The sequence below is a fragment of the Lytechinus variegatus genome, chromosome 5 (genome assembly GCF_018143015.1).
Source record: "Lytechinus variegatus isolate NC3 chromosome 5, Lvar_3.0, whole genome shotgun sequence".
Lineage (NCBI taxonomy): Eukaryota > Metazoa > Echinodermata > Echinoidea > Temnopleuroida > Toxopneustidae > Lytechinus > Lytechinus variegatus.
The window spans coordinates 7676559-7784997 of NC_054744.1; the positions used below are offsets into that span (position 1 = coordinate 7676559).

A 108439-nucleotide genomic window follows, 5' to 3' on the forward strand; every position below is an offset into this window, starting at 1 on the left:
GCCTAAGATAGTAGATTGTAGTGTAAGTAGTGCTGTTCATGTTGTTGTTGTTGTTGTTGTTATGGTGGTAGTGGTATGTGTTGATGGTGGTGTGTGGTGTACACTGTGTTTGAGGATGCAACGTGATGTACTACATGTAGTAGATTGCGATGGTTGCTTTGGTGGTGTTGGTGAGGGAGGCGATGATCATGGCGGCCTCATGAAGACTGTGGTATAGCGTTTGTCAGTGGTGGTTGTGACGGTTGTGGTGGGGTAATTGGTCTTTGTCAAATTAGACATAGAAAAAGGAAGTGAGATAGCAGGAGTAGGCATAGAACTATAATAAAATTAGACTTCAATCCTCTTCTCATCAGGTTTTTTGTTAATTCACGTCTGACAACATTTTTCCAATAATAATGTTTGACAATATGACTGTTTACCCTGACTTTAGCGGAGCTACCTTGATCGGGCGCTCGAGCATTGAGGAATTTCTTCCTGTAGGCTCTTCCCATTTACGACACCTGGATTGAGAGTGGCAAATGTAGATAAACGCCTTACCAAGCTAAGGACGTGTAAATGCCATTACAAATGTTATGATGGCTTACATAATTACAGCTTCCTGAGAACTATGTCGGTTCAAAGAGATTTATTGAAAATGTGATCATTTGTGTTTGTCATCAAAAGAATTTAAATCGATGAGAAACGAGTCATTAAGGAATACTAAACAAATGCAAATTGGTGTGTGAGTATAGGTATTATTTTAAGGGCAAAAATTATATCGACCTCTTTTTCATAACGCACTCGTCAATGACGTCAGCAAAGTGAGGGGACGGATATTGTTTTATAGATTCCTACTGGCATGTTAATATGAGACGGGGGTACATTAATGGAATGATCGATGGGACATGTTTTGAAGAAGAATTAAGGCGGTTTGGGCCCCACTTATTAGCGTTAAAGAGACGTAGGAAAATTTTGTATAATCATTATTGATGCAGTGGTATATGATATACTATCAAAACAAAATGAACGAAGGGAGACGAAATACACACTCTAATTAATACATGTCTATCTCCATGTACATAATCATCTTTTTATCAACGTATTTCTACTACATATACATTTATTTATCTATCTATCTACCAACCTAATATCTATCAATCTATCCCTCCTTCCCTCCATCTATCTATCTATCTATCTATCTACATGTCTATCTATCTATCTTTCTATTTATCTATCTGTCTGTCTATCTGTCATTCCTTTCTTCTACTTCTATAAGAAATTTCCTAAGACTACAGAGCTGTGCCCATCTTTCAGAAAATCCTGTATCCACCCCCCCCCCCATTTCTTCTACCTCTCTGCTTCATTCCCTTTTATGCCATACCTATATCATTCCCCTTTATATATAGATAATCTTTGTCTAATTTAAGGAACCCAAAGATCACTGCAACTGGATGGAATCGACAAAATGCCCTTTATAAGGATATTGAAAAACATTGATTTAGTTTTATGACTGAAAATCATCTTTATGATTTGCTTTGGAGATGATCATTGCGTTATTACCTTGTCTGGTCCTTTATTGACAAGGAGATGGTGTTTGATTGACGGTTTCATTATAAAGTGTTATCTTTCTGTTTGAAAACAGATTTATCATAATCACTGAGGCTTCTTTTATGGTGTCTCATTGCTCTATATCAACTGATATTAGCAAGGTTTTAGGTTCATGAATCGTGATTTAACAATGATCTCAAGTTCAACAAACAACGTTTAGACATCAATATCAAAGGCTGTTACGATCTTAACATTGCAATCCATAACTGACGTCACCATTTTTCTATGATATTTGTGAAATTTATTATCTGATCTAGATTACAGTGCAAACAAACTGTCTCGTTCTTTCCGTTTCCAATTCAATTCAATTTTATTTATTTCATTTTCAACAGAAGAACAAAGTAATGAGGTCAAAATAGTTACATACAGACAAAATAAATTCAGGCATGTACAGTATATGATATTTATCTATAAGTAGAAGTAAAACAAAACATAGTAATATATATAAGCAAAATATCATAACCATTATAAAATAAAATTCTGAGAAAATGGAGGGATCCACTAAAAAGCAGTGCTTGTATTGTGTGGACCCCTCTAAATAATTATTTTAGAATTGCCTACGAAGACAGACACGAAGGTGACAAAACAGCAGAACAAACAAAACAAAGAACAAGAATCAAAAGTGAAAAAATGGAAACACACATAAGGGATACGAAAATAAAAAGGGAAAAGAGATATAGAAAGATAATAGAGCAGGACTTCAACACGCGGATAATAAAAAAGAAAGAAAATAAGTTAAGGAGGCATGAAATGGTGAATCTGATGATAAGATTATTTAGAATTCAGTAAATGATGACCTGTATGATTTCAGAAAATTATTTTCAAGTTTCATTTTAAAAGAACAGAGGGATGGGCTTTTAATGATATCTTCACTAAGGGAGTTCCAGAATCTCGGGCCATCGTATATAAATGTTTTTTTTAGCTAATATTATTCTTAAAAGAGGTAAATGGAACTCATTAGACTGTCTCGTAGGGTAATGATGAAATGAACGATTTTGAGGGAACATTGAATCAAATACGTGAGGAAGTGAATTGTTATTATATTTATACATAAATTGGCCTAAGTGAAACAGATATAGATCATTTATTTTCAGCAGTTTGTTTTTAGCAAACAATGGGTCTGTGTGTGAAAGAAATGAAAAATGATTAATTATACGGAGAGACTTCTTTTGTAATAAGAGAAGTCTGTTTAATAAAACTTGGTGGGTATTGCCCCAAACGAGAATGCCGTAGTTCAAATATGGTAAGATTAAAGAAGAATAAAGCATTAATAGGGTTTGTGGAGGAAAATGAAATTTCAGTTTATTTATTATGCCGATGTTGCATGAAATCGCTTTACAAATATTTTCAATGTGATATTTCCACGAAAGTTTGTTATCGACAGTTATGCCTAGGAACTTTATAAACGAAACAACTTCTAAAGAGGTATCATCAAACACAATGTTTGCGGGCAGTGTGTCTATGGAGTTACTAAATAACATGTATTTTTTTTTTTAGATTAAGGGATAGTTTGTTATCTCTTATCCACTGAGTTACCTTTTCTAGCTCAGAATTTACTATATTTAGTAGTGTGTTTGGATTTTTATGAGAATAAAAAAGATTAGAATCGTCGGCAAAAAATATGAACGAAAGAATATCGGATGATTTACAAAAATCATTAATGTAAAGTATAAATAATAAAGGACCTAACAGACTACCCTGTGGGACTCCGCAATTTATATTTCGCATATTGGATGTATAGTCGTTTAATGTTACGTACTGACGTCTATTGGATAAGTAGCTCCTGAACCACTCCAAGGCCTTCCCACGCACCCCATAGTGAGCGAGTTTATGTAATAATATATTGTGATTGATTGTGTCGAAGGCCTTGGAGAAGTCCAGGAAGATACCAACCATGTGTGAAGAGTTGTCGAGAGCATGTGCCACTTTGTCAATGAAATTTAATAAGGCATGTTCAGTATTATGTTTTTTTCTAAAGCCAAACTGGTAATCGGAGAAAATATTGTGTGCTTTCAAAAAGTTAATAGTTCTACTGTAAACAACCTTTTCTAAAATTTTTGATATGGAGGACAACAAGGAAATAGGTCTGTAATTATTGAGATTAAGCTTATCACCTTTTTTGAAAAGAGGTATTACTTTACCAATTTTCATGTTGTCGGGGACTTGACCATTTTGTAATGAAAGGTTTAAAATATACACCAAAGGATTTACAATAGAGGAAATTACACCCTTCAAAATAGAATTGTTGATATCATCATAGCCAGGGCTTTTTTTGTTGTTCAAACTAGACACAATGTTGATAATTTCTTGTTCAACAACAGGGGTAAAGAATATAGAATTTGTATTAGGTATGCCCAGATAATCAGAAAAATGCTTGCTCGAAGGAGGGACTTCATGAGCTAAGTTTACCCCTATAGAGGAAAAATAGTTGTTAAAAATATTGGCAATAATTTCTGAGTCTTCAACAATTTGATCATTATCCCTTATTTTATTTATGCTTGTTTTGTTATTTGATATATTCATGGCTCTGTAGTTCGTCTCTCTCTCTCTCTCTCTCATATATATATATTTATATACATATATATATACATATATCTTAAAGTTTTACGTATTGGCTTCTGTAATGGTAACAAAATATGCTGAAGATAATGCTTTTATTGCCAATATAGTTTTTATTAAACTATATTGGCAATGAAAGCATTATCTTCAGCATATTCTGTTATATACATATATAAATATATATATATATATATATATATATATATATATATATATATATATATATATATATATATATATATATATGAGAGAGAGAGAGACGGATTACAGACTGGAGAGGGAAAGAACGAGACAATTTGTTTGCACTGTAATCTAGATCAGATAATATATTTCACAAATTTATCATAGAAAAAATATATATATATATTCCATCGTTTCATATCAATTGTTGGTGTGCACGTTATTTTAAAGAAAATGAAATAAGTGCATGGTTCACGAGAGGGTGTAGGGTTAGCGATAGTATATACACAAAAGATATACATGTCCATATATACATACATTTCTTAAAAGTTTGATATTTTAGTAAAAATTGCTTGCAAAGTATTGAGATGACCACAAGTAAGAAAAATGAATGTCGCGAGATTGAACTGGACAAATAAAGATGGAAAACAATGACACCCAACCTCTAAATAAGAACGGCGTTTCCTTTAAAGTTGATATAAGCACACTTTCCCATTGGCGGCATCAAGCATTTTTTAAAGGAATGACTTTTACATACCCTGTTTAAAACGAAATAGCCATTTCAAAGGGTCAGCTTATTAGGTTACGAGAGTAACATACACCGCACAAAGTTGGTGTTAATTTAACACCAGCCTGGTACATGTATCTAATTGGGAAAACACTAGAGAGGTGTTGAGACAACACCGGTACGGCGTTAGGCTAACACCAGATAGGTATTAAAACAACACCAATTCGTGTTGAAACAATATCGGTTTGATTCTAAACGGGTGTTGTTTCAACACTTCTCTGGTGTTTTCCGATATATATAGATACCGGGCTGGTGTAAGATTAACACCGGCGATTTTTGCAGTTTAGGTACTAAGCATTTAAAAAAAATTATCAGGGCGGTACCGGGATATTTTGATATAAGAGGGAGGGGTGCAGGAGAACCTAATTTTGACGCCATTTTTTTTCTCAATTCAGTTGCAGGGGTATATAATCCTGACCTCCCTTTTTGACACTCATCATTCTTTTTTGTTTCTCCTCCACTGCAAAAACTCCGGTGTTGATTTAACACCAGCCTGGAATCTATATATGTCCACACCAGAAAAGTGTGAAACAACACCAGTTTGGTGTTGGTCTAAATACCAGATGGGTGTTTACACAACACCAATTAGTATTAAAACAGCATCGGTTTGATTCCAAACTGGTGTTGTTTCAATACTTCTCTGGTGTGGACATATATAGATTCCGGGCTGGTGTTAAATCAACACCGGAGTTTTTGCAGTGTTCTTTTCTCCCATCACTAATTGAGAAACCACCTGACCACCGGCCCCCCTCCCGTTGACAGAACACCTGACTATAGCTTGTATAGTATAAAGGCGCTGTCACACCTTGGCGTTTTAGACAGCGTATGCCCGACGTATGAGGAATTTGGCGAATACGCTGGCGTACGTCGAATACGTTACGGGTAAGTTTTGCATACGTTAAGAGTACGCTAAAACACGCTGGTATACGTCGTCATACGGCGAGGTCGTCGAAAAATTTTGTGCTAGCACAAAATTTTTCGACGTATGCCAGCGTATGGCTCATACGCGGGCCATAAGTTGTAGGCAAGTTACGCGATCGTTGATACACGTTGACACACGCTACTCGTAAGTTACTCATAAGTCGATGTACGTCGAGATAATGTCCAGCGTACCCTAAAACTTACTTCTAACCTATGAGTAACGTGCTTTGAACGTATGCGTAACTTAACTCCAACGTATATTGACGTATGAAGACGTGCTCCGTACGACCACAAAACTTACTGAACATGTTTATAACTCACAGCTACCGTTAATGGCGTATTGACAACGTTTATAGGAATTGGTATACAAAGGTGGGGTTCACAGGAGTTTTCTTCGGCATGGCGGTGGTATTGATACGGTGATGTGTCGTGCGGTTATGATTTGAATAGTCGAGGGCAGCCTTTTTATAGGCTACGACACGTGTTCGTCAGCGATACGCTGCCGCGCGCTATGCGTAAGTTAGGCTATCGTAGGGCATAAGTTGTGTACGCCAGCAATACGCTAAGCATTCGTTGGAATACGTTACTTATAAGTTAACGAAGCGTTCGATATAAGTTACTAATACGTTATGTATACGTCCAACTCGTTATGAATACGCTAAGTATACGCCCAGATTTGAAAAAAAATCAAAGTTCAGCGTATGCCGACGTTTTAGAGAAATTTTGATACGTCGGGCATACGCTGTCTAAAACGCCAAGGTGTGACACCACCTTAAGATAATTATCTTGTGTATTACTTGCTACAGTGTCAATTCATTCAAGGTAATTCGTCATTATTTTTTATCAGTGTTAATTCTTCAAATTGGCACCGATTGTATCTTTTTTGTTTTCATTGCTACATATTTTGATTCTTTTTAGTTTTTAAATACAGTTTACAGATCAACATAGGAAATGTACATGTATACTGTTTTCAAGTTAATGGTGTGTTAAAATGGTGATTTTGAGGTTATTTGGAAAATCCATAAAATGGGGTCTGTTTATGACAAATACTAAATATGTTTTTTTTAATGTGTTTTTTTTTAGAGTGAACTACATTTATCGAATATCCCTTCTATGTTTGACCCACTGATCATAGAATTAAACCGAGTGAAAGCTGTAAAGATGTCATCCTTGCGAGAGCGCGAGAGAACAATTTCGATTTTGATCGCAATCCTGAAAATAATTTAGTCATCCATTAGTGTGGTGGTGGTAGTGGGTGATCGGAGTTAATTGCTTGCTTTCAGACTCTCGCCACGTCAGCCATATGACTGCATCCTGGCGGTTGCTAGGCAACCGATACACAATGATGCGATCCACCCTGTACTTTGTAGGGATGATGCTGGTGTTGGTTGCTATACAAAGATGTGGGGAGAAGGGTGAAGGAGAGGTTGGTGGTAAGGGGTAGTTTGATAGCAGATTAGCCCGTATTGTGACGTACAGTTTGATCGTGTCTATGAATAGAACAAAAACCACGACTTTGAACTCTCTACCAGATTGAAATAGAAATGCAAAATACGAATAAAACGAAGAACAACGTCGCTTGGCATTCGTCACTCGACTCTCTCATAACGTTGATGAAATCAATTAAAACTCATTGTACCTAATATACAGCACTATATACAATTTTTTATCATTCATTCAAAAATTTTCTTCTTTTTTGTTTAATTGATGTATAATGAGATATGGCCAGCCCCCCCCCCCCCACCCCCGAAAATAATAAGTGGGTGGTATATACACTCTCAATTTCAAGGATATAACATGAATCAAGTGGGCTGCAATCGAATTCTGGAATTAGTTTGAATCCTAAAGATTCATTTTTAAATCTAAAAGATTTATCAAGTCAATTTTTCCGAGGTTTTAGGATTTTTTTAGGATTCAAGCTAAATCTCGAATTCGGTTGGTCCCCAATTATAGGTTGCGCTGCATTTTTCCATCTTGCTAATATTGATGGACGTATTAGGTTTATATATCCTAGGGCCGACATCTTAATCTTTATTTCAATATTTTCCCTCCTGTTTGAACGCACTCCTCTCCTCTGTTTACTGATCTCGACTGAATACGTCTTAACCAAGGCCCTAACACGAAGGCTAATCGCTAATTTGAAAGAACAATTCTGATTGGTTCCCAGTCAGCCTACCAAGCAAAATGCGCATGCAACGATGATCGTGATAGGTCATTTCATTTAACGATTGATCTTTGCGTTACGGGGCCCTACATGGTTGAATAATCCATGATGAAACTTCAATTCAATTCATTTGTTTTCTCTTTCAATCTTTATACATTTACAATGATAGTTCTAAATACATATTTACAAAATACAACATTTAAATCTTTTCTATAAAATAATAATACTATGAAATCAAAAGAGAAGGAGACCAATTAAAAAGCAGAGCTTGTAGGGTGAAGGCCCTTTTTCATAAGTAGATTTTATGAATAAAAATAAGATAAAATAAAGAAATGAAAAAAAAAAATATATATATAACGAATAGAAAATAACAAAATAAAATAATAATAAATGATTCAGTATATACTGTATACAGAAATCATAAAACTATTAAACACATATACAAAGGGAAATTAATAAATACATTTACATATTAAGTTCTGAATTACATTACTTTGTGAAAAACAATAATCTAGTATGAATTCAGAAGATATTTTTTAAGTTTTCCTTTGAAATTTTGTATTGAATTGCATTGTTTAATATCCTTTGAAAAAGAATTCCATAATTTTGGACCACTATTAAGACTTAAAAAATGCAACACCTCAACACACATTTTCTTGCCCCTTAAAAATAATGATATTTAGGCGTCATGGACCCCAACAACCATATGTAGGTGATCCCTATGACAACCGTTGCCAAGGAACCAGCAGAAATTTAATACTTCGAGTAGAACCTGGAACTGTAGACCAACATTTGCCTCTCCTCCATCTTTCTTTTCTTTTCTGATTTTCGATCGATGTAAAATTGCATTGTTTAGGTGTCAGTCCATCACACTTTTCATTTCAGTCGACAACTTTGTTTTTAACGGAAGGGGGAAGCCGTATTGACGCAATCCTGAAAGGTAAAAGGTGAAGTCATTGTTTTGGTTAACAAGAACGCCAAATGAATGTGATGTCAAGTCGATCCTGGACTTTTTGTTATCGCCATAAAGAAGCAGATTTTGAGGGACATGGAAAGGAGGGGGTGATTCTTAATATATTATATTCATTAACCTCCTGTTTTGTAAGAAGATGTAAGAAATACAGTTTACTGACGATGCAGTAGTTTTTTTTTAATCTAAACTCCGAAACACGCTTAAAATCATTGCCACAAGAGAGGAATTGAATTTTTCAAAGACACTTGTACAAAATCAATTAAAATTCCACAAATTTCACTACATCATAATTATTTCTTAAAGTAGTTTTTTGTAAGCGCAAATGGGCATATCAAATTGGTGTGTTATGGCATAAAATATTTATCCAGGAATAAGACTTATAAAAACTTTAATTGTTATCACTTTTACGTAAATTGCTCTTTACACTTTGAAAACACTGAGTAAAATTTTACCCAATATTTGGTAGAAAGGGAACATGCATGTTTGCTGGGTATTTTTTTTACCCCATATTGAGCTATTTCAACGCAATATTGCGTAAAATTTACAAAATATTGGGCAAACCTTTTTTTTAATAAAAAAAGACACGTCCATGTAGACAGGATTTGAGTAGCCCATTTTCAACTCTGTAAAGGGCCATGATAAAGGCCAATATACACACACATGTTGTTGTCATGTGCATAGGCGGCGGAAGCGGGGGGGACAGGGGGACGTGTCCCCCCCCTAAATTTTAGGTGGTGGCCGTTCTCCCCTAATTTTTTTTTGGATAGCCTTTTTTTTTTTTTTTTTTTGCTTGTCAATTTTTTTTCCAGCGTCCCCCCCTGAATTAACGTGGACCGCCCCTGAAACGTGTGTTGTCCCCCCTAAATTTAGGTTGATGATTTTTTTTCATTTTTTTTTTGCTTGTCAAAAAATTTTGGTGGCGCTTTTCCAATTTTTTACTCGTGTCCATCCCAAAATTTCAGGTGGACACCCCCTAAATTTTTTGGCTTCCGCCGCCAATGGTCATGTGAACACTTGTTACATCGACACTGTATTAAAAGTGACACATTCACAATCACCAAACAAAACGGGGGGGGGGGTATATAGGCCCGTGTCAAAGTGCGTTTATGCAAGTAAGGATTTTTTTTTTTTTTTAAGAGAAGAGACATCAAACTCAGGCGGGGTGAAAGCAAGGTATCAAGCTATGCAGTGGCGTACCTAGGATTTTCCAAAGGGGGGCAGATTCGTCCGCCAAAAAAATTGATAAGCAAAAAAAAGGGTCTTCAACCGCAAGTAAAGGACACTTCGCACCAGAAAAAAAATTGACAAGCCCCCCCCCCCAAAAAAAAGGGTCTTCAAGTTCGAATCGAAGGAGGGGGCCACTTTTGGTTCGTCAGGGATCAGTTGTGACTGGTCAGGGGGGGGCAGTCTGCCCCCCCCCTCCTTAGGTACGCTAGTGAAGCTATGCGATTGGAGACTTACCTAACTAAAAATGACAAAGGTTTACAAAAGCTTAAATGTAGCATGATTTTTGCTTACATTTTTTCACCCCCAAAATTGTGCATCATTCTTGTTAAATGAACACTGCGGTGTAAGAAAATGAATTGCCTTATTGTGTTCTCAAGAGGATTGTTTCATTTTTTTTCCTTTTAATTTCGTTCCGTTCCGTTCCGTTTCATTCCGTTTCGTTTTATTTCATTTCAGTCTAATTTCAACCAAGATTCGACTGCCTGTAACTGTAGGTATAAATCGTATCTGTGTAACGTTATCAGGGGAGCGTTTCATGAAAGGACTTGTCGGACGTTTTATCCGACAAGTCCCATTTTATCCGACAGTTACCATAGTAACAGTACCTCTCAGCCAATCAACATCAGAGAAAGTTGTCAGATCTGACAACCTGTCGGATGAAAATGTTGATGAAACACTCCCGCGGTCTTGATCTCGGTTAAATTCGAATATTATAAGCAAATCCAAACAGATTTGTTGATTTCTAAAATGCATAATAATAATAATGTTACACAAAATGATAGAAAGGCCTATACTTTTTTTTAAGAAACACTGTGAAGTCGCTAACCATTGTGGTCATGAATGGGACAGAAATAGTTTGACATTATAAATTCAATCTTTAATCCTTTAAAACACCATATGAAATTTACTTACGCCACAGAACACTTAAAACGTTAGTAAATAAAACACAATAGTGCAAATCATTTTTTCCCCCGTTGATGAATTTTGCACCAATGTTATTAATATGAGTGGCGCCGTTAAGTCACGACTAATCAATCATCGTGACATTATTATCAGGCATCCACAAAAACAAAACAATTGACAAGTTTTAAATGAAATTTCTCATACTGTCGTCACAGTCACAACCCATTATCAATATGAGAAAGCCCCGGATGAAATAATACACCTTTCGTTCATGGTTGCAGAGAGAGAAAATGCCACTTGGCAATTATCAATTCGTCAATATGTCTTTTCCCCCCAATCAAAATGTCATTTTGGAGAAAGGTAGCACTTTCCATGCGATGTTGCACGGTATGTTTATCATGTTGCCTTGGTGATAAATCAGGGCAGAAAGATGCTGACATGATAAATGGATCAAATATTGAGTTAGAGAAAATGATGGGGGATGGCGAACATAACATGATAAAGAATCACGGGTCAGTCTCTCTTTTTTTCCCCTGCATGCACGTCGGGCGACATATTTCTCTTAATAATTCACGAAAAACTCTTCAATTTGGTGCTGGTTGCCAGGGCAGCCTCCGGGCAGCCTATATTGGTATCGGATGCATGGCTGGATACTGGTGGCTCATCAGAAAAGAGCAAGGATGTGATGTCGCGATGGCGATGACGTATTTTTTCATAAAAAAACCCTCGTAGTTTACCGAAAATGATGTTGGGTTATGCACCACCTGCTGAAGGCTCAAGATTAGAGAAAGAGGGAGGGGAAAAGGAGAGAGGGAGGAAGTAAGAGAGAGGGAGAGACAGAGAGAGAGGGGGGGGGGGGGGGGTGGAGGAGATATAGGAAAATAGAGAGGGTGGGCGTGCAATATACAATTTAATAACATGCGTTATAAACTTGAAATTTAATGCATGAGTGACTATGAAATGCAATTTTTAGTGCAGGCATTTTGACTTTATCATGTGGATCTCAGCAGTACTAGGGGTAAGATAGGACTTAAGTAGGTGAAGTTTACGTTGATGAGATAAAGGTCAACGGAACATTTAGCAACCCCTTCCTCCATCTCTACCCCCCCCCCCCATTTCTCCCCTCTTGAGAGACTAAGCTTGGCTAGGCCTTACAGTTTTTTTGATTGGTTAGTTCTTTGGAACTTGGAAAGCCAAGGGTGTTATGCTAAATTATTGAGTAAGATCAGTTTATAGGCAAATTTCATGAGTTACTTAATTGAAATTTAATGCATGAGTGAACAGGAATTGTAATTTTAAGTGTAGCATTTTAACTTAACGTGGACCTCAGGAATGTGTTCGTGAGAGTAAGAGTAATGTGATGGTACGTGTTGTAACAAGCAAGAGGGCAATATATGGTAAGACTTGGTTAAAAGGGCATTCCTCTTCTTTTTGTCCTTTTACAAATATTTATGTACCCCCCCCCCACCTCCAGGGTCCCCCTGTCTCACTTCCTGGATTGTAGCCTACATTCGAAACTTAATCGCCAAGTGACCGGTGGCTGATGGTGGGAATGGATAACGCAAGAGGGGGAGATGGAGAGAAGCGGGGGGGGGGGGGGTAGAAAGGGAGACAGATACGGGGGTTTTGATAGATTGTGGACAGTTAAAGACAAGGAAAAAAATGATAAGGATTAAGAAATATGCTAACATTATAATCAATATCTTTGTTTGACATTTTGTATCAAATCTGAAGTAGCGCATAGGCCTATTGTTTTATCCTGATATAGGCCTAAATATATTTAGCAGAATCACAAACGAAACAAAACATGGACATATTATTTGACAAGACGCGCGATTGCAATTTAACACGAGACAACAACAGCCCTGCACGACTAGTAATTTTAGTAATTATAATGATTAGTTTTGAATGAAGGCCGGGAAAATTCATCACCGTTCGATCAACATTTTAATCTACCTCGGCGAATCATGTGAATATTTTAATTAGTAAGAGAGCTATAGGAAGTAATGGAAAATAATGGGAATCTATCATCTATACCCAAAATTTTGACAAACTGAAAAACAGGGTTTAGGGTAGGGCCTCTGCAGAAAATGAATATTTCGAAAATTTGAATTGTTATAATATGAGTGCATGTGTTATGAATAATCTGTATACTTTTGCAAGATGAAAGCGAAAATAAGATAGTTTCGAAAGTTTCTTTCTATCATGTATGAAAAGTTAGATTTGTCAAGAAAATGTAATAACACAATCTTACACTGTTAAACTTAATTTTAAATCAAATTAAATTTTTAAAATGAAGAAAAAAAAAACCCGTCTGAATTAGAACCATAATTTCTGAAATGGGATCATCATCACTGTCAGCCGTATCATTCATCCGTCTCCCGCTCGATCAACAAATAAAAAAAATTGCATATCAATACTTGACGATTGTTTCTAGTTCTCCATCACACCTTCTGGCTGCAAGTGCTCTGTAAAGGAACGTGCATGCAGGTGAAATTGCCTGGTAAAACTCAGACGTCAGATGGCAGCATTTCAAATATGCACAACTCTCCAAAGGAATATGTTTGAGAACGGGGAAATTAAATAGGAGGGATGTTTTATAATTGAATAGCGACGCGGAAGGGAGCGGGCAGGGTGCTACATAAGCACTGGCCCGGGGCAAGTAAAAGTTAGAGGCGGGGAAGTGTTTTGAAGTAAAGATCAAAACTACTTGCCCGAATTGGGCAAGCAAAATTCATACAGTAGAAAGCAAAGTTCTCAAAGTAGAATGACCAAAATGAAGGTCAATGTGATATAATATTGACCCTAATTTTGGTAATGGCAGGCAAGTTAAAATCACTTTGGAAAAAGAAATACAATAACCAGGTAGATCAGTGAATGTCAAAAGAGAGAAAAAGGTCAATGGTTTATAAATCTGCAAAACTTTCTTTTGGAGAAGTAAACCTTTTTGTTTCAAGGATTTTTTTCGGGCAAGTCAAATAGATTTTTGGGCAAGTATATTCCAACTATTCAAAAATTTACTCGCCCCACCGGACAAGCACTTCTAAAAAGTTTTGTAGCACCCTGGGTGGGTGTCATGAAAAAGAACCGAATGTAATTTATGGCTAGTTGTTTGTGCTTTTTTTTCCAGTGGCATATCTAGTCCCTGGGGTAGGGGGTTGGTGGAAAGTGAAGCATGGGGGGGGGCATGGGGTGGGAAGCTCCTCTGTCAAGATCTGACAACTTCCCTTCATTTTGATCGGTTGAGAAGCAAGGTTAAGATATAATTGTCGGATAAACCGTCCAACAAATTCTTTCATAACACAAATGTTTCTGTCGGACAAACGGTCGGATCTACCTTGTCACACAACGAATGTTGATGAAACGCTCCCCTGGGAAGCGGACCCATGAAAGGACTTGGTTTTATCTGACAAGTCCCATTTTATCCGATGGTTACCATAGTAACAGTGCTTCTCAGCCAATCAAACTCAAGGAAAGTTGTCAAATCTGACAACTTGTCAGACAAAAATGTTGATGAAACATTCCCCTGGTGTCGGCAAAAAAAATACCAAACATATTGTTGCGGTAACAGACATGATCATAGTTTGTTCCTGGAAGGGCGTTTCATCAAATTTTTCTCCTCCAAGTTGTCAGATCCGACAACTTTCCTTGATTTGGAATGGCTGAGAAGTACCTTTACCGTACTGTTGGATGAAGCAGACTTTGAAAAATAAAATATCTGACAAGTTCTTTCTGGCCACACCCCATGATAGGATATTGCATGAAGGTGTGATCCCCTCACCTCCAAAGTTTTGTCTCATCCCATCTGGTCTTCTTGTCTCAGCTCGACAGACATAAGTCCATAAACCACTCCCCTTGGCATTGTTAAGTTACAAAAGGAATGACAAAGATGGATAACATTTAAATGATTTAAAAATGAAGCAGACTTGTTAATTGTAATACACATAATACAAATCAAGATTGCGACTCTTTAATCATTTATTTTGAACAATCAACAATCAGGAGACATATTTATATATGTCATATAATAATATTGTTGAACAATATATAACAATTCACATAAACTTTGACTAAAGAATAAAAAGCAAATAAAAAAATGAAAGACAATTTTCCAAACTTTCACATTATGTCCCCATTTCTCACCTTGGAAACTCAAAGTATTGAGTGCATATTTGTTTGAATAAAACTTGTAAAAATTCAAATAGCTGTAAAAACAAACATTTTCACAAGTACAAATACAGCTATTTGGGATGACTTTGAATTTAAGACATTTAGGTATTCAAATAACGTGTAAAAAGAAAAGATACCATTCCAATATCAATAAATGTTGCTTGATATTACAAAATGTCATTGTATTTCGACACACCCCAATTGTGAATTTTGTTTTAAAAAGAAAAAGGTCAAAAGGAAATGAATTGAAAAATTATTAATGTTTTCTCTAAATAGATTCACACAATATAAATCTTTCACCACACTTCGTGGCAAAAAAAGATCTTCTCTGGTTGAATGAAATCAAACCCTACAAAACAGCCTTTTTCTTTGGAAATTTAGACAAGCTGAAGAAGCGTCCCAGAATGAACTTGAAACTGTTCCCCATTTAAATAATATCAAGTCAAGATGAACAGATTTATTTTCTCTTCAGTAATTTGACTTTCTTCCTGAATGAAAACATACATCAGTTTATTCTTTCTCATTGGATATTTCTTCATAAGTAAGCATGTCTTACAAATCTCTCAGAATTTCAGAATACAAATTTGAAGAGATTTGAAGATTCTCAAAATACTAAAATTTAAGGGTATTTTATCTCACTGACTTTAACGGCGATGAAACATTCTTATTTCATCTGAGATAAAGTGGATCTCAGAATACCATCCTATATTACTAAGCACATGCCATTCAGTTGTTCCAGTACTCTTGAAGTAGTAGTTCTAGTACTTTTGAAAATTGAATTATCACAACTTAAACAAATAGGTGCATAATCAAGTTGCACGAGCTAATCTTCTCTCTTTAAAGGAAACCAAAACCCAAGAAGAGAAGCAATCTTATTGGAAAGAGTAAAATGAGAGGAACAATTTAAAAAAGTTTCATCAAAATCGGTTATGAAATAAGCAAGTTATGGACGATTAAAAAGTCTTGTTGTACTTACTATGTAGATCCTCAAATTGGCAAACGTGCTTCAAAATGGCTGATTTTGTGGACAACTCTCCATTTGTTTTGTACACATATTTTCAGATTTTCCCCTTTATTTTACATATTTCACATTATCTCCTCCTGACCTTGACATATATGGTGTGGATTATATTTTCCCATGACATATGTTGTGCTCAGGAGGCAAGATGCAATTTGAAAGATAATGAGGAAAATCTGAAAATTTGTGTACAAAACAAATGGAGAGTTGTCCACAAAATCAGCCATTTTGAAGCACGAATGCCAATATGAGGATGCCCATAGAAAGTAAAACAAGAGTTTTCAAACTCCCATAACTTGCTTATTTCATAACCGATTTTGAGGAAACTTTTTTTTAAATTGTTCCTCTCATTTTACTCTTTCCAATAAGATTACTTCTCTTCTTGGATTTTGGTTTCCTTTAATACCACATTCTCATTTTCTCACATTTCCTTTTCCATCACCTGGAAAACAAGGAAACAGGGAAGAGTATTTTCAATCTTATGTCTTCTTTCTCGCATTTCCATCATATGAAAAACAGGATGGGGATGTGTGGCATCAGGGGATATTGAGCGTTGCTCCGTCTTCTTCTAATACCACGATCCCGAGAGCTTGACAATGGCAAGATTTAGATTTAACGAGGATAATCATCACTTGATGATCTAAACCTTGCCTCAAGTCAATCCGTCATAATTAAACTTGCTTGACGATCTTATTATACAGCACTTTTAATCAACAAATTTTCAACCCTGCTCACTAATGTCTGAATACAATGTATGAAAAGAAGAGGTAATTCAAACCCCCTTTCATTTTTTTTCATAGCAATCGGTCAATACTCAACTTTTGACATTTTCCTGTCATGAAGAAAAATAGACACAGGTAAATAGTTTAGGAATGAACGCACAAGGTACATATTTCAGAGCAAAAACCCCAACACTCAACTATTTGGTCAATACATGCCATCAAAGGAATGGCAGGGGCCAACAGGGCACCCTTATGTTATGAAACAACACAAGCAACTCCGGGGCTGCTCCAATGATCACAGCTGCTTTAACGTTCCTTTAAAAATGGTTTGAAATGCCCATTAAAAATGTCAACAGATCAGGGACGCTCCAGCCATGCCCACTCTCACTGACCTCAAACTATCTGGGAATGTGTGTCCCTTGCCTTGGACTGGTAGAAGTAGGCACCCATAGAAGCTGAGAACATCCAGCATCTGGTTCCAACCACTGTGAACACCATCAAGAAACATAACAATATATTTCACAACGACTGCTCAGAAAGCAAATTTCTTCCTTGAGATCGAGCATTTCTCCTTTGACGATGAGACGGTAAACTAATCCAATGTGACGCAAGTCATATTACCTGTTTACGCGTAAATCATCATCCCCGATCCACCAATGTATCCGCTACCTCCTCCAACTCACCATTTCAACAGTATCGTTAAGAGATGCTAATCAGACAAGTCTGGGATATAAAAGGCTCTTGTTATGGGTGTATCCATCTCCAAGCTTTGATACCAGATGAAGGCACTCATCAAGCTCCAGGCATAACCTACTCATACATCGCAGTCCTCATCACCATCCTCCTCTTCTTCTTCCTCCTCATCTTCCTCCTCTTCATCAGTTTCATCTCCTTCCTGGTCCTGTGGTTCGTCCAAACCATTCTCTTCTGGACCATCTCCGCGTGGAGTGACTGATGAACCAAGCAAGATGAAATCAAGACCCTGGAAAGAACAAGAAGGAACACAGGAATGGTCAGAGTTAAGACAATGAAAACTTTCCCTCAAGTAGGGGCTGAATAATGTCAACATTTTTTCTGAGGGAATCTGACAAGTCAGAAATAGGTATTCCGATAGATGTCTTAACTTACATGTACACAATGAAAATAACTGGAGCGCCTCTGGCCGATTCAATATAGCAGCAGTGCTAACTTTGAGAACTACTATAAAAAAAAATTATTAACAAAAACACCATTCATATAATGATACAATACTACATTCATTGACATTAAATAACATTTGACCTTGATCATACCACCCAAGACTTGTTAGTGATACTTGATTACCCCTATATCCACATTTTATAAATGATATCAACAAACTTTGAAAAGTTATGACAGCAATCTAGTAATTACCACCAAATGGCCAAGATCGGCGAGTGCGAATTTAAAAACATGCGAATTTATGAGCATCTAATTTAATACAAGTTTTGAACTGCAGTTCAATTGCGTGTATCGTTTTGGCAAAGAGATTGCATTATTTGCAATTACGCAAGCAAACTTGAGCTCCTAATTCACGTGCATTGCGAGATTTTGTTCCAAAGCAATGCGATAATTTTTTTAACAGTCACAGATCTGTATTTAAATAATGATTTTGGTTTAATATAAATTGCTTTTGCTGTTTGATTGGTGAGTGTTTAGATCTGTTTAGTTTTTGAGAAGACAATGGGTCGCGATCGCCCATGTTTGTTGATTGATCCCAAGCACTTTGAATGGCCGTAATCCCCCGGTCCTTACCCGGTGCTCGGCCGTCCAGACCAGGCCAACAGCTAGCAGCGCCTCTGTTTTGCCTTCCCCGATGTCCGCCCCGCAAAGAAAAGTTGCGCTAAATGTCACAAAAGCTCATGATTAGATCAAAACAATGCTGAATTATGCTGCCCTAGAGCTAGAATTATGATCAGAAAATACAATTTCGTTGCTGAAATTTTAATTAAAACCATTCACAAATGGGCAAGAAGGAAGTGACTTTGTGATTATTGAGTGTGCAGCGCGAATTTAAGAACCCGCGAATATGTTATTAAGCCGTCAAGCGCGAAAAATTGATCCCGCGAAAATAACAGCGTTTACAGTATTTGATGGATATATTACTTAGTCATTACCTTCCAATGGTCTGGCCTATCAATAAAAGGATTATCTCTCAGGTCTAACTTTGTGAGTTGTGTGAGGCCAATCAGCCTATCATCTGGAAGAGCACAGATCTGGTTCTTGGCCATGGCTAAAGATACCAACTTGGGCACCTCTGTCAGTCCCTCAGGTACCTCACTGAAATTATTTTCACTCAAGTCTATGTACATCAGCTCTGCAAGTCGTCCAAAGCGATCTGGTAACTGACTGAGGAGGTTGTTAGCAAGGTTCAGCCACTGCAAACTGCAGAGTCTTGTGGTTTCGGTGGGCAGCTCCGAAATCATATTGTCTCTGGCGCCAAGTTTCACCAAGGCCTGCAGGAGGCCAATTTCCACCGGGAGGGACACCAGTTGAGTGTTCACAACCCACAGTTGCTTCAAGTTCCTGAGATCACCTATGTCCTTTGGCAAGGAACACAAGGGGTTGTGACTGAGACTTAGGTAGGTAAGGTTCTTGAGACGGCCAAAGCCTGTGGGAAGGAGTGTCAGCTGGTTGTGATCCAAGGTCAGTTCCTGCAGGCCCTCGAGGGAGACCAGTTCTGAAGGTGGCATGATAATCTTATTGTTGTTCAGCAGCAATCGCTTCACCTGGTGGAGCTTCTGCAAGGTGTCGGGAAGGATCGCCAAATCACGGTTGCTGAGGTTAAGGACAGGCTGGCCATTCTTCACAGCCAGTGAGATGGCCTTATTCAAGTCCTCCAAACTGGTTTCCATGGTGGCATTGCTACTTGTTTTCCTGTCTGAAAAAAAAGATTACGAAAGGTCTCAGATTATATAATTCCATTCAGTCAATTCATTGTAACTGCTTTTTGCGTAATGGGAAAAATACAGTAGGCAAGGTTTATTCATATCAACATTTCACATTTTCAACAAAATCAACAACTCAGTAAAAACAATAACATTATACAATACAAACAATTCAATTCATTTATTTCCATATTCAAATTCAAATAGTACAATATAAAAAACATGATAAAAATTCAAACAAGAATTAGTTAAGAATGACAAAATACAACAAAATATAAAAAATACAAAAAAACAACCAAAGAAACAGAACATAATGTAATCTAAATACGGAAGAATTGCCATAAAGCCAAAGACGCTTATCGAGGGCAATCCCTCAATAATATTATACAATACAAATTATCATAGATAAGCATAAATAAATATCGTTAAATATGAAATGTATACCTAATATAACAATAGAAAAAAAGTACTATAATGTATTCTTGTAATTGGTTGTAATATAATGACAAGGAAAGAAAGAAAATGAGAGATGTGGATATGATGAGCCAAAAGTAAAAGCAGAGCTTGTTGGTTAAAGGCTCCAAAGAATATGCAGTGAGAGTCCCATAAAAACACCAATTCGACAAGAAAAATAGAGGAATAAATAAAAGAGCAAACGAAAAGTAAAACAAAAACGGAGGATACACACACAAATAAATGATGAGTAAAAAAAATAAGTGTAAAAAGCAACGAATTTAATTAGAGCCTTTAGGAGCATGGAAATAATTATTGCTAAGAGTGGCAAAAAAAATTACTAATCTTCTTCTTCTTCCAGGTGTAGTACAGACCTCTGGGTAGAGTATTTTCGTACTTTGTGCAGTGCTGAAAAACTAGTGCGCCATGCTGCATTGCCAAACCTCAGTAATATGCTTATGAGGTTAAAGGTGTATGTACATTAAAAGTGCTCCTTGTGCAAGTAAAAACTAACTCCTTTTCCATCTAAGCCTGGCGCAGCGTTATCCCGTCCAGCTGCCTCTTAAACTGTTAAACCAGAGAAGAAGCAGATGTTACACTGGCAGGGAGCTGGTTCCAATGGCGTACAACACTAGGAAAGGAGTTCTGAAACCCAGAGGTCCTACACAATTGTTGTCAATATTGAGTGTCGTCCAGATGATCGTAGTGCTGGGTAGAAGTAAGGTGGTTCAGGTGGGATGGCAATCAGTCCATGAAGAATACGGTAGAGCATGATCACTCTCAGATGAGCTCTCCTTTCAGCGAGAGACTGCCATTTCAATGAGTGAAGCATTTCAGTCACACTGTGTCTGGGATGGTAGTCTCCAAGTGTAAACCGAGCAGCACGCCTCTGAACCATTTCAAGTTTCCAGATGTAGTCTTGGTAGTGAGGATCCCAGGCTGTTGCTGCATACTCAAGGATAGATCGTACATATGTCCTGTATGCCTGGTCCTTGATTTTCTTGGGGCAGCCATACCGGTTTCTCTGGAGGAATCCTCGTGTACTATTTGCTTTTTTACATGTACTGTCAATATGCGTCTTCCAGCTGAGCTTGAAGTTGATGTGTACTCCGAGGTACTTGGCATTGTCAACAGCTGGAAGTTCAACTCCATGAAGAGAATAAGGTGATTTGATGACATTTTTCACCTTCTTGGTCACTCTCAGAACTTTACATTTCGATGGATTGAAAGACATCTGCCACTTGGCTTCCCAATCTTGCAGGTTAGTGAGATCTTCTTGGAGTGCGTCTGCATCAGATTGCAAGCTGATGTGTCGGTAAAGAAGACAATCGTCGGCAAACATCAGCACTTCTGACTGGACAGTTAGGCAGATCGTTGATGTAGGCCAAAAAGAGAAGTGGGCCAAGTACAGTCCCTTGAGGTATGCCCGAGTTGACATCAGCTGGGAGAGAGGTAGTTCCTTCAAGCACCACCTGTTGGACACGATCTTTAAGGAAGGCTCTGATCCAACAAAGATTTCCTTGGATGCCATAGAAGGCTAGTTTTCTCAAGTCTTTCATGTGGTACTTTATCAAATGCCTTTGAAAAGTCCAACAGTACTGCATCTATCTGCTGTTTGTTGTCAATCCCTTTGGCAAGGTCGTGTATGGTCAGTAGCAGTTGATTGACAGTTATTTTGAATTTAGAGAAGAGGACAGTACTCTTTTAATGAAGGAAGTGAATGAAAGTCAAGACTTTATCAATAAACATTTTGCTTTATACTATATACAATAAAATATACAATATGACAAGGAAAATCACACTGAATGCTTACATGTATTATCATTCTGTAGACGTTCAAAGATAACAAATTTGTGCTGCATTTCCAATAAATAAGAGAGAATCAGAAACCCAAAAATATCAAGCATAAGAAAAAAATACTTCCTCCAGAGTACTGGTATTACAATGTCAAGCACGAATGCCATTTATCAGACATCATTCTCATGATCCCAGACGGCCTATTTTCATTGTAATCTAAATCCAGGCAAATCTCATTCTCTTAACATTGATAGGTTATTTATCCGAACAAAAATTACCATCCATAAAAGAAATCATTGTTTAATTTGTTGATTAATTTAAATGTCTTTGGATTAATTTGCACAATGGTTCATAAAAGTCTGACTACTGTCACAGCTTTTTCAATTTTATTGAGGTTCTAAAGCCTCCTAGAGTGCGTAACTAACAATAAGAGACTGAAGCTTTCAGTCTAAAAAAAAAGCTTTAGGGTCACACGGACATAATTTGGCTAGTGCATTCATATACTCAAGCTGCAATAGAAACAAGATGATGATGACACCGGGTCTTTGGAATAAAAATTTTGGATTTTACATCACACACTTCGAGAAACTGGTACGCCCTAAGCTAAGCTGATTGTTTTCTTAAAATGTTAATTTTTATTCACATGCTTTGTTTTCTCCTTCAAAAGGGGGAATGATGGAGTAGATCTAATCGTAACGAGCCAGGGTGCAGCAGCTCACCCTTTTTTCCTAAGATGCTATATTCAAGCATCGTGCGAAGCACCAGCACAGTATAAGGCCTATGGGAGACTTCCGTTCATGTAGCACTAGGCTAGCACTTAGCAGGACTACAAAAAATCAGGTGACAAAATTAAAATAACTACAACTTTACGGTCGTTAGACTTAGACCCCTCTCTAAAAACTCCAGCGAATCGTCTATCTTTTTTTATCAATCTTTCATTCATTCATTGATTCCTACCTTCATTCCCCTAAACCAGCATTCAGACCTCTAAACAAAGTTATTGTTGTATTTTTCTTTCCATTCACGAACACGGTCACGAAGTGACGAAGGCAAAAAAAGCGTAGAAACCTAGATCTAATTTATAAAACACAAAAATAAGCGTATGGGACTACAATGTAAAACATTGAGAGGATTTTTTTTTTATTAATTTTTTAACTAGGCCTACCTAAACAAACATAAAAAGCAAAACCGTAAATACTGATTCATTAGCATGGAGACATGATGCTTTTCTTTATTTCATAAACATATGCTCTTACCGTTCATACACAATTTAAAACAGCTTTGCACAAGAAGTTACTTTAAGTTTAGGCCGGTTGACAGCGTCTCTAACAACGATCCCACAGATCAGTAGCGTACTATACGTGTACGTACGTACGTACCAGCGCGCGGGCAAAAGACCGGGCCAGAGATCTGCGTATGGAAATCCGGTAGAAATCACAGTGCACTGTAAAATCTGTGGTGTTAAAACTGACGCCAATTGGTGTTAATAGAGGACCACACCCTGAGGTGTTAAAATAACACCCTAGAGATAGAACATAACACCAAAGAGTGTAAATGTAACAACTATAGGTGTTGTAATAACACCTATAGGTGTAAAACTAACACCACCAATTTAACACCGGTGTAAAATAACTGGTGTGGTCCTCTATGTACACCGGTTAACACCACAGTTTTTGCTGTGTGGTATCTTGTAACTTCATTATAATGATGGAGATATTGTTCTCTTTCTAGATTAATACACCTTTATAGGCTTAATTAACTCCTTCTTCATAACTGTAAAAGGTTTATTTCCAAAGTTCGAATACTAAGCGAGCGAGCGAGCACCGGCGAGCTGATATGTTTTGATAATTAATCAGACCTGAAAATTGATATTTTGAGGACTTTTTTTGCATGAATAGGATTTGTATCAATCACAAAACCAAAAGCGAAAAAAAATTAGATCAGAAAACGAACAGAAAATTTTGAACACCCCTTTTCAGTCATGAACAAGACCTCAATAATAAAAAAAGCGCGAGCCAGTGAAGTATCATAATTTTTATTCAGACCTACGGCATAAAACAGGCAAGACATTTTATTATTGCACTTTGAAGGATGTGTAAATCAAACAAAATAATAGAAGCTTGATGTTCGAGCAGAAAGAATTTGTGTATATTAACTTCATAACTTAACATATCATAAGTGCTATAAAAAGACATAAAGATCTCATAAAACAGGCAATTGTAGGCCTTGATCTCCCGGAGTGACCTGGAATATTGTCCATTTTCTAATTCTACCCCTCACTTTATCTCATTATTCACTTCTTTTGCTTTCTTCTCTCATTCCCTGTACCGTATTTAGAGGGGATGATCGCGTCCCCAAATAAACCCAGTTTCCCCCAATAATTTTGAAAACTTGAAAAATTATGTTATGCGATTCAATGTAAAAAAAACAAGCATTGAATAGTATATAAGACCATTAAACTGGTCATTTTGATAAGCGCTTTGCACTTTGCGCGCCATTTCTTTTTTACATTTTGTCAACATAATATGCCTCCACCCCCTCCCCATGAATCGACGCCCCTGGATGCATATGTATGGAAATAACTAAACAATCAATTAAAGTGAAGGGCGAGCCAATAGTTTGGTATTAGCCATATTGATATTGTAAGGAGACTGTAAGAAATCAGAAAAAAAGTGCAAACCTAGTTGAAATGAGACAGAGCGCTGGTTGATAAGTTCTGACAAGCAGACCTGAAAACAAATTATTTTAAGAAGTTGATAAAGCTCGATGTGAGAGCTGGAATATTTTTGTATTGTAACCTGAAAACTGAATATTTGAAAAAGATAATGTTCTCTTTAAACACACAATACGATGACTTTAGTTATTGACGTTTTTTTTACTTCAAATGTTCTTGTATTCCTCACTTATATATTTCATTCACTTCTCTCCTTCTTTCTTCTTTTCCCATCCCCACCTTTCCTACACCTTTGCTCCCCCCTCCCCCTGTACCTTTCTCTTTTTTTCGCCGCTTATATAGGGAACTATTTGGCCTTTTCTCTACATGCAGGATTCACCAATTGGGCAAATCTTCTCTCTCTTTATAGTTTGATTTGCTCAAGCGCCATCTTTCGGCAGAATGGAGTGCAATTTTACGCATTGTTTACATTTCCCGCGACACTGCACTGCACTGCTGTCGTCAAAAATAAAATGTAATAACTGATGTTTTCCTGTTGTATACCCAATTTACTCAGAAATACATTGTGGGACAGAAGAGCAGAAAACTGGAGGTAACCCTACTTTGTTGAATGGAACACTTGTAATCCTTGATAGCTGTAGAAAATGTGAATATGCTTCTTTTTGACTGACCTGGATCAGGACCCCTGCTCGCGCTCGCCCGTATTTCTCCCTGACGAGACTTTTCATACGTACCGTACCCCAGTACGGTACAGTAAGTTTAGTGCAATAGACCTTATCGCAAATAGCGTCTGTCGCGTGAGGGCGTCTGTCATCGCAGAGGATCACGGGATGCGAAAGGGGGCAAACGCAGAATCGGCTTTTGGGAAGCCATACAACGCCATATGTTTTGTGCAGTGTCACTCAAAATCCAGGCTTTTTAAAAAGTCTGATTTCTTCGTATTTAAATTACTTTGGATACTTGAATGTGGATTTATAGAACAATCTATGTATCATGATTGCCCAGTGAAAGTATGAACTCAATACTCACCATATTTTCGAAGTTTTATGGGGCTAAACTTGGGAAGATTTTGTGGGAAAAGTGAGATGGTGATTGCGGGTCAATGCCGATCGACTTTAGAAAAGAGCAATAAGTCGGCGATCCCAATTAGATAGCAAATTTTTCCATTAAAGAATATTCATGAGAATCATAATGTAGACCATATATTCTCCATATAATTTAGCAATATAGTTTTGTTATTTTGGGGCAAATATAGTCCTCCTTTGCAACTCGGGCTCTTTAGTTTGATCATACAAGCTCTAAATAGGGGGTGAGACAAATCTAAAGTATATAAAAAATAAGCTATATATATATATATATATATATATATATGTATATATATATATATATACATATATATATATATATATATATATATATATATATATACAGTATATATATATATTTATATCATATACAAAATGAAGGACATATACAAATGACATGCAGATTAAATAAATCCCTGAATTTGAAACATCCCTCCAACTCTGTAATTTTATTTTGTCTGAAATTTAGTAGATGATGGATATATAATTCATATAAATGATATAAATTTCATTCTTTTGATAAAAAATCTTATTTCAACATTTACATCTTCAATTTATTTCATCGCATTCAGTCACTTCTCTTACAGATCACCTTCCTCATTAATTTCTTTTTGTATCTTATTTTTCTCTTAATATTATTTTCATCTATTCTCATTTTTTATTTTTTTCTCATTATTTCATTCATTATTTTGTCTAAGCATGCCAATGATTAAACTTCAGAATGTCCGACCACGATCCTGAATAATATGCAACTATTATGTAGCCTACTCTGTGGAGAGAAAAAGAAAACACAGCTTGGTTTTTAGGCCTACTGAATAAAATCATGATTGAGATAATTATTTATGAAACATGTATTCTTGACTATCGATTGATATTACAAACATACATAACTAGAATAAAGTAATCAAATGTACTGCAGAGTTTGTTTTATTGATCATCATTTTATTTTTGCTTGGAATTAGGGACCAATTTCCTCCACTGCCTCGCCGACGTACACTGTCCCCAGGGCCGAGAGTGCATGCCCACTGTCCGTGCATGCAAGCACACTGCACAGCAGCTGCGCAGCTCAAAACACGCACAGACAGTGCTCGAAAATGAAAGAAAATTATACTTTTCTTCATAAAATCTGTGGGAATTCTTGCAGCTATAGACAGCACATCTATCCCTGCCACCCATAATTAAGAAGAAAAGTGATGTTAGACTCTGGAACAAATATGACGAGGCGTTTACTGGAAGTTAGCAAAATGTTGGCTGCGGGCGTCGATCGTATTTTGATACACTATGGAAATCGTACACTTTATTGTCGGCTGCTTGCGCTCGCATGGTCGCATCTGGACAACAGCGGCGGTATTGCCCCCTTTGCGATCCCATGATCCTTTGCGTGAATCTATTTGCGATAAGGTCTATGGACATGAATTTTTCATGAGATGAAAGATGATATAATCTAAAGCATTCAACAAAGCATAGCAGAGTTGAATAGATCATTATTCAATCTTTCACCGAATGAAGTATTCTGCCCATAGGCATAGCACGAAAAAAAAATCATTAGGTTAGGGCCTATTTGGATTAGGCCTAGGGCCTATATAATAATGAATCAGGGACAACTCGGACCACGGGACATCTCGGACCGCGGGCCGAGTTGTCCCACCCAATACGAGATTTTTTTTCCACAAGTTTGCGTCTATTTTTCCGTCATTTCGAAATTTCTTGTAAAGATTTTTTAGAGATATGGTCTGATGGTAATGTTCTTCACTTTCTATTACTTTTTTTTCGCTGAAATAAAAAAAAAGTGTAATTTTAGGCGTTTTTCGACAGCTCGCGATTCCCATAGGCGCGCGTGTATTAACTGTGTCGGTGCTCGACTCGGCCCCGCTCAATAACTGACTTGATTTTGTGATCATTTCTCCTCAAAGTACCACTTTTATCGCAGAAGATGGACTTTGTTGTATTCCATTACCTCCATTTTCTCATCACAAGGATAAAATTTGGTGTATTTGCACGATTTTGATCAAGTTTTTCACCTTTTTCTCTGGTCGCAAGAAGCGAACAACCGATGAACGGTCCGCTGCTCTTCATCGTAATTCTCCGTAGCTCGGCCGCCTAAACTGGCGGGGTGGGATTCAGACCGAATCCACAATGGAAGTGGGCGTGCAGTCAAAGAGCTGAGCTTGACTGAGAGTGAACTCGAGTTTGAAGCTTGGCAGTGTCGTATATGCTCTGCCTTTTTTTGTAAATATATATTTTTCAATTTTTTCTATATTGATTTTCCCTGGTTTCGAGCTCTAAGATTGTAATGATATAATTATGCTTCAATTTCTTTGACTGAGTGTGACTGTGGTGTGGATGTTTGAGTTGCTCAAAAATAAGTTACGTGGGTGGGGGCTCGGGGCGATTTCACTCTTGCCCCCGAAATGCGAAAAAAATATATTCGGGGTGTAGCTGTGTGGGCATGCCGGGCTGAGGCTAGCCATCAATAATTTTTTTTTTTTGGAGAGGGGGGGGGGCTTAATTTTTCACTTTAAATTGATCATTTTTAGGCCTTTTTTCCATTTTATTTTTAATATTGAATTTCCGTGGTGTAGAGTTGAGTTTTAAGTTGCAATAATCAATATGCTTTAATTTCTTTGACTTTGAATGTGACTGTGGTGTGGATGTTTGAGTCGAACAAAAAATACTTTTACGTGGGTGGGGGCTCGGGGCGATTTCACTCCTGCCCCCTAAATGCGAAAAATATTCGGGATGTAGCTGTGTGGGCATGCCGGGCTGAGGGTAGCCCTCAATAAAAAAATGTGGTTTTTTTTGGGGGCTTAATTTTTCACTTTAAATTTATTATTTTTAGGCCTATTTTTTGTACATTTTATTTTTCATATTGAGTTTCCCTGGTGTAGAGAGTTGAGTTTTAAGTTGCAATAATTAATATGCTTCAGTTTCTTTGATTTTGAGTGTGACTGTGGTGTGGATGTTTGAGCCGAACAAAAAATATGTGGATGGGGGCTCCGAGCATTTTCACTCCTGCCCCCGAAATGTGAAAATGTTCTAGGTGTATCTGTGTGGGCATGCCAATTTCATTTTTAATTTTTATATTGAGTTTCCTTTGTGTAGAGCAGAGTTTTGGATATAGGGTAAAAGGGACGACGATGTGAGGGATGGCGATGATAGCATACCGGCGATAACGAGGGGTGGGCCTTGATGAGAGGGACGAGGTGAGAGATGGTGATGATAAGAGGATCTTTGATGACTCTTGGTGAGGGGGGGGGGGATGATGAGAGGGACAAAGGGAAAGAGATGGAGATGAGGATGTGAGGGATGGCGATGATAAGGGGTGGGCCTTGATGATGAGAGGGAAGAGGAGGTGCATGAGGGATATAAATAAGAGAGATGATGATGACTCTTGATAAGAGGGGTGCATGAGATGGTGAGAAGGACGAGGATGTGAGGGATGATTATGGGAGGAAATCGGGGGGGGGGGGGGGACGTGTCCCCCTACCAAAAACATGGGGACACATGCAATACCAAATGTCCACCCTACTATTTTTCTTCATGGAGAACAAAATAATGAATCATTCACAATTGAAATGATACATGTGTTTAGGACTAAATGACCTTTTATTATTGAAAACCCCCTCTTTTTTCTTGTCAATTGTTTTGGGGTTAAAAATTACCCTACATTTGGGCGATAACCTTTTTTTTAAATGTTTGTCAAATTTCGCAGCCTGTGGTCCCCTCTACCTTTGCGGACAGTTTTGCGCCCAAGGGGATGATGATAGGGACGAGGATGATGGGGAGGGATGGGGATAAGGTGAATAGCCGGCAGAGATAGATTTAAGAAGAAAAATCCGTCCCACGAATGCCGCCATGTAGAGTCCGTCCCACATAACCCAAAAATATGGCTTGATTTTTGTTCAAAATCATGTCATGTGATGAAAAATCATATTAGGCCCTACAAGTATTTTGGTTACATTGAAAGAAAATAGGGGTAATCCTTTTTTCCAATTATAAATAAATTAAATTCTTCATTCAATAAAAATGACGAATTTATGATTTTAAATTTAATTTCTTTTACATAGCATGTGGTTTTTCTTTTTGATTAAATTCATTTTATTGCTTTATTTTTCATCACTGCATGTCATGATTTTTGTCTCACCTGGATGGCAGAGTGAGACTATAGGCGCCGCTTTTCCGACGGCAGCATCAACATCAAATCTTAATGCTGTCATTTAATAACCGAAGGTTATTAAATGACAGCATAACTTATATCACTGAACATCCTGCAGCGAGTTCCAGGTCACATTATCAAGGTCAAGGGTCATGTAAGGTCAATGAACTTTGGTCACATTGGGGGTATTTGTTGAATTACCATCATATCTCTTTAAGTGTATTGGTATATTTCATAAGACATGGAAATAAGAGTAACCCAGTATCACTGAACATCTTGTGCGAGTTGTATATAGTAGTTTTCAAAGTCAGCACTACTGTTATATTGAATCACGTGATGCAGGTGAGACCGCCAGAGGCATTATACTTGTTTTATTGTATTGTAGAGACTATACTCTTTCTCGAGAAAAAGAAATAATAAATAAATCATTTAAAGGGATGCTCCGGGATGAAAATATTTATATATGAATAATGTAGACATAGCAACATTCACATATCAAAGTGCTTATTTCATAAAAATCTGATAACAAATAGCGGGGTTATTGAATTCAACTTTAAAAAATTAATCTAATTTCACATAATAAAATACAAAGAACAAGTGAGGATATGACATCATGTATGAGGTTGCTGATTAAATATCCATGAAGAAACGCCAGACCTGTTTCACCAGAAAAATACAAATCATTCTTTAAAATGCAGCGATAATATTGTTTTTCCTTATCCGATTTTGATCAAATTTTTGTTTCTTTGCTCAAATCATATCATTATCAGCCTCGGGTTCCCCATTGTCACTTATATATAGCTCATTAATCTTGCCACAATTTGGTCCAGTTGTTCAAATTATCTAGTAAATACAATATATTTTATTAATTGCAGAAGCTTGTCTTAAGAGTCATTGAGAAGGTGATCATACCTGCAACTTGCATGATTAATGTAAATATATACCAAAAGTCAACAATTTTCTAACTGGTACACCTTAAATGATTTCATCCATACATGATACAAGGAACTAGAAAATGTAGATTGGAAAACAACACTAGGGCAACTTAGTGTTAGATACAAAGTTCACTTTCTAGAATGGGTGAAACAAAAACAACATCACTCCAAAGGAACTGCAAAAATTATTTGATAAAAACCAAACCCTCTTCATAGTTGCTATTTGCAATATTGTATTGACGACTCTTCTCCTGTTTTTAAAACCCAGACAAGAATGACTTGTTGTTACCCCCCCCCCCTCCTTGTACCTGTCATTTCTTTGTATTTTCCCTCTTTTTCTTTGTTTTTTTTTTCTATTGATCGATGTTTCATTGTTGAGTATTGTCTTTTTTTATTCCAGTAATAGAATATAAATTTAATTGAAATGAGAGTGATGAACATAATGAGAAAGGGAGACAATGATAAGATAAGAATGGAGATAAAATACGATTTGAAAATATTACAATTTAAAGAATATAACATATTATTTTCTATTTATTCAAAGTTCATAATTCATTTTTATTCAGGTTTGCATTTTAAATTCAAACAAGTTAATTAGGTGATGCATTTTGGAACAATACTAAATTAAATACATTTTACTTGAATAAACAATAATTGGTAAAAATGCAAAACATAAAACTTATTTAATTTGGTATTCTTTCCTCCTGTAAAAATTAAAACTGAATAATATGGACATAAGTTCTAGTGGCGAATCGAGGGAGGGGGCACATTCGCCCCCTTAAAAAGTACTGAAAAGGCAACTTACAACATTTTTTTCTTTTTTTTTTGCTTGTCAAATTTTTCCTGAGAAAAAATTACTGTGATTTGGCAGTAAAGACCTTTTGTCAAAAATTCCTAGACAAAATGCCCCCCGGCCCTGTAGGGAAATTTTGGATCCGGCCCTGATTATATTTCAAATGGGAATAAGACTGAGTGGCCTAAAACTTGATTAAAAAATATTCTAAGCTGTAGGGCAAGGCTTCAGTCTCCAAGCTCACGACTGTACAAGTATGTCCACTTCCATTGGCAATTGTGGCTGAATTCCATCCCGGCAGCCTGACATCCACCCTTGAGACCAAGAAATGAAATTAAAGAAAGTAAATCAGTTTTATTTTAAATCCTGTAAAAAATACAAATAATTAATTTAATTAAAAATCAAGCCCCCAAATAAAACACTTTTTTTAATTGATGGCTAACCTCAGTCTGACATGCCCACACAGATACGTTTAGATCATTTTCACATTTCGGAGGCAGAGTGAAATCGCCCTGAGCCACCACCCTAGCTCGTAAAAGTATTTTGTTCGACTCAAAACATCCACACCACGGTCACTCTCAAAGTCAAAGAAATTAAAGCATATTAATTATTGCAACTTAAAACTCAACTCTCTACACCAGGGAAACTCAATATGAAAAATAGAATGTACAAAAAATAGGCCTAAAAATAATAAATTTAAAGTGAAAAATTAAGCCCCCCCCAAAAAAAACCCCCACATTTTTTTATTGAGGGCTACCCTCAGCCCGGCATGCCCACACAGCTACATCCCGAATATTTTTCGCATTTAGGGGGCAGGAGTGAAATCGCCCCGAGCCCCCACCCACGTAAAAATATTTTTGAGCAACTCAAACATCCACACCATAGTCACACTCAGTCAAAGAAATTGAAGCATAATTATATCATTACAATCTTAGAGCTCGAAACCAGGGAAAATCAATATAAAAAAATTGAAAAATATATATTTACAAAAAAAGGCAGAGCCTATACGACACTGCCAAGCTTCAAACTCTAGTTCACTCTCTCAGTCAAGCTCAGCTCTTTGCTGTGCACGCCCACTTCCATTGTGGATTCGGTCTGAATCCCACCCCGCCAGTTTAGGCGGCCGAGCTACGGAGAATTACGATGAAGAGCAGCGGACCGTTCATCGGTTGTTCGCTTCTTGCGACCAGAGAGAAAAAGGTGAAAAACTTGATCAAAATCGTGCAAATACACCAAATTTTATCCTTGTGATGAGAAAATGGAGGTAATGGAATACAACAAAGTCCATCTTCTGCGATAAAAGTGGTACTTTGAGGAGAAATGATCACAAAATCAAGTCAGTTATTGAGCGGGGCCGAGCCGAGCACCGACACAGTTAATACACGCGCGCCTATGGGAATCGCGAGCTGTCGAAAAACGCCTAAAATTACACTTTTTTTTATTTCAGCGAAAAAAAAGTAATAGAAAGTGAAGAACATTACCATCAGACCATATCTCTAGAAAATCTTTACAAGAAATTTCGAAATGACGGAAAAATAGACGCAAACTTGTGGAAAAAAAATCTCGTAATGGGTGGGACAACTCGGCCCGCGGTCCGAGATGTCCCGTGGTCCGAGTTGTCCCGTCCCCATAATAATATATGACAGATTGACACCTTTTTTTTTCTCATATGAAATTGATGAATTTCGATGTCATGCAGTGCGAGTTTGGTCTGTTGATTGTTACGTCATTACAACATGCGCACTGTTGGTGCCTGCATAAAAGCTGCAGTCTCGGTGCACGTGTGCAATGGACAAATTCGTACTATTGATCCAAAATTGCACAGTTGATGATGTCATTGCAAAATGGGCTGAATGAACGATGTCAAACAACCAATCAAATCACGAGGATCTATGTAGGTGTCATGTAATAGTTATTACGACTACTACGAGTAATATATTTCTTGACGCAGAGGCACAGGGGCACTCGACCACAAAAGTGGTAGGTATAAAATTGTGCCTCGGGTGGGACAAAAAAACGGGGGCTTTTTATTTGGAATGGGCTTAGAGTCTCGCTATTCAGAACCGCAATGCAATATGGGATAGCGAAAGGGGCCTTTTGCTAGTTCCGCGCAGGCGCACTGCGGACTGTCCGCTAGTGCGCGTATGCAACGGCCCCTTTTAATAAGAATATTTGTATGAAAAGGAGAGCCTTCACGGGGTCTTTGATTTCGCCTTAGGAACAGCAAATGTTTTATGTAAACGGGGTCCTTCATGATCATGTCTTTGGAACGATTCGCCTGTGTGTGAGTGTTATATGGAATGGGCATGATACGTGCATGCAGCTACATGCAGTCCGGCGGCACGTACGCCAGGTGCAAGCGCAGAGGCGATGGTCGGACAGCGCTCTGCGGGCCGCTTTTCATAAAAAATGCAGCTCATTGTAGTGGATCAATGTGGCCGGCAGGCCATAACGAAAAATATGCAAAGCATTGGTAATGGCCATTGGCATTGGAACAGATTTTTTCTTTTTTTCCCAATAAGAAGAAAATGCTATGCTTTGGAACGGCTTATTTTGTTCCTTCTCTCAGTAAGATAGTATGCTTTGGAACGGAAATTATTTGAGTGTAAACATTGGGGTAGACTAATCTGTAATGTCCTAACGCTATTTAAATGTTACGTCCGTAAAGCCACAATTTTTGCTCTCAAGGGTGCATACATGTACCTCATTCGTTTCTCTTAATTTAACTTTAATACTCATATTTAAATTCATGGGGAAATTTGTCTAACTGTACCTGGACGCACCTGTACTTTTCATGGGTATGCAAAAAGTATCCTTAAATGCGTAACTACAGAAATGTACCACAACATGTACTGAAATGGATGGAAACTTGCATTGTTTTGTCATTCATGGTCATAAGTTGTGATTCCATGTTGTGAGTTCCGAATAGGAACAAAATTTAGTACCGCAATCTCATTTTGAAATTCGGTAAGAATTAAAATGTAATGTCTCTAATTAATGCTGGAACTGCCCACAAGCAATTGTCACATGTTGCGGGTGTCGCATTGGGCTTGTTTTAGACCTATACCTCTGCTCTATCACTGTTTTTGTTTTTTCATCATATTGTACCTTGAGATTATATCTCATTTGAATTAACAAAGAGAAAAGAACAAAGGTCTGACGTACAGTTACTTAGATTTAGCTATGTTGTATTTTGGCCTACCTTCCGGGTGAGATCTAATCTAATTTGGGCCTCCAGATCTGACCATGGTAAGTTGCCCGAGATAAGATAACTGATAGAGCTTTGCTACCTTTTGCAGCAGAGCTTAAGATCGGAACATGGTGAAGGCTTCATTTAGGGGGGGGGGGCCTCCCTAATTTTTCACCTAAAATTTTGCAATGAAGTACAAATTTGCACTTTGATTCTCTCATCTTATTATAAATGTCCATCAGTTTGTGATTCCAAGTTAACCCAAAAAACATCAGCATGAATCATATCTAATGCAACTCACATTAGTGAGGCTAGTTTGAAAAAGAGTTCCTACTGTGCAAATTTATTTTGAGCTTTGTGTCTGGAATGCTGGTGATTTGCTTGTTTGTTTATTTTGATTTGTACCATTATTGAATGAATCTGATGATCTGATAATGCACATGATCATTTCAAGTTTATAAGTAGACTACTTTTCATTTCTACTGAACACAGATCTATTATTTAATCATCAACATTTTTATTGAAAAATAATGATGACCTTGCTGGAAGTTATGATTGTTATAATTCACTCTCTAAACCTTTCTGCTAGTACATGTAGTTGCAATAAAATCATGATAATTATAATGATGATACAAATTTGAGTATAATGATAATGAGGATAATGATGATGATGATTATGTCAAATGATAACAATTTGATTTGATTTGATCTTATTTTTCTTCTACATAACAATATAATATAACATAGATATAAGAAACATATATTGACAATAAAATCAGGTATCGATCACTTAGCATAAAATTAATAGCAGAAGATGGATTGCCATTGTAAGCAAAAGAATGCTTGAAAAATATGAAAAAACGAAACATACTGTATATTAACCTTTTATAATCATATTATGAGCAGAATGGATAGAAATAAATTATTAAAGTATCAATTATATAAAAAAGAGAAGAACAGAATCTAACAAGCCAAAACTTGCTATAATATATAATCAAAAAAAAAAAAAAGAATGATAATGATAAATGAAGATGATGATGATGATAATAATGATGATGGTGATGATGATGGTAGTGGTGATGGTGGTGACGGTGGTGGTGGTAATAGTGGTGACGGTGGTGGAAATAATGATGATGGAAAAGGAATAATAGAACATGATTATGACACAAGAAAGTTTACTTTACGTATTCCGATAGTAACATGACCTTAACTTTAGCTTTGAATGGGTGTAGGGAGCAAGAAGATTTAATGAGTCTTGGAGAGGATTCCACAGGTCAGGATCATGATGTCTTACGGATCTCTTGGCAATACGTAGTTTTGGATTGACTAAATGTAAATTAGAGGAATTACGGGTGGGGTTATCATGAATGGTTTTATTTAAAGTATAGTGAGTGATTGTATTACCGACCGGCCTTGTATTACCGAACGCGCGCATCATATGCGTCAGAAAATAATCAAATACGCTCAAACCTTTGCAACTTCCTTCCAAAGGGAACTTAAATAGAAAAATGATGAAAAATTATCAATAACACAATTTCGAAGTCTTTATATCCTCAAAACAATAAATATGGTCAAAATAGCTCATCAGTGACCTTGTTGTTTTCCCAACTTTTCCCATAGAAAACACACGTTCGGTAATACGATACCTTTTCAAGTGACCAAAATATTTCACTTGCGAAGAGGGGTCCGATTGGAAGCTGATGTCGTAAAAATGAAAAACAATTTCTGCAAAATTTCTGCATGTTTATATTTTGTAGGTATTTGTGTATTTATGGTGAAAGTTTGGTTAATTTTATTGGAATAATGTGTTTGATATGATCAAATTCATGAAAAGTGTTCGGTAATACGATCCACTACCATATAAATAATGAGGATGCTGATGGATTGTAATGAGGACAATGATGGAGAAAGCTGCTTCAATGATTATTTTAGTGGTAATCGTGATTTAAATCACTCACACTTTCACCAAAATCGAAGAAGAAATAACAAAGCTGTGACATTTTTATTAAAAGATTTTTCATTATTTTTGTGAAACATTTCAACAGTCATCATGAATATTCAATAGGTGGGCTGATGATGTCACATCCCCACTTGTTCTTTTGTATTTTATTATATGAAATTAGGTTTGTTCAAAGTTTGTCCTCCAAGAATGAAAAATATTGGATTGACAACTGATTTTTATTTTGTTCTTTTGGTATTTTGACAATACACACATGTACAGTATGAAAATATGAAGTAATTATGATGTCACGCAATAACATAAGAAAAAGGCAAGTGGGGACATTCCATCATCAGCCCACCTGATGAATATTCACGACAATATGCATGTGCATGTAGCTTAATATCATGAAATATTGCTAAACTTAAAAGTTTGATAAATTTGTTACACACTGTATTTTTTTTTCAGCATTTTGCTAAGTGGTGAATTTTACTCAAATTTTTTATATATAGATTAATTATACTCATCCCAGCCCCAGAGGATCCCTTTAAATTGATATTCTTTTTGCTTAAAGCTTGTGTATAGTTTTGGTAAATCCACCAAAATGCACCTATCACTATTCCAATTCATTGCTAGTTAATATGAATGGATATGCCCTATAACAGTTATGATGTGGAGGATATGAAATGAAAACGTGTTTTACAGGATAAATTTTGCGATTTTACATGGAAATTTAACTTGATCGGGTCACCCGATCAAATTAAAATATCTGTGTGTTTTTGTCTTTCAATTAAATCCTATTCCAAATCATGGAATGGGCTGAAACTTTCAAGATATGTTCTTTGTCTGTAACTTTTTGATATCTAATCACTAAATTTATAAGATAAGTGCTTGAATGCCCATTTTTTTAATTTAAAACAAGCATCGCCGAGAGAGGGTGCTATATATCCAAGATTTGAATATTTGAAATTTTCTCAGAGAAGTGCAGTTGGAAAAATATCTAACGGTCTCTACGCTTCAGTAAGACTGTCATATTAGATGATATTCGATTATCAATCACATTATTGACCCTTTACCAAAGCCATACACAGGCTTTAAGTGACAAGTGATAGACAGTGGTGCTCAAAAGTTAGTGAACCTCATCAGCAAAGTGTTTATTCAAGTTCTGCCAAGTTTTAGATATTCATTTTATGAAGTATTCATAAAACATATATTTCTGGGATCGCCGAACATTGTAATGTTGTTGTCTACATCCAACACTCGGCATGGAGGAATGCATTTAGTGAAGGGGTTGGATTTAGATTTATTTCCGTTCACCAAAGTAAACAAAATATAATCAAAAGTGTATGTAATAGTGTATATTCAAAACAATATAGACTTACTTTTGAGCACAACTATGTATGTGTACGCTCGTAATTCTATGTGTTTGCATGTAGGTGAGATATAACTGTATTTTCAATTGAACATATTTTGAGTTCCATGTGTATAAAACTGTACAAAGTAGAATTTTTAAGTGCATAACGTTGAACTAATTTGGTTTTACTACTTACATGTAGATATACACATTGAGTAAGTTGTATACACTATGTAAGATTTTTAAATAGATTGTGTAGTCCTTCATTTAAGTCATTATTTTTTATTGTAGCTTTCTAGTGATTTAAATGTAGGAAACAAGACATAAACATGAATGATTGAGCCTTGGGGAGAGTAGTGGGCACACGAGAGTATTTCATCTGCGCGCAAAGCATGCCGGACAGGCATTAGTAAAGATCACATGACTTTATTGATTAAAATAATTCATTAAAAATAGATCAAATGTTTGTGTATCAAAAGAAAAACAATAGACATAATGCTATGTTCATACTCTTTTATAATCAAGGCGTTTGGGGAGGCTAGACTGCTTTCTTGTATTTCATTTTAACTATTATTACCCACAATGCAGTTCTGGTTTTTCTGGCGATGAACTGTTGTTGTTGTTGTTGTTTTAGCTTACACGGCGCGTGTCATGGCCGAAATTATGGTTAGTCTTATTTCAGGCCATTTAACTTTTGATTGAGCTGGGCAAGTACCTGATTAACATATCAAGTCTTAATGTACTGTTAATTGTGACTAATGTCAGTGAATTAAAGCAAAATCTATCGAGGGATTGATTTTTAATGATTTTTTGATGAGCTATAACACGTGAGTGAATGGGGGTCTGTAATACTCATGTGTGCCCTAGTCTGTTGATCTGTTATGCCTTTTTCTGCCGATAAACTGGAATGCTGCCCTCACAAGTCCACTTCCAAGTTAGCCCGCTACATTTACCCACTCCGCCTGATAACAGTGATTGATCGCGTACAAATTGCAGACACTTTGACCTTTGACCTTGCACATAGCTTTAGCCCCGCTCATTGCCAAGCAGCAAGGCCTCCCTGGCATTGAACATTGGCTTGGAATGTAGGCTATTAGTCTTCCTCGTTAGACCTTTACAAGTTCAATCAGTTGTGAAATGGAGTATTATGTTTTTCACAGATATATAATGAACAAATTGTAATTGCCATCATGTTCAGTTTACAAAGAAAGACTGACTGTCAAGGTCGCTGATGCAGCTTTGAAAAATGCAATGTTCCATTTCAATCTGGAAGCTGTTTGTTATGGAAAATTTTGTTCTCAAAAAAGCAAAAAATATATATATTTTGAGAAAAGGTAGAGTACATGTAGGTGAAGTTACTTTGTATTCTGGGGAAATGGAACGACTAAAGAAATACATGTATATGTATTACTTGGATAAATGTAAATTGTATGATTTTAAATGTTTTGAAAGCCCTATGTGACATTGTACACAAATGGAGGTATTTACAGACAATTATTATTTGGTTTATTGATGGTAAACTCCAATAGAGTATATACACATATCATTATTATGTAATAAATAAACCAGATAAAGTAAAGGAATAGTTAGCAAGTTTTCTGTCTTAAGATGTTTTTAAATCTCTATTCAGTTATTTAATTAGCCCACATACATGTATTCAAGGTATTGGGTTTTGGGATTGGCAAGTGAAGCAAAACTGCATGATATATCCAGCAGTAGAAAGCAGTATGAGACTATGTGCATGTTGAAAATATTATTGGTACTGGTACTTATTTTGCATCAAACCTCTTCTTTTCTTAAGTTATGAATTATTTACCAATTAGTGAAATGTTCCAATGAAAAGCTGTTTGGTAAAACAGAATGCCCCCTGCCCAAAATAAAAAAAAACAAAAAAACAATTTTTTAAGACTGAAAAGTGTGCACAAAATCCTTCAATTTGACTTTGGAAATTGTAAAAGAGCCCCGAAGATATGCTCACTCGCTTTGCTCATCTCTTTTGTTTGAATCATTTCAAAATTGTTAAAAATTGTTGATTCAATCCCCCCCTCCCGGAAAAAATTCTGCGTGCGGCCATGCTCAAAATGGCACTGCATGGAAGCATGCTTATGATATTCGGTCTGCAGCAGAAGAGCAAACGCAACAATGTCAAGCAGAAAGCACTTTTTTTTTTCAGTGGTACATAATAGTGTGTCTTTATATATGGTGTAATTTTATATTGCAAATTAGAAAAAAAATGATGAGAAGTCTTCTTTGATGACAATCTCTTGTGTCAATATTATCTTCAATATTTATTTCCTGTTGTGAAGTTGGTAATTACTCCTTAAAGTCATTGAGTTTTTATTTGTTCTTAAGTTGTACTTTGTCATTTTTTAATGGAGGCCTGCACTTTGGAACTGTCTGCCTGACTCGATAACATAAACTATTCAAGATATATTTGTTATTAGCAGAAAGTGTTTCAAAATTTAGTTTGTGAATATTTTTACATGTAAATTAGACAGGAAGTTGAAATTCACAAAGTGGTATTCTTGCATCACTTTTCAATGCAAAGTTGATAATTTCACTATTAATGTTATGAAATTTTGCATTTCAGAAACATTTGGATTATACATGTATGTGCTCCTGTCTGTTGATTCCTTGTTAATGTCCATTTGGCAACAGGGAGATTATAATCATCACTGTCATCACCACCACCACCTCGTCATCATCATCTCCACTGCTGCCATTACCATCGCCACAACCACCACCACCTCCATTAACACAATCATCATCATCACTACTATCACACAACAGCACCAACAATTACATCATCATCATCATCATCATCATCATCATCATCATCATCATCATCATCATCATCATCATCATCATCATCATCATCATCACCACCACCACCACCACCACCACCACCACCACCACCACCACCATCATCATCATCTTTGTCACCAACGGAAAATCATATTGATGTGCTGTGTCAGGAAGTCTGTTTCATCATGCTGACACTGAACATCTGTAAACACTTCTTGGAATTAGTCTGTAATGTAGGATATTCTTCCTGGTTATTGACAAAATGTTGTTCTCAATTATCATGTAAGCTTATAAACACAGAGTGTACATGTGTCCACTGTACTAAACAATAAATGACAGGCATATTTTTGAACCTGACGCTGCTCTGTAATTTATAACAACGTTTGGAAACAGGTACCAGCATTATGCAACGGTTATTTGATTGATTAATTTTACATTTCCGTTGCTATGACAATAAATCGTCTGCATGGTTACATGGTATTTATGGTACCAGTTTGACGGACTGGATGAAATAGCTTTATGCGTTTCAGCTTGCCACATACACAGTACACCTTCACTGTGAGTTAGAGATTGCTGCTGGGGAAATACATCTATGTACATGAACTTCTAACTAAGGCTTGAGAAAAATATGTTAGTCTAATTGTGCAGACTTTTTGAATAATTTTTTAGTGTAATCTGCTTTTTTTCAATTTCAGGAAAGTTCTTGTTAGATATTTTTCTACTTCCTGTTCATCATGCTAATAAATTTTGATCTTTTGATTTTGGTCATTTTGCCTCCGACGAAGATTCTGCTAGGATCGAAAGCTTCGGCCCCTTTTGACTCTCAAATTTTGATTAAGTGAGACAGAGTGTGTAGTTTTAACTTTAATGGACAAAGTTTGACTTTTAATTATGAATATGTACATGTACATGCATGTATGCACATGTATGTAGTTAAAAGTCATAATGTTCTGACACATGTAATATTGTGACGAATAATTCAATCTTTTACTTGTATCAACGAATGTTGGTTTACAGCTGTAGTCCCTTTTTAAAAAATCAAATTTCATTATTTTTATCATGTCAAAGTTTTTTTTTCCTTAATGCACAGGTGAAATCATTATTATATATTTTTCATATATCAAGGTGCAAAGTGCTAGATGACACTCATCTGGCATGACTCATATTAACATGCATTCATCAAGAATTGATACACCCTTTAGAGTGAACATTCTGTATCATTATCCTAAAAGATACAATACTTATCTACCACGACAGGGGAACAGTAGCAGCGGGAACCCGTGGATTAATTTATTAGCGAAGGGGTCGTAATCATTTGAGTTGAAAGCAACTGAGCTCACAACTAGTTCATTCTTGGCATACCAGTTACCGTCACGTCACCATAGCAACCGTCTATTACCCTTTACTGGTGAGCCCCCCATCTAGTGGGTTAAATTATGCACAGGGGGACGAGTTGCTATTTTTGTTAGTTCTGTAGTGCTTGGATGGCAATGAGCGTAGTGGAAATTTACAGTCTTTTTTTTTTGCCTGTGTGCGATGTACTTCCATGGATGCGATCTTAGAAATTGTTGTTGTAAGCGTTAGTTTTCATTGATAAAATGGATACTCTATATACTGTACTTGTGAACTGGGAAGGTGCTACACTGTATGATTTCAGATGAAGTACATACATTAATGATGATGATGATGATGTTGGTGATGATGATGATGATGCTGGTGATTGGTGGTGGTGATTATGATGATATTGATGATGATGTTGGTGATGATGATGCTATTGATGATGATGATGAGAATAATAATACACCAAGGGTAACTACTTGACTTCAGTTATAAAAAAAACATTCTCGCAGTGGACCCTGCCATTATTATTATTACCCAGGCTTGAAAATGGGCTGCCTCAGATTTTTAGCATTCAAGGAATTTCTTCCTACCGGGTTCCCATTCACCTCACCTGGGTTGAGTGCAGCACAATGTGGGCAAATATCTGGCTGAAGGAAAACATGCCATGGCTTGGAATTGAACCCACGTCCTTCAGATTGAAAGACATGATTTATACCATTAGACCATGCCCACATAATGGTGATGAGTATAGTGATGATTATGGTGATACTGGGGGTAATGATTTTGATGATGGCGGTGATGGTGGTGATGATTATGATGATAGTGATGATGGTGGTGGTGATGATGGTGATGATGGTGGTGATGATGATAATGGTGATGATGATGGTGATGATGGTGGTGATGATGATGATCGTGGTGATTATGGTGATACTGGTGGTAATGATTTTGATGATGGCGATGATGGTGATGATGATGATGATGGTGGTGATGATGATGATGATGATGGTGATGATGATGATGATGGTGATGATGATGATGATGGTGATGATAATGATGGTGATGATGATGATGGTGATGATAATGATGATGGAGATGATGATGATGGTGATGATGATTATGATGGTGATGATGATGGTGATGATAATGATGATGGTGATGATGATGATAGTGATGATGGTGGTGATGATGATGATGATGATGAAAGTGATAGTGATGATGATGGTGATGATAGTGATAGTGGTGATGATAGTGATAGTGGTGATGATGATGATGATGGTGGTGATGATGATGATGGTGATGATGATGATGGTGATGATGATGATGATGATGATGGTGATGATGGTGGTGGTGATGATGATGATAGTGATAGTGATGATGGATGATATTGATGATGATTAGATTGCACTTTTCCAGAGGATACAAAGCACTGTGTGCAGCATAAATATTGAAAAGATCTATAACTGTATTACTTGTATAAATACTAATCTATTAGACAGAATTTCTAGTTGAATTCATCATTCAAATATTGATATCAAGAAAAATAATATTGCCAGCAAAGGATTTGTATACATTTGCAAATAGCACACAAATGTGCAGAATTCTACTACACAGTCGGCTTGCCTGAGTGGCTGTATATCATGTGTAATAGAAAACAAAGTTCAACAAATCAGGATACACACCTTTAATACTGGTACTTTGAACTTGAAAAAATAAGCAAATAAGCTAAAACCATGTAATATTACAGTTGTAAGTACTGTAGTTTTATTATAATTATTAATTGACCATGCAGTGTTCCAACTTACCCCGTATAGGGGTAAGTGTATAGGGGTAAGTGTAAGTTGGAACACTTGAGATGGTCTTGTTCAAGGTGGATTTTATTTCAGTATTAAACCATCATAGAGTTAAAGAATTTTATGGGGTACATTTGTAGCCATTAGATATATGCTTTAAGCTGATACATGTATATTTATTGTTTCTTGAATAAATTCTATTTGGATTTTACAGCCATTTTCGTCAAAAATGTTCCATATAACCCCAATCTCCCCTATTGTTTTCTGTCTATTGTGTCAAAATCTGTAACAAACTTAGATTTTTGTATTAAAAAGGTCCAAATTTTTTCTTGCTTATAGATTTTAAAGAAATTTTGCCCCATGTGCCATATCTGGCCCCTCAAAATTTTGGCTCCTTTATCTACCTCCTTTGAGTGGCAAATAATTGTTGAATATCAAATTGTGAGTAATTCCTATAATTGCCGATACGTATCCATGCAGCCGGGTAGTGTCAGCTCAGCCATGCTAACATATACATGAATGAAACGAAAATGATGCATATTATTATCAGTATCATGGAATGGATATATTATCCTGGGTGTAGGAATTGTTTAATGTCGCTTTTCAAAGTTAAACAGCAACATGAATCATGATCGAAAACTCAGTTCAGTTACAAAATACAGAACACAAACACGATCAGCGCTGCACTGTCCAGTGTTGAAAATATAAAGCTGATTATTTGCCGATTGTCTTCAAATTTCCCGCTCTTGTTAGCGCAGCTTTAGTGTGCAGTTTGACCCCTCACAGGAAAGGTACATGTAAATTCTGGCACCTGATTGTGTAGGCTTCTACGGCGAGAGCAAATTTAAAGACGGTTTCCATCGTGTTCAATGTCGCTTTCGCGATGCTGATAGTGGTAAAGTCTGAGCTGATCGCGTTTATAAACTTTTTTTTTCGACGTTTAAATTTTCCTCCATATCTCATGATTTGAAAGACGTTTACTTTTACGACTGGGAATGGACGACATTGAACACAGCCTTTGTTTTTTATTATATCCCTTTTTGTAATCACGTTTTCAATCATGATTCATATTGCCATTTTAATTGGAAGCCAACAGTGAACACACGCGTAGTCGTGCAGTGATGGTGAAGGGATTAATAATGACAATAATTATATAGGGTATTTATATTGCGCACATATCCACCTTGTTAGGTGAGCAAGCACTGAAGGTGCTCCTATATTACCCAGCTAAGCTAGGCATTCATAGTGCACACAGCTTTTTAAGGAATTACTTCCTACCAGTACCCATTTACCTCACCTGGGTTGAGTGCAGCACATTGTGGATTATATGGTGGATTTGAGCATTGGAAAGAGTCTTAATCACACCAGTGAATTACTTATTCAGTTGTAGAGCTCTGCGATCAGCGAACAATCCTATCCAAATGCATTGTAATTTGTTCTCGTATATATATATATATCTATGAATCCTGAGTTGCTTTCACTATTCAATTTGCTCCATAGCTTGCTCACTAAAATAAAGAAATGGTAGAACTATTCTTTGCATTATCTTAAAGACACAAAAAGCAATATGTGTATTTAGATCTTTATTGGACATTCATTAGGTAGTATAAAATGTGTCATATTTAAAATCATATTTACATGTATATATATGTATTTTTGAGACTGGTTGGATTTTGGCACAATATCTCTTTATTTACTGACATAACATTTGCAATTTAACATTGAAATTGTGTGTTTGTGTGACTCTTAAAAAATATACATGTACTGTACATGTATGTCTGTGGATGGTTTGACTATGTGTTTGACCCATTGAGTCTAGTATTAAATATGATTCATATGTACACTGTATGTTATATAGTGTATGTAGATTCTCTGAAGGGAGACATGTGGTGTATTCATTTTCATTCACTTATTGTTACCGTTAATGATGTTATGAAAGCAAGATATGTTTTAACACATTGACAGTGAGTTGAAACCTGAGATTTTAATAGCTTTTCCATGTTCTTTTTTTTGCCTGCAGACTCGAGGTACATCTCATCATCATCTATTCATACCCAATGCCATGGAAGTATCCTTTACTTTGACTGAAGTACATTGAACAGTAATTTTTCCCATACCATGGCCGGCAAGGTGCTGGCAGAAAGACTCGGGAGGATTTAATTCCTCCTCAGGAACAGCAAGAAAGAGAAGGGGTCGGCTTTGCTGAACTCTGCATTGACCTGGTGCTATTATCATAATGGAACACGGCACAAGTCAGGCTCCAACGGAGGGTCAGTTGACTGGCAAGCCGGCATCGTCGTTGTCGTTCGCGGGAGAAACTGGGACTATTATGTTAAAGGAGGTTAACACCAGGGAGAGCCTACATCTGCATGACCAGGAGGAGAGTGTCAATAAAGGTGACGGAGGAAAAAACAAAATGGCTGCCCGGGAGCCTGCCTCTGCTGGCCGTGGTGTGGAGGAGAGAGCGGCAGGCAGTGAGGAGGAACGGCGGCATCTCGTTATGGTCCATCCAGCGGGGGAGAATGGGGATGGGAGCAGAAGAAAGATGGCCGCCAAAACAAACATGGCAGCGTGCTTGGAGCCTACAGGGGCGGTGGAGGAGGCTGGGAAGAGGACCGGGGAGGAGTTCCCCAAGCAGTTTCGAGTGCAGGAGACCAACTTCAGCGAGGGGCAGCTGAAATTGACGCTGAAAACAATGAAGAAAGGCAAGGGGGCGAAGAATAAGAAATTGAAGGGGGTCGCAGCAGGAAGTAAAGCAACCTTGAAGACTAAGAAGGGGAAAGTGACTAGCAAGAAAATGGCGAAGAAGGTAAGACGTGTAGCCTGTACTTGTACATGTATGTGCGTAATTCATTCATGAAGGTGTAATTTTATGGATCATTATGATTAAGCTGTTGCCTTTGTTTTTATCTAAACACAGTCCTCGTACAAATGCATGAATATACATGTACATGGAAGCATGTAAGGATTTAAATCACTGCCTTTAAAAAAATATTTATTCATATTTTCTGTTAATATCTTTCATATTTTCTGTTAAAAACAATTAAGAATACCAATGAAATGAAAAGCTGGAGGATAACTCTACTCCTCAGCATCAAGCCTGGGTGCTGCTTGTCTACCGAGGTCTGCTTCATTCACCAAAACTCTATATCAAATTTGTAGAAAGATAAACTGTGTTGTGTCTTGTCTTTCTTTGGTCAAGTCGGCATATGTATTCTGCCAACTTTGTTGAAATGAGGTCAGCGAGCAAGCAGGTTTTAGCTGCGGGGCTTTTGGATAATTTTTGGGTTTCAAAAGAGTCCAGTGACTTTCCTAGCATTTTGTTCAACATTCGGTTCATTCCAGTCCTCGATTGCGCAAGGGAAGGAGTGTCTCCTCTGGTGAGTTGTCACTGAAGTCTTATGCTGTTCCTTCTTGTTTGTCAGCTGCGGGGAAGGGAAAAAAATTACATGGGGGCTCGGGTTGAAATCGCCCCAAGATGCTCAAAAGAGCCCTGGAAAAGCTCCGTTCACTGCAAATAAAGATTATTCATTGTTGCAGAGTTGAGTTTGTAGGTAGTAGGTTGTGAAAAGTCAAAAATTAAAAAAGTTTTTGTTGTTGTCTGGTTGGATGAATCCAGGTTTTAATAATAATAATAATAATAATCCGCTTTTTTATATAGCGCCTAATACATTGGAACGACTTGTCTAAGCGCTTTGCACATAGGGGGTATTATAACATCAGACAATGTCTAATTAGGCAATACTAAGTTTTTGTTGACCGCCTTGTACATGTAAGTTATTAATTATTTACTCGATTTTATAGAGAAATTGTATCAAATTTCTGACTGTTTTTTTGTGTTCCATCTTTATGCATCGTGGCCCAGATAAAAAGCCTCCAGACTTTGAAACAGAGTGTCATGGCTTCAGAACTCGGCCTTGGGCTCAAATCTCTCCTGGTGGCCGTTTCATAAAGCTGTTCGTAAGTTAAGAGCGATTTTAAGAACGACTGGTGATCCTTTCTTGTGGTAACTGGTACATTCATTGGAGATGGTTATACGCGCGTAAGAAAGGTTCACCAGTCGTTCTTAAAGTCGCTCTTAACTTCCGAACAGCTTTATGAAACACCCACCTGAACATGTAACATTTGATTTTTTAACCCCCCCCCATTCCGGCAATGATATGATCATGCTCAGTATAACAATAGTAAAACATCAGAAGAACTGTATGAATTACAAACCACTGCCTGTTCTCTCATGCACCACGATATTTAAGTAATTAATACCTTCTTTTTAGATGTCGTTAATACCATCTTTTGGATTATGTTTTTAGCTCAAATGAGTAGGTGCGCTTTTAATTAGCATAAATTTGTTGATAATCTGCCAGCATAAATACGTGCACAACTTAATACAAGAAAGAAATGTGAATTGTAATTTCATTTCCTTCTAGCGATTTATCATAGCCTCCAAGTGCACTTTGAATATAATTGCAAACAACTGACAGTACATGTAGGCATACATGTATTTTCATCCTCAACAAAGAAAATGAAAATTGTGACAATATGTTGGAAATGACCTTTGAATATATGTGCTTGAAATTTCCACTTTCACTTTTTTATCGCTTCTCTATAATTAATGTTTGCAAATTTTACATCAGCGTGTGATGATAATTTTTTTAAGTGTTAGAGCATTTTTTATTAAAAAAACCCAAGAGAATGTATGTACATGTACTTTACATGTTGTATCCATATATAGCAAAAGAGGGCATTTTTTGTGGTATGTATTTGTGACCAGTGTGTGTGTGGGGGGGGGGTGTTTCAACTTATGTTTTGATGATGAACAACTAGTTCAATCATTTGCATTTGATACCTGTAGCTGAACATTGATATGTTCATTTTGATGACTACATTTCAGTTCTAATCAAACATGTAATTGATTTTTTCCCTACCATGATCTGCATGCATGTACACTGTACATGTAGATTGAAAATTTATTACATCATAAGAAAGCACATACTTTTGCACTTCACATTCTAGTTGTTCAGAAAGTTGGAAAGTTGTTTATGATTTCACCAAATCAGGGGCATCAGAATAGTTTTGAAAGTGGTGGAGGGGGGATGACTACATGTATGTAGGAAATTAATGACAATCATTTTTGTACACCTTTAATGAAAAAAAAATGGGAAAGGGAACTGAAGTCCCCAGCCTCTCTCCTCTGATTCCACAGCTCTTGTAATTACCAACAGCTTGTGTCACAGTTAAATTGTTCATAATTTATGCATAACTGGTGACTGGATCATTGGGGCCAAATCTCCAGATTCTCAACCATTTTGAGTCCCATCAAAGATTTTCAATCTATTTTTCTTTTAGGGAATATCTGTCCATATAAAAGTTTACAGAGTATAAATGCTGCCCTCTATTGTTACAATTGCAAGAGGGTTAATTTTGTCCCTGCATAATTACTACTACTGCAATTAAAAATATGCTGATTATGATTCAGATTACATGAAGGTCTTCCTGATAAAATCTTTTTTAAAAGTTATGGAGCATTGCAAGAAACTAAAAATGGTTTGCAAGTCAATTTGGGTTTGAAAAATCAATCGTAAGTTTGGCATTCAATTGCAAATTTACTCTGGGTTATTGGTCTACTTCTGACATCATATACATGTACCAGTAAGTAAAAATAAATTTGTTTAAGTTACAATTGATGTACCAATTGTAAATTTGCGTAGAAAAATATTGCAAGTGATTGCAAACACCCCCATGTTTTTATGATTAAGTTTGGTGATAATTTTATGGTTAAATCTGTTGAAATTTCCAGTTTTCTCAGAATTTAGGATGAAACTTCGTTTTTAGCCTGGTATTGTTGGCTCTGTTCAGCCTACCTTGAATGATTGATAATCGTCCCTTCCCAGAGTTTCTGCCATGCTTGACGGAGAAGATGGATGTTGAATAATCCAAAGGTTTGTTTTATATGCATCATTAAGCATTTCATGATTCCTGGTCTTGAAGGAAAAGACTGAGAAATCAGTAATTGATAGAACTGGAAGGTGGTATATGATGGTGGTTCCAAAGTCTGCGCACCTAACTATGTGAGCTAAAATTTTACACTAATTTCCTTTTATTTCACAAAATTTTTCAGTAAATAATGCTTCTTATATTATTATGAGTAAGTGTACCAAATATCTCATTAAAATTTAAAAGAAATGTAGGATTTTCTTGGAAATTTCAGATTGAAAAAAAAAATGGTACCCCATGTCTGCGCACCCATTCACTTTGCACACGATTCGGGTATTTTGATGAGAAATGCTGCATTTTGAGGCCGTCACATGAAATGCCCAAAATTCATTATTTTTCCAACATTTTGAGTCAGAATTTTTATTGAAAATCTGTGTATGTGTTGCTTGTGTAATGTTTGTGTTTGTTGCATATCTTCTTGTACTAGAATCGTGCAGATACACATGTGCGCAGACTTGTGGGAACTTGCCATACTGAAAGTCATGGATGTGTAGATTCTGTAACGTACACCCAGAAAATTTAAAGGTAAAATACATGTAAGGTAGTTGCAGTAAACCATGATTTCATGAGAAAGTCTTGGAAATCAAGAGTACTTGTCACTGTATTTTCCCTTAGATCTGAGGTATCATTAACATAAACTTATCTGTGTGAAATCATGAAATCTCAGCTGAAAACTGATAATTAAATGATCAATAACACAAAAAAACATATTTGGGACAATGTATTAATGTCGCTTTGAAACATACCCAACATTTGATAGAATTCTATGTTCACTTTGCTCATTTCTCAGCAATTATACATTTTCTTCCAGAACCATTAATAGCACATATTTTTTATTACAAAATATGTACAAACACATTTTATTGGATTCCGTTTTACGAGCTCATCTCGAGTTCAAACTGGCATATTTCTTTAAAGATGTTTCTATGTACAGTCCTTTCCAATTCCTTCTTACTGTTGAAGTTGGTAATCAGGGCTCTCAGCGATGGTGCCTTTTTGATGAGGCTATTGTGTTAAAAGTGAACCTGGAAACAAATACATACACATTAATAGATGAATGGATAAATATGCATATGAATAGATAAAATAAAATTGCATATTTTATGAATTTGGGATTTTTAAACCAATGATTCTGAGGTTTATATCATCAAGGTTGATCTAAATAAAAAAATTAAGAGAGCGAACTTTGTCTAAATTGTTGGACACTGGAGATAATTTTTCCTACTGAATTTCTATTCATGTTGGGAAAGACAGATGCCTCTTTCGAGAGATAATGATGATCAGTTGTTATTGATAGCAGTGTATCTGAGTGAAGCAGTAATCCGTTGCGTCAGAGCGCCATCGTTTGGCAGCCTGTGGGTACATGTAGGAAGACGGGGTCTGACCCCATGTTCCACCTCTGGTCACATCTGCAGCTCGCCGTACTCTCGAAGCGGGAGTCGTAAAACTATGTTTTCTTCCTGAGATGAGAGGGGAAGTAGCATCTCCACAAACTGCTTACACAGGGAATTGGGTGGCAGTAGAAGAACACGGGCTCGCTTCCAGATCAACTTGAACTTGATACTTGCTGTGTCATACACGGATGCAGACGATTCACTCTTTCTACCTGTCCCGGCTAGATTTGTGGCCCGCCCTCGCGGTTTTGTCCGTCGTTTCTCCGTGAGAACGCCCCCAAGTAGCGCCGCCGTCCACCCTGTATTGTGTGGCTAATTATGAAGCATTAGGATACATGCATTATTCAAAGCGAGAAATCTGTTTGGATTGAGTTTAACATGAGTCTGCCAGGCAGGTGAGATATCATTCACCGCAGATGCACGAGTCGATGTGTTTTCGTCATCCAACATCCAACTCTTTCCTTTCTCGTTCAGTTTCTTCATTTGCATCAACGTTGCTTTTGCCTCCTGCAATTAATGAATATACATGTATCTAAGCCAGACATCTTCTAGCTCATCTTCAGTAAAACGCACGAGACTTTTTAAGTTGGCGGATGAAGCATACATGACGTTATTTTTATCGGTGTACTGGATGCGGCTTTCATGTGCATGGAGGAACTTTTCATACCATGTTAGCAGTTGTGCATGTGATTGCAGGGTAGCCTATTATTATCTCTTTGAACATCTTTGTTTCTATTAGGAAGTGGGATGAACTGACTTCTTTCTTCTGGAATATTTGCTTTTCTTGTGCTTTGGAAGTCTGATGCGCTCTCGCGACGACAACGACGACGAGGAAGGATGTTTCCCACACTGGCTAGTAGGAGTGTTCTCAGACGACCTAATGAATGCTGAAGTGTGTCGAGTCAGTAGGCTGTGACCTCCGACCTCCGTTTTCGGCTTGGGGGGAATGTGGATGTACTCGTGTAGCAGGGAGACTGGATTGGAGAAACAGAATAACATCGAAAACTCATGTTGTATGTTCAGGGGGAATGTTTAAAGCTCCTGTTTCAAGATTAAAGGATTCTACTCCGGGAAGGAAGGAGTCTGAAGCGTACATTGCGTCTTGGAAGGAGAGTGAATCGTTCATGTATGGGGAGAATTTCACACAGTGCCATTGCTGTAAACTGACTTAAATTTCTGAAAGTTATAAAATTCACGAATCTCTTCATCTCACTACTCTGATAAAGGATGAATTTTACAAAGAAAGGAAGCTTTTGATACTGAAGTTTAGAAGGATCCTCGTTGATTTTCATTGGAGATTTGTTTTGGGCCATCAAGGTCATTTTTGGATAAATGCTGAGCCTTTGGGTGGTAAGTATCAAAACAGTGCTTTAATTGGAAGGAAATAAATTACCGGGGGGGGGGGATGGGGATCGGGTGATTTTGCCCCCCCCCTGCTCAAAAGAGTCCCTGGAAAGATGAAAAAAAGCCCTGGAAAATCCTCATTTACTGCAGTTCTAACGCTTATCCAATTTTTCAGTAGTTTGAAAAGTAGCCCCAACAAATTACGTGTGTAAAAGTCTTCCAAAGATTAAAAACTTGTGATTGATGAACAATTTAATTTAAAATCATTATGATTTCAATCTTTTTATTTTTTATTTTTTTTTACTTGGGCTATGTAGAATAATTTTGAATTTTACTGTCTTCATTTTTTTTTTTTAAATTACAGATTTCAACATGCCCACCGTCAACCAATTAGAATCTTTGTTTAGATTTCGTACAATGCTTTTAATACTGTGTGTGTATCGCAGGGACCCACGCATTTTCCCAATTGAATACCTTGCCTCACACCATGGAAGTTCTCATTGGAGTCCCATATTGCATGATTGCAACTATTCATTCAACCCATCTTTTCTCCCTAAACTCACCCTAAAATCACCCTAAAAATCTATTTGAATAGCAAAATGGGTTCAATATCTTCCTACTGTATTATCCAAGATAGTAGAAATATATATTTGTAATAATAACTGTAGAATTAGAGAAAAATGATGAGCTTTTGGCTGGCTGTCAATGACCCTTTTAGAAAGAATTCATTATCATCATTTTTCTTGATGCCTGAGGCTTCTAACCAGTGGTGAAAAGAGTCTGTGGTTGACTGAGATTACAAACAATTTCCTCTTTTGAAACCTCACTGTTTTCCTAATACTTGGAGTACTACATTTGATACACTGTATTAAATATTTTACACCCTATCAGGAGGACAAATCTCTCCATAGTATGGCATTCACCTTCGTCTGGTGTCTTCAGAGTTTCTACATGTACATATTTTTTTTCCAGGAATACTTTTTCTATATATGTAGATTAAAAACAAACGAGGGCAGATTTTTGTTGGGGCATCTTTACAATTCAATTTCAAGGAAAATAAAAAAACTACTGGTGTTTTACTTTTCTTACATGTATATATTAAGTTAACTACCTATAAATCCAGATGTGTCTTTTAGATTTCCATAGATGATTTTATACATGTAGCTCTATCTTGTGTGCTGGTGCGTTAATCTTAATTCAGTGGGCATGAGTTTTATTCCTACATGTACATTAAAATGCCCAAAATAGGAATTTTGATATAACTACAGAAATTTTGAAAGAATGAAATCCTTGGTAGTCTATCAGATTATTGGACCTCCCTCGCTCTCTCTCCTCAGGTGTACTTTTGTTTATACTTTATTCACATCCTTGCTGTTATGCTTGCATAAAAGCATGGATGAAAGTGCCCCAAATAGGAAGTTAATATTGATATGTGGAGCGTCGTGGCCCAGTGGATGAGTCTCTGGACTTTGAAACAGAGGGTCGTGGGTTTAAATCCCAGCCATGGCGTAGTTTCCTTCAGCAAGGAATTCATCCACAGTGTGCTGCACTCAACCCAGGTGAGGTAAATGGGTACCGGCAGGAAGTAATTCCTCAAAAAGCTGTGTGTTATAATGATCATGATAGCAGGGCCCGTTGGGAGACCAATTTTCGAAACTGAAGTGGCCACCCTGGGTAAATATGGTGTTATTATTATTAGAAGTAGTATTATTATTATAACTGCATGAGAATTGTTGAAATGCGAATATAAAGTCTGTCTTTCAGTTTGACATGAAACTAGCCCTCTCTTATCACATGAATGTATTTTGAGCTACATGTATTTCATGCGTATGACCTTTGTTCTTGTAAAGGCCCAATTAGGAATATCTTGTTGATAATCGTATGAATATCTGGAAAGACAAAAATGGAATAAAGATTTTCTTTTAAATTTCCATAATACATAAAATGCCCTGTCTCTGGTATGCTGTCAGTACATGTACATTATGCACATGACTCCCATTTTTTTTGTCTAAAAGTCCCAAATAAGACTCTTAATGAGATTGAGACAAACGAGCCATATCTGCTGAATGCATTGACGCTGAAACGGGAACAGGAAGTGATCAAAAAGGCGCGAGGAAGAATTCAATTTTGGCACCCATGTTCGACTCTCTCAGGATTACAGGGTTGAAGGTCATGGGTATTTCCTTTTCAGGCCGGTAGTTCCAGGCCACCATCCATACCCCGGCCTGTGTCTCAAGTTCACCACCTCTGAGCAGGCTTGAATGTCCTGTTTTAAAATGCCGATTGTGCTCCAGATGGGCAAACGGATTTGTGGTACTGTTCTTGGTGAGTTGCTTGTTGTTGTTTTTGAAGCAACAGTTTGGTGCTTGCTACAGTATCTATTCATATAAATGTAAATTGTATTTTGGTAGAGCAACGTACTACTCTTGAAACTTGTAGAATTCGACAATGCCTTTTTGTGAACTTATTTTGCTAATGTACAAGCCTCTTTCACTAAAATTAAACATATATTTGCAGTGCATGGAGCAATTGGAGGAAGAGTTTGTACAAACTTTTTAGCTTCATTTTTTAAAATCATAAGTGGTCATTTTAGAAACATTTTCTCAGTTTGGGATTTGTTATAGTCAAGAAACATTCGATTATTTCAAAATCTTTATCTTTAGCTTTGTGTTTTTTTGCACAAGATTTTATGGTTTTGTTCAAGCAGCCATATTTCACCAGAGTTAATCTTCAAAGACATAGTTGAAACACAGTTGCATTCAATTTTTTTACCTGTTTATAAAAATATATTTTTAAATGCAAAAGGCAAGCATTAATCGCTGAAAAGGGTGCACTTTGTAGCAATATTTTGTGATAACATATTGGCCTGCATCACGTTTGCACATTGTGTACATTCCAAATACAAAGTGAGGGAGAATAAAGCGTCTACTCTTTGAAAAATTGCTTGATCACTTCCATCGCAGTCATCATATTTGGTTGTTCTATCATTTGGTTCATGTTAGGGATTCTGGCTTTAAAAGATAGCTTGAATACATCCATATAGATCATCCCTCCTGGGCCCTGCCTTACAAAGAGTTACGACTGATCCAATCAACCTCACCTATATGGAAATCCATTAATGTAATGATTATTTCTTCAGAAAAATTTGCACATTATACTTCGTGATCAAAGACAATTGCACTGAATTGTCAAGAAAATGATAACTGTATGAATTACCGAATTACGCCAGTACGCCATATCAGGAAAATATTTTGAATAAACATGCATTTCAGATGTTGACGTTGCTGGTGGAGCGTTGTGGCCCAGTGGATTAGTTTTCTGACTTTAAAACAGAGGGGCGTGGGTTCGTATCCCATCCATGGCGTAATTTCCTTCAGCAAGAAATTCATCCACATTGTGCTGCACTCAACCCAGGTGAGATGAATGGGTACCCAGCAGGAATTTATTCCTTGAAATGCCACCTGTGCTGTTAAAGGCTGTGGGGCTAAAGCCAGGGTAATAACATCCAAGTCCTTTGGAAGTGCATAGGGACGTTATGACATAATGTGATATCTGCGCTATACAAGAACTGCGTTGTTATTATTTCCATAATTGTGGTTGATTAGATCAATCACAATGCTTTGCAAGACGAGGCCTGATGTGTGGGTTATTCTTCTGTTTCAAGTTCATCTTATTTGATGTCATGCAGTGTCCCACCAAGGCTACATATAGGTTTTGATTGTATGGCAAGTTACCCTAAGTCTTTGCAGTCCCCATTGTCTGTGCATAAGCGTATCTGCGCGATTCTAGTAAAAGAAGATACACGACGACCACAGAATTTGCACATGCTATACACAGAAAGATATTCATTAAAAAATCCGACTCAAAATGGTGGACCATTAATGAATTTTGGGCATTTCATGTGAAGGCCTCAAAATGCAGCCTTTTTCATCAAAATCCCTGAATCGTTTGCAAAGATAATGGGTGTGCAGACATGGGGTACCATTTTTTGGTTCAATCTGAAAATGACCACCTGAGGTTTCTTTGAAGAAAATCATATATTTCTTAATTTTTTTTATGAGATATTTGGTACACTTACTCATAATGATATAAGGAACATTATCAACTGAAAATTAAATTGTTAAATCTTAAAGAGAAATTCCAGTAGTTGCAGTAAACACTGATTTCATGAGAAAGTCTGTAAAACCAGGCTTAATTGTCAGTATATCTTCGAGGATCTAGATCTGGTACAGTTACATGTACATAAACTGAACTTGGTGAAATCTTGAAATCTACGCTGAAAAATGTTCACACTGAAGATCACCAACACAGATAGACACACGTGGGACAGTGTATTATCATTGCTGGAATAAAGACCCGACGAAAGTGACCGAATCCGCGCTTATTTTGCTTATTTCCCAGCAATTACACAATTTCTTCCAGAATCCTTTGGCACATATTTTTTATTCATACAAACAGACACTTGGGTGGTCATTATATTAGATTCTGTAAAAAGTCATTTTGAGATCGTTACCAAAACTGGAATTTATCTTTTACTCAAATCGTTAGGTGCCCAGACTTGGGGACCACCATCATACTTTGATCTTTATTTCTTCCACACTTGCATCTTGTGCAAGTAACTACATGTATGTTAGAAGATTCACATTGGGATGATATGGATGAATTTGTTCAAATTGGCAATATTTTCTTTTTGTGATGTAATAATTCAAAATAACAGATATGTTCATGCATAAATGTCCTGCATGTCTCTGCACACAAAGAGAGAAAATCATAACATGATAAATTTGAAATTGCCAATTTAATTGAATATCAAGTTTTTTTAATTATTGCAACATACATGTAGGTTATATTGCAAACTTTATAATGTAAAGTATATTTCAAAAATATTAAAAGTGGGTCACAAAAAAAAACGGACTGAAATGAATTGTTAAAATAAAGTTTCCGTTGATCAATAATGATTGAAATCCAGATATTGGAGCACAAATATGTTAGTTTTTAGAGATTATTAAGTCGTCAGAAAATTGTTTAAATTTGTCTAGACAGGACTTCCTCGTTTCTTCTCGTGGAAATCTCTTTCTATTATTAGATCATACATCAATTAGCATGGTTAGTATTTTAAGATCTCCGGTACATGCTTCATGAGGAAGCTTTTTTGATCATCGGACCTCCAGGCCTTCCGAGTGCTCATTCATTGATGCCTCGCTGAATCAATTGAATCTGGAACAAGCTGTAGATTCCTCTACTGCTATGAATATTTAACTGTTTAATCTAAAATTGTGCATTTTTCAACTAACCCAGAAGATGGTCTCTTTAATTTTTCGATGTATTTCTCCCCTTCTACTGTTTGATTTGATTTCCATTTCTATGTTTTCCCCCTTCTTTTGATGCCCCCTCTCCCTTTTTTGATTTCATCTGTTTTACCGATCCCATTGAGGTGCAAGACTCTCTTTTAGGTTACGATTTATGAGATTACATTTCTCAAATTGGCAACAAATTTTTATTCTCTTTATATTCAGTAGATAAAAATAATGATATAATAAGACAATGGTGAGTATTGAATTTTAGTTGTAAATTGCCAGTTTGCATTTTTAGATATTGATTGTGTATCATATTGCCAATTTAAAGAGTAAGGATCAAGAGATGCTGCAAAATGCCTGCCTGGAAGATACCTTTATGGGTTATTTTTTTCCTTCTGTCTCCTGTATCTTTTACACTAATTTCATATCAGGTGTAGATTATTTTGAAACTTGGATTCTTCTCTTACAAAGTGCAGTTTTTATCTTTAATTCTATTTCTTCTCTTTTTTCACTCTCCGTCCTTTCTATCATTCTGCATCCATTTCATTTCCCCACTCATCTTTCTCCTCATCAGTTTAGAGGCAGAAGGCCGCTAGCACTGTCATATCAAGTTCCAACTATACAGTGTCCTTCTTCTTCCAAACCTTCATCCATCCTGTTTCCAATAACCAGCCCTGTAACCAAACACTGCCACTCCCCGGCTCCGTTTCATCAAAAACTCATAAAAGCTAGAAAAAACAATGTAAGTAAGTAACCCTATCACTTGTCAGACACTCTTCAGCTTGTACTTGAGCGAGACAATCTCCTTAACGCTATTGCCTAAAAACAAAAGCTCTACGCGAGCTCAGATTGCAAGTAATTATGTCAGGGCCCGGCCGGCCGAGTAGGAGTGTAGTGTGCAGGCTGTTTATTAATCAAGGTCCGATACTGAGCTCAGTCGAGCCACAGATGTATGGGGAACATTAGATTATGACGAGGAGCAAAACGACAGCTCATTTGTATCAATTTAGGAATCTAAGAGAAAATATTTGATGAATAAATTGAGGAGAAAAGATTATTTCTGAGCTTCAGTATAATTTTTAAAAAAAAAAAATGAATTATTTTTCATTCAAACATGTTGATCATGATTTTACATGTAGGTATGAACTAATTGACCTAAGGCTTTATGTTCTTCAAGGTTGCATTATAGGACCATTCTTATACTCAAGATGCAGAAAAGTTTTTCAAAGACATCAGTGTCATCAAAATTATTATTTTCAAACAAGGTGTGTTGGTCATGAAAATGAAAATTCTCTGAAAATGCAAACCAGTTTCGCTGAAAAAGGTGCATTTTGTATGTTTGTTTGTATCATGAGATCTCAATCAGGAATTTATGATGTCACACATACAGTGCATAGTGGCCAATGTCTGGTTCAATATTCTTAAAATGAGGTAGAGTAAGCATTGATTAAAAAAATAGCTTTTATTCTCTCCTACAAGTACCTTAAAGTGCTTGTCCTTTTGTGAATCCTCTTTGTGGTTTCAACTATAAAAATCATTTGAATTCACATTAATTAGAGGGACCCGTAATGAGGATAAATGTTTGTCTCTGTCTTGTCATGAATTGGCTTTAATTTTATCTGACATTATTATTGTACATCAGTGCTGCCCTCATCTTTCAGTACATCCACCTAATATGAGAGTCCTTGTCCGTCCAATTAATTACGTCCATAAAGATTAATTACCCAGCGCAATCTCGGATCTCAGAAACAAGTTGTCTCTCGATTGCGTATGGGGACACAACTTTCTCTCCATGTATTGTGTAAAAAGTACAGTTTGTAAGTATCTGTACTTTTACTTTTTATGTAATGTTTAATTTGTAGTCCCATACATATATGTAGGAATATTTATATGCTTGTTCACTTTTGTCATTTTTTTAATGAATCACAGGGTTTGGGTCAAGGCATGTTGATTGAATGATATTATAAAAGATAAAATAAAAGAAATATGTTCAACACTGTACCTCAATTGTAGGCCTAAACAGTATAGTGTAGTTAATGTTCCAAAATACTGGTATCGTATGCAAACAGAGAATCAGGGCTTCTAGTGTATATATAGGCCTACATATATCTGTGAAGATGAAGAGCATTGATATGGAATATTTTATCATCATCTATCGTGTCAGTTTAACATCAGAATATGAAATCCTCGAGAGGAGAAGAGTACTGTACATGTACATGTATGATTTTGATTGCATTTTTGATGTATTTTGGCATATCTCGAACATTTTGTGGTAAAGAGTTCCAGATATCTGGACCGCTTTTATGCCTAATTGATTTATGTGATAAGAGGATTGTCTAAGTGTATATGGGAGACCTTCTTTAATTACCGTACTGGAAATGCTGTTTTTACAGTGCAAATACATGTAACCTTTTCATTAATAACATCAGCTTTTCAAGGCACATGTACTGTTTCCTGGTCTTGACAGCTAGAAATTGTTGATGTGCAAGTCATCCTGAATGAGAAAACAGAGGAAAGAAATTGACCATCTGATCCCAAGTTTGGCATTTAAATATTGATTTATTGTTCCCTTGGAATTACATCCGAGCCCAGTCTTACAAAGAGTTGCGATTGATCAGATCAATCACAACTATGGACGGCCAACAACATCAACATTTATTGTGCATGTATGTTCAAAATGGAAAAGACCCTACATCTTGCTGAAATGCCATGCTTGTTTTGTCAATTTTCTCGGCAATTGCACATTTTGTACCAAAACCATTTGGCGCACATTTCATATTGAGTTTATAAATATTTTGAAAGCTATTTCTTTGGATTCTGTTCTCATTTTCAGATTTAAAAGCTCAACAGGAGTTTTGTCCAGATTAGAGTGGGCCTACCGGCCTAGTGTGTACAGTTAAATTAGTTTTAGGGGGTTGAAATTTCAACAGACCTCTATTGGCGGGTAGGCCCACCACAGATCTTTCATCAAGGCATGCTTTTTCCCCCCATAAGCCCCACCCCAGGGGGAAAGTGAAAGGAGAGGAAATAATTTAGGTAACAAATTATGGCGTGCCAAGTGTACGCCAGTATATTCTGTGCAATTCAAGCAATTCCGTACACAAAATGTGTTTTTATTCAGACGAAAATCTTTTTGTCATGACGCTTTTCTAATTTCGTACACGAAATTTATTTTGTGTCACACAAAATCATTTTCGTCTCGACGAAATGCACAAAATAAATTTCGTTTAGACAAAATGTAATTGCGTCCACAAACTTCATTTGGCGTGCCATACAAAATGGCGCACCAAATGTCCGATTGTAAATTCCGTCCAATTCACGTCATTCCGTACACAAAAGTTTTTTTGTTCGTATGAAAATGATTTCGTCATGACGCAGTTTTATTTCGTATACGAAATTATTCTTGTCACACAAAATAAATTTTCGTCGAGACGAAATGTAATTTGGTCCACAAAATTTATTTCGTACACACGAAATGAATTTTGATCTAACGAAATAGCACCCCAATTGTCCAAAGGAAAATTCTGTAGGAAAATATGTGTTTCACTCCAACGAAATTCATTTCGTCATGATGCAGTTTGATTTCGTACACGAAATTTATTTTGTGTCACACTTATAATCAATTTCCTCGAGACGAAATAAAATTGCGTCCTCGAAATTCATTTCGTTGCGATGCAAATATTTATTCCGTCAACGAAATGATTTTGTGTCACATCACAAAAAATTCTGTCGACGAAATGATTTTGTGTCACATCACAAAAAATTCTGTCCATGTAAAATAATTCTGTCTCCTCTTTCTGGCAGGGAATATGAGATCGTCGCTGATTGGCTGCACCTTGCTCAAGCCGATATCTTCGCTCGATCGATATCCGGGCGCGGGACGGTCACACTCACACTCACAGGTCGGCATGTTGGTGAACCTTTCTTGTTTAGCTTAGATTTCACGTTATTCATGTCAACGAGAGCTGTAAACAACTTCTCTAATTGGTAGAATGTGGACGGACATTGCATTCGTAAGTTTAGCTATGTTTTCGACTTCAAAATTACGTTGAAAACAAAATGGGAATTCGTTAGTCGTTGCCAAACTTGCATTTGCAAGAAGCTGTGCAATTTATAGTCCCGTGTATTCAAGTTTGTGTAGGGTCCTACTGTAGTCGACCATGCCAGGCCAGGGGGATTGGTCTTTTGTGCACACCTAAAATGGTAATGAATTATACAGGCTGATATTTAGGCCTAGATTTTGATAAATGGTGTAAAATTCATACTCAGACTGACTCAGAGCAAAATGCATGTTGAAATTGGAAACTTCATTGGATGACAAATTTTATATAATTATTTATTGACTGTCTGAGAGTGAGACTGAGTCAGTGATTGACGTGATTTTATTTTTAGATTATTAAAAACAGCTTTAGCTTGGGCACCCACACGCATTGCGAGGTTAGTATTAATAATAGTGGTAAATTAAACCATTGAACCATGTTTGGCAGTGGATTTCGAATTGACAGTTAATGAGTTAGTGGGTTGCGCATGCTGGCTTGCTGCGATCCCACTTCTGCAAGTGATGTCCACGTCCATAAGGCATTAAACACACCACTTCTAAGTAATGGCTTGGTTTTTCTGTGCGCTGTGGCATGTCAGGGGCGGATCCAGCTTTTATAAAGGGGGGGTTGGGGTGGTATGTGAGGGAGCGTAGCGACCGAGTCCAAGCGAGCGGAGCAAGCGAGGGTGTTTGGGGGGGTGTCCCCCCTCCCACGTAGGGAAAATTTTTGAAAATCTGTGTGTGAAAATGGCGTTTCCTTGCATCTAAAACACCACTATTTTTGATATAGAGGTCGTTGCCAAATTAACCCCCATGAAAATTTGTAAAATTAAGTTGCAATCCCCCATTTTTTTTTTTTTAATGGGGGGATTTTTGTTTGGGGATGAGAATCAGCAACCCTGGCCTAGATTGTCACTTCCGCGGTGGCCCGTGTCCTCAAAAAAGCTGATGGGGGGCAAAAAGGACTATGTGACATTTGTTCGCCCAACCCTCCCCCCAAATAAATAATAATAATAAATTAAATGAATACTACATAGAAATAGAATAAAATAAAATTACAAGTTTTTTAAAAAAGATAAGATTTAAAAAAAATGGTCCCCAGATTTTTTTTTTTTTTGGGGGGGGTTGCAACCCCCCCTCTAGATCTGTTTCTGCATGTAATGAACCCTTGACTATGAGTTGGGCTTGTCCGTAGACTCTAATGTTAGAGTCGAGGCCTATCTCGGCTCGGGCCCAAAGATGCGCCACCGCGCACAGAAAAATCATGTGGTATGGACACCAGAAGTAAGAATGAGATCCCATGCGCGACCCACTGACTTAGATATCCACTGCCAAAACGGTTCATGGTACAGGGTATAGGGCAAGTCCAAGAAAAGGTCACCCTAGAAGGTAAAATTTTATCTCCAATTTAAGAAGTTATCTTTGGAGGGGTAAGAAAGCCTATCGCCTGTTGTGGTAGCCTAAGTATGTTTGGCCTAGGTCCTAGCCCCACTCATTACTAGTACAAGTTTAGTTACTTCGAGCGATGTTTGTGCCGGCTCCACTTCACCACCACTACTATACGCTCCATCTGGCTGAACATCGTGTCCGTTAAGTCGATCTGATATTCCGAGTGACAAAGGTGGGATTTTATGGGGAAATATAAAACTCATGGAACATCACGATCTTTAAAAACAAAAATAATATAGGAGGGGGTCCAGTGTCCGGACATGTTATCTTTTGGTTACACTTCGTAATTCAGAAGGTTCGTAATTCCAAAACACGTGAATTCATTATTGCCTGAACCACAATGTTCGTTAAATCGAAAAAGGGTTCGTTAATCCGAACATTTGTGGCGTAATTCCGAAGGTTCGTTAATCCGAAAAGGAATAATGAGTGATAATTCCGAAGGTTCGTTAGTCCGAAAACGAAATGAGGTTCGTTAATCCGAAAACGAAATGAGGTTCGTTAATCCGAAAAAACTAAATGAACAACGAACCTCATTTTTTTTCGGACTAACGAACCTTCGGAATTATGACTCTCATTATTCCTTTTCGGATTAACGAACCTTTGGAACAACGAACGTCATTTCAATTTTTGGATTGTCGGACCTTCGGAACAACGAACCTTATTTCGCTTTCAGATTAACGAACCTCCGGAATATCCAAACCTTCGGAATAACGAAGCTTCGGAATTATGAATGTAAACAATCTTTTTGAAGCCTTCCTTTTTGTCTTTGGATTACACTAAAAATATGAATTCAATACTTGTTATCATCTTCTATTTTGTTCTTTATATTTCCCAACATTTTGTACTAAAATTTGATGAAACTTCGCTTCTAACTTTTTTCAAATGACTTTCTAACATTGATCGTGTGGACACACAACCTGTACGGACACACAACAACTGAGTGACCTGAAACTCAGGCAGGACGTTTAGCAATACTTGATTAACCTTATGCCCAAATTTCATGAACTAGGTTTCTAAGTTTTCATTTAAAAAACACAACCTTTTGTTAAGATTTGGTGTTGATGCCGCCACCGTCAGAAAAACAGCGCCTATAATATAATTTTACTCTCCTATGCAGGTGAAACAAAACGGAAGGAAAGAAGGGAAAACACAAATTTTGTGCATTTTCATGTATTTATTTTCAATAGTCTCGGCAGTGCAGCCGTCCTTGCATGGTAACTATTATATAAAGATTACCCAGCAGCTTGCAAAGGAAAGTCAGTTTCAAAGTAATTTCTTCAGTGCACAGATGAGGCGAGGGGGTCTTCGGGCGCTTGCCCCCTCTCCTCTCCTACAAAAATAAATTATGACCAAGAAAGTAGAAAAGAAAATGGTGAAATATATTTTTTCTGAATATTATGCTTTCATTGGATATTTATAAAGTTAAATATTTTTATTTTTTTTGCTTGCTCACAAAAAAAAGATCTGCCCAATTATTCATATCTAGCCCCTTCAAAACTTTGGCTCACTTCGCCACTGATTTGTTTCATCACACTTCTATGCAAATACTTACGCCTATAGAATAGAATACATTATATCCTACATAGAGTAAATCATGTATAGTACTATTGGTTCAAGTAGCATCATGTGACCGAATATATTTCAACTCTGACGTCATACCTCGATATATTTTTGGATACTAGTATATCGAGGTCTGACATCATTATTTCACAAAACTGGATCTAGCTAAACTCTCAGGCACACCGGCCAGCGCGCTCTCTCTCCCGGCAAGTCCAGCGATGTGTCGGCACAGGCACTGATCTGCGTTCTGCTGAGCACGATGGCTCAGAGAAAAGTAGGTAATTCAACTCAAGTAACCGGACTTTGCAAGCTCATCACATAGATTTTGGTTATAAATTATAAAAAGTTGGATAAAAAACAAATATATCAGGCGTTTCATTCGAAAGCATAGTGGGAATTATTAATCCTCGGTTGGACTGGCAAAACTACTATATTTCCCTCGGGGCTTCGCCCCTCAGGAAGTAATTGTCAGACCAACCTCGGATAAATAATTCAACTATACTTTCTCAAAGCCTGATATATTTGTTTACTATTTCTCATAATTCCATATGGCTTTGTGTAATTATTTTGTGTCCAGAATTACTTCATTAATATGAAATTTTATTCAGAATCACAAAAACTGCAAGCTCTCTTTTTCTCCTAATAATCAGAGACAAAATGAGCCCAAGATTTTGAGGGAGTCAGATGTGTCATATCAGGCAAAATTCAATAGAAGTTGTGAGCGAGCAAGCTTTTCATTAAAAAAAATCACATTTTGTAGCTTGACATAAAAATATTCAGAAAATGTTATATTTCATTTTTCTTTCCCTTTTTTTTTGGGGGGGGGGGGGAGCGCATCCCAAGCCTCCCCCCATCTATGCACCTCTGTCTAGTGTCTATATTACTGTTATATTGTTATTTCAAGACTAATTTTCATAGAAACGATTGGTTCAGAAAAAATATTAAACACATGCAGCCTTTCATGGAAAGTTCCCCCGGTTGTCCCGAAAAGGTGTGTTTTGTTTGACTTTCCTCCTCAACCCACCCTTTCAAGAAAAGCTCTCGCGGCATATCTCAACGTCCGTATGACATATTTGTCCTGCCCACCAGAGGTGAAGGCGAGACTAAGGGATCCAAATGTCGTCTGTCCGTCCGTCACAAACCTGTAATGACACATAACTCCACAACCGTAAGTCGCTTTTAAACCAAACATGGATGGTAGATGGACCTGGGTGACCTGCATGTTGAGCTGCAGTCAGAGGTCACATGGTAAGGTCAAAGGTCATTTTCAGGTCAACGTTAAAGTTTACATGCAACACTTTTATGACACCTAACTCCACAACCGTAAGTCGCTTTTCAACCAAACTTGGATGGTAGATGGACTTGGGGGACCTGCATATTATGCTGCAGTCTGAGGTCATATGGTAAGGTCAAAGGTCATTTTCAGGTCAACGTTACAGTTCACATGCAAGACTCTTATGACACCTAACTCCGCAACCGTAAGTCACTTTTCAACCAAACTTGGATGTTGGATAGACTTGGGGGACGTGCATGTTATGCTGCAGTCAGAGGTCACATGGTAAGGTAAAATATCATTTACAGGTTAAAGTTTACATGCAAGACTCTTATGACACCTAACTCCGCAACCATAAGTCACTTTTCAATCAAACATGGATGGTCGATGGACTTGGGGGACCTGCATGTTATGCTACAGTCAGAGGTCACATGGTAAGGTCGAAGGTCATTTTCAGGTCAACGTTAAAGTTTACATGCAGGACACCTAACTTCGCAAATGTAAGTCGCTTTTCAACCTAACATGGACAGTAGATGGACTTGGGGGACCTGCACATGTTACGCTGAAGTGGGAGGTCACATGATAAGTTCAAAGGTCATTTTCAGGTCAACGTCAAAGTTTACATGCAAGACTCTCTTATGAAAACTAACTCCGCAACCGTAAGTCACTTTTCAACCAAACTTGGATGTTGGATAGACTTGGGGGACGTGCATGTTATGCTGCAGTCGGAGGTCACATGGAAAGGTCAAAGGTCATTTACAGGTTAAAGTTTACATGCAAGACTCTCTTATGACACCTAACTCCGCAACCGTAAGTCACTTTTCAACCAAACTTGGAAGGTAGATGGACTTGGGGGACCTGCATGTTATGCTGCAGTCAGAGGTCACATGGAAAGGTCAAAGGTCATCTACAGGTTAAAGTTTACATGCAAGACTCTCTTATGACACCTAACTCCGCAACCGTAAGTCACTTTTCAACCAAACTTGCAGACTTATGCTGCAGTCGGATGTCACATGGTAAGGTCAAAGGTCATTTTCAGGTCAATATTAAAGTTTACGTGCAAGGCTGGTATGACAAGTGTTATTCCATCCCAGTAATTTCACAATGAAGTTTCGATATAATTCTTGCGTGCCCTCGCAAATCACAATATTTCTGGTTATTTTCATAAGTGGGCGAGACAAAAATTGCTTTTGCCTTGTTTTTTAGTCATGTTCAAAATGAATTAGTGATGATTTCATTTTTCTCGGCATTTTAATCCCCAAGTCTGCATGGTTTAATTATGTTTGATGAATGTTTTGCCTTTAGTAGACAGCTGGCAGCCCTCTGTCTCGAGGAGTATTTTTATATCTTTTTCTGTATTTGGTGAGTGAAGCCAACGAAATTCAGCTGAACAACCAACATAAAGGCATGGTCACACCGGCCGAGCGTTGTTGGAGCGGTAGGGAAAGAGGGTAGAATTTTTCTCTCAAAATGGGGGAAAAATCGAAAACAAAAAAAACTAAAATCGAACTTGAAAATGGTAAACGGTAGCGAGCAGTGATGATTTTTTTTCTCTCCGCTCCACGACCGCTCCAACAACGCTCGGCCGGATGCCTTTACACTTAAGGGGAATCCAGCCTTGGTCATAAAATATAGTGTTGGAAAGGAGAAAATTAGATAAAACAGAATGGTGAAAGTTTGAAAGAAATCGGACCAACAATAAGAAAGTTATGGCTGCTTTAAAATTGAAATCCCTATGATTATGTAGATTTCAAAGTGGCAACTGGGTAAGTAAATTATGACAAGAGGCAAGGACAACTTTCCCATAGGCCATGTACTTAATTATCAGGGATTTGTGTTTTTCTCCTAACTGCCCTTCCCCTGGGGCAGTAATCTAAATATAACCCTGGTAGTATATTGTTTTATGTCCTCATGTGAAAGAAAAATAAAAATTTGAAGTAAAACATTTGAAAAAATGACATATTAGCCATTTTATGTATTGGAGTACATGGAAGAGTAGTCCTTGCCTTACATCACTGTGACATCACATATGTGGCCAATTTGCAGTCTCGTGGATCTAGGGATTACCAATATTCACAACTTTAAAAAAATAACTTTCTTATTATTTGTCAGATAGTGTTCAAACTTTCACCTATCAACTTGACTGATTTTTCTTATTCCCCTAAGAACAAGTTTTTATTTGGGTTGGATTCCCCTTTAACAGAGATTGAAGCTTTTGTTCTAGTTTTGGCTCTGCTATTTTTTTGATTGGATGTATTTCCTGATTTATCACAATAATTGCAAGTTTTATCATGATTTAACTTTTTGAAAATTATGCTATTATGTGATTAAGGCTACATCTCTTGTACTTTCTACCGATAGTCTCAATATAACGTTATTAATGGATTATTTCTTGTAAAAAATCCTAAAGATAGGAACTAACTCTGTGGTTAGTAGATAAATATGACTCACTTGTCCAGGTGTTGATAAACGGGCCGCTGCTGAGTAGGCCTAGAGTTTTCTTAATTATATATAATTGATTTCATGACATGTGTTTACATTTGCTGCAGATTCCCATTCAGCCGTTGGACTGAACTGGTACTGTAACACAGTATGGATGGTCAATATGAAGCAAGCTTCATCGAATTCCTCCAAGAGCTCTGAACTCTGTTCTGATCATTTTGAAGATGCTTGCTTTGACAGGACTGGGCAAACGATTCGTCTAAGACAGGATGCTGTCCCAACCACATTTAATTTGCCGCCTCGTCATCAGAAGGTACAGTAGATCTATATCATACGTGTTTTAAAGAAATATAATCTCTGTATTATCTATCTACCTTTGGTTTGACAGAACAATGTTTTGAATATTCCATTCTCAGTAGCCAAAGAGAAATGAAAATTATCCTATTCGGGAGGGTCACCATGGACCTCGGCCTATACTGTGTACCAGGGGACTGTGTATTTTAAGTTAACGCTTACTAAATGATCAAACAAATTAAAAATTTGGTTTAGCCCTACATAATTAGCATGAGCTTCTTTGAAATTGCAAAGCTAAGGGTGTATTGCTGACTTTTCATAATTTATTAAAATTCATTTTTGATAAATTATTTTATGCATAAATAGAGAATTCTCTGCTGTACAGTTAAGTAAATCTCTAAATAAGTTCCCAAGTTCTACAGTGCGTATGAAAAAATGGGATAGATTTGAAAAGTCTATAAAATTTTTGTTTCAAATTATGATCTCAATATTTTGGTGTCAATACATGCTATGGAGTCTTATCCTTCAAATGCTATTAAAATAATTTGGTTTTGTTCGTGCTTACGCAAACACAAATTTTTGTTTTGTCTGGGGTAAAAAAGGAAGCTTGCGCCAAAATGGCATAATATGATGGTCGGACTTCTTGCTATCAGCAGAATTCCTCTTAACCTTTTCATTATCTTTGCCATAATTTTCGAATTATGCAGTCAAAATTCATTTCCAAATCTACTTATTTATTTGGATAGTTGTGGTGTTGTTCCTTTTTAATATGTTCTCTTTTAGTTTTGAATATTCCTTAGGCAAGAACATTTTTTTAAACCAAATTATGGTAGAGCGTTTTTTTTCGAATCCTTTCATTGTGTTCTGCAAAGGTAATGATGCCTTTGAACAGTGGCATACTGAGGGGTGGGGGCTCGGGGTGCTCCCCCCCCCCTCCCAATACAAAATTATGACCAAGGAAAAAAGTGGAAAGAAAAATAACAGAAAACATAGAAAGTGAAATATGATATTATTCTGAATATTATGTCAAAATCACAAAATTGGATATTTTAGTAAAAACTGGAAATTTTTGCTTGCTCGCTTCACAACTTTTTAATGCATTTTACCTGATCTGCCATATCTTCCTCCTTCAAAATTGACTCAATACACCATTGCCATTGAAAGACATGAATATTTTCTTGTTTGTCCTGTCAAGCACATAATTAAACTTGGTGAAGGATTCAATGACCCTTGAAAATAGGATTCATGTCTTTTATAGGTACCATTACATAAATTGTTTCACATAATTATTATCAAAGGTACCATAACATAATTTGTTTCACATAATAAAAAGGATTTGAATGATTACAAATTCTCCCAATTAAAAATGCAAATCTTCTCACTTGGGTTGACAAGAAAGTCTCTTCTTACTTATGAAGGAAAATTCAAAGGTAAAAGAAGTTCAAATTAAAACCAATGTAATTCAGGTAAATGAATAAATTTATTAGTGAAATTTGACAGCATTTTTCGAAAATTATGGCAAAGATAATGAATATATTATAAGTCTGCTGATTAGCCAAAAGTCTAAAAGTATAAAACGTCCCGTGTTCGCTCAAGCATGAATTTATTTTTTAAATGCCATTTCAAAGATAAGATCTAAGAGCATCTATTAATATCAAAATATAGATATAATATTTTGAGACAAAGCAAAGATTTTATAATTTCAACCAATAAGTGCAAGAATAATGATGCATTTGTCATTTATGATTTAAAATAGAATTTCCATTGGATTAGATTTGTAAGAAAAATAATGTTTTTGAGCAATTCTAGGTCCGACATGAACTCATACATTGTTGCATTACTGCGTATCCGGATGCCGCAAACTTGGTCCCTAAACTTCTGCGAGACTTGACCAACAAAAAAAATATGAGGACATGTTTCTAACTGGAATTATTGCAAAACATGTGGAGGGGGGCTTATTAAAGTGATGGTCCAGGCTGAAAATATTTATACATGTAGCTTAATAAATAGAGTAGAAGTCACTGAGCAAAATGCCGAAAATTTCATCAAAATCAGATGACAAATAATCAAGTTATTGAATTTGATAGTTTATAACAGTAGTTTGTGAAAACGGTCGTCATGAATATTCATTAGGTGGGCTGATGATGTCACATCTCAAATTGTTCTTTTGAATTTTATTATATGAAATTATGTTTATTAAATTTTATCCTCCAAGAACTAGAAAAATTGGATTGACAACTGATTTAGTACATTAGATATTAATTGCTGAAACTTATTTCATCATAATGGAGACACATCATTTACACATGTATGAAATAATGAAAAAATTATGATTTTATGAACCAAACAGAAAGTGGGGATGTGACATCATCCCACCTAATGAATATTCATGATATGACTATTTTCTCAAAATATTGCTAAACTTTAAACTTCAATAACTTTATTATTTGTTATCCGATTTTGATGACATTTTCAGCATTTTGCTCAGTGGATTCTACTCTATGTATTAAGATATAAATATTTTCAGCCTGGACCATCCCTTTAAGACCCCCCCTTCCTCCTTTGGGGCCAGATAGGGTTAATAAATCATCATGAATATTTAAACATGTTTATTTTGCTGCAAGTCCATTGAAAAGGATTCATTTCTAAACAAATATTATTCTAAATGTACTATTGAATATTAATTTGACAAATTTAAAGTCATTTTTTCATTCTTGCATCTCAGTTTATTCAATTTTTCTTCTTTTTTTAATGTTTTTTTTTTTTATTCACTCTTCTCGTACAGAATGCACACAAACCAGGGAAACCCTCGAAAGAAAGTCATTTAGATTCAGCAAGCAACCTCCCAGATACTGCAAAGACACCTGTACCAAAGTCTTCAGCACCTTCCCTGGGACTACTACTCAATGCCAAAAATCTAAGAGGGGTAAAGTGGAAGATAACAGCAACATATATCTAAATGGGGTATTGTACAGTATGATTGATCAACCAATGATACCAGTTGTATTCTGACATTTAAATCCATGTCCCTCTGACCAATGTTGTCAAATAAAAACCTTGCTTTGAGCATAACATCCTCAAGGTGGTCTGAAATTCTATTAGAAGGTACATGTACTCTTCTGTGGAAGTTCATTTTATGCTTTGACTGCTAATCTATAAGTTTTATTATCAATATGCTAGTGTTCTGAAGTTGATGTGTTAATAATCAATTGTTTTAATGTTTTATTCTATTTAAAACATAATAGATGGAGACCAGCAGCATGGCAGCAGGAGCTAATGTTGGTCGTGATGAGGCATATACCACCATCAACAATGCTGCAATTGCAGTCACCACCACCAAGTCTGCTTCTGTCACTGCCATCACCATTGCCACCGCCATTACCAAGACCACTCCTGACACAAAGCCCCCAAGTCCTCAACTGACCAGATATTGCAGCTGGAGAAGGATATACCAGGAACTTCAAAGCCAGGGCTTGCCAGTCTCCTACAATAAGAAAAATGCCATGGGCCCATCTAATGAACTAGTAGTAGAATATTTGGCCACAGTTGTAGAAATGCAGAGACTAACATACTGCCACAGGTAAAAATCAATGTCAGATATGATGGATAGTCTTTGAAATATGGGTTGCAGAATGAATATCAGTAAAACCCATCATGATGTGCTATCTGATTTAACCCTAAAAAGGCCGTGGGAGCCCAAAAATTTTCACGATAAATCCACAACGTGAAAGATTGTGCCGCGTCATTATAAAGCCTTTTTTAAAAAAAGTTTATGAGTGTTCAGACAAAATTTGTGACACCTGGGTACCCGGTTCTGCAATTATGCAACATTGTGCATTGTGTAAGTACACATGTCAGAATTGCACTAAAATGTGATTTCATGGACAAATCCAATGCAAAATCTGTTTCTAGCCAGAATTCATAATTGTATCGTACCGGTTAATGTTTATTTTTACTGATTAAAATCTATTAATTTCATTGTGCTTATGATCAGAAAATTTTGTCAACAATATAAAAAAAGTAAAAAAAAACAAAGAAATACTTAAGAAAGGAAAAAAAATATGAAAGGTATGTGATATCAATTAATTTTTATGTGTCTGAACAAAAACTTCAAGGTCTGTGTTTATAGATTTCCAGCCAAATTCTAATTTCATGCATGATTTAGTAAAACATATAATTCTAAATAATTTTAGAATGATCAAATATACAATTTTTTCATCTGTGGCAGGCATTTTGCATTTCTTCACAATTGCGCAATTAACGGTCAATCTTGAGGGCCCCCACTCCCCTTCCGCCCATCTTTCCTGCCTCCAAAATACCCTGGCAGTCTTATTAGGGTTAGATTAAGTCTACATTAAGCAAACATAAAATTCTTACAATTGAATTCAGTGGCGTAATGAGCCAAATATTTTGAGAGGGCTAAATATGGCGAATGGAACAAAAGTTCTCCAAAGAGAGCGAAGGGAGTGTGCAAAATTTTAGAACTTTTTAATACAGAAATCAAAATTTGGAAAGATTTTGACGTAATAATATCCAGTAAATACTCTCTATTTCACCCTTTCTCGTTCGCTTTCTTTCTTTTTCTCCTTTTCTTTCTTGGTCGTTAAACATTGGGGGGGGGGCAGTCAGACCGCAGGTCCCTATGCTAATGAGCAAAAAGTCCAGATACATCCAAATCATCTCGTTGCTGAATCCTTGCAAAATCTTGTGATTCATGAGATTTTCTTTCTCGAGTCTAAGAATTTACCTGTTTTAAAGAGAAATTCCAGTATTGGTAACGATCTCAAAATGACTTTTTACAGAATCTAATATAATGACCACCCAAGTGTCTGTTTGTATGAATAAAAAACATGTGCCAAAGGATTCTGGAAGAAATTGTGTAATTGCTGAGAAATAAGCAAAATAAGCTCATATTCCAGCAATAATAATACACTGTCCCACGTGTGCCTATCTGTGTTGGTGATCTTCAGTGTGAACATTTTTCAGCGTAGATTTCAAGATTTCACAAAGTTCAGTTTATGTAACTTTACCAAATCTAGATCCTCGATGATATACTGACAATTAAGCCAGACTTTCTCATGAAATCAGTGTTTACTGCAACTACTGGCATTTCTTTTTAACCTCAAGTTAAATTAAATATTATTGCACTATCAGATAGAGTAAAAGTTACTCTTTCATATTGGTCATTTATTTTGTATACAATATTTTGTTAAATAAGTAAATTTCTGGCCTGAAAGTGTGCCTCAAAACTTAATTTTCTTCCATTTTCTTTTGCACATTGTGCAAACTTTTTATTTTGAGCCTCAATGATATCCATATCACCATAAAGCTGAACTTCTTTTCTTTCTCACAATGCCACTCTTGATATGCGGCACCTTTTAATCGGGTCAAGATCACACTTTTCCCACTAAGGTACAATACGAGATTTCTGTAATTTTGTACTTGCATGAAATCCAGAGTTCTGATTGGCTGGATAAGGTTCACAGAACAACAGGCACAGGGTATTTGAGGAGATTACCACATGGGAAGTGTGACCTTCCTACGAACCCTGGCACTGGAACCGTTGGAATTTGCCACTGGGTGGTCTATTTAACCAATCAGAATGCAGTATTCTTGTTTTCAAACTGCTTTATGTACTTGGCAAATGAAAAGTGTGATCTTGACCCGATTAAACCAATTCTTATTTTGAAACCTATATCGTTTCAAAGCATACATATTCAGCTTTATCATGATATAAAAATCATTTGGGCTCAAACACAAATAAAGTGTGAAAATAGCAACTTTTGTCTGGTGAAAATATTTATTTTATAGCATATTTTAGATCAAACTTTGAACCTATATTACAAAATCTTTGAATAAATCCAAACATATGACATGAAAGAATGATTCTTCTTCTTTACAATGGTACCAAATTCATGAAATTCGATGCACAGTTAGAGCAGCAATGACCGAATGAAAAGGTGTTATGGTCCGCGTCAAGCTCATTAAATATACAAAACATCTCAAGTCATGAATATCATTTGGATGAAAGAAGCCACTCTCTTGGGACCTGCAGTCTGACTGGGGGGCATGGCCCCCATCTATACATCAGTGATGGATTTAATACTTTTTGCATGTACGATGACGATGCTCGCTCTCTCTCACCCATCCTCACTATGTGTATATGTGTGTGCAAGATGAATTATGAGGAATAATTGCATGAAGTGACGTTTTTCAACCAGAGATTGATCCTTATATATTATTTACTATTGCATTTTTGTTCATCATATTGACCCATCTTGACCCCTTTACCCCCCCCTGACAAAAACCTAATAGTCAAATGAAGTTTCCTTTTCTTTTCTTTTGATATACATGTAATGTATTCATGTGAGAAAAAAAATTATAGTGCCAAACATTTTTTGAAAATTTTAATTTATTCCTTCAGGTGAGGTTTTGTCCACAGTTCCAGAAGGACACAAAATAGTATCAGAAAGTCATGCCAGAATCAACAACTGAAGGGTTTGAAGAGCCAGATAAAGAGCCGAGAAATGTGATTTTAAAGGTAAGTTAAACTTATTTATAATTCTGATTCATTTTGGCATAGAAAGTAAGTCATAATAACAATTTGAATTATTTTTGTCTTCTTGATTTGCTCTTTGTCAGGAATCCAAATTTTAGAATTAAACTCTTAGTTTGAGGTGTTGATGATTTTTTTTTCAGCTGCAAAAGTAACAAACCAATATCAATCATTGGTCGATAATGTGACTTGCTTTCTCTTGCCAAATTGGTACATGTACATGTATATTCTGCATTTCTATAATGATTGACCCCACCACTAGCACATAAGATGCAACATGTCAAATAACTGTCAAACTCACTTCATCATGTATTTAATTATTAATATTTCATTAAAGGAGTAAAAGGACTCAGAAAGATTACCCGAAAAAGCTCACAGAATTTTTTTACTGGTAGACCCTTTACATTCATTTGATGAATTGAGTTCATGCAAAATCAACTGAATGTTATGAGTACAAAATCCTGTTAATACACCTTACTGTGAGGCTATTCTGGTAGGTCATCCCGGAGTGCCTGAGGATCTTGTCCATTTGGATAAATCTTGCAAAGTACCAAGAGGTGCCTCCACCCCCCCCCCCCCCACTCTATTAAGGGTTAACAATGAAATTGAAATTAGGAATAAGTTTAGTATCTTCCCGGGGGGGGGGGGGCACTCAGTATATAATGCATAGTGGGTATGTGCCGCGGAGGGGACCCCCATTTTCACACTCAAATTTCCGTTCCAAGGCATAGCATTTTTGCCTTGTTGATAAAAAGTACAAAGAAAGCCGCTCCAAGGCATAGCATTTTCTTCTTATCGAGAAAAAAGAAGAGGGAAATCCGCTCCAAAGCTAGCATATTTTTCGTTACGCCGCTCCGATCGCATTGAACGAGTCGAATTTTGGTGAAAAGCGGCCGCAGAGCTCCCCCGGCGGAGGCCGCGCTAGCTGCATCATGCACGCATGACCGTTCCGTGGGGATGCATACGCACTCACACGCTGGCGATCCGTTCCAAGGACCCCCGTTTTCACAAACATTTGTCGTTTTGAAGCCCGTTCCGAGGACCCTCCTTTTTACAATAAGCCCGCTCCAAGGCCCCCGTTTTTTGTCTCGCCCGCGGCACACCCCCACCACATTTTTGGTCGAGTGCCCCCCCCCCGGGAGTATCTTGCTCATATGCATTATAAATTAATTACTATTTCAGGTACTTCAATCACATGCACAGTAGGAGCAAAAACAGCAGCAAACACACAGGAGATGTAACACTACATTGACCAACAGCAACAACTACAGCAGCATCAACAATTTCTGCAGGAGATGCAAAAACCACACTGGCAACCTCAACAACATCAAGGTGTCCAACAAGCACTCCGGGAACGTTAACAGCAACCACAGCTTCAGCTGGAGTTTCAACAAACACATCAGAAAAAAACCAACAGCAGCAAAAAAAACACTTATGAATAATGAAATGAATCTAATTGAAACTCAAAAGCCAATGACGCAACATCTTTGACAAACTGAGACAATTATTCATTCTTTTACAGGATAAAGAAATACTTTTTTAAAGTGTAAATTTGCAGGAACACAATGGATGTTCCTATGTATCTATTTAATGAAATAAATTTGACTTTAATAAATTCAGTAAATTCAATTCAATAAATTTAGTGATTCAATAAATATCTACTTTTATTTGTCAATGAGTGAAAATACCTGTATTTTCTATTTAGAATGACAAAAAGCAATTTATCAATTCAATATCATCAAAAACTTTAGCAATATGGTTGTTAGGCCCTCCAAATTGTTGATATTTTGATGAAAAAGCCGTTTCTGCTGCAATATTTGACGCAACTCAAATAGATCAAATATTGTCGCAGAAATTGTCATTTGCCCCTGAAAGTATCTGCGGCAAATATTTGACGCAGCTCAAATAGCTGCATCAAATATTGCCGCAGAAATTGTCATTTGCCGCTGTTTTGAGATTTGCCGCAGAAAATGGGAGTTGCCGCTGCGGCAAATGTTTTATGAAACGGGCCCCAGGTCAATCAAAATATTTTCGAATTCGTGCTGGTGAGCAACACGTTCACTCCCAGCGATAGGGACTTGTTTAAAAATGGCATAGGAAATATGCATTTTCTAAGTATGGTAAACTCATAGTAGAATTTAGGTGTTGCAAGAATTAAATTGTGAATGAACTGTATTGGTAGGTAAGACATGCGTAGAGGATTATTTGTCTTTATCCATTTCTATTTTCCACATTTTTCTTTTGTTTGACTTTATTTTCTAGGGGGAAGCCCCACTCCCCCATTCCTGTGGATGCCAATTGGTTGGGGGCTTGGAATAGTGCAAGTTAAAAGGGTGAACCTGAACTTTATAGATATCAAGAGAGAAAGAATTGGAAAGTTAAAATGAATAAAAAGAAAGATGGAGAGAGTGAGAAAGATGGTGGACTTTCAAGGGGCATTAAAAAATCTCATATTAAAACATCATTTTTGTTTTTGTAATTATTCTATTTACCCAGGGTCAGTCAAAATATTAGCATCCACAGGAGGGTGGGATCCTTCCCGCCTTAAAACTGAAATCTAAAGAAAAGTGTAGAAATGGATAAAAGACAAAGATCCTCTGCGCATGATTTACCAGCAAATGCAGCTCATTCAGAATTTAACTCTTAGAGCACCTAAATTGTACTATAGGCCTACAATATGTGTTTACCATGCTTAGGAAACACATATTTCCTAAGCTATTTTAAAACGAGTCCTACTGCTCGGAAGTGAACAAGTTGCTTCCTTACTCATATTCAAGAACGTTTTGACTAACCTCCTTTTTTAATTGGTTGCTTTGCTCCCTCACATACCCAACAATTTGTTGTCCTCTACATTTCTTCTGCTTGGTCACTTCGCTCCCTCTTACATATTCCTCAAATCTCTTGGCCCCTGCATTTTCCTTCTGTCATTTTGCTCTCTCGCATATATCCCCCCCACAAAATTCTGCTCTGTCGCATTCGCTCCCTCGCACATATCCCAAAATTGTTTTGCCCCACCCTGCATTTTTTTTCTGCTGACAGCCATGTCCTGCCCAACCTCTCTCCAATACCTTGAAATGATGGGGGGGGGGGGTAACTTTAGATATGAGAGTGACCGAACAATTGTAAATCAGTGAAATATTTGACTTTTCTTTTGATTAGTTAATATTTTCTGTGAGAGTGATTATTGCAAAGGATTATACCCCTTTCTGTACACAAAACATACCAGTATTTTGAGAAATAACAACAGAAAAAAGACCACATTCTTCCTGACTGTTCAAATCCTTAAAAAAATAAAATATGGTAATTTTTACTTTCTCAGGCATTCATCACAGGCTCCCCAATTCCTGTCTCTATTTCTCTATCACCCCCATTCTTAATTCATCTTTTTGTCTCTATCCAACAGCTCATTTATAACTGTGGCCTTGTTCTATCCTACATGTATTCTATTCTTCTGTCAGCTTGCCGTCATTCCTACTTTTCACAAACTTTTTTCTCTTCTGACATTCAAATCAGAATGAATATACTGTAAGACATCTTCAAATTCAATGAATTCATTTTTGTTACATGCCCAGTGATAAACGTTTTCATTGAGCTATTTTAAATAATCAGAATCCACACAGCGTAAATTTTTTGTTGTAAAGTTGTGCAAATCAATGTTTGTCCAAACTTAAAAGCAAGTAATGTATAAGGTAGGACTTCTGTGTGGTTTTCAGCCTCTTCTCCAAGTTTTAATACAGTCCATTATTGTTGTTGACTTCCACTTTACCCCTCTTGGACTTTCTGGTATTCAGTAGGAGTGGTCTTCGAGAAATTAAGGTGCTGAAGACTTTGGCACTGGTGTCTTTGCAGTATCTGGGAGGTTGTTTGCTGAATCGAAAAGTCTTTTGGGAAATACCTTGGTTTGGGTGAATTCTGTAGGAGACGAATTAATAAAAAAATAAGAAAAAAGAATATTGAACAAAAACAGATACAAGAATGAAAAGATAACCATTCAAAGATAATTTTTCAATCAAATATTTGATTATCCATGAAGAACAATATTCGTTTAGAAATCAAACCTTTTGCAGTGACTTGCAACAAGATAATTTTTTTAAAAATATACATGATGATATATAAACCCTATCTAGCCCCGGGGGGGGGGGGGCTTAATAAGCTCCCCTCCCCATCCACATTTTTCATGATAAGTCCACAATGAGAAATGAGGTACCATGATTACTTTTTGGTCAATTCTGCAGAGCTTTTGAGACACCCGGATATTCAGTTACGCAACATTTTATGAGTTTATGTCGGACCAAAAATTGCTCAAAAATATTATTTTGTATACACATTTAATCCAATGGAAATTCTATTTTCAGTCATAATTGACAAATTTATCATTATTCTTGCACTTATTGGTTGAAAATAATCAAATCTTTGCTTTTTATAATCAGAATAGTGCCATGAACAGATCCCATTAAAAAACTATAAAATACATAAGGCCCCAAAACAAAGAAATACATATGGAATTATAGAAACAATAAAATACATAAGATTAGAAATGTCATTTACCATTTATTTTTGAGCAACTTTGTTAGAAATCATAGAATTTCGGGAATTCTTTAGAGATTAACCTTTAAAACAAAGAATTCTCTATTACGCATAAATTAGCATTACTAATTTATTAACAATAAATAATTTATTAACAATAAATTTTAATGAATTCTGTAACCTTTAGTTCCATGCTTGCAGATTACATTGATGATGATGTGTGCATTGGTTTTCGTTTTGATCAGAGGCAAGATCTGAAGAGGGGGACCAAAAAAGCCCACCTCCCCCTCCCTGGGCTATGCAATCTCAAAGTAGCCCAGGATTATGAGTTAAACCAAATTTTAAAAATATATTTATTTAGTAGTTTACTGTAAATACACAGTATAGGCCCCGGTCCATGGTTATCCTCCTGATTAGGATAATTTTCATCTCTATTTTGCTACTGAAAATTGAATAATTAAAGCAATGTTCTATCAAAACAAAGGTAGATAAAACAGAATATATATTTCTTTAGAACGCATGTATGATATAGATCCACTGTACCTTCTGAAGACGAGGCGGGAAATCAAATATGGTTGGGACAGCATCCTGTTTAAGACGTATCGTCTGCCCAGGTCAAAGCAAGCATCTTCAAAATGATCAGAACAGAGTACAGAGCTCTTGGAGAAATTCAATGAAGCTCGCTTCATATTGACCATCCTTACTGTGTTACAGTTCCGGTCTTGGTACCGGTTCAGTCCAATGGCTGAATGGGAATCTGCAGCAAATGTAAACACATGTCATAGAATCAATTACACATAATTAAGAAAGTTTGACGTGTCCAAAGGAAACAGATGCCCCCGCAGAATTGTAGTACAAAATGTTTTTTATTGTTTTATGATGCAATTTTCTGTAAATCAATTAAACTATACACTAAATAAAATAAGATTTCAGTTCTTGATGTTTTAATAAGAGATTACCACAATTTTGTTTATGAATTTTGAACAGAAAAGTTGATATTTCCCCCCAAATTACTAAATCATGGAAATTGAATGCCTACAAAAAAAAACACTTTATAAGTAATATGACATTTCATTCCTAATACATGATTATATACGTGTTGTCCCTAGGTGTCCTGAGTCTTGTCAATCGAGGGGGGGGGGCGAGGAGAATTTGCACAATGGAAAAATTGATATACATTGGGTTTCAAAGCTTAATTTCATTTCGGGTAAATCAATATGCTTTATTTCATTTGAATCAATTATACCAATTTTAGGGCATAAAATACAAATTCAATTCAAACCTATAAATATAGCCCTTGAACTACTTGTTTTTTTAATTCAGGAATTCTGATCAAATGTATATTAAAAACAATCAGTAGGCCTATATAATGTTTTTAACCCTTATGAGACTGGGGGCTGATTTACCCCCTTGTCATATTTTGCAATAAATCCACTGCACAATTTTTTTTACCGCATCACTCACAGACTTACAGCATCACTCACTTTTTCGAGTCTCGCGCAACTTTTGAGACCAAAATTGCGACCCCCTGGTATGTGCTTTCGAAATTACACAACATTTTGGAAGTGCATGCAGACCAAAAGTTGCTGGAAAAATGTGAATTTGCGTACAAATCTATGGAAATAGTGTTTTTAGCCATAATTCATAAATGTGCCATTATATTTCCTTTTACTGATTAAAATCAATTAATTTCAACTTTTTTACGGTCAAATATGGTCCCCGACTATTTCCATTGAAACAACAATAAACACATAAGAAAATAAGTGTGATGTTGAAATATATTGAGTCTGTGAACCAAAAGTGATCATTTCAGGGGCATTATTTAGTTAATTAGAGCAAACTTTTGATTTTACGCGTAAATTAGCAATGAGATTTAGGCAAAATTTGATTATAGTTTTTTAGAATATACCATGGGTAATGCGTTTGCCAATCATCGCTGTGATCCCATGATTGACTGCCCAGATCATAAAGCCCCCCCCCCCCCAGTCTTCTTAGGAAATGAAATAGCCCAGTCTATGTAGGTTACTGGTAATGTTTTTTTTTTTTACTTTTTCATTTTTCTTATGTACAGATTTTCAAATTTATTACTAATAGAAATTTTCAGCAATTTCTGAAAATAATGATACAGATACAAATTTTGGCAATGACTCACATTGAGTTGTACATGAAATCAAGTTTTTTAAGCAATTCGGGATCTGATAATATGCACTTGTGTATATCATAACTGCGTAACCATGCATGCATTCCAAAAATAGTCTTGAATGTTGTGTGGCCCTGCCATGTTTACGAATTTATTGTAGATAAAAGTGAGCTAATCACATAGATTTGTTTGTTAAAATGATATTCTTAATATTGATTGCTGTGCAAGATTGAACAGGGAGAAGAGGAACATGACAAAGCAATCAAGAAAGAGTAAAGGGGGGAAGAGAAAGAGGATTTATTTATAACACACAAGTAAAAAAAATGTGTTTTAAAACACACTGGTTAAAACGTGCCAACCCGGGCCCCAGTTAACGCGATCAGAAATCCATTCAATATGATTGAACTTAATATCATGCAGAAATCAATACGCATATAAATGTAATCAAAAAAATAAATTTTGAACCAACTTGCATAATGAGCTGTGAACTTAGCCTGTATTTTGGTGACATCTACCTACACACCAAATTTTTTTAAATCCATTGAATGTTTTTCAAGTTATTGCGCGGAAACCAAGGGGGGGGGGCTGACAGGGGCAACACTTAATGCCCCCTCCGGGCTTCATCTGCAGGGGCATAAAAACTCTAGGCCTACTCATCAGCAGGGGCCCGTTTCTCAACACCTGGACAAGTTAGTCCTATTTATCTACCAAACACAGAATTCCAAAATTACCCAAAAGGATTAACTAGAATCCATTAATATCATATTGATACTATTGGTGGAAAGTACATACCAGACGTAGCCTTAGTCACAAAATAGCAAATTTTCCAAAAGTTGCAAAAAATAGAGGCAAAATATGCTTAAAAAGTACTTAAACATGCAGACATGGGCATTAAATTTCTGAGGAAATGAAATTAACACTAATTCATATCATGATAAAAAAATCACATGTAAGTGGACATTGAGATATTTATCCCAAGATATAAAATTTGAATAGTTTACGTAAGTAAACCATAAGGCTTTCTTCCTAACATGATGGTTTCTAGTGTTGCTGTTGGATGTTTGTGGTCTATATCATGGTTGTTCCACTTTATATGTTTGTCATTTTGCCTCCGACGAAGATTCTGCTAGGATCGAAAGCTTAGGCCCCCTTTGACTCTCTAATTTACTCCATTGGCTCTTTTTTTTTTAGATAAGCAGTTTTCAGCAGCTTCTTTTTGCCTTTAACATGATGATAATCAAACAGATTTTCAGGATTCCAAACATCATCAAAAAATATATTATCATGGATTGTTAAACTCTTTAGATACCTAAACGCACAATTTTATGAATGCTATGCGTATATTAGAGGAAGAATTTATTAAAATTTTGATAAGGGTCTGAAAACGAGTCCAATTATGGATGACCTGAAGTGGTAGAATCTTTGTCAATTCAATTATTTTACTACCTTAAATTAACACTTGTTATAATTTCTGTGCATTACAATTACTATTGAATGATTTATCCCACTTGTTTGCTATATAATTCATTTTTCTTTAAATTATTACGTAATAAAATTTTCAAATTTCGAGGCTCATTTGAATGTCACAGTCTATCCACATGATATCACTACATAAAGGACAAGTCCACTCCAACAAAAACTTTATTTGAATAAAAAGAGAAAAATTCAACAACCATAACACTGAAAATTTCATCAAAATTGCATGTAAAATAAGAAAGTTATGGCATTCTAAAGTTTCGCTTCATTTCACAAAACAGTTATGCACATCTCGGTCGATATGCAAATGAGAAACTGATGACATCACTCACTATTTCTTTTGTAATCTATTATATGAAATATGAATTATTTTTATTTCTCGTCATTGTCATGTGAAATGAAGTGTCATTCCTCCCTGAACACGTGGAATTACATTATTTTAACATTTTGTGCTTCAGGCAAGGAGGTCCTAATTGTCAAATTTGTAAAAAATGAAATATTGTATAATTCAAACAATAAAAAAACAAAAGAAATAGTGAGTGACATCATCGACTCTCTCATTTGAATGTAACTGGCTCGTTAATATAACTATTTTGTTCAAAATAAGCGAAACTTTGAAATGTCATTAATTTATTATTTTACATCCGATTTTGATGAAATTTTCAGCATTGTGCTTGTCTGGTCTTTCTCCATTGATTCAAATCAACATTTTTTCTGAGGTGGACTTGACCCTTAAGAAAGAAGTAAGTTATGACAGGTTTGGAGATGTCATAACTATTTGGTCAAGTTGTCCCCGATCTTGGCAAAGAGGGATTCGTGAAACAGTTCGCTAACAGGTAGCTAACTATTTCCAATTTAGTTAAGAAGTTAGAAGACTTAACGGTGTTGAGAAACGGGCCCCAGTCTACGCAAGCAGAACCAAACAGAATCAGTTTGCCACACTCAAATTCCCAATTTGCACTCGCATCAATTATTTAGTTACGTACCTATCATTTTATGATCTAGTGCATAGAACAAATGACCATTTTTTTTAGGTCGGAATGTCAACAATTTTCAGCTCGTGCTTCGCATTCCCATTATTGAAATATGTACCATCCTCATGGTTAAACAGTCCTTAACAGGATCATGCTAGAACACTTATTAAAAATTATGTTCGTGCTTGGCATTCTCAGTAATTATCTAGAACACACACATCTTGTTCAGGATCACAAACGGTGCCTAGAATGTTAAATTTTCAGGACAAAATACATCCTAAATACATATATAAAAGTTCCAAAAAAAGTAAGAAAAAAAATTGCTTGCCTTTGCACTTTTTATATAAGGCCTACGTGATTATTTCATATTGATGTTATTTTATAAGAAACCAACTCGCATATTTAATGACCCAGTGTAGTGGTCCACCCGGATACCCCCAACCAGTAATTGGGAGGAGATACCTGCGGGTCACAGTTCTGTGTGCGCACCCTTGTAGGCGACCCAGATTGGCTGGCTCCTCCAATACGCCTTGGAATGTCTTTAACAGATATATGGCACTATATAAATGCTGTGCATCATCATCTACCAACACACCCAAATTTTAAAAAATCTGATGACTTTTGATAAGATATCGTGAGGAATCCAACTTGCATATTTAATGAGCTGTGATCTTTGACCAGCATATTCCGAATTCGAACTTAGCCTGTATTGGTATCATCTACCTACACACCCAAATTTGTTCAAATAAGTAGAATATTTCATAACTCATAAAAAAGACATTATCATGCGGAAACTAAATTGCATATTTAATGTGTTTTGACCTGCCGACTCCAAATTCAAACTTGGCCTGTACTATCAGAGGGTCGTGTGTTTGAATCCCGCCATGGACTAGCGTCCTTTGGCAAGGCGTTAATCCACTTTGCCACTCTCCACCAGGTGTTAAATGGGTACCTGGTAGGATGTGAAAGCCTATGTATAATGTAGTATGCCTAGCAATTGAGTCTTGGAACTCTTGTTGGAGTGCTCCCCAGGGAGTGGAGAAGGTGCATACATTGTACGCAGGCATACAAGGTTCTGATGACCGTGGTAATACTGAGTCTGGAAAGCGCTTAGTCTCTTAGAGACGTCGTTCCGATGCATTAAGCGCTATATAAATATGTGGAATATTATTATTATTATTACTATGGTGTCATCCACTCCTATGGTGTCACCCACTCCAAGCTGTGGGGAAGTTACACATTGATGCAGAGGTTCGAGCCCTGATCACGTCTTTCGGATTGTGACATTAAAGGTCGGTCCCAGACGTAAATAATCAAACCTGATTGATATACGTCTGTCAAAAACTCAAAATACACACACACACTCCTAGTACCAATGATTAATGTTAATGTTTGGACCTCATAGGCGACATTACCCAAAATATGGGTTGCCGGTTGGACAATGCTGTTCTGAATCTGATTTCAAACTCAAGACTTTGGTAAATGTACGCCTTAATACAAATTGGAGTTATGCGATATGACTTTCATTTGGTGGGAAGACATTTAATACTTTATAAAATTAGTTGAAATTAAAATGGATTATATTAATGCTCACTGTTGGTGAGCATTTCTACACGATCCCCCTATTGAGATTTATAGTAAATATTTTGGAATTATATTAGTTATGCGACCCCTCCCTCATGATGATCACAGCATTATTTGTAATGGGGATATATTTCGTTCATATTCTTGTCTCTTCTTTCTCTTTTTAGCCTTTTTTTTGCTTGTTAAAACCTTTTCATTTTTTTTTTGGGGGGGGCTTGCCAAATTTTATGTGGGTCAAAATTACATTCATTTTTTTAGTGACAATCTTATTTTTCATTTGTCAAATTTTACGCAAGACAAAATTACCTTCGATCATTATTACAGTTAAAACCTTTTTTTTAATTTTAATTTTTTTTTGGGGGGGTTGCCAAATATAACATGGACAAAATGACTTTCCCTTTTCTTATTTATTTTTTTGGGGGGCTTGCCGAATATCACGCGAACGAAATGACTTTCATTTTTAGTGACCATCACTTTACGTGAGACAAAATGACCGTTTTTTTTTAAGTGAGAACCTTTTTTGGGAGTTGTCTAATTGTACTTGAGAAAATTCACCCCACCCCCCCCCCCTACTTTGGAAAATCTTGGATTTACCTCTAGTTTTAATCATGATTAACCCTAAATAGACTGGGCTATTTCGATGCCTAAGAAGACTGGGGAGGGGGGCTGATTCAGCGCCCCCTTATGATCTCGGACGTCGATTGCGACGAAAATTGGCACACATTACCCATGGCATAATCTACCAAATTATCACATCAAATTATGCAAAAAATCTCATGTTTCATTTATTATGCTAATTTTTGTGTAAAATCATTAGTTTGCTCTAATTAATAAAATAATGCCCCTGAAATGCTAATTTTTGTTTCACCTACTCTAGATAGGCATCTGATCAAATTTATTTTTAAAAAATTTCAACATCATGTTTATTTTCTTATGTATTCTATTGTTTTCTAAATTTCTTATGTATTTCATTGTTTTTCGACTTTGTTTTTCATTGTTTTTTCAATGGAAATTGTCAGGGACTTTATTTTGACCATGAAAAAGATAAAATAAATTGATTTTAAGCAGTAAAAGGAAAAATAATAATACATTTATGAATTTTGGCTAAAAACACTATTTGTATTGGATTTGTACACAAATTCACGTTTTTGAGTAATTTTGGGTCTGCATGCACGAACGAAATGTTGCGTAATTTCGAAAGTGTGTACCCGGGGGTCACAATTTTGGTCTCAAAAGTTGTGCGAGACTTGAAAGTAAAAAGTCAGCGAGCAACGCGGTCAAAAAGATTTGCGCGGCGGATTTATCACGAAAAATGTCGAGGGGGGGGCTGATTCAGTCTTTTTAGGGTTAAGATCATGCGTATACCACGGCAGAGGCGTAAACCGCTGCAGGGGCATGCAGGCTGGCCCTTGATCCCTAGTGGATTTCACCGGAAAAAAAATCCAGATAAGAGAAAAGGAAAGAAAGAAAGAAAGAGAGGGGGGGGGGGGGGAGAAAGGGAAGACTGGGAAATAAACGAAAAGGTCCCCCCCCCAAAAAAAGGAGGGGAAAAGAGAGAAGAAAAAGCGAAATCATTAAAGGGGTGTATATTATAACTTCATTTATAATTGTTTTTCCTTCTTTTATGGGGGGGTCAAAAAAATAAAAACCTTAACGAAATGTTTTTCTATAATTACATTTAGGTCTACACTCGCGATTTAATAAAAAATAGTAGCCATCTATATACAAATGATGCGTTAGAGTGGGTCAGTAGGAACTCTGTGTACAAGGTAACCACATGCACACAGTTCCACTGACCCACGAAAGAAACCCATGCATCATCTGTTTTATAGAATGGAATTTTTTTTTTAATAAACCACAAAAATTAATGATTTACTGGATGCATGATAATTTCATGCGTCCGGTAAATTTAATTTACCGGACACATGATTTTTTTTACCGGACGCATGATTTATTTACTGGACGCATGATTTATTTACCGGATCGATGCATGAAAATTCCAAAATCTAATGCAGAGCGCAGACACTTTGATAACCCTGGACAACATAAATATGGGCTTAACTGGATAATGTTGCCACAAAGATATTGTTATACCCAAAATGCCAGATACAGCTTTGCATTGACTATATCTTGAGCAGTTGAGGCAGCCTCCGACCTCCAATACATGTAGCTGTGTGTGTGTATGCGGGCCGCGCCGGGGGCCAGCGCCTGCCTGGGCCTGCAGTGGATATTTCGCTGTGCACAGCCAGCCCAGGGCAGTATAGATCTAACGTTAGATCGTACATGTATGTCTGGACTTCTCAACTAACGAGTATGTGGGCAGTTTTAATCCCAATGACAATTACGGTACCGTATTTGTACTTACAGATCATTTTGCATCCTTTGATTCATTCTGCTTTGATCGAAATTCAAATTTTGACGTAAACAAGCGACGGTAACAGTACATGCGCGATGACATCACAATGACCTTTTCGGACGATTGCTTGTTTACAGTGGATATCGTTGCGTTTTGATTATCGCGATATCGTTCATGCAGCCCAGTAAAATTTTTGCATTGCTCTCAACCAATCAGATTGCAGGGATTTTCTCATCCATTACAACTATAAAAAGTTTTAAAATTGCTAAAGATCCAGAGATATCAAAACCCACCTGCTGATTTAGCACTGGGGTACACAAGCCAGGGTTATGCCCAGTGCATGCCCCCCGAATGTTCTACGTACAACCAAGATATAAAAAAATGAAGGGAATTAAAGAAACCAAAATTAGGAAAAGTGTAAGGTAAGATATCTGTCTCAAATTTAGATTTGCACGAAAGGTTTTTTCTCGCTTGCTTCATTCGCTTGGAACATATAAAGCAACTTTATTCCCACGTGCCATATGTTTCGGCCTCTTTCTTTCTACTATTTCATTTTTTTTACTCATCATGCTCCTGCCACACAGGGGTTTGCCCTAATGCATGAACAATCATTAAAAAATATCATTTTCATACCATGTGACTGGGAATTTTTTGCTCTACCCCTCCCCCCTCCTCGATCCCTGTATCGATTTGACTTGACATGGGCCTATACCTGATGTATTCTGCTTCAATATAAAATCATAACGGATAGAACGCCTTGAATACAGGCCAAACAGCCTAACGACACACACACACACACATTGCCGTGTCACGTGACAATCAGTATTAAACGAGGATGTGTACAACCCTATGGCGACAAGGCTAGTCGCAAAAGTTGAGCAAGTTCTGGACGAATAGGCTTCAATACCCCAAGAAAAGAAGTAGTATCTAGGGACTAATTAAAAATAGTTTTCTTAATGGAGTTCCATGTTAAAATCTAGTAATTTAAGTCCAACTTTTAATTCGCGTGCACTCACTTTTTTAACACAGGAATTAATAGGCACGGTGCCTAGAGTGTCATCTACCAACACACCTAAATTTAAAAAAAAAACAATCAAATATATTTCAATTTATTGCACTGAAACCAAGTGGGGGTGGGGGGGGGGAGGCAGGCAAATCAATGGACAGGTGGAACGCTTAATGCCCCCTCCGGACTTTGTCTGCGAGAGCATAATTACAGAGGAGCTGAATTTGAAGAGGGCCTGAATCAAGACTGAAACATCGCAATACGTGTAAGTGGAGTAGGCTAGGGCACTCACACTAGTACGAGGCCCGGGGGGGGGGGGCACTCAGTATATAATGCATAGTGGGTATGTGCCGCGGAGGGGACCCCCATTTTTACACCCAAATTTCCGTTCCAAGCCAAGGCATAGCATTTTTGTCTTATTGAGAAAAAAACAAAGAAAGCTGCTCCAAGGCAAAGCATTTTGTTCTTATCTAGAAAAAAGAAGAAATTCGCTCCAAAGCTTCGCATATTTTTCGTTACGCCATTCCGGTCGCATTGATCTGCTGCAATTTTGGTGAAAAGCGGCCACAGAGCGCTGTCCGACCATCGTCTCTGAGCGAGCGCACCCGGCGGAGGCTGCGCTAGCTGCATCACGGATGCCCGTTCCATAGGGATGCATACGCACGTACTCACACGCTGGCGATCGATCCGTTCCAACTTCCAAGGACCCCCATTTCACAAAATTTTAGTTCCAAACCCCGTTCCGAGGACCCTCCTTTTTACAATACTCCCGCTCCAAGCCCAAGGCCCCCGTTTTTGTCTCTCCTGCGGCACACCCCCACCACTTTTTTGTTCAAGTGCCCCGGCCCCGGGGTACGAGGTTAGTGAGGCTGGGTAAACTTGCGCCAAGTTGCGGCCAAGCCCGCCCAACATGCCCAAACTGTTGAATAAATTTGTTATTTCAAATTAAAAAAAAATATATTTGTCATCTGATTTCAATGAAATTTTCAGCATTTTGCTCTGTATGAATTTTACATTATTTGCTAAGTTCTAGGCCAAAATATCTTCAGCCTGTATAATTCCTCACCATTTTAGGTGTGCAGAAAAGACCAATCCCCCCCCCCTTTGTCTGACTACAGTACACAAACTTGAATACATGGGACTATAATTTTTACAGTACACAGCTTCTTGCAAATGAAAGTAGCAGGTATGGCAACCACTACGATTTCCCATTTTGTTTTCAACGTAATTCAAACATAGCTGAACTTACGAATGCAATGTCCGTCCACATTCTACTAATTAGAGAAGTTGTTTGCAGCTCTTGTTGGCATGAATAACCATGATAACGTGAAATCTAAGCTAAACAGGAAAGGTTCACCAACATGCCGACCTGTGAGTGTGACCGTCCCGCGGCCGGATATCGATCGATCGAAGATCGGCTTGAGCAAGGTGCAGCCAATCAGCGACGATCTCATATACCCTGCCAGAAAGAGGAGACAGAATTATTTTACATGGACGGAATTTTTTGTGATGTGACACAAAATCATTTCGTCGACAGAATTTTTTGTGATGTGACACAAAATCATTTCATCGACGGAATAGATATTCGCATCGCAACGAAATGAATTTTGAGGACGCAATTTTATTCCGTCTCGACGAAATTGATTATAAGTGTGACACAAAATAAATTTCGTATACGAAATCACACTGCATCATGACGAAATGAATTTCGTTGGAGTGAAACACAAATTTTCCTACAGAATTTTCCTTTGAACACTTGGGGTGCCATTTCGTTAGATCAAAATTCATTTCGTGTGTACGAAATAAATTTTGTGGACGAAATTACATTTTGTCTCGACGAAAATTTATTTTGTGTGACAAGAATAATTTCGTATACGAAATAAAATTGCATCATGACGAAATCATTTTCATATGAACAAAAAAACTTTTGTGTACGGAATGGCGTGAATTGGACGGAGTATGGCACGCCAAAAAAAGTTTGTGGACGCAATTACATTTCGTCTAGACGAAATTTTTTTCGTTGAGACAAAATTAATTTTGTGTGACACAAAATAAATTTCGTGTACGAAATAAAACAGCGTCATGACGAAAAGATTTTCGTCTGAATAAAAACACATTTTGTGTACGGAATTGCTTGAATTGCACAGAATATACTGGCGGACACTTGGCGCCCCATAACAAATTGGTGCTGATTTCTGAGGTGTGTAGCATTTCCTGTCAATGCTGTTGACCTGATAAGGTCACAGCTCTTCTATTGTCTACCAGCAGATTGTAAACAACTGGGTGCCTAGTCTAGGACTTCAGACCTGACCAAAACAATGTGAGAGTTATTGTTATAATGTGGGTGTAGAACACGACTTTGCAGACAACGCCCTGTGCTGTGCAAAACCCTTCACTCGATTTAAGGGTCTGAATATGCAGCCTATAATGTCTCGTATACTGAAGGCCCTCTAGATCGCAAGTTTAGTATGTGCTAGTCTTTGCATGGAGACCCACTCGTTGATCAAAGTTTCAATCAGGGTCTGTGTTTGCAGACTAACAACTCCCCCCTCTCAATTTGAATGTAAACCTACATGTAGACTTTAATTACACTCTAATGGAATTCATTTGGCCAGGCAAGAAATCCCAGACAATATGTTTGCCCATTTCAAATGGAGCTGCTACAAAACATTATAAACAATAACTTTGCTTAGTCTTCTCAGACCCTTTCTAAGTCTTCAGACCCCCTGTTTTACAGACCAAGGTTGTGCCTGAATGCTGTTCGTTGATCTCCTCCCAACTAACAACATAAAGCACATCCACTTGTTGAAAGGGAGAAAATGGGGACCTGTATCTATTGAAATATAATGAAATTAGCTGTTATTAATAAAAAGCACACTTTATTTTTATCTTACAATGTAGGTGCTTTATAAAGAAAATGAGTTGTGTTGTCGGTACTTTCACATCTTTTCAGGGAAATGGTGAAAAATGGGTTCATAAAAAACCTTTTTTATTTTCTAGTGTGCTAGATTAAACTTCATTGATCTATTTTCTGTAGGCCTACTTTAGAAGAGGTTCTTTACGTTTATAGTGTTTTGAATTATGTTCACTCAGTTGATGGTGGTTGAATTTACGTTAAAAAGAAGAATTTGTTGATCCATGGACCCGACTGAGAAGGGTCCATGGTTGAATGTGTAATACTTTTATTGAAAGTATGTTTTCAAGATTTAAGAGTTAAAACTGGTCAACTGAACTAATTTTTTATAGTCAAATTAGTCATACAAGTAATGATAGGATAAATTTATTTTCAATCACACAAATTTCACTGATATGATTTTGTCCAAAATAGCATCCTACTTGCAAAGTGAAAACATCATTGTAACTTTTTTATAAATTAGTTAACTATTAAAATGTAATTAGGAAATAAACATCAGTAAAAAAAAATGAAAAAATGACAAGATCAAAAGACCATGTACAAGCCATACTTTGGTAAAGATTGAAACACCTGTATAAAAATGTGCTGTTGATGATAAATATACAGTCCACACACTGATGCCTATTTTTTTGATGATCAGTGTCTTTTCAATCATTTTTCTCCTGTTTGCAGTTATGTTTTAGCAACCCCAGGACTTCTTCATGCTACCCCCTCCCCCTCCCCATCAAATTCAAGTACCTGATCATAACATAATGGTTTAAATTGCATTTGGGGGCAATATCCTGAATAAGTTGATGCATTATGTATTCATTTTGTCAACAATGACGCACAACGTATTTTGTAAATCCTTGCCCGGGAGCACTTTCAATTATCATGTACTCCTAACAAATCTTAACGCTTCCACCACCACCACCACATCAATGGTAATCCTTAAATCACTCGGTATTATACTAGTAATGGGCAAATATTGATACTTCTCATTTGCATTCCTCTACTGTATAATAAGAGGTCAATGCAATTCTTGGTTATAATAGGGCAGACAGTTGGTGTTGTTTGTGAATTGTTTACCAATTCCTGACCTCTGCTATTCTTGTCATGTTACCCTAAAAAAAAAGAATGCTTTTACACTAGCTCGATCAAAAAATACTTCTGTCAGGAGAACTTGTTCAGACCTGAAAGTTTTTCGCATGAATTATCCGCAGTGAATCATAGTCGTGGTGTAATCAGTCAATTACTAAAATACAAAGTGAAATGCATTTAGACTTGGATACCCAGGGTGCCGTTTTATCAAGCTGTTTGTGAATTAAAAGTGACAAACAGCTGGTGATCCTTTCTTGTGGTCAATGTAAATGATATTCACCATTAAATGTTCATTGGTGATTATTTAGCATGCTTGTGTAAGAAAGGTTCACCAGTCATTCTTAAAGCCATTCTTAGCCACTTGAATACCCCTTTCATAAACCCAATTATGCGGCTAATAGCAGCATAATTTGAACGTAAAATCGGAGGAGGACCAGAGTTATCCGCATTATTTTGATGCTGCAATTATCCGCATAATAGCAGCATCTGGACCAGATTTTGACTTTATGAACGCATTTCGAAAGTAATACGGATAATTGCCATGGAGCAGTCACAAGGTAACCCTTTTCCAATGCAACCGCATCGGAGGGGGTGTGTGTGGCTGCCATGACGATTAGCCTCCTTTTCCAGGACGGGCGCTTGTAAAAATAGTGCAGATTATTTTCGGAGTTTATGAACGCAATTTTTATTGAATTATCTGCATTACTCTTAGGCGGCTAATTAGAGGATAGGTTTAAGAAAGGGGTATTAACTTACAAATAGCTTTATGAAACACCCACTCGGTATTTATAATGATCATGGGTGTGTGAAAACTCCACCAGGTCCTCCAACAACCCTGTGCAAGGTCACTCCCAATGAGGCCATGAGATCATTGTGAATTATACCTTTCATAGAACGATAAAACATGGAATACACTCCCAATGATTATTATATTGTAAATCATTCTTTTTAAACTCTGTTAATAAGGCATGATATCATCGATGGGTGTTGTATTCTGTCCCGGATAGTCAACTGCTTTGTGGGATGGGAAGAGCAGACGTGATGTCGTTTTGTGATAATGTTTTTTTTTTGTGTGTGGGATAAAAATGAGAGAAATAGATCAGTAGGGGGGGGGGGAATTCCATGCGTCGATGCTTTGCTTGGCGGGGATTGTTTGTTAATAAGGTCATGTTCTGGGTGCCACGTTTATTTATCCATTCACTGGAGATATGTTTGCAGTGATCGAACGATTATCATTGATATCATTTGATTTGATTGTATGGGTCTATTTACAGATTTTCCATTTATGTCAACGTAGACGTAGGATTGTGTACTACCAACACGTGGCCTACAGTTTTACAAGTTGGGACTGAGCCGAAGCTTTAAAATTTCAAATGTGCTTTCGAAGCTGTCAGATTTTTGCGGTCTACCAAAACATCAAAAGCTCAAGGAAAAACAACAGGCTATTCTGCTGGTGTATATCTATTCAGGATCATGATTTGATGTATCTCGGTATTTCCAATTAAAAAGGAAAAAATATGTGTATATATGCAAATTGAAGTGCCAGGAACTACAAAATAAGAAAAGAAATACATGTAGGTCTACTGTGACGGACCAATCATTTTGATTTATTATGTTCCAATATTCAGATCTTAGTTCAGACAAATGTGATGTGTTTCAGCGGACATGCTTGTGCAGATGATAACACTGATTTTATTTTGTGAAATTCCTTCTGATCATTGAATGTTATCATTTGACCAGATGTTCTTGGACATTGCTTGTATGTAAGGGTGCCCCTATCAAGGGGAATCTTGTTTGAGCGAAGCTCTGTGCAGTTTGTTTCATTAGAGACACCATCATGAAGCACATTGTTCAAGCTCAATCTATTCAGGTGAGTTCACTTCAATTCCAAGCACTTTTTTTCTGAATAAAAACATACATTAAGTCTTGTATCACTTTAATAACCCCCTAAAAGGCCCCCCTCGACATTTTTCGCCCGCCCCCACGTTTTTCGCGATTAATCCGCTGCGTGAAATTTTTTTACAGTTCCATTCGCTGACTTTTGACTCGCGCAACTTTTGAGACCACATTTGCAATACACGGTTACGAAATTACGCAACATTGTGTGAGTGCATGTCAAACCCAAAATTGCTCAAAAACGTGAAGTCATGTACAAATCTAATGCAAATTGTGTATTTAGCCAAAATTCATAAATGTATCATTATTTCTACTTTTACAGATTAAAATTAATTGATTTTGTCTTTTTTATGATCAGAATTAAGTCTGCAACAATTTCCATAAGAAAACAGTAAAAAACAAAAAGCAAAAACAGAGAAATACATAAGAAATTAAAAAAACAATGAAATTGATGTACATTTGTGAATAAAAAATCAGCAACTTTGGGGCCATAATAAATTAATTTTCATGCATAAATTAGCATAATCAATTCTTTAAAAAAATCTTATTTTTTCAGAAAAATTAATCATATAGCCTTGCAGATTTTATCGCACACTACCACTGCAAATTTTCGCGGCGCTTGTACGATTGACGGCCGAGATCAAAGGGGGGGGGGTGGGGAATCCGCCCCCTCGGCTGTGAGATGGGTCCAAATAACCCGGCTCTTTTCGGGTTAAGAAGAAGATTCAGAATATTTCAGGTAATTGTATCTTTTTTCAATAGTTAGAATTATGATTATTCAACTTTGAGAGAATTGGTATAATTTGTCTCAATGCTGATATGTATGGATACTTATGGACAGGGGCGGATCTAGGATTTTCCAGGGGGGGGGGACATTTTCCCCGAAGAAAACATAATTTGACAAGCAAAAAAAAATGTCTTCTCTTTCAAAAGGAGGGGGGCACACTTCTGTTTTAATGGCATTTTTACATTACATGTTTTAATTGTGCTTCTCAAAAGGGGGGGGGGGCATGGGCAGGCTTTGCCCCCCCCCCCCCGGAATCTGCCAGAGTGCTTAAGGATGCTTCTGAATGCAGGCTGATCAGACCCAAGTTCTGTCTTCTCTTTAGGTTGGCTGATCATGTCCCGGTAATGGGTATAGAGTGTGTCAAATACGTACTTCAACTTGACTGGTTCACATTCACAATACCCTTACAATCCGCTCTCTAAGATGTCTTTTATAAAAAAAATGTCTTTTTCGTACACCAAATTATTTCTTAAGTTTTGGTTGCACACCTGAAGACATATTTCCAATTACAGTTTTGATTTACTATCAAGGCAAATTATCCAACAATATCTGATGCTTTATATACTGCCCTCTAGAGACCATGACCTGCCAGGTTTCCAGACCAGCTAGTGTTAGGTCATATTCCTTGTTTAAACACAGCTGTGTGAGTTTAATTAAACCAGTTAAAAGCAGATTCCATAGATTCTCTACGATTGCAGATGTAATTTGGATTTTGCATAGACTATGAAACAAATACGTGAGTTTTGAATGAGAAGTGCTAAAAATAACGTTGCTAAGATCTTGGATCATTGAATTTGGGAGGTGCGATAGCTTAGTCGGGAGAGCGGGGGTTTTGGATTCCGGTGACCCGGGTTCGACTCCCAAGTGGTGTGCTAGTGCCCTTTGGTAAGGCATTTATCCTCATTACCAGGTCCCTCAGAGAGGACCTTCAGCTGTCGGTCCACTGGTTGCTTGCTCACAGGCATTCATGCTTTCTTAGCAGTCAGGTAAAAAACATTGGTAACACCTCGGTTCACAATACCCGTACAGTCCGCTCTCTAAGATGTCTTTTATTGAAAAAAAAATGCCTCTTTTTCGTACACCAAATTATTTCTTAAGTTTTGGTTGCACATCTGAAGACATATTTCCAATAACAGTTTTGATTTCCTATCAAGGCAAATTATCCAACAATATCTGATGCTTTATATACTGCCCTCTAGAGACCATGACCTGCCAGGTTTCCAGACCAGCTAGTGTTAGGTCATATTCCTTGTTTAAACACAGCTGTGTGAGTTTAATTAAACCAGTTAAAAGCAGATTCCATAGATTCTCTACGATTGCAGATGTAATTTGGATTTTGCATAGACTATGAAACAAATATGTGAGTTTTGAATGAGAAGTGCTAAAAATAACGTTGCTAAGATCTTGGATCATTGAATTGAATTTGGGAGGTGCGATAGCTCAGTCCGGAGAGCGGGGGTTTTGGATTCCGGTGACCCGGTTCGATTCCCAAGTGGTGTGCTAGTGCCCTTTGGTAAGGCATTCATCCTCATTACCAGGTCCCTCGGAGAGGACCTTAAGCTGTTGGTCCCCTGGTTGCTTGCTCACAGGCATTCATGCTTTCTTAGCAGTCAGGTAAAAAACATCGGTAAAACCTTAGTATGGAAATAGATGTATGTGGTTAACATACTATTTGAAATTGATTTGAATTTGTGCTAATTTTATAGTTAAATACATGTAAAGGCCTGGTCACCGCCCGAGCGTTGTTGGAGCGGTCATGGAGCGGTAGGGAGAGTGTCGAATTTCGCTCACACAATTGGGGAAAAAATAGAAAAAAAAAATTGAAATTGAAAATGGTGAACGGTAGCGAGCGGTGATGATTTTTCTCTCTACTCCACAACCGCTCTAACAATGCTCGGGCGGTGTGACTATGCTTTAATTATTTTATACTCATAGTTTGTTGGTAGTCTGCCAGCACAGACCTTTGGTCTTCGCAATTCGCATAGTGCATAATGCATCTAGTCTGAAGTAGTGAGACTATCTAGATTCACTACATGTATGTACTGCGGCTGGCTCACAGACAGAGCCCTTGGCATCTAGTCTTTACTCTAGACCTGCTATTGGTGAAAGGGTCAAATATGTGTCTGCGTTACAGACTAGTTTGTTAGGGGGGATGGGGTGGGCAGTGGGCACAGTGCATTTGGGCATTAGATATTTTCTTTTTGCTACATTTTAAAGAAACTTGTGCATTGGAATTACAACTTGGTGATTAGAAAAGTAAACAATACCAATTGGTGTGAGGTGATCCCTCTTAGGTTGTTTATGACCATGTGGTTGGGATCTAATCACATCAGGAATATATTTAAAGAAATATTATGACATTGATCTTTGATCTGTCATGAATAAAATCTCAGAAATTATCATCAAAACAATATCCTGAAAATATACATCTGGAATATGTTTGTGTTTGTTTTGTTATTTTTTCTTAATAATGATAATAATAGTAATAAACAATTCTTGTATAGCGCATATCACAATAATGAATAATGTCTCTATGCGCTTCCAAAGGACTTGGATATAATTACCCCAGCTGTAGTTTGGCAGCCGTAATTACTAAGGTTACAGTGCACACGCATTTCAAAGAATAAATTCCTGCCGGGTACCCATTCACCTCACCTGGGTTGAGTGCAGCACAATGTGGATGAATTTCTTGCTGAAGGAAATTACGCCATGGGAGGATTTGAAGTGAAATTTTGATTCATTAATAAAAATATGTCTTTTATAGTAGGGGCCTTCACACCACAGAGTATTTTCTAAATTTCATTATTTTTGTTCTAAAGGGGTCTAATTAGGAGATGTCTGTTTGTCTTCACCATGCAACAGGGTTCTTATTTTTCTCATATGCAAATAGTGAAGTGTTCTGCGTGAAGCTCCCATAAGTCAAATAATTAAATCTAAGTTGAGATAATTTTTCAAACAAAATTTTTCGTGCATAGATTTGTGTTTGTAACATCTTTCAAGTGCCTTAGACATGATTACTCCAAAAATTAACAAATTTACCAAACCCCAAGGTTTATGGCAATTTGGAGGTCTCTATCAAGATATGGATGCATGGAGTGTCTGATATTGAAATTGAGAAATAATATAATAATAATAATATCAATTTTGTATACTGCAAAATCACAAAATTGCCTCTAAGCGGTTAAGAGAAAGGAAAATGAAGTATAAAGGAAATAGAAATACTTTGCACAACAAAATGTATCAAAACTAATATTACAATTTACAACTTTCTCACCAGATCATGAATAAAGAAATACCATCAAATGGGCCAATAAACATATGATATGATCAATTTAAGATTTAAAAAGATGAGTTTTAAGCATAACTTTAAATGTATTAACACTGTTAGCATTGCGAATTTGTAGGGGGAGATCGTTCCAAAGAAATGAAGCTGCATAAGAGAAAGAACGCTGACCGTATTGTTTGTAAGAAGTATGAGATTGAGAAAGAAGAGATTGAGAAGCAGAACGTAGAACTCGAACTGGCTGATATCGAGGAAGGAGTTCAGAAAGGTATGAAGGAGCTAGACCATGATATGACTTGAAAGCAAGAAGAAGAATTTTGTAGGTGATAGGAGAAGTAATAGGAAGCCAGTGCAGTTTGCGAAGAGTGTGTAGACCCGGGCCCTGTGACACAAGTATAAGTGATCACATGCAAAGTTTACGTAATAATTTTATGTGGTTCGGAGTCTGTGAATGTGATTCCAGAATATTTTCAGAAGTCAAACAGTCTGAATGGGGTCTCCTTGAAGATGAATCATCTAGCCAATAGAAGTTTCGATTCTGATTCCGAGGAGGGGTCAAATGTCAAATGCTTGACACTGATTGGGCAACATTCCCATGATAACTCTTGTGAAGTGAAGGACATTGAAACCTCTTCCGTGAAGCGGGCTGGCCGACAAGTATCTTTCCTTCTTGCTTTGAAGGAGTAGTTCTTGAACGTGGTTGTCATGTTCCTAGGAAAGACCAATAAAAACGTACATAAATAGCGTCAGAGATGAAGCCATACACACAAAATAGATTTTGATACTATAAGAGGAAGAATAAAAACAAGAATATATTTGTAAAGCTCATAACAACCTTTGAATATTCTTGAAATAACACTATAGTGATGCTTGTGAATTATAATTAAATGCAAAGCTATACATTCAGCTTTACAAGAAAAATATGAAGCCATATGACCCTCATTTTTAAAAGAAATATGAATAATACTAAAAAAGAATTGCAGAGAAGATAAATATGACATCAGTAATTAAAAAAATATATATTCATTTATATTCAAATCCGTATTATGTTCTGGAATTTAAGAAATCTAGAGGAATGCAATGATTTTTATATGAATGGGGAATGTTTGCATCAGTTTTCAAAGAACATGCAACATTGCATTGAATACTTATCCTCCAGCATTGGAATGGCTGTACAACACATGCAAGGACTCTGGGGAATGAAAAAAAAAAAGATTACATATCAATTTATTTTGATTGATTTCTCTTTCAACTTATGCTAGATGTATCCTTATTATTATCTACAGTACCCCAGGGACCTTTCAAAACTTATCTTTGGCTTTTTGTTTTTTTTCGTCGGGCAAAGACAGAAATAGATATATTGAGAAAAAAGCAGATGAGTAATAAGGAGAGAGGGAGAGAGAAAGAAAGACAGTTGTGGGGGTAATAAATTAGGTGAATTAAAGCCCTGGATGGCTATTTGATGTTACATTGATGTTACACAGTCATTGTCAATAACATAACATTGCTTGGATAGTTGGGATGTCTTTCCCCGCCCCCAGATGCGGTGTTCCTCTGTCCTCGAGCCTGCATGTCTTGAGCTTCCTTTATACCGAGACCGGTCCCTTACGTCAGCGGGAGAACTCGAACCAAATCCACAGATCTATTTTCATCTCTGGCTGAGGGTATTGAACTTCGTTTTGTTTGTTTCATGAGGTTTAAGAGGCATTATGTTATTCCAAGAAATCAAGATGGAGGTTTTTTATCGTTGCAATCAGAAGGGGGTACCCAAGATAGGAATGAACGTCTTCCACTAATTAAATTCAGTTGTCAAAAAGTGTTTTTGGGAAGTGAAAATTGAAAACAGTGACATAATACCTGAATCTGTTTTTTTCCTCTCTCTCTATAGTCATTTATTCTTTGTCTCCCATCTCTTTAAACTTTCCCTGTTTTTTTTATAGTTATAATATCACTTCAATTTCTGATATAAAATGTATATTTAGTTGATATGCAGTTCTATGTGGTCTGCCATGTAAGATGGATGATGGAGAATTCCAGTTTACGCCTATTTTTTGCAATGGAAAAATAATGTATACAAATGGAGTATAATAACCATACTTTGCAATTAAATCAAGCCATGAATATTTCAAAATATATTCTCATTCAGAGGCAGTCCAATTTGTGGGCCATGAGAGTGGATATTAAATGGGAATAGAACCTTTGGAATTACTAGGCTTGTGTCGAAACAGAAAAAAATAAAGAATAAGAACAAAGAAAGTTTGAGAAAAATTGGACAAATAATGAAAAAGTTATGAGCATTTCAATGTTGCGATCACTAATGCTATGGAGATCCTTCCATTGGCAATGCGACATTAATGTGTGATGTCACATGTGAACAACTTTCCCTTTGATGGACTCTAAAATACCCCCCAAATGTCTTTTTTTTTCTTATGTTGATCCATAATGTATTCTTTGAAAATTATGTATGACATGCCCTCCTATAGAAAGAATACAGGATCCACTGATAACAGAGGCAGTTTAACTGAAATATATACAAAAATAATGGGAAAGTAGTTCACAAGTGACATCACACATCTGTATCGCATTGCCAATTAGAGGATCTCCATACCATTAGTGATCACAATATTCAAATGCTCATAACTTTTTCATTATTTGTCCGATTTTTCTCAAACTTTCATTGATCGGTTTCATTGATTTTTCTGTTTTTACACAAGCTCTCTTGTTCCAAATGTTTCATTTTCTTTTAATAAAGCTACCCATTATAAAGATGAAAATAGAAAAAAGAAGGTGTTGTAAATACCCTCTTCTTAGGGTACAAAATGTGTAAAAATATCTAAAAAGATACTGAAAATTAATCATGGGTCTGTAATCTCTGAAAAATTTCAAGTTTATTAATTGTTTAAAAAGTATAATAGATGCTTTGTTCGATGTAAAGATTGTCTTGAGCGAAAAAATTATCCTGATAGGTCATGAAAGAGAAAAAAACAGAAATGAATGATGTTAATCTTATTCTAATTTTTTTTTACAATTTGTAATAGAAAGTATATTAGAAAATGTTTTGGAAACAATAAAAAAACACCCATCAGATTGGGATTCTTTGTTTCATGAAAGACCTAAAAGGTAGAAATTTGAAAAAAGTAAATGTATTCAGAACAAGAAGAGACTTAATTTAAAACAGCTCTCAAAGGTTCTTTTAGTCCTTTGTTAATTCATGTTTTATGTATATTTTTATATGTGACTTTTGTATATAACGATCATATGAATAAAGAAGGTCCATCTTTATGAGGATGAAACGGGAAAAAATTATTGTTTTAAAAAGCTATTCACTGAATAAGAGACATCACACATCCAATTTATGATTTGTGATCAATGTGATTTTAAAATTCTTTATTTCATGACCTCCTTGATGTGTTATTAAACCACAACATAATTCTTTCCTTCGTTATTCTTTTTGGTTTCTTCTTGTTTTTGGAGAGGGGTGGCCATTGGGGGTGGCTAATGGTTTTCTATCAAGTACAAATTCCCTTAAATTGTGAATTTGGGGGATTGACTAATTCATTTCTGTTGTGGATGGTTTGCCTGATATAATAATCTGATCAAGGAGATGGAGGCAATATCCCCTTGATATGATAAATAGGGGAGTAAACTTTACCAAAATAGCTCATCTAATATGCATTATTTTTTGGATGCGTTCTCATCGCTGTATCTTTTCTTGGCATCTTCTTCAGTATAGTGCATACTTGCAGTTATTCATTGCCACATCTTTCATAACTTTGCTTTTCTTAAAAGAAACTGTATGTACTAATGTAGCTATATATGTAGTGTCTTAGCCATCTCTTTTCTTTATATTGTCATCTATAATGCTGACATGTTCCCATTGCTGTATATTTTCTTTACATTATCTTATGTCTGTCCCTGTACTGTAAGAACAGTTTAAAAGTGTTCTCAGGGTCGTATCTTTTTATTTGTTGTCTTCTCATACTGGCCTTTACATCACAAATTTCGGGAGTTCGTTTTCGTCAACAACAAAATTTACCAAAAATGACAAATTTCTTTTATATATGTACGTAAAGTGGATGCTCATTGGCAACTAAAATGTTGTGCTGCTCAGAAATCTTGGGAACGGAAAAATTGTGGGTTATTATTGTGGATGAGTGAGGATGTGGGGCAGCTCAAACAGGCATCTTTGATGAATATTGCAGATATTTAATGAATATAATTTTTTTTTGGCACAATTCATTTGCAAGTCTTCCTAAACGCCAGTGGGACCAGGCCTTTTTATGGCCATGTCTTCTCTTGGCATTGTCTACTAGATATATAAATGGATACTTGCTTCTGATGCAAATTTTAATCTTTAAAAACAGGAAGAAATGTAGGGGCTCATGATGGGGATGCATTGTCCAACATTGACAGCCCTTTGCTTACATATGCAATTCCTTGGCTATGGGAACATGATTTGTGGCTATAAGCCTCAGAATGAAAAGGAGATGAAGAAATGAAAGTACGCCCGGGAAGCAACATCCACGGTAACCGCAAAGCAACTTTCGATTGATGTTTGTGAATGTGGGATTATGCAGCGCTTAGGAAAATTGTGGTTTTTTAAGAGATGAGAACATGTAGAAGCGATTCTCGGCAATTTTTTTTTGCCACAGACCTGGGAATACTAATTGTTGCTCTTGAAAAAACAGGAATACAGGGAAAACATTACGCCTCAAATTAACCATTGTATCACTATTGCAGCGAAGTTCTTTACTTTTGAGATGTACTTCTTACAAACAAATCCACACAACACAACGCCATGGTAAGGTTCACACTTGCTGATGTCTTTTGAGGTGTGACAACATATTGCTCCTGTGACAATTGTTCTTGGCTTAAAGAGAAATGCCAGTAGTTGTAGTAAACACTGATTTCATGAGAAAGTCTGCAAATTGTCAGTATATCATCGAGGATCTAGATCTGGTACAGTTACATAAACTGAACTTTGTGAAATCTTGAAATCTACGCAGAAAAATGTTCACACTGAAGATCACCAACGCAGATAGGCACACGTGGGACAGTGTATTATAATTGCTGGAATAAAGACCCGACGGAAGTGACCGAATCCGCGCTTATTTTGCTAATTTCTCAGCAATTACACAATTTCTTCCAGAATCCTTTGGCACATATTTTTTTATTCATACAAACAGACACTTGGGTGGTCATTATGTTAGATTCTGTAAAAAGTAATTTTGAGATCGTTACCAGAACTGGAATTTATCTTAAATTTCATCTAAGATGAAGAGTTAGGCTTAGGGTTGCATCATTTGATTAGTGTGTGGAATTTAGAGCGTAGCAATTCTCATAGGAGCAAATGTCATGGAATCGTTTTTTTTATAATCATAAGATGGCTGCAGACAAAATACAAAGAGAGAGGTGATCTTGAAGCCATCTTGTTGTGGGTGGTTACCGTGGCGAAGGAGGAAGTTAAAAAAAAAGAAGAAGAGATTGAATAAATATGACTCCTACATTAAGCCTGTTTAGCTAACAAGTGTCAGTTTCACATTGTAGAGACTAATTAAGTAGGTAAAGAAATACTCATAATCCGCAATGGAATGGAAACTAAACTAAAAAAAAAATCCATATCCTGGTTCTAAAAACACTCGAGAATGGTGGAGGAACGATGGTTGAAATGCGTCATCCCATGCCGAAGCTCTTGAATTAATCTTGGCATTTTAAGTGCATTATGTTGCCCGACTGTCTGCATCTCTACCTTACTGTATGATAGTGATGGTGATTATATTCGAAAGTGAACAGATCACTATGAATGGAACAGTCACGAAAGATGGCTCAAGAATATTTGGTCAGCTATAGCATTTATTCTGAAGGATTTGATTCATCAAATCATAGAATTATTTCATGACTCATGATGGTCATCTTTGTTTTCATGCATTGACCATGTTTATTTGCCATTTCTTTTTCTTGACATATTGAGATTCTGTTTAGAAGAGAACAGGAAAGAAATACACCTGAAACAAAAACAGTCCTTAATACTGCCCACTGCGCCTCCAAGCATGGTGGGCGGCAGTGAAGTATCCCATCTCTTGGTTATTTTTTGGTCCTGGTTAGTTGCAAGATGGTAGACATTCTGGGAATAAATTACGCTTTTATTTGTAAGTGTGCATGCAGTTCAATGAAGAAAAATTGTCTGTGGACATGGGCTAGCATGGGAGTGCATGTACCGTGTATGTCTTTAGAGCGTTGTTTCTGAGTTTGGTTATTTTTGTCCTTTCCTGCTCACGACTAATTTCCAAAATGACTCGCTGAATGATGACTATATCGTGTTTCGTGGGATTACTCCATTTCGTCCGCGGGTTAATCGTCCCAACCATGTGTGTAAGAGACCTTAACCTCTGTCTCTCTTCTATCTTCTCTCTCTCTCTCTTTCTCCACGTCACATCCAGTTAGCAAACCTGTTCATCTCCTGATACACCCCTAATGAATTTATCAACCGAATTCCTTGTCTGCGTAGAGCGTGACTCACATCACGCGATCTGCCCAGGACCGACCTCGGAACCCGCATTCTTGTGCTCGCAAAGAATTGTTAATTACTTGCCTCTCGTCCATAATTGTTGGTTTTAGTAATTTTCAGCATGCTGTCATAACAACGTGGCATTCATTGGACATGGTTTTGTTTCAAAGCCAATGACTCCAAGTTCCATTGGGTGTCATTGTGTAACATTTGTGTTGATTGAATGTCCATGGCACGTGTCACAAAATGACAAATTAAACCCTTATATACTGTAGGCAATATAGGAAACAATGAAAGTGCTTTGCTTCTAACATTTTGCCACTTCTTCTCTCTCGGCTGTTGATTTGATTTCAGGTCAATATTTCAGTATTTTGAGTAGGTCGACATCTAAAGTAGATGCAGATTGGCACAGTTAACATGAAATACTTCCACTTCAGTCAGTCTACACAATACTTTTCAGGTCAAACATCTGTATGGTGTGTTGTGGGTGGGCTTGAAATGCAAGGAAATTGATCCTCATGGCAACCACAAAAAATGAATCAACTGCTCTTGCAGTAACCATGCACTTTGTTTGTGTTTTCCTCTTCATATTTGTGATTCTTCATGAAATCACTTTAATGACGTACTCTTGCCTAACTGGAGCATGTATGCAGAAACTAATCAGGTCGTAGCATCACATCAATCCAGAAAGGTTAACGAGTCAAATGGAATAATGGATCATATCACAATGTTTTTCTTCTGCAGGGCAAAGAAATATGATAGAAATGAACAATTGCATGCTTGAAAAATGATGATTGAATTGTGTAAGACGATCACAGACGTGTCAGGCTTGGGAATTTCCTTCCTTTTGGTAATGATTGAAGCTTTGATGGATCTCCTTTAATGCGTATCATAACCACTGGGGGCGACCTACAATGTATCAGCTACTATAAGATCTGATAGCCTTTTTGTACTCACTACTTTAATGGGGGGGGGGGGGGAATGATCATAGAAAAGCAATGAAATCACTTAAATTTGTTCATTTATGCAAATTAAAAAAAAAATTAATAGTGACAACTTGACTCTACATGAGATTCCCTTCTCCCAACTCTTGCACTTGTTTCGTCTTCTTTTTCACTTTTTCACTTTTTCTATATATTTATTTATTTATTATTTATTTATTTACTTATTTATTTATTCATATTCCACAAATCCCCAAAGTACATTTCATAATAAATCATTTACAATGATAAAATACATCAATGCGTAACATATGCAGGGTTGAAACATTCCAACGATATGAAAAAAAGTGGGCGGGCCTACTGAAAAGCAAAGCTTGTAAGATGTAGACCCCTATCAAAATTTTATACAAGGGTAATATGATATAAAGTATAGTAGAAATAATCAGCAAAATTCTATAAATCTATATAGATGTAAACATTGTAACATGAATGTATATACAAAATGTTGACTTTAAAATACACAATTTGCACAAAATTTTGACTTTAAAATACACAATTTGCTCTACAGAAAGCTGATTGGTAGTCTACATTGCAAAGACTGTGGTTATGATTTTTAAGCCATTTACCTGTACAGTGACATGCACAATTATTTGTTTGGGGTCTTATTGTGATTTATTCTAGCTTGAATGTGCAACACACCTGTTCATTGAGCAATTTAATGCTTTCATGAGATTCTGGAAGCAGTTTAATTCTTATGTGGAGCGTTGTGGCCCAGTGGATTAATCTTCTGACTTTTAACCAGAGGGTCGTGGGTTTGAATCCCAGCCATGGTGTAATTTCCTTCAGCAAGAAATTCATCCACATTGTGCTGCACTCAACCCAGGTGAAATGAATGGGTACCTGGCAGGAATTTATTCCTTGAAATGCTACCGCGCTGTAAAAGGCTGCGGGGCTAAAGCCAGGTTTAATGATATCCAAGTCCTTTGGAAGTGCATAGGGACGATATGACATAATGTAATATGCGCTATAAAAGAACTGCATTATTATCATTTTTATTATTTCCAGCAGCAATATATTATTGCTATTATCAAATCCATAAAATTAGCAAAGTGATT

At 36.7% G+C, this 108439-nt stretch overlaps 3 protein-coding genes and 1 long non-coding RNA gene across 11 annotated transcripts; 2 read left to right on the plus strand and 2 right to left on the minus strand.

Annotated features, from left to right (window-relative positions):
* Window positions 1-16605: 16605 nt before the first annotated feature.
* On the minus strand, window positions 16606-23500 carry LOC121415182 (leucine-rich repeat protein SHOC-2-like). Of its 2 annotated transcripts, none has more exons than XM_041608333.1 (3): window positions 23405-23500; window positions 19128-19891; window positions 16606-17974 (listed from the first exon to the last, which is right to left on the minus strand). In XM_041608333.1, exons 1-3 carry the CDS (start codon window positions 23409-23411, stop codon window positions 17807-17809), a joined length of 939 nt encoding a protein of 312 aa, XP_041464267.1. In that variant the 5' UTR covers window positions 23412-23500; the 3' UTR covers window positions 16606-17806. The 2 variants fall into 2 exon arrangements, with proteins under 2 accessions (XP_041464267.1, XP_041464268.1); XM_041608334.1 differs by having other exon boundaries at window positions 19128-19887; window positions 23405-23469.
* A 1756-nt stretch (window positions 23501-25256) lies between these two features.
* On the plus strand, window positions 25257-59268 carry LOC121415183. 2 transcript variants are annotated; one of them, XM_041608335.1, is made up of 3 exons: window positions 25257-25414; window positions 46231-47019; window positions 58814-59268. In XM_041608335.1, the coding sequence occupies exons 2-3, from the start codon at window positions 46447-46449 to the stop codon at window positions 58991-58993; spliced, it is 753 nt and encodes a 250-aa protein (XP_041464269.1). In that variant the 5' UTR covers window positions 25257-25414; window positions 46231-46446; the 3' UTR covers window positions 58994-59268. The 2 variants fall into 2 exon arrangements, with proteins under 2 accessions (XP_041464269.1, XP_041464270.1); XM_041608336.1 differs by lacking the exon at window positions 25257-25414 and adding an exon at window positions 42354-42487.
* A 2876-nt stretch (window positions 59269-62144) lies between these two features.
* Window positions 62145-77070, plus strand: LOC121415185 (THAP domain-containing protein 5-like). Of its 5 annotated transcripts, none has more exons than XM_041608339.1 (6): window positions 62145-62252; window positions 69110-69315; window positions 72082-72222; window positions 72542-72876; window positions 75721-75837; window positions 77035-77070. In XM_041608339.1, exons 2-5 carry the CDS (start codon window positions 69157-69159, stop codon window positions 75722-75724), a joined length of 639 nt encoding a protein of 212 aa, XP_041464273.1. In that variant the 5' UTR covers window positions 62145-62252; window positions 69110-69156; the 3' UTR covers window positions 75725-75837; window positions 77035-77070. The 5 variants fall into 5 exon arrangements, with proteins under 5 accessions (XP_041464273.1, XP_041464275.1, XP_041464271.1 ...); XM_041608337.1 differs by lacking the exon at window positions 62145-62252 and adding an exon at window positions 63416-63667; XM_041608338.1 differs by lacking the exon at window positions 62145-62252 and adding an exon at window positions 65199-65565.
* A 2050-nt stretch (window positions 77071-79120) lies between these two features.
* On the minus strand, window positions 79121-91726 carry LOC121415186. 2 transcript variants are annotated; one of them, XR_005969965.1, is made up of 3 exons: window positions 91165-91726; window positions 80923-81136; window positions 79121-79764 (listed from the first exon to the last, which is right to left on the minus strand). It is a non-coding gene; the product is annotated as an uncharacterized LOC121415186 (long non-coding RNA). The 2 variants fall into 2 exon arrangements; XR_005969966.1 differs by lacking the exon at window positions 91165-91726 and adding an exon at window positions 88919-90010.
* Window positions 91727-108439: the final 16713 nt, after the last annotated feature.

Excerpts from the sequence above, each read along its gene's own strand:
- LOC121415183 (XM_041608335.1), top strand. The coding sequence starts at position 46,447 with ATGGAACACGGCACAAGTCAGGCTCCAACGGAGGGTCAGTTGACTGGC. Across the intron at positions 47,020-58,813 it reads GCAAGAAAATGGCGAAGAAG|TTTAGAGGCAGAAGGCCGCT; the intron begins GTAAGACGTGTA and ends TCTCCTCATCAG.
- LOC121415182 (XM_041608333.1), bottom strand. Across the intron at positions 17,975-19,127 it reads ATAGGCCAGACCATTGGAAG|GGTCTTGATTTCATCTTGCT; the intron begins GTAATGACTAAG and ends TGTTCTTTCCAG.
- LOC121415185 (XM_041608337.1), top strand. The coding sequence starts at position 63,622 with ATGGTACAGGGTATAGGGCAAGTCCAAGAAAAGGTCACCCTAGAAG. Across the intron at positions 63,668-69,109 it reads AGAAAAGGTCACCCTAGAAG|ATTCCCATTCAGCCGTTGGA; the intron begins GTAAAATTTTAT and ends CATTTGCTGCAG. Across the intron at positions 72,223-72,541 it reads ATGCCAAAAATCTAAGAGGG|ATGGAGACCAGCAGCATGGC; the intron begins GTAAAGTGGAAG and ends AAAACATAATAG.